At 37.3% G+C, this 124,106-nt stretch overlaps 1 protein-coding gene across 11 annotated transcripts; it reads right to left on the reverse strand.

The window, feature by feature from the left end:
* Nucleotides 1–6,650: 6,650 nt before the first annotated feature.
* On the reverse strand, nt 6,651–100,259 carry Mia2 (MIA SH3 domain ER export factor 2). Of its 11 annotated transcripts, XM_074068089.1 has the most exons (30): nt 99,938–100,259; nt 97,946–98,079; nt 95,473–95,559; nt 90,617–91,613; nt 82,863–83,075; nt 82,664–82,764; nt 67,872–68,003; nt 65,852–65,873; nt 65,667–65,755; nt 56,742–56,813; nt 55,302–55,328; nt 54,669–54,779; nt 53,506–53,577; nt 52,818–52,922; nt 47,383–47,505; nt 45,121–45,241; nt 43,229–43,275; nt 42,280–42,370; nt 40,221–40,359; nt 35,667–35,768; nt 34,867–34,927; nt 34,329–34,364; nt 31,432–31,499; nt 29,761–29,843; nt 27,845–27,973; nt 23,534–23,692; nt 14,804–14,926; nt 9,394–9,452; nt 8,368–8,602; nt 6,651–7,257 (listed from the first exon to the last, which is right to left on the reverse strand). In XM_074068089.1, exons 1-30 carry the CDS (start codon nt 100,050–100,052, stop codon nt 7,094–7,096), a joined length of 4,017 nt encoding a protein of 1,338 aa, XP_073924190.1. In that variant the 5' UTR covers nt 100,053–100,259; the 3' UTR covers nt 6,651–7,093. The 11 variants fall into 11 exon arrangements, with proteins under 11 accessions (XP_073924190.1, XP_073924195.1, XP_073924191.1 ...); XM_074068094.1 differs by lacking the exon at nt 97,946–98,079; XM_074068090.1 differs by lacking the exon at nt 55,302–55,328.
* Nucleotides 100,260–124,106: the final 23,847 nt, after the last annotated feature.

Genomic DNA, 124,106 nt, shown 5'->3' on the forward strand with positions numbered 1-124,106 from the left:
TTTCCCCTGGCTGCACACCCATCTTTCACTGTAACCTCAGTTTTAGTAGGCACTGTCCTTCTGTAGACATAGAAGTCTATATGTCCATATGACAAAGTCACCAACAGTGGAACTGTCAGTACGATAGGAGAGCTATTCTGCCATGTCCTCTTGGGATGTACATTCTGTTTCAGCACTGTTTTAAATGCTGTGCAGGAGTCAGTACACCATTTACGCATTGAAACACCCCTCCTAAGGATGTATATACATCCACACCTCATCCACTGCACCAGTGCAGGCTTCATCAACTTTTGATATCCTTTTCTATTTCTGGTGCCAGAGATACTTCCCCAATCCATACTGTTAGATTTCTCAACTAAACCCTCAAATGATTTAAGCTCATACAAACTACAGGCACATTTAACAAATGACATTCAAAATAGAACAGAGTTTTTCCAAAAATACCAATTCAGATATAAATTTGTTATATAAGAGCCTTATATATGTATTCTAGTGGCCACAACACTCTGTTGACTCACATTAGGCTCCATTCACTTAAAACTCAAAGATCTTTGATGTAGGAATTACCATTTTAAATTAAAAATGAGAATATTGATCCTGAATCAGTTTCTTTAATTCACACAAAACTACATCAGTACTACTCTGCAAAAAAAAACCTTTTTTTGTTGTTGTTTATTCATATGTGCATACAATGTTTGGGCCATTTCTTCCCCTCCCCTCTCCACTACCCCTTCCTTCTCATCCCTTACCCCCTCGCTTCCAGGCAGAAACTGTTCTGTCCTTATCTCTAATTTTGTTGGAGAGAGAGTATAAACAATAATAAGAAAGACAAAGCATTTTTGCAGGTTGAGATAAGGATAGCTATAAAGGGAGATTACTAGCATTGCTTCCATGTACAAATGTATTACATTCTAAGTTAATTCTTCTCGAACTGACCTTTTCTCTAGTTCCTGATCCCCTTTTCCTATTGACCTCTGTCGCTTTAACGTTTCTGCATTAGTTCCTTTGCATGGAGGACATCACATACCATCATTTCTTTTGGGTTTCTTACCTATCCTCATACCTCCCGTGTGTGCTCTTGCCTTATCATGTGACCCAAGTCCAGTCACATTCCTGTATTTGCCCTAGATCTAAAGTCCACATATGAGGGAGAACATACAATTTTTGGTCTTCTGAGACTGGCTAATCTCGCTCAGAAAGATATTCTCCAGTTCCATCCATTTACTTGCGAATGATAAGATTTCACTCTTTTTCACGGCTGAGTAGAATTCCATTGTGTATAAATACAACATTTTCTTAATCCATTCGTCAGTAGTGGGGCATCTTGGCTGTTTCCATAACCTGGTTATTATGAATAGTGCTGCAATAAACGTGGGTGTGCAAATGCCTCTGGAGTAACCTGTGTCGCATTCCTTTGGGTATATCCCCAGGAGTGGGATTGCTAGATCATATGACAGATCTATGTTTAGATTTTTAAGAAGCCTCCAAATTTTTTTCCAGAGTGGTTGCACTAGTTTGCATTCTCACCAGCAGTATAAAAGGGTTCCTGTTTCCCCAAATCCTCACCACCACCTGTTGTTGGTGGTGTTTTTGATAATGGCTATTCTAACTGAAGTGAGGTGGAATCTTAGTGTGGTTTTAATTTGCATTTCCTTTATTGCTAGAGATGGTGAGCATTTTTTCATGTGTATTTTGGCCATTTGAATTTCTTCTTTTGATAAAGTTCTGTTTAGTTCACTTGCCCATTTATTGGTTCATTAATTTGGGGAGAATTTAGTTTTTTGAGTTCCCTATATATTCTGGTTATCAGTCCTTTGTCTGATGTATAGCTGGCAAATATTTTCTCCTACTCTGTGGGTGGGCTCTTCAATTTAGAGATCATTTCTTTTGTTGTGCAGAAGATTTTTAGTTTTATGAAGTCCAATTTGTCCATCCTTTCTCTTAGTTGCTGAGCTGCTGGGGTTCTATTGAGGAGGTCCTTCCCATACCTATTAGTTCCAAAGTGTTTCCTACTCTCTCCTGTACCAACTTTAGAGTTTGGGGTCTGATATTAAGGTCCTTGATCCATTTTGAGTTGATACTAGTACAGGGTGATAAACATGGATCTAGTTTCAGTTTTTTGCAGATGGCTAACCACTTTTCCCAAAAACATTAGTTGAAGAAGCTGTCTTTTCTCCATCGTATATTTTTAACTCAGCAAAACCTTTCAAACAAACACCTGGCTTTCTAGGAAAAAAAAGGATAAAATTATCTCTATGTATAATGGACTGTTGTTTCTGCCTGTGTAAGAAGGATCCAATAGAACCTTTTTACCTGTAGGAAATTTATTCCACATAATTCAGATGAGGACTGCCTGACAGACACAGAAGAGAGCTCCTGACTCCATGCCCTAGCTATGGGGCCTAGCCGTAGAACTTTAGCTGAAATTAAAAAAAAAAAAAAGAAAGAAAAGCTCTTTCTCATCTGAGATAATAAACACAAAAGACTATGTTTGGAAAGATAAGGTGCCTGAAGATGAAGCCAACAGAGAAAATCATAGCCAAGATACTAGAAGAGAAAGACTATGCTTTGGTGATATAATTTAAGCTACTTGATGTAACTGTGAAAATTCTTAGTTGTGCAAAGCAATAATATTCCGTTTACTTTTCTTAAACTGGGTTGAGTTGTATTTCTGACTTACAAGCAAGAAACCTAACACAATGTATAGTAAGTGTTTAACTTCTCTACATACAATGCTTTCAGAGCTCTTATATTCCACCAAAAACAAACAAACAAAAAAAACCTCAACTTTTAAATAGTGCTCCTATCAAATTCTGTGAAAATAGCTGCTACTTTGGAGAAAAAAAAAATGAGGTTTACTTTGCAAAGATGATAGATGACAGGGCTGGATGCTTTTCTAAATAGATTTATGGTGACCCTGAACCACTCCTGCAAATGCAGACAAAAATTACCAAATATGCCTACAAAGTAATTTTATAGCCTCTAACCCTGTCTATAAATCAGCTATTTAAAAAAGTGTGCTTTAAATCAACCTTGTTCCAAAGAATGTGATATACTCTGACCCATATTCTGGCCCCAGTTCTAGATATACTCCACAAAACTACACTTTTTTTTTTTTTAAGGACAGGAACAAAAATATTGCACTATCGTTAAAAAAATTCTTAAGAGTTCACCAAGAAGAGATTAGTCAACTAAACAAATTCACAAAATAGAAAACGATATAACCTTTAAAGTGAAGTGTATAAAAACTACATAACATAAAAATAATTTGTTAGATTAGTTTTAAGAGAAGACTATAAAAGCTGTGCACAGTGGCTCACACTGTTGCCTGGGAAGTAGAGATCAGGAAGGTTGCAGTCCAAGACCAGCAGAAAGTTAGCAAGACCTCATTCTCAACCAACAAGCCGGGCATGGTGGTATGCAACTGTCATCCAATAGGCAGAAGGATTGCAGTTCGAGAGCCACCCCGGGCAAAAATTCAAGACCCTATTGGAAAAATAACTAAAGCCCAAAAAAGGGGGGGGAGGGGTAGAAGGCATTGCGCAAATGATACAGCCAGCACCTGCCTAACAAGTATGAGGCATTAAGTTCAATCTCCAGCACCACAGGAAAGAAAGGAAGAGGAAGGAGGAGAGGGAGAGGGAAAGAGGAAGAAGAGAGGGGAAAGAGACAGAGAGAAAATAAAATTATGGATATACAAAGAAGACACTTGAAGGATAAAGGCTTGAAGGAAATAAAACATACACGCAAAGGTGATTTTGCATGGAAATGGTACTTTTAAGATGCTTTCTTCTGCTATCTTTAATTCAGTTTCTTTACTTGAAGGGCCATGCTATTGCTGTATTTAAAACCTTAAGATAAAGAACAGGGAACATTATCTACATAGAACCAGAACTATTCATTCCTATCAGTCCAAAGTAATTCAGTGTCTTGAACTTTGATGTATTCTCTTTAGCTATCACTTCAATTAGCCTATGTATAAGGAAAACAAAAACCTCTCACTATTTTAGAGTAGTATTGGTGAATGAGAGAAGAAAGAGTTAAGAAAAAAATTACTCATTTGATCTTGATGTTCAAGAACATTCTCTTCTGAATGACCCAGAAATTATGTCATTGGATTTCACAGAGAAGAAAATATAAGGAACAAATGATTTGGTATGACAGTGAATAAATACTCAAATTATTATGCAAATATTTAGATCAACTATGGGATAATTACTGAAAACATGTTTATATATATATATATAAAATAGCTATTAGCAAACTTGAATATATAAATATATAGTTGACAGAAAGCAGGATATTGACAAGGGTAGGGGAAGAAGCAAGGTGGAACAAAGGGAAAGAATGTTAACAGAGGGTTAAATGTACTAAAATTATAGAGCTAAGGGGCTGGTGGAGTGGTAAGAGTGCCTGCCTAGCAAGCAAGAGCTCTGAGTTCAAACCCAAGTACCACCATAAAAAAAAATTAACAAAGCTATCAATAGGAAACTTAAATTTGAGTAAATAGCAAAACCCTATTTTTCATCTCAAGGAATAAATTCACAATTGATAAATTTATTAAGGCAAGTTGATAAAACAAAAATTAGAGGTAGCAGCATATCTTCTAAAAAAAATCTAAGAACCAACTAGGGGAAAAGTTAAATTGTTTAAAAATGATTAGAGACTATCTAGTAAATATAGTAAATATAGCTGAGGAAAAAGAATTGTGAAAACATGTAGTTGACATGCTTCCATTTGGTTATATTATTTTAATAAATACATATTTCAAAGGTATTTTTACGATTCTAGAGGCCCGCAGTATTTTAAGCTACTTAGCCTATATCAAACCTTCCTGTCTTCTTCTGTGTGCTTGTCCCATACTCTCCTTGCCTCCTCTCTGATTTTTGCTTCCTGTTTGTTCCCACTCTCTATTGTTTGATTTGCCTTCTCTCTCATTCCCTTCTATCTTAAGCCATGACAGGTCTCCCCTATTGTAACATACACACACACACACACACACACACACACACACACACACACACACACACACAAGTCTTTATTTCCTCTGAAATCTGGCTTTTAAATACAATCTTAGTTCGTGTAGGCGCCTATTAAAAAATACTATAAATTGAGTAGTTTACAAACCACAGGAGTTTATTTCTCACAGTTGTGGAGCCTGAGAAGTCCAAGATCCATGACCCAACAGGCTTGGTTTATAGTGAGGACCAGCTCTAATTCACAGATGATACCTTCTTGCTGCATCTTCACGTGATAGATAGGGTCAACAAGCTCCCATGCCATATTTTATAAAGGCACAAATCTCACTCATGAGGGATCTAGTCTCATGACATAATCCTCCTCCTAAAACACCCTATCCCCTTAATTCCACCACCTTGAGAGTTAAGATTTCAACAGATGAATTTTGGAGAAACACAGACATTCAGAACATAGCATAAATCAGTGTAATGCCGTTTTCACAGTTCTCATTCCACTTGATTTTGTACCGAAGCATTTCATATGGAATCTTTCTTTTCAGTATTTTTCTTGGAGGTAGGAGTGGTAATGAAAGGAGAGTGGAAATACCTCCTAAGACTAGTGTGCCAAGTAACATCTAGGAAATGCTGGCATGATTTGTTCCAATCACAAATGCATCACTACTTTGTTCAAAAATAGTGAATCTTCAGCCAGGTGCTGATGGCATACACCTGTAATCCTAGCTATACTTGGGAGGCTGAAGTCAGGATTGTAGTTCAAAGCCACCCTTGTAAAAAATTCACAAGACCCCATCCCAACCAATAGCTGGACATAGTGTCATGCATCTGTCATTCACAGCTAAGGCAGGAGGCTGAGATCAGGAGGATGGCAGTTTCAGGCCAGACTGGGGAAAAAAATATGCAAGATCCCATCACAACAGAAGAAAAGCTGGGAATGGTGACATGTGCCTGTCATCCCAGTGACAATGGGAAACTTAAAATGAGAGGATCGTGGTCCAGGCTGGCCTGGGCAAAAGCAGGACCCTAACTCCAAATAACAAGTGCAAAAGGGGCTAAAGGTATGGTTCAAGCAGTAGAACACCTGCCTCAAAAGCCTGAAGCCCTGAGTTCAAACCCCAGTATCATTAAAAAAGAGAAAAAAACAGTATTTAATCTTCTATCCTTTGGCACTAAAGAAATAATCAAAGCTAACAACTAAAAACAATCAACTGGTTAACATAAGAATTGTGACATTTATTAGTTATGTTTCATTGTCTTTCCTTTCATAATCATATTAATGTACAAAACTAATAATGGAAAAACAAACCTGAAATACTCTAAAGATACTGAGTCCAAAGCTCAAAATGATGATATTACCTCAGTACAGTTATTCTGTAGTAAATCTCAATACTCCCCAGAGGAAACAGTGAATATCTTACAAATTAAGAGCAAAAATGAGAGAAATAAAACTGGGTAAGAAAAACCAGTGAAAGAACTAGTACTGTCAAAATTCTGAAATTCTCCATTAGACAATATCCTGGGTTTCTTTAAAAATATTATCATTTTTGACTTTTTAAAGTATATTTATTTGTTATTTTGAGTCATTCATGTCCATCTGTAACAAAGAGGCACAAATCAGAAAGGCCCATGAAAAGCTTTAGTATAGGAAAAGGAATTAATTTATGGAAGCCATACTTATGGGAAACTAGCTGGTTTTATTATTATCAATGCCAAACAAGACTTTAAAATCAATTAAAATTTATGTAATTAAGCATAAATTTACTTTCACATTTACCTACAACAATATTAAATACATTTCTTGGCATAAAGACATGGCCTTTGGAATTTAAAATGCTCCCAACTGCAAGAGTACACATATAAAACTCCCATTATTGTTTATGTAATAGTGGATTAGATAATCAAATTAAAATAGTTCTACTATCTAGAACAAAATAGAAATAATTTACTCATGAGATTCATATTTAAATCATTTTTATTTACAAAATACTATCCTGAGAATTATGATTCCATTAAGCTTCAATTTGAGCAAAAGTATCATCACTTAAGTAACAGCAGTTACTTAAACTGAAAATGAGAGATAACTCAAAATTACTTTTGCAGAATGCTCAAAAATATCATCAGACTTCTTGTGGTTCTGAAGGTTCAACAGCAGTTTCTTTTGAAGGAGGAATCAACCCTGAAGGGAACTCACTTCTACTTTCAGAGTGTAGGGGTGGGGGGAAGTATCCAGCTCTTGGGGGAGGATATTGAGGAACAGCAGTCGGTGAGTAGACTGTTCTCACTGTTCAAAGAGATTGATACAAGGTATTTTTTTAACTTTAAGAACCTGCACAATCCTACTAAGTCATTAGCTTCATAACTTACATTATAGCTTCATAACCAGAAATTATTTTATCTAATAAATTAATTTTTACATTAAAAAATATACTTTCTTTAATTACTCTAATGATTAATGAGAAGATCATTAATTTTGGACACAATTTTTATCTTAATCTTTCAAAGGGAAGAATTATTTCAAAATATTCAAAATTTACTTTAAAAAACTTTTTCAACGTAATATAATCTTCACCAGACTTAACACTCAGATTAGTGGCTTTTGACTGGATATTATACTAAGACATATCTACTTTTAGTATAAAACTGTCTCACACTTCCCCAAACAAAATTCATTTTAATTCACCTCAAACTTTAAAAATGGAGGAGAAATGAGGGAATAACTACATAAGACAACTAATAGGCTTTTGTTATTATTTGATGAACATATCTTTATCCTGCAGAAGCCTATTGTTCTAAATGGCAAAGTATAGTAATAAGAATAATTATTCCTTTTTTCTTATGATGCTCTGAAAGAATTTCAATAAATCCAACAAACAAATCAATAAGACCACATGGTAACTACATATGGAAGCTTTTTTAAATACTCTAGCCAGTAATTTTAATTCTAAAATATAAATTATAATCACTTTAACTAATTGTCACAAGTTTCTACCCAATGAGATGCAAATAATTTTAGTGTAACATAGAAAAGTCAATTGACTTTTTTTGAAGTTACAACTTCAAAAAGCCAATGATTTTCTACACTACTAAAATACAGAAATAATTCCACATTTTTTTTCAGATTAACCCCTTTTATTCTCTCCCTTACCATTTCCCTCCTACCCTGTTATTCAACAGCTTTCAGTATGTCTGTTACATCATCTGTCTGCACAGATGCAATGTGTGATTCCACACTGTAAAGATGAAGTCTCATGACAGTCTACTGATGCCTTCTCCTTTGGGAGAAGTAATGGTATACTCACAGAACATTAGAAAAACTGTTCTTCTACTATATTACATGAGTAGACAACAAAATTAGTATCTCAAACACATATTAAGTTAAAAAAAAGCCTACTTGGGAATGAAGGATGTGGTGGGCCAGGGAAATCCCTTGGCAGAAAATAATCTCGAGGGGCTCCATACATGCTTGCTAGAGGAGGTGGAGGAAAAGGAGGCCCCCTTCTTATAAAATGGCTCCTCGGATCCATGGGAAACAATGGGCCTCTGACAGGAGGAGGTGGTGGAGGAACGAAGCCAGAGCCAGCTGCTTCACTTTCAGCAGGGAGAGTAGAGTCAGGCACATTTGAATTCTGTAACAAATTCACATTGGCAATCACTAAAACAATAAAATTTATAACAGTTTTCCTGAAAATGTTAAGCTTACAAGAAAGCACATAGGCACCTATGAAGGAAACAGTCCATGACAAACTTAGAAAGCTACAGATAGTCAGTTTTCCACATTAACCTATCAGCTGGTTTTTGGCTACCATAAATATTCAACTTGATCCAACAGAGTAATATTCTGGCTGAAAATAAAACACAAATGTAGTTCAAGAGTATCAAAATGAAAAAATGCTTATGTTTACATTTTCAGTTATCAAAAACGATATTGTTAAGTACAGTAAACAAAAATATACTTTAAAACATTTAAATGTTGGATAAATAAAAATCCAAGAGGGAAAATCCAAAATCTCATTCAACTAGGAGGCCCTCCCCCCAGTATACAAACTATACTTTTTTTTTTTTTTTTTTAAATAGAAGCTGCCAGGCTTCTTCTGTTGTTGTTTGTTTGTTTGTTTGAGACAGGGTCTCCCTATGTAGCCTAGGCTAGCCTTGAAATTGCAATCCTTCTGCCTCAGCCTCCCAGGATCTAGAATTGTAGGCATGCACCACCATGCCTGGCTTGGAACTTTTACTTCATCAACGTAAGTTAGAATCCAGAAAAGAAACAGTTTTAATGCTAAGTAGGAAGTATATTTGTGAAAAGACAGAAGCAACTCTATACTACAAAGTAGATTATTAGCTATCATTTCTAGTCTAGTAAACCAAGAGATTACAAAGTTCCTGAATACATGGGTAAAAATCCACTATCCATACTTACACCAAGATCATCTCTGGTATCATTTCTACCGGATTCCATTTCTGAAGACACTGGACCATCTAGACATAAAAGTTAAACCATGAAAAATACATGAGTTATCATTTCATTCCTAGATTATTTCCAGATCAAAAATGACACTGGTATCTTCCCACTCCCCTTGTTGGCACAGAAACCAGCTTGATACCAGCATTCTATATTAGGACCACAAGAACAGCTTGAGTTCCCTGGAAATTGTGGCAAACTCAGAATTCTGCAGCAGAGTGTGACTGACTTCTCCAGCTGGTTCTTTACTGCTACCTCACTGCAGTAGCATTATAAGGGGACATCTGGGAGGTAACAGCCCTTTCCTTCTCTTTGCTCTCTTCCTTTCTTCCTCCTAGAGTAGCCACCTGAATTTAGGCCCTGTTTCCAAAAATATTTTCTTGGAAAATATTTCCAGGAAAGGCTTGGTCTCCATGAACATAAATTCAAAGTTTCCTCTGAGCATACCTACCTAGTCTCTCTTAGTTTCTCATTTAGTCACTTTTACTACACCTGTCCTTGGATATCACTTAGGTTTTTTGTCCTCTGACCTAACCCTCAGTTTCCTCTTTTCTTCCCCTAACGAACGTGAGTCCAAAGTCTACCACTACGGCCAGTCATCTCCCTACCCTATTGCTCATTATTCACTTGTGTTTCATACCAATTTAATTGTTATGATTAAGATTGATCCAGATCTCTGCTTCTACTATGCCTATATCTGAAACACTCAGCATTGCTAGGAACAAAAAAATACCACAGTCATGCAGACTAGCACCACTCCAGCATCACCACCATACTCCTGTCTGCACACCCTAGCCTTCTTTCTGTATCTTCAAACCAGCTTTCTCTTCAGCAGTTCCAAAACTCCATTCTCCTAGACCTACTGTGCCAGTCATTTACACACACCCTTAAATTTTTATGATCAAATATATCACAACAAAAGTCATATTCACATGACTTTTCACCCAAGTGCCACAGTCAGGAACCTAAGCATCCACCAAGGCTCCTTCTCCCTCACTTCTCACTTACCTTCAATCCTAAATCCTCAGATTCTTTTTGCAGTCATTTCGTATCAACCTATCCCCTCTGCTAAATCACCATCATCATTTAGATTCCTGTCATAGTCTCCTAAAAAGTTACCCTGCCTCCAATCTTCATTGTTCTAATTATTCTCTACAATGCAACCACAGAAATTTCTCTAAACTTCAGACATATCTTATTATATTATTGCTCTGCTTAAAATTTTATCATGTATTCCCATTATATCAGAATAAAGTCCAAACTTCTGAACAGGAATTGAAAAGCCTTGCAAAATCTATATAATACTTACCTCCGTTAGCTACATGTTTAAAGATTCCCTAAAGCACACTCCACCTTTAAGTCTTTAAAATTGATATTCTCTCATCCTAGCATACTTTGATCATCATTTTGATCCAGCTAATTCTTCCCTTAATTCTCAGTTAAATGCCACATCTTCCATGAAGTTTCCCTGATTATCTCACACTTGAAATACTGGCATCTTATCTAGGTTAGTGCCCCATATTCCTGTAACACTTTCTACTCATAAATCCTGTCTCTATCTAGTGTAAATGCCTATAGGCCTTTATTTTTTTAATTAGACCTCAAGGCATAACAAATGCTGAATTCCTATCTCTTGTTTACCACTGACATACAAGTACCATAATATCTGTCATAAAGTAAGCTTTCAATAGATACAGTTATATGCCACATTACGATGCTTTGGTCAATAATGGACCACACATATAACCATGGTTCCCTAAGATGGCACTGCTGTTATTTTAGCCATCTTCGTTTGGTAAGTACATTCTCTGATGTTTGCACAATAACGAGTCACAAAGCAACACATTTCTTGAAACACATTAAGCAACACATCATTAAGCATCACCAGTAAGCCATACATGACTATATTAAGTGCATCAATAGCTTGTTCCACTGTCCTCTCTTTCCAATAAGGTATAGTAATCAAAGCCATAACTCTGGCATCAGACAGATATGCACTCAAACCTTGCTTCTGATACTTCCTACCTTAGATCTTGAGAAATCTTTTTTTTTTTTTTAATGGTAATAGGGTTTGAACACAGGGCCTCACGCTTGCACTATTCCACTTGAACCATTCTGCCAGCCAGGAGTGTAGATTTGAGAGCCTGGCTGCCTGGATTCAAATCCCAGCTCAGGAACTGATTTTTTTTTTTGTAGTGCTGGTATTTGAACTCAGGGCCTTGCACTTGCTAGGCAGGTGCTCTACCACTTCAGCCATGCCTCCAACCCATAAAATGGGGATAACAAAATCATCTACTTTATGGGGTCATTGTTAAAATGAAATAAATACATTTTCATTCAATAAATGTTTGCAGAGCACTAGTGCTAGTGAATGTTTTAGCCATATCTCTCATCATTCTCCTTCAGGTACTGACATAAAAAAGACAAACTAACAAAGTACACATAAACTGACACATACATACAATATAGCATACACTGACAAGCTAATAATAATACATAGTATTTATGTAGGATTTTGCTATTTACAAAACACTTCCACACATATGAACTCATTAAACCCTGTAATAACCTTGTCAATTGATGAAAAACTAAATTTTACAGCTATTATTCATCAGTGGCTTGCGATGCCCCTTCTTTTTGTTTATGCTCAGTTAATTGTTTATGTTCCCTCAAAAGCAGTTCAAACACCACCTCCTTCATGGAGTTTTCTCTGATCCATCACCAAATGAGAAATCTCCACATCTCTAAACAAAGCATACTCTCTTATGGAACTCACCATTCTGACCAATATCAGATAAACATAAACATTTGTCTTTCACTGCTATCTAATTATTAGCCCCTTACTATAATTATATCCTGTACCATGACATACAGGGTACCTCTTAAACAGTAGGCACTTAAAATTTATTTGCTAAATTAAGCTGGGCTTAGTGGTGCATTCCTTGAGTGCCAGCTACTTGGGAAAATAAGGAAGGAGAAACACTTGAGCACTTCTGATTTGAGATCAGCCTGGGCAATAGGACAAGACTCAGTCTCAAAAAACAAAAGAAGAAGAAGAAAGATTTTAAGTTATACTTTGAATAAAAGCAGCAGAATCTGTGACACAACTGCATGAATATTCAAGAGGTTAGATCAAGCTTTGAAGTTCTGGGGAGAAATATCTGAATTATAGATATGGAAGTGATTAGTAGCATATATAATTAAAGCTGATGAGTGGACAAGATTTCTCAAGATGAAAACAGAGTAAGACCAAGGTTGGCACTCTGAAGATCCCATCATTTAAGGCTGGTCAGAAGTAGTAGACTCCACCAGAGAGACTGAGAAGTAGCCTGTAGACAGGAGGGCTAGAGAGAAAGAAGGGTCTTATCATGGAAATCAAAGGCTGAGAGCATTTCAAGAGGCAGCAACTGTGGAAATACATAGCTCCCCTTTGTCCATGAGGAACATGCCAGAGACCCTGGATAGTACTGAGCCCTATATATACTGTTTTTTCCTATAATGAACACAGGCCCTGTGTACTACTGCAGAGCTAGTAACTGAGATGGCCACGGATGGGCCAGTAGTGGATACTCTGGACCAAAGAATGACTCATGTTCCAGGCAGGACAAAGTAAAACCATATGAGATTTTATCATGCTACTCAAAAAAGTGCACAATCTAAAACTTAACGAATTTTTTCCCTGGAATTTTCCATTTAACACTTTCAGATATAGTTGACAGCAGGTAACTAAAACCATGGAAAGTGAAACCACAGATAATGAAGGAGCTATTACAATATAAAATGAAGACTGATAGTGTCTATTTTAATTCAGCTTGTAAAGCGATTCCCAGAAATTATTAGCTAAATTACATTCCACTAGGGAACAAATGAAAATATGTAAAAAAAATTAAATGGCACTAGCTTAGAAATGGGTATTTAATCATAGGTTTAATCATTCCATTAAATGTGAATTAGTGAAGGGGGGGCAATTTCAAAAGCCAAATAGTTAGAAAGAATTATCTTAAACATAACCAGATAACAGAAATCTAAACTGTAACTTTGCTTCTCTGCTTGCTAGTAAAAATATATTGATTTTCTAAATGAATAAACACTTCAACTGGATAATGCTCCCCAATATACACCCTTTCCTCCAGAAACTTATTACCAATAAATTTATTTTTAATTTTTTACTTGTTAAAAATTCCATTTTCCTAGCCAGATACAGGTAGCTCACGCCTGTAATCCTAACAACTCAGGAGGCACAGATCAAAAGAATCTCAGTTCAAAGCCAGGCCTGGGCAGATAGTTTGAGAAGCCCTATTTCAAAAATATCCAACAGAAAACTGGACTGCTGGCGTGGCTCAAGTGGTAGAGTGCCTGCCTAGCAAGTGTGAGACCCTGAGTTCAAGTTCTGCTATCGCTAAAGGAAAAAAAGTTCCATGTTTTCCTTTCACATTATGCACTTTTTTCTCCCCAGTGCTGGGGTCTGAACTCAGGGCCTACACCTTGAGCCACTCCACCAGACCTTTTTTGGAATGGGTTTTTTCGAGATAGGATCTTACAAATGATTTGCCCAAGCTGGCTTCAAACCATGATCCTCTGCTTCCTGAGTAACTAGGACTATAGGCGTGAGCCACTGGCACCCAGCTCATTATACACTTTTGATAACTATAGCAGATACATGTATTTCTCACTTCAGTGAGTGGCTGTGACATAGTTTAAATAAAAGAGACCTAATAAACAATAGATTGCTCAGTAAACGTTAGTCAAATATACAGGAAACTGATTAAACCATCAACAGAACATGCACCTAAATTATTTTTCTGGTAGACTTTCACATATTCATTCCCTTTTTTTCTGGTGAGATTACAGTCTGAACTCAGGGCTTCACACTTTCAAAGCAGGCACTTGCAAAGCATGCGTGAGCCACATCTCTAGTCCATTTTGCTCTCTCATTTTGAAGATGGGGGTCTCAAACTATTTGCCCAGGCTGACATTGAACCACAATCCTCCTTAATCTCATCCTCCCAAGTAGCTAGGACTATAGGCATAAGCCACTGACATCCAGTGGTACACATTTGCTTAATTTCCCTGCTTACTAAACAGGATATAAGTCAGTGGACTGGAAAACATTAAAAATTAGCCATGGAACAGAATGAAGTTTACCATGATAGGTAAATCCACAATAGCAGTACTCAAACCAACTGCCAACATGTGTTTAGATGTCATGTCTGTATACAGGGCAACGAGAAACATAAAACCAGGAAATAAATTTTGACCTTAAGAGCTACCAGAGATAGCAATAGCAATTATGTGAGTCTGTTACTAAGCTTCTGGTTCTTTAGTATGCCAGTTATTTAAACACATATACACACACGGCATTACTTACCCACTTTGTCCAAAGAAGGCATATTAAAGCTCTGAAGCTCTGCTGGTCCGGACAGTCTGCCAGAATTAGAATAAAATCTATCTTGCCTTTGGAGAGGAACAACTGGATCAGGATATGGCTGGCCTACAAAACAAGTTTTTAAAATATCTTCAGTAATGTAAACATAAATCTAGTTTACCTAAGTTTAATACACTGAACTTAGACACCTATCCTGCTTCCTAAAAATTCTGACCCTTACCATTAGTAGGCAATAGTGAGCAATTTTTTAAAAAATACTATAAGCATACTTTACTTTGGTATTTAAAAAACAAGTATAACTTGGTACTTTGGTTTTAAATGTTTTAATTACTGTGTATAGAAATGCCAGTAAAATCTGAGTATGAAATGTTTAAACAAGTTATCTTGTTAGAATGCATGGAAAGAAAAATATAGGTACTTAAATTCATTTAACTTTAATAACAGTAGATCAAAATAGATATACCAATGTATTTAAAAAAAAGACTTTAAGGAGATAGCTTACAAGGGGGAGGGAAATAGAAAATGTAAACAGCAAGAAATTTAGCAGAACATGTGACATATGTCATCAGAGCAGAGCAGAAAGAGTATATCATTCAGAAGTCATCACTGGTCAAATTTTCACTAACTTCAAAATTTTGGAGCCAGGCACCAGCAGCTCACAGCTTTAATCCTAGCTACTTAGGAGGCAGAGACCAGGAGGATAACACTTGGAAGCCAACCTGAGTAAATAGTTTCTGAGATTCTATCTTGAAAAAAACCAACAAAAAAAAAGGGCTGGCAGAGTGACTCATGTAGTAAGAGTGCCTGCCTGGCAAGCCTGAGGTCCTAATTTCAAACCCCAGTACCACCAAAAAATAAAAAATAAAAATAAAGGGGCAGAGCATCCATCCCAAACTGAAGGGAAAGAGCTAACTCAACAGATGGACAGAAGGCTTCACACTGCTGAGGTTAAGGACATCTGGACAGACACAAATTTGGACATAGACTGACCCAGGTGCATCTTCAGCCACCCAACTTGGTCCTAAGAGTCACTGAGGATGCAGAATGGTAATTCCTAATTCCTCAAGGAACTCGCCATTCTTAAAAAAATTATAGGTAGTCTACTCATTCTTGAGAGGTGACGGCAGACTTTGTTGGTTAGGTAAGCATATGTCCAATTCTAAAACTATGGAAGTCAAAGAGGGCAAATTGTGTGACTCTCTCTCCTAGCCAATTATAGATAAGAACAAAGAGCTCCAAATTGCCACTCATGGCTGTCACAGTCAGTGGGTTCATAATGCAAACTCCACATAAAAGTATTAGATATGTCATTCCTCTACACCTTACTCAGTCACAGGGGACTCAACCAAAACATCTCTCACACACCAAGTCAAGGAAAGCCTTAGCACCAACCATAGTGAGTGAAGAAAATTATATTTAATGAACTCCCCAGGGTCAGGACATGTGAATGAGGAAAAAAAGGTCCAGATATTCTTGAAGGCTCATTTCAAAATCTCAGCAAAGCGTTGTCTCGGTGGGTCAGAATAAGCCCCATAAAAGCCAAGGCTAACTTTTGAGACCAAAATTGTACTCTCCCTTTTACTTGAAACATGGGATTAATTAAATAGCAGAGTTGAGCAAGAAAATAAAATTGAGAAACCTGAAAACTTCTCAACACATTGTTTCTAAAATACATCCCTACATCATCAACAACCAAATAAACTTAAAAAAATTGTTAAATCTTACTGCTTTATAAATCATATGTCCATGTTGCTCTCCACTGGCAAAAGTAATCCATTCCTTAAATCCAAGGCCTATTATGTGCCAAGTACTAGCAATACAACAGTGTTCGTCTCAATATAGTCTGGGCCTTAGTACTCTAAATAGTTACAGAAATTAGTAATAATAATGTGACCAATGTCTTAATAAAGGGGGGATATAAATAAGCAGTGGCATATCTAATTCTAATCAGAAGACCAAAAATGGTACCAAAAAGAAAGTAAAAGGGCTGGGAACATTGCTCAAGTGGTACAGCGGCCTGCCTGGCAAGCATGAAGCCCTGAGTTCAAACCCCAGTACTGTCACCAAAAAAAAAAAAAAAAAAGAGGCAGTAAAACTTGCCCTAAAAACATGAAAAAATAAACATGGCTATTTTGGTCAAATTCCTGCACACATGAGAGGCATATGATAAATGAAAGACTGAAACACAGAAATAAGCTTTTTTTTTTTGCTTTCACATCTTTGTTTTCCAAGACTTTTATAACAGGTGGTTAAAAAGAAAGACTGGAAGAAGGAAAAGGATCAGAAAAAGCAATGAATGAGGAATGGGAGTGAATATGCAGGACATTCTGCAGCTTCATAAATGAAGAATTCTACTGGAGGAACAGCTATACTCACACACTTTGCTCATAGAATAATGGGGCAACATCTTAAAAATGAAAATACGATATGTCATCACATACCAATTCCACTTCCTGGACAAATATACAGAACAAATGTACAAAAGTGTCTGCATTAAAATAATAAACTATATGTGTGTATAAATACATTCACATATGTATAAACATGCAAAGAAGTCAAAAACATAATGCTGATAAGGCAAGTTGATAAAAAGGAATTTTTTTTTTCCTTTTTCTTTTATTATTCATATGTGCATACAAGGCTTGGTTCATTTCTCCCCCCTGCCCCCACCCCCTCCCTTACCACCCACTCCACCCCCTCCCGCTCCCCCCCTCAATACCCCGCAGAAACTATTTTGCCCTTATCTCTAATTTTGTTGTAGAGAGAGTATAAGCAATAATAGGAAGGAACAAGGGGTTTTGCTGGTTGAGATAAGGATAGCTATACAGGGCATTGACTCACATTGATTTCCTGTGCGTGGGTGTTACCTAAAAAGGAATTTTTTAAAATCATATACATGGCTGAAAGTTAAAGATACTAAATTCATGAGCAGTAGCTATTAGGAAAGGAAGGAAGACAATGTACCCAGGAAAGGAAAGGAAACAGACTTCAACTACTTTATTTCTTTTTTATGTTTTACATATTTATACTTTTTATGCTATTCACAATTTTAATGCTATTTCTTCTTATATATTACTTACGCATTTAAACATGAATACACACATTTGAACCAAATATTAATATGCAAATTTTCAGAAGTGAGAGGATTGTGCTATACAATCTCACTTTGTGACCTTCAGCAAGTTACCTGACCTCTCTGTACCTTTGTTTATTCATCTGTAAAGTGAGAGTAACACTCTTAGAGTGTTACAATGATAAATAAAGTGCATTTATCATAGTGTCTGGCAGAAAATAAGCACCCGAAAGTAAATGCAAGTTTACTGTTCTGATTGATGCTCAACAATGCCCTGTAATCACACTACACTACTCTGAGATTTGAGCTTCTCCATTCTCCAAATAGCTGTGGTATACTTTTTCACTCTAAGTCTCTGACAATCCTCCTTTTTCTTCCCCTCAGCTGATCTATGCATATCAAGAAAACTGAAGCAAAGGGACACCTCCACTTACCCTCCCCCAATCCTTACATTTGTACTCACTTGCTCTTTCTTCCTTCTTTTTACAATGGGTAAGTGACCCAACTCCTATTTAAGCTCTAATCACACTCTGGATACTACACTTTTTACTTACTATATCCTTTCTCATACATACATTAATTTCTTCTATTCTGAACTATTCCTATGAGTAAATAAACATGTTGTAATATTATCCATTTTAAACAACATAACACACTTCTCTTTCCATCCACATTCTTGCCTACATTCAAAGCAGAATTTTTCAAAAAGATGTCTACATTTATCCCCACATCCTAATCTCTCATCAACCTACTCTCTTCAGGAAGACTAGTAAGCAAAAATTAGCTTATATAAACCTCTTTATATAACTTATCAACAAAATATTAATCATTAGAATTCACAGAGGATCACCATACAAGAAGATATGAGTTGTTAGGACTGGGGATGTAATTCAGTAGAAGAGCACTTGCTTAGCATGCATAAGGCCCTGGGTTTGGTTCCCACACTACAAAAGAAGGAAAAGAGGAAGAGGAAGGAGGGAGGACAGGGAGAGGAAAAGCAGAATTGTAGACTTAAGAGTAGTAGCCTAAAAATTTGTGAAAAAATTTAAAGTAAATATTACCCTGTGAGAGAAATAAAAGAGCAAGTGAAGACTTTAGAAAACCTTATTAAGTTTTATGTAGGCTCCAAAATCTCATGAAGGAGATCAAAAGGAGACTAACTTAAGACAAACTTTGATTCCACCAAATGAAAGAAAGTTCACAACGCAAAAGATCAATTGTCTGCATAAATGCCTACAAATCAGAGCCAGTAAAATCTATGTCTGTGATTCCAAAGCGATGTGATGATCTGCTAGCATGCTTTTTTGTCAAAATAAACATTAATACTATTCTCATCAATCCAGGCCGCATATATCTCTTATTTGTTTAGCTCTTCAAGAAGAGAAAGACTTGACACCAGTGGCTCATGACTATAATCCTACCTACTTGGGAGGATGGTGTTTCAAGGCCAGCCTGGGCAAATAGTTCCCAAGACCACATCTCCAAAATAACCAGAAAAAATGAACTGGAGGTATGGCTCAAGCAGCAGAGCATATGTTTTGCAAGTGCAAAGCCCTGAGTTCAAACCCCAGTTCCAACAAAGAGAGACAAAGAAAATATTATTCAGAAATAAAAAAAGAACAAAATTATGTTGTTTGCAGGTAAATGGATGAAACTGGAGATCATCATGCTAAGTGAAATAAGCCAAGTTCAGAAAGACAAAGGTCAGGTTTTCTCTCATATGTGGCAAACAAAAAAGATAAACATATACAGCCAACATTTACTCCAGGTAGATTTCTGATCTAATATGAAAAGTGTAACTATTTACTATGTAACATGGGATATTACCTCCATGTCCTAAAAGGACATTACTGTACCTTACTGAAGGGTAGCTTGAATAAGAAAACTATAAAATAAATAACTACTAAGTTGAACTATATTAAAACCAACATCCTATTCATCAAAAAAAAAAAACCCTAGGAAAGTAAAAAGGGAAATGAGGACCTGTCTAAGATATTCATTATGTATATACACCATGAATGAAAAGAGCTCATTTCCAGAAAATATATAAACTACAATTTCCAGAAAAATAAAATCTGAAATGTCAAACGTGCAAATTTGAAAACCGACATGCAACTCAAAAAGAAGTATGACAGGGCCTGGGGTGCAGCTCAGTGGTAGAGTACTTGCCTAGCACATGTAAGGCCCTTGGTTCAATACACAACATGGGTTTTAAAAAAAAAGAAAGAAAAGTATACAACCATAGAGAAAAATCAAATGGCCAACAAACTTATGAAAGAAGAACACAATCTACCAGTAATCAGAAAGCCAGCTGCGGTGGCTCACACCTTTGTAATTCCAGCTACTCAGAAAGCTGTATTCAAAAGGATTATGGAACAGGCCAGCCCCAAACAGAATGATGAGACCCTATCAGAAAAATCACTAAAGCATAAAAGATCTAGGGGCATGGCTCAAGTGGTAGAGCACCTGCCTAGCAAGTGCGAGGCTCTGAGTTCAAATGCCAGTAGTGCAAAAAAATAAAAATAAAAAAAGAAAAGAAAGTAATAGTCAGGGAAGTACAAATTCAAATCATAATGGTATTACTACACACTGACCAGACTGGCTAAAATTAAAAAGCCACTGTTGGTGGGAGTATAAAGTGATACCAGCCTATAGGAATATTGCTCTGTATAATGTCTTAACACATAACCAACAAGCATATCCTATGACTCAGCAAGTCTTACCCAAGACATAATTCAAATGCATGCATGTACCAAAACATACACACAACAATGTTTTGTTCATAATAAATCTTAACCTGTCCATCAAATATAAATAAATTGGTATATATTAACACAGGAAGTATGATACACCAAGGAAAATAAATTATAGGTACATGCAACACAGATGAATCTCCAAATGACAATTTCAAATCAAGAAAGTCAGACACAAAGGACCATATACTATGCAATTCCACTGAACTGATACATTTAAAAATAGTCCAGACCTATTTATAGTGTGATAAATGAAAATAAAGTTTGCCTTTGGGTAGGTTAACTGATAAGAGATGGCTTTCAGAAGACTAGTAATACATTATTTTTCCAGTTGGGTGTTAGTTACAAAAATATGTTCATGTAATAATTTGTTGAAGTATATTTGTGCATTTTTCTGCATGTATGTTAAGTTTTCCAATAAATTTTTTTTCTGTAAGGCATGATGGCATACCCCAATCCCAAAACTTAGGAAGCTGAGGCAGGCAGGAGGATCACAAGTTCAAGGCTAGCCTGGGCTACATAGCAAGACCCTGTCTTAAAAGAGCAAAAACGATGGGGGCATGGCTGAAGTAGTAGAGAGCCTGCCAAGCAAATGTAAGGCCCTGAGTTCAAACTCCAGTATTGCTCAAAAGAAAAAAAAAAAAAAAACACCACGGGCAGGTGGAGCACTTACCTAGCATAAACAAAGTCCTTGGGTCAATCCCTACCACTACCCCAAAAAAAATTCAAATAGAATATTATTTTATTAACAAGTTGAAAAGATATCTCTTTATTAATCCTATCTCATGATGGAAAACAATATATGACAAAGAATTAAAGTTTTCTTTAAAAGTCTTTATACACACATAACACAAGTTTTCTTTCTAAAGCTGTTCTGTTCAACTCAGTAGCCACTATTTGTCACATGTGGCTTTTTAAATTTTATCTTAATTAAAATCAAAATTTATAAGTAAAGCACAGTGGCACATGTCTATAATCCCATCACTCAGGACACTGAGGCAGGATTCCAGGTTCAAGGCTGGCCTGTATCACATAGCAAGACCCTGTCTCTAAATAAATAAATAAATAAATAAAACAGAAAGGAAAATTAGGGCTCCAGTGGTAGAACACTAAATTCAAACACTATGGCCAAAAAACAAAAAAATTAAAATTCTGTTTGTCAGATTTCATTAACGACATTTAAATTGTTCAGTAGACACAAGAGCTTAGTGGCTATGACACTGGACAGTGCAGATATAGAACCTCACATCAATGCACAAAGTTCTATGAGATGGAGCTGAAACAGAAAAAGATCTATTTCAGTAATAATATGCATTTCATTATATTCTCTCATCATTCTATTAAATCACACTTCATTTTTCACAAACCTGTTTTCTTTTCTGAGTACCTTTGCATAAACTTTTCAGAGGAACTTTTATACAGATCCTGAAACTATACTAAAAACACAGAGTTAATATTTTAAACCCTTCTGTTTGGGAAAGCTACCAACCCAGTGTATCTTTCCATCTAAATCTATGGCAACAATTTTCAAACTGTACATCACAACTAGAGCTGTAATTAGAAGTATTCATCTGTAAGATACTATCATTGCCTACTTAACAAATGGTGGTATCTCAATTTCATTTTAAAATCAAAAATGAGTAAATTCAAAGTTTTTATGAAAATTACTCTTTCTGAAGTTAACCCTTGCAGAGAAAGTATATAAGCGATTTAAACTACTTTAAGCAATAATATTTTCATTCTAAATATGAAAACACCTTTGTGCTTTTTCTCATGGGGTGAAGTACTAGTCATACTGTTCATTTTTTGTTACAATTTAGTATTTACAAAGAATTTATGATGGACTGGTTATTTCTCGACATTTTTCTACTGATGTTTTAATTGATGACTATGTGATATGGGACTATTATCAATTTATTTATTATTTATCAAGAACATTTCCCTGCTAAAATTATAAATAAAATTTCTAAATTAAATTTACAAGACAAAAATAAACTGAAAACTAATCTGAGTGCTTCTTATGTAGGTACTCAAAATTGTGAAAAAAAAATTAAATTATATGCGCAAAAACATTTGTACTTTCCTGCAAGTTTATTTTATCCAATAAGGGTTTTTAAATCTTTTGATTTTAAAATAATCTATTAAAGATTAATAGAAAGTGCAAAAATAGTACAAGAGGTCCTGTATACACTTTACACAGCTTCCTCCAACATCCCTTCCTAAGTTCAGTGTAATATGATCACGAGGAAACTGACCTTGGCACATGCATGTGTATAGTTCTGTGCCATCTTATCACTTGTTGGTATGTGTGATCATTTGAGTTACAGAGTTATCTGTCTACATGTATGTGTATATCTACTAATGTGTTTATCATCTACATGGTACTGGCTGAAAAAAGATGATTACAAAATAGAGTGAATTATATATTAATTACACAGAAGTGACCAAAGAATTTTAACAACTATGTTTCTGAATGTACATCTTTTAAAAATTCCTAAAAGATATATAACTAAATTCTGGGAAGGACATACTAGGATGATAGATATGGGAATTTTTCAATTTTTCACTTTCCTAATTATACATCTCTTGTGCAGCAGTGGTGGTATAGTGGTGAGCATAGCTGCCTTCCTAATTATACATCTCTACATTCCTAGTAAGTATGTATTACTTTTTATAAGCAACAAAAATAAATTCTACTTTTGAGAAAGCTTTCTGTAATGTGAAAAATTATCTACTACTATTCTATTTGAAAATCTATTGCTTTCTAAAATGTTATCATGCTTTTTCTTAAACAAAGAACACACATACTCCTCTTTCCTTCCATTCCCATATGTTCTGCATGCTGCTGCCTTCCAAATACAAACAAACACTACTGTTTTGACATACCTGATGGAGGGAACATCATCCTGCGGTCCTGTTCCCAAGTTGGTGACAGGGACCCAGTGTCAGAAGGTTCTCTGTGAACATCAGTTAACTTCTCGTTGCTTGAATCTCCTCTTTCATTACTAATGTGGTGGTCCAGAGGATTCTCTGGGCCTCTTGAGCCTAATTAAGGAAAGAAAAAATACAAATCTATTTTTATCTTTGAAAGTGTTACAAAAGACTTATCAAATAAAATGATACTCTTTAAAAAGTGAATACAGCTCTAACAAAATTTCCCTAACACAAATTAGACCACAATTTTATCCCACCAAAGCCTCTCCAGAACAAGTGAAAAATTTTTTGCCATGTACTTAAATAAATACTTGCCTATAAAATTCTTTTTTAAGTATTAAACATGATGATGGTGACATCACCACTTTACACTTAGAATCATAATACTAAGTCTGAAAAACAAGGGCATAGAAAGTATATTACAAAGTAAAGATCTCCATATTAGATGTAATAAGCTGATTGCAATATGAGGTTTCTGTTGCTGAAACTAACTGTCAATAGTCAAAATAAGCATGATTCTTCTCAGTAATCTTAGGGGCTATCTACCTATTTCAGTAATTTTGCTACTACTCAAAGTGGTTGTTAAGGCAACGTTTTTGGAAATGTGTTATACAGATTAACTTAAGAAGCACACCAAAAATTGTAACTCACTGTTATAACGTAACCCTCTACTTCTGCCCAAAAATGATTTTAATCAACCTGATTAAAAACTTTAAGAGTTGGTGGCATAGCTCGAGCAGTTAAGAGTACCTGCCTAGGGCGGAGCACTGGTGGCTCACATCTATAATTTTAGCTACTCAGGAAGCAGAGATCAGGAGGATAGTGCTTCGAAGCCAGCCTAGGCAAATAGTTCCAGAGACCCTATCTCAAAAAAAAAAACATCACAAAAAAGGGCTGATAGAGTAGTTTAAAGTTTAGGCCCTGAGTTCAAACCCCAGTACTGCCAAGACAATAAATAGTCTACAAAACCTTTTTGCCCATCAGAATAAATTTGGCTCTAACTGGCTTTTTAAAGTAACTTATAAATATCAAATTCACATTCAAAAAGAGAACTCACAACCTCTAAAGGCAAGTCTAAAACAAATTTCAAAAATAAATGCAACACTTTAAGAGACTGCCACTCTTAGAAACACTCTAAGAAGTCTGGCATGCTGACAGTTACAAAGGGTGAAATCATTTTAAAGTTCCCTTCTTATTATCAAAAAAAGAGTACCTTAATTAAAATTCTACACTCAATTAAAATGGAAAAGGCAAATATAAAAAATTTTAAGCATTCAATAAAAAATATTAATAGCTTATGTATCTGTCACTGAGGGGGTAATTATGTATCTAATTGCCCTAATAAGATAATTGTACTTATATATAGTAAATATGTATTTAACATATATTCAAATATATGTTATATACTTAATAAGGTAAATGTTTAAATTATAGCTAAAATATCATAGTTATAAAATAATAACTATAATATATATTATATTTTTTTGTATGACAATATATAAAATATATTTTCCAAAAAATAAAAATCTTATTTTTATTTTTTTTTTATATTTTGCTTGCTAGGCAGGTCAAATACCATTTGTCCTTATGGATATATATTCTATTATAGTACCCAAATTTTTCCTTCTAGTTTATTCATTAGAAGAAGGCTAGAAAAGCAATAAATAATCAAGAGTGTTCACCTAGCATGAAGCCCAGAGCTTTAAAAGATACATTCAAACACTTTGTCCTGACTGCTAACTACCAAGAGGATCACAGCTACAGACCAGGTGACTACCAAGTAAAAATGACAAACCTGAAAATATTAAACGTTAAAGTTTTCATTAAGACAAAAAGTTACACACAATTTACTCTAAAAAGAAAGTGTTTTCCTTTACCTTCTCTTACTCAAACATATTACCTCATCCAAACATTCAAATTTAAAAAGATAATAAAAGGAAGGAAAACTCTTCATGCTTTTTTAGTGGGGGTCACAGAAACTGTCAATCCAACTTTTAAGACTTACTGATAACTTACCAAGAACTTCTGTAGCTTTTGAAACAAATAATAAAACACCCTTACAAATAATTTAAATACATTATAAGCATCTTGAAAGCAATTAAATAGGAAAGGAATTTAAACAGGAAAAGAGAAATGAGAGGTAATTTTTAGTTTTATTTCAGATATTCATTTGACTACATGCAATCCTTGACTTAGGTAGTTCAACTTCTAGTAATTCACATCTGTAGTTTAGCCAATTATATCCTATCTGTAGTTGTAGGGCTTTGTTTTTCAGACTGTTAACTGCTACCCATTTGTGGTGTATGAAATTAACTTAGTCTTAATGAGCATTCCTTTTTAATAAAATGGGATAAAACTAAATAGAAAATTACAGAAATCATCAAAACTGTAAAGGTAAGTACTATTTCATGTAACTGGTTTCAATTCTGTTTATGTCAGAGTGTAATATAACATGATATAAGATATATTTCTTACTGTAAGTCAAAGAGAAAAAAGAGGGAAGGGAAATAACTTACAGCACTAAGCCATAAGCTTACAGCAGACATGTGAATTTCAAAATCAGTCCCTGTCCTGGAGTGCTCAACACAAAGCTTCCCCAGGCTCCAGGTCCACAGCATACTTTCCTTAGGAGCTTCCAGTTCTGGACCAACAGAAGCAAAAGCTCTCTCTGAGGTGAACCTCAACTGTGGGCCCAATATACAGGGGACTAGGAGGGTGGGAAGAACTGCCCACTTGAAGCAAACTGAAGACAAAGAGGCTATAAATAGGAAATCGGCAAAGGGAGTATCTCACAACCACGAAGTAAGAAAATGATTTTCTCATATTCTCTGAATGCAACTCCAAAGGAGGAGTTCCAAAAATGTTGAGAATAAAAGCAGGTTTAATAGGGAAGTAAACAGACTCCCTGAGAGACTACTGGGATAGAAACATCGATGTGAACGCATGCATGAACAAGACTCATTTGGGTTACCTTGGTGTGTTTACACAGTCTTACCATTTTATGTTCCTATCTTATATTCCATCTGTGAAAATCACTGATAAAATGGGTGGGGAAGAATGCCATCAGGTCTCATAAAACACTAACTTGGGAATGAAAACCTAAGACTTCTGATTTTGGAATACATAGGGCTCTGTATTTTCGACTTTAGCCACAAATCAAGGGAAAACTTTGAAGCAACTTGACAAAGTGAAGAAACTTAACACCATGGGTGACAATGGTAAGGTAAATGCAGGACGACAGTGACACTTGGACTTGAGGTAACTATAGAAACTCTCAAAAAACAGGTTAAGGGAGGTAGAGACAAAGCACACAATCCTGGGGAGGCCTCTCAAAGTACGGACAAATGATTTAAGTCTACTTGAAAGTTCCCATTTAAACTCTGCCTAAGGACTAGTAGAGAGGCTGAAGCAGTACAGCACCTGCCTAACAAGCATCAGGTCCTGAGTTTAAGCCCTAGTACCACTGAAAACAAATAAAAAAGAATACTTCTGAATGCCTTCACTCTTAAAAAAAAAAAAAAAAAGAGGGGAACTCTTTCACTTTCTGATTTTCTGCAATAAAAAAGTAATGGTAATAAAGTAAAAAGAGATTTTTAAAATTCTACATTGTAATCACGTTTCATCAAAATACAATTTTGTGGTCTGGAGATGTAGCTCAAGTGGCAAATAGCTTGCCTGGCATGCTCAAAGGTCCCGGATTCAATCCCAACAGAAGAAAAAAAAAAAGTGCTAGGTTATACTGTTAGAATCTTTGCATGCTTTAAAACTTTTTACATTAGGAAGTATAATACATAACTTTGAAGAAGTCAAACATATAGCTTAAAAATATGCATCAAGTGCTTGATTAAAATGTAATCTAGTATGGGATCCATATCTTTTTTTGGAAATGCTTGGGACCAAAAGTGACTCAGATTTTGGATTTTGGAATATTTGCAGAGCATCCCAAACCCAAAAAAATGCAAAATCTGAAATGGTCAAAAACCCAAACTTTATGAGCACCATTCCCCCAAGATCTTGGATTTCAGAGCAACTGAGATTTCAGATTTTCAGAGTTTGGATGCTCCACCTATATTATATTGTTTCTAAGAGAAAAATGTATTAAAATTACATTTTTAGAGATTCTTTCCTGAAAATAAATAAATAGCCTCAATAAGTGCAAGGAATGCCTGTATTTTCCAAATGTTTATCTTACAAATCACTTTAAAGATAAAAATACAAAGGAAGGAAGAAACCTAGAGTAATAAAAATGTTTAAACAATATACCTCTTCCTCCTCCCCCTGGAAGCAAAGGTGAGAGTCTGAGTGGACCCTCCAACAAAGTTGGAGGAGAGAGAAAAGCTCTCGTTTCAGACGAAGGTCGACCAAATGGTGAGGGACCATATGGGGAATGCTCTGGAATAATTAAAACAGCACATTTAAATTCATAGCTTCACTTATCTACTATACAGTTAGAATCCCATTTCAACAATTACCATCAGGTCATCCTGTTGCCAGCTTAAGTTGAATCCACATCCTGATGACTAACCATACCTTTGGTTGTGCTAATATGAGATTAAAATAAATACGGAGTCTAGGGTTTCTAAAGTTTTTCTACCAAACAGACATTTAGTCAATACACTTAAATAACCAGAAAGCTTAAACACAGGACAGTGGTGATACTTTGGAGTTATAGGATTGAAGGGGCATGAAGTTTGTCTTTTTTTTCAATTTTGTTTTTAATGGCAGTATGCTTCCAGGTATCTCAGCTGGTAAGGGCTGCAACACGGAAGTGGTCTGTTTAAATCTGGGCCAGAGCCGGATGCCAGTGGCTCACACCTGTAATCTTAGCTACTCAGGAGGCAGAGATCAGGAGGATCAAGGTTCAAAGCCAGACCAGGCAAACAGTTCATTGAGATGCTATCTTGAAAAAATCCATCACAAGAAAAGGAGCTGGTAGAGTGGCTCAAGGTGTAGGCCCTGAATTCAAACACCAGTACTATAAAATTAAATAAATAATAAAAAATAAGTATGGACCAGAGAGCTTGCGTTTGGGTCTAAAGTTTTTGAGTAAAACTCAAATTCTAAAAAGTAAAAAACAAAACAAAAAAATGCATAAAATACTCTGAAGCATAGACATTAGTTCTCAATCCTTACCAGTAAAAAATCATTTACATATAGCTAATGCGTCAAATAAATCACTTTCTCTAAATTCCATATAACCAAAAGACACATAACAAACTTAACCAAACTTTGCTTATGCTTCCAAAGGTCAAAAGTCAACAACAAAATACAAGCTTAACACCAAAATAATACTTTTTAAACATGATAAATCTTGTAAAGTATAGCTGTGATAATATTCAAATCAGTTATGACAAAAGATCAAAGCATTATTTATCTTCCTGGAGACTTCTGCATGGGGCCTTCTGTACAGTCTCCTCCATTCCAAACTGTGTTACTAATTGGAACTCATAATAATCTTAATAGACTAATTTTAATTAGTTGACTCTCGCAAGTGAGTTTTATAATTTTCCAAGGGATATTAAAGTTATAGTCTACCTAGAGAGATTTACCTTCAGTATTACTGGAGCTTAATTCCAATTCAACCAAAATTATTTTGAAAACTTTAAAAACTCTGGAGTAGTCTGAGATCATGAAAAATGCTAACTCTATAATAAATGAACTTATTAAACACATTTTACAAAGAACTGGTCCCCCTTGGGGAAATTATAGCAATCAAGACCCAGATTACTAAATTTTCCCCACCTTTTAAGTTTATAACTTTAAATAATTAAAAAAACTATTTTAATTTTATTTTATAATTTAAGCAAATTTCAAACTACAGTTAATATGTAAATAGTCACAATGCCATTTCACTTAAATACCTTCTCATCATTCCCCCAAAATAGTTAATGACCACCTTCCTAAAGTGCTAAATACAGCTTTTGAAGGAACTCACAATACTAAACATACATTAATTTACAAAATCCCACTTAAAAAGGGAGATACTGGTAATTGTCACTATCGCTAGGAAAACAAAACCCAGAAGCTTGGGAGATGGTGAGTGAGCTTAGAATAAAATAATGACTTCTAAACCTAAAATATTTATATAAATAATAGTGTTAATTTACACTGGTACAAACTGTATTTTCTGTATATGTAATTTATATGTATGTAACATTTATTTTAAATAAAAACACTACCTCTGCCAAATGCTGTATTTGGAACATCAAGTGCGTAAGGATCTTTTTCTAAAAGTTCAAATTTAAACTCTGTTTCGGTTAATCTGCAAAAAAGAAAAGAAAAGCTAAGTCACTCAACCAAGAAAAGCACCCACGTTCAATATCTGCATAAGAGAAACAGATCTAAAATTATTCTGATGGAAATGAAACACATAGAGACGCAAGGGGCAAGAGTCCTGGATGCAAAGAGCCTGGCTGTTCCAGGCTCCTTGTGCTGCCTATCACAAAGAAGAGCCAAGGCCAGCATCCCCATCAGTCCTGAGTTTCAAAGCAGAGGGGAGAGGGGAGGTATGTATTGAGGGACAGGAAGAGGTAGTAGTTTTGCCATATCACCAGGAGTTCTGTGGACATCTCTCTCCCTTCCCACCCTGCTGATGAGAACACACACATGGTAGGGGCTGTCTAGCCAAATGAGTGGAACTCTGGGACTCCCTCCTGCTCAGGAACACACAGGACCCCTTCCCTCTATTTCTTAAAAAAAAAAATAAATAAATAAAATAAAATTATTCTGATGAAAACACCTCCTATATTTCCCACTACTTATTTAGAGGTAACCAGTTTTTCATGTTGATTTTTGGGATTGGTTTTTTTTTGTTCTTCAAAACTAGCTACAATGAGTACTGTATCACAGAATCCAAATTTTTGAAGTGGAAAAGCCCTCCAATGTCAACTAATTCAAGTCTATCATTTTACAACTAAGGAAACTGAGGTGGGATTTGTTCTAAAAGAAATGGCGGGATTGAAGCACAGCCATTTCTGGCTCTTGGATATGTATGCTTCCCACTGTACTGTGACCCATCTGATTCTAATCCTAGCATACAACTAGCAATCCCATTAACATCCTACGAACTCATTCTTAAACTTTTTATCTTCAAAATATGACATTTTAAAGGCATTTAATTTCTAGTTCTTGACTATCAGACCTGAAATAAAACAGTCATCTGATTTTAATTTCTGCAAGTAAAAAACTGGCAAGAAGACTAAAACTAGTATTCGATAATGTTAATAGTATAATCTGGCAAGAGACTATTACGTTCCCAGAAGTCTGTTATAGTCCTCATAGAAAAGCATTTACTCTCTCTTTTATTCTACACTTTCTCTCTTTTGTTATTTTACAACAATTCCACCTAATACAACAAAACGAAGGGATAAGAGAGATAATAACATTTATTCTATCTACTTAGCCATAAAGAAATGCTGATACTCTGAGCATCACTATGTCAGAGAGATTCATCTTTTCTCTTTCTTTTCCTTTTTTACATCCTGTCACGTACACTGGTTTAAAAAAAATTTTTTTAAGGTACTGGAGTTTGAACTCAGGGCCTCACACTCTTGCTAGGCAGGTGCTCTACCACTTGAGCCATTCTGCCAGCCCCCCAATTTTTTTTAAGATACACTTTTACAGAAGAATATGTTAATAGTTTCCTTCAAGTGCCACTTCAGTGATCTTTCTAAGTCAAATATTTTAAACAGAAAATCATAACAATAAACTAGTCACAGCCAGTGAAACTACAATATTTCACGATATACTGAGCTCTCTATAGATTTTCTTATTTATCCTTATAAAATATTACCTAATTAATATAAATAACAAAGTAATAACTAATGTTAAGTTCTCACTTCGACACTTACTTTTGTCTGTGGTAAGCATTTTCTTTCCTTAAATCAGTGAGGGTTCTTTCAGCAGTACGAGCTGCCAACTTAAAGAAAATACATTTTTAAAATATGCTCATAAACTTAAAATGAAAGAGCAGTGTAAATATCACAATGAAGGCATATAAATATCACAGTCATTTAAGTCTACATCCATGTCAGTAAACTTGATTTAAAACAGTTCAAAATCTATGGAATTACTCAAAAAGGGAATGAGTTCCATGTAAGTGGGAGGCATGAGCCTGGGCTGGGATTAACACAAATGTTACTACCAAGGTGGGTCACAGACTAGCATTATCTCACACTGGGATAACACTTTGAGAGCTGTGTGAGAGTACACAAGCTACAGCCATGGCAACAGAGACTCCCAGTCACTGTGCATGGCAGCACTGGCTACAAAAAGGTCTGGACTAACGCCATTATCACATTGAGAAACTATAAAGGTCTACTGACACAGCTTCGCAGCATGCCAGTATGGTTCTTTTTTTAAATGGTTAAAATAGTCAATGTGTACTGCACATCTGTTAAGTACAGAGTAAAGTACAGATGTCATCCCTCTATGTCATTTACCTTTGTTTAACTGGGAGGAGGAGGAAGGTTTGCAATACTGGTGGGGGGACAGTTTAAACTCAGAGCCTTGCATTTATTAGGCAAACACTCTACACTTGAGCCATGGCTCCAGCCTTTTTTTTTTTTTTTTTCTCTTTAGTTATCTTTTGAATAAGGTCTTATGTTTTTTGCCAAGGGCCAGCCTCACACCACAATCTTCCCACCTATGCCTGCCATACAGCTGAGATTACAGGCACATACCACCATGACCAGCTTATTTGCTAAAATGCACTAGCTTTTTGCCCAGGCTTGAACAAACTGTGATTCTTCCAATTATGATTTGTTTAATGAGACAGGGTCTCACTATAAAACCCAGAATGGTCTTGAACTTGTGACCCTTCTGCCTTTGCCTGGAGTGATGGGATTACAAGTGTGTATTACTATGCCTGGTTTATTTTTTGATACTCTTTTTTGATTTTTTTTAAAGTCTCAAAGTGTGTGTGTGTGGGTGTGTGTGTGTGTGTGTGTGTATGAAGCAAAGTTTATGCTTATTTTTGTTGTTGTTGAGAAGGTCTTGCTTTCCTGAACGCGCCCGATCTCGTCTGATCTCGGAAGCTAAGCAGGGTCGGGCCTGGTTAGTACTTGGATGGGAGAAGGTCTTGCTTTGTAGCTGAGGCTGGCCTTGACTCATGATCCTTCTGCCTTAGCCACTCAAGTTCTGGGATTACAGGTGTGTGCCTGCCATGCCTGGTTTATACTTACAATAAATACCAAAAACATACAATGCTAACAAAAAGTTGCTGGCAAAAGATGGGCTTATACAATATACCACCTGCTTCCCAGTGGTTCTGTGGGCTCTAGAGATTGGATGCAGCAGTGTGAGACATTACACTGACCAACTAATGCAATCCGCTAAATTTACCAAACAAAGGCAGACAAAGCTTAAACAAAGGTTAATTTAGCCTATAGTCATAACCCTTTCCAGGTAAAAGGAACTCTACCACAAAATTTACTTTCACTTAAAATTGTGAACTATGCATTAAAATTTAGTTTAACTGGCCAACAAGTAAATTATGCAAACATTCACTGAAAGCATGGCTTAAATAGACTTAGAATGCACTATCAAAAAAGATGCTATAGGGCTGGTGAAGTGGCTCAAGTGGTAAAAGTGCCTGCCTAGCAAACATGAGGCCCTGAGTTCAAACCCCAGTGATGCAAAAAAAAAAAAAAAAAGATGCTATATGTAAATATTTTTCCAATACATAATCACATTATCAATTTTGAACTAACAAAAAAGAATGTTACAATACCAATTTTATTTTGTAAAGTATAACAATTCATTTAACTGTTAATGATGAAGAATCTTCTAAGTGTTTTCAATACAGTATAACACTGTAACTCAAGTTTAAGATACAAAAACTAAGCTATCAACATAAAAGACATACTACAAAAATATGTATAAAATGAGTTGATGATAAATGATTACAGACATTTGAAAAACTCATAATGAATGACTAGGTTAAAAAAAATTCAGTTTACTGACCACACTGAACTCTAAAACACTATATTCAAATATCATATACTTCTAATATACAAAGCACTCTAATAGGTGCAGGTATTAAAGGAAAAGAAACAGTCCTGCCTTAGAGTTTAACTCTTGTGGTAAGAACAAAGACCACAGGAATATACAAGAGTTGGGCTTAATGGAGCACACCTGTAATCCCTCAGGAGACTGAGGGGAGGATGGAGAATTTGAAACCAACCTGAGCTACACAGTGAGATTCTGTCTCAAAAAATAAAAACAAAGAACATAATGGTTGCCACATGACACACAAAAACAAAGTACTACATTAGTTCAAAGGAAAAAATGATTTAAAAAAAGGATTGAAAAGGATGAAGCACAGAAATGCTAAATGGAGAAAGTAACTGAAACTACAGTCATGAAGGTAAAAAAAAAAAAAAACTCATGTTCATCAGATAAAAAAGGTTTTCACAAAGTATGGAGCATTCACAGAAAAATGTCTAAGGTACATTAAATGAAGAAACCAAGTTATAAACAGTAGGATACAAAAGGATTCCTCTCGACATGTGTATGCACTTTTATGTCTAAATACATCCCAAAAGTACAGATAAATCAAAGAGATATTGATGCTTACTTTTTAGTATCTCCCTACATGATCTGAATTTTTAACTTAATTTTACCACTGGCAAAATTAATAGAAAGTGATTTCTTAAATGCTATCTCTATTTTCACCTAATTTAAATGACCAGTGTACCTTCTGCTTAAGGGAATTTGAGAAAAGAGCCTTAAGAAAATTTAAACTTACCCAATTATCATGTGCTTTTTTCTCATGGGAAATGATCTGAAAAAGAAAGTAAGTTAAAAACTAACAATATTTTTCTTAAGTAAAAACCACTGATATCTATCACTAAAAGCGAGTGTACAAACCATACACTCACAATACCCCAAGCATCTGTGAAGAGTCAGTAAGCAACATTTTTAAACCAAATTTTCACTCTATCATACTTTTAAAACAAAAATTTAATGTAAAAAAAATAAAAAATTTTGCTAGTAAATTGCTATGTAATAATCTACCACAAGAGTTTTCAAATAAGAGATAACTAGCCTGACTGGTTATGAGAATCCCAATGCAGACATGTTTATTTATGTGATGTAATCCCTAGTCCCAAAAAGCAGGTTTTAAATAAGATTTTTTTTAATCTCACAATCTTTGGCTCCCTAGAAATGTTCCACAGCAACATTAAACATCACAAGAGAGGTATACAACTGCTCGAACAGTTATACTTCTATATCAATTCAGACAATTCAAAATTGTTTTAAATTACACACAGACACACACATACCTGCCCTTGGTAAGACTGAATGGTTCTCTCCAGTTCTTCTTCAAGATCTTTAGCTCGCTTTCTATATGGAACAAATTATTATTGTAGTATGGTATTAATATGTAAAAGGAAATGATAGCATACAAATACTCTCTACTAAAAATTTTTTTAATAAATTCACTTTAAAAGTTAATACCATGTAGGGAGTTCTATTTCATGTATAATTCCTTCTTTTGGATTAAAAGTAAGTTTATTCTTCCTAAGGTAAAATGAGGATTCCCAGTATTCAGGGTACTGTTTTATCTTCCTTTTTTTTTTTTTAATTCAGATTTTCTATTATTTCCTTGGATCCAGTGATGAATGAACCAAAAACTAGACCTATAATCTTACAAACACTTATTCAGAATGCTAATTGTGGCTCACTTTTCTTTTGTAGCACACTTATTGAATTCATTAACATTTGAACCAAAAGGGAAAGATTTTGAAATTAATGTCTATTCATACATTTCTTGATACTAACATAAAACAGGATTGTCTATATTCAACAGAGAGATATAAAAATGACACATCCTAAAAACACTTCCTCTCTTTTTTGTTGGTACAGTGCTGGGGAAGGAACCCTGGGCCTTGCACACACTGGTAGGACTCTACCTGCAACCCCAGCCCTCCTTTGTATGTTTTCTGTATAATGAAGAACTGCAGCAATCTGAATGAAAAGTAATGAAATAATAATTTACTTTTGACTGCTTTACTATTGTTGTCTAATATTGAGTTTTTAGATAACCTCCCCCCCCAAAAAAAAAACAACCAGTATTTAATACCTATATGTCTTCAGCTCCTCAGCTGCACAGTTGATTTTTTCATCTGTTTTGGAAAGTTTCTCCTCTTTATCAAGCCGGTAATTTTCCTCTACTGTTAGTTTCCTTAAAACAGAAAGTGTTTTATATCTTTTAATACATGGAACATGTATGTGCCTTGTATGCACATATGAATAATAAAATTTAAAAAAATACATGGAACATATATAAGCAATCACAGCTTTTTAACTGTACCAAAACTGGTGCTCCCCATAAAATAACTACAAACATCACATGCAAGAAAGATAAAAAGCACCTGTGTAAATATTCCTGGTGTAGAATTTAATATTATAAATTCATGTTCAATTCAATATTACTACTATAATAATATCAAGGGTTTTCTATATTGATTTATCATAAAGATAAGATTACAGAAGGTAAATATTAATAAAAACTATCATGACTATATTTATTAAGCTTTCCTGTGCATTACATTTGTGAGACAAGAAGTCACTGATAATAAACTGTTTCAACAATTTTTAAATTGGTGGTTGAAAGTAAGTTATTAGGCTTTCATGCCTTATAATTACAATAGAATAAACTCAAAACACATAATATTCGTGCAGTACTAGTCCTACTTACTACTACTAGTTCTTTTTTTTCTTTTTAGTGGTACTGGGGCTTGAACTCAGAGGCCTGCATTTTACCCTTGACAGCCACATTTCCAACCCTCTTAGTTCTTTTCATAACAAGTAACTTACTGAGCCATTAGTGTGTGACAAAAACTGCCCTAAGGCTTTTACATGTGTTATTTAATTACCACAATGGCTCTACAAGAAGGGTACTGTTATTATTCCTATTTTACAAAAATGAAAATGAAGCAGAGAGAAACTAAATACAATCATACGTTGCTTAACAACAGGGATGGGTCCTGAGAAATGAATCACTAGGCAAATGAATCACTGTCATTATGAGAACATCACAGGGTGATGGCTACAGTATCACTAGATGACATAATCTTGAGACCATTATATTGTGTGGTCCACAGTTGACAACATGTTATTATGTGGCACATGCTATAACTGGACCAAAGCATAGGACTCACAAGTTTTGACTCTTATACTCTATACCCATGTTGTTTTACTTGGTATTGTTAATAATAAAAGTCTCTCAAGAAATATTTATTGACCACCACAGGAAAACATGCATAGAGTCCTAAATGGATGTCTCCTCTCCTCAATGACCTTTGGGGAGGAACATTACAAACTACTAAAGAAATACTGCAGAGCAAAACTAAAAACAATTTTTTAAGACAGGATCTCACTATGTAGCTCAGGCTGGTCTCAAACTCTCAATCCTCTTGCCTCTGCCTCCCAAGTGTGTCACTATGGTTTAAGTATTTTATATTCTACACACTTCATATTGATAGCTTAGAAAGAATTCCCCTAGGTCAATCTTTACATAAGTATTATAAAAAAAAAACAACACATCTCCTTAAGAAAGTCATAAAAGTGTAATAGGCATAGGTAAGAAAGAGAAGTGTTTTTAAACACTGTGTGAAATAAAAGATTTTTGAGATTCCTGTTGAGAGGTAAGGTCTGTGTGCCTCCTCCCCTTTGAGTGGGCCTATTAGAAATAGAAATTACCCTGTGAAATGAAACCCAATAATAGGCCTTTACTTCATACACCCTTTACTTCACACATTCAGAGCAACACACTGAACTCTTAGGTTTTACCATTTCACTTCTCTCCAATAGTAAGCTTGAAAAAGTACTATCAATGTAATATATCAATTGTGAAAAATATCAAGCCAACCTGTAGAAGACTGAACCTACATTATACCACATGCAGGCAAGATTTAAACCTAACATTCTTCTGGTTCTATCAGCTCTCTATACTTTAGTCTAAAGAACAACCACTGGTATAATTCTCTGAATCTGAGTAGTGAACAGTTTAAGAATAGAACATATAACCTTTTGGGGATGCCAAACATTTCAAACAAATGAATTAATTTACAATGTGAAAGCACAGCCTGGTAGAATACTATTTACTTTCTCATTCTAGCCTTGAAAATTGATAATAAAACAATTTTTCTTTGAAATTTTAAACATCCTCATTAAAAGTCCATAATCAACTTCAATATTTTTTGTTCCAAACATACACTCAGAAGTAATTTTTCCCTCAAATAATTCCTTTTATGTCCAAAATCTATTTCTATAATCCTTCATTCTAACCTAAAAAGAATCAATGGCTTCTTTCTAGGGTTACTGACTAAAACCCAAAGGTTACACTATTACTTCTCTATTTAGTCAAGCTTATTTCTCTTTCAAAGTCTGAGCAGTTCCAAATGGCCCAAGGTCCATGATGAACGGCAAGTTTTCAATACTGAATTTGATCCAAAGTATGAGTGAGGTATAGCAGTTGTCAGTGAATGCGTCTACCCAACCACCCAACATCCTTATCTCAACAGAACATTGATGTTCTTTACCAGTTTTCAAGTAGAGTAGACCTTGTTATCTGTACTAGTTATGACCTATAAAACCACCACAAATCCTAAATTAGCAAATACTGGATCATTATTCCCAAGGGTAATAGGCTGGGGATCCTGTTAGCCTCTGATCTAAACGCTTCTTAATCACTCAATACACAACTTTGTTTCAGGTGTGTTTCTAGATGAAGACACCTTATTTAACATATGCTGTTGATGCACTGACACTGAACTTAAAACCAACATCATAAGCCATGCTTAACCAAAGTTTCTCTGACACGTATATTCTCCATATACTCAGAAAACACTAGACAGCATGTCAGCACCATGCTTGGGGACCACTTTAAACAGTGAAATTACCAACAAAAGGCATAAAAAGGTGAACGATAAGGCACTAAATAGCTGTGAAAAGGACACCTGTTTACAGAATGAGAACTGAAATAAGATGATAGAGTACTGCCTTGTTCAACCTCACCTGGGAAGGCTCACATTGGGCAACTTAAAGTTTTCATAGTTCCAAGAATCTCTATGAATGCCCAAGAACTTACTCTGGGGTTACAAAAAATTTGATTAAGTGAGCACACCTACACATACAGAATCTTCGAAGAATGAGGATTGAAAAAATGACTTTCATTAAGCTCCTAAACGGGAATAAAAATCTATTACATGTTAATGTCCTTTACGATAAAAAATAATGCTATAAATATATTTGAAAATCTACAGTCTCCAGACAGATATCTCAAAGGTCTTCCGTGTATCAATACACTTAGGTAGCAGCTTATATAAGCACACATGCACTCCAATATATAAATGCACTAAACGTGTTTACTCATATAGTCAAAAAATATTTATTGAACACCTACTATTATTTGCCTCACATAGGCACTGGGAGTATATACAAGAAAATAAAGAAGTTCTCTCCCTGCACCCCCCCCCCCCCAAAAAGAAAGAAATTCTCTCATGGTTTAAATTTAACACGGGAAATATTTTTTTTTTAAATCAATTCTCAGAGGATGATAAGGGCTATAAAGAAAAGTAAAGCAAGATAGAGGGGACAGAGTGGCAGGTATTATTTTAGTTAGGATAGCATTCTTCAGCATTTGAACCTAGACCCAAATGAAATGAAGGACTGGGTTCTGCAAATATGCAGGGGGACCACCATTCCAGGTAAAAGGAACAAGTACAAAAGGCCTTAAGATACAGATGTGCTTGACACATTAAAAATCTGTAGAGGGTAGTAAGGGAAAATTAAAATAATCAAGCTAAAATTAAAGAGGTAGCCATGGGTCAGAGGCTGTAAACTCTTTTAGGCCAAGATAAAAGCTTCAGATTAAATTTTGAGTGTGATACAAAGGTCTTAGGGGTTCCAAGCAGAAAAGGGATAATACACACGATTTATGTTTTAAGAATCATCCTTATTTTAGAGAAAACACAGGGCAGGAGGTTAAGGGTAGAAAGAGGAAGACTACTCACAAGGCTACTGTAATGAACCAGGTACTGGGCAATAATGGCTTGGACCACACTAGTAGTATTGGACAGCGGTAAAAAGTGCTCAGATTCAAACTGAGGAAAACGGATGAGATCTGATGATAGACCGAATATGGGATGTAAAAAAGAGAAGATACAGGATGGCTTGAGCAGCTACCCTAGGCAACGACACTGCCATTAACTGAGCCAAGGAACACTTGTGCAGGAACAACCCATGTACGGGAAATGAACGGGCAGGTCACTTGAAAATAATCACTCAGATTTCCTGATCCAGCCTGCCAATATTAGCAAGTTCAACGAGAATCTGCTGACTAGTCACTAGAAGTAAAAGATGATTTTGTGAGTTAGCTTCTAACATCATTTACATTTGTTTCCTTGAAGAAAAGTGTTTCAGGATGAAATAATTCTCCTGAAAATGAACTGATAAAACATAATCCAATCATAAGCTAAGAATGAGTAAGAATCACAAATGCTGAATATGTAACATATAATTTTATTTTTTTTAAAATACTTTTTGCTTAGCCTCCATTCTGGATGTAAAATATAGTTTTAAAGCTATGTTACTTGCCATCCAATGGAGTTATGAAAACAATTTTTCTTACCTGTGGAGTTTCATTTCATTTTCTTGATATAGTTCAGTCATTACTTTAAGTTTCTGGTGAAGCTTTTGATTCTCACTTTCTAACTCTGCATTTTCTGACTGCAGAGAAGCTTGTTTAGTCTGGAGAGCTTTAATATGCTCTAAAGAAATTTTTGAAAAGCCATAATTAAAGGAGTAAATATTCTGAGTTGTATATTAGCATTTCAGTAAGATAAAAATTACTAAAAATAATAACAAGCTAAACTTTCTGCAACAACTTTTCTGCAACAAAATCTGTAAGGAATTTTGTCTACCCAAATGCTTTTTAGTAGTTTAACTGAGGAACTATCTCTATTGTTTTAACTTTTTATTATACTATTTATAGGATTCCTAAAATCTTCAATTTTCTAAGGGAGCTAAAAGCCCTGAAGTTCTCAAGAAGACTGCAAAAATGGAGTTTTAAAGGAAGATATTACAGTTCAACACTCCTTACTTCCAAATGATGAATAATGCTATAAATAGATCAATTATAAATTTATTTTTATCACTCATTGTAAAAAGAAAGATTTAGAAGAATAGTACAAGCAGATATGCATTCTCCAATATTAGACTATGAAAAAATAAAGATTTGCCAAGAAATTCTATGAAAAGATGGGGTAACAGGTGAGCAAATTCCTTGATAGAATGACATTTTCTATTCAAATTTAGAAATATATCAATATATATTAAAATGCAGCTTCTTTGAGAGCAGAGTTCATACCCATTTCTTCTGTGACTCACCCATGGCATTTAGTACTATATAGGATTACATATAGTAAGATCTTTTAAAAGTTAGAATTATGTCTTTTCAAAGTCTAGTAATAACCCTCATACCACAATCATGTAAGCAGAACACTGACAAATTAGTAACCTCCATATCCAATGGTTTAAAAGTGTTTTTTACTATAAATAGCTATATATAACTGCAAAAAAAATCACATATAAAAATGAAAATGAACAAGTCTAAATAATAATGAATTCTTTTCTGTGTCTGTAGGCTCTATCATTATGCTGTCTTTCCATTTTTTTATTAGTCTATTATTAGTTGTAAGGGGGGATTCATTGTGACATTTACATGTGCATACAATATATTTTAATTAGGTTCACCCCTCATTCTTCCTCATCTCCCCTCTCCCTCCTTCTTAGAACAATTTCAATAGGTTTCACTGTTCTACAAGTACATGGATCATATAAACCCTCCCTTAACCTCTCTGTTTACCCTCCCTCCTACCACTGGTACCCACCCCTGGACAGGATCTGTTTTACCTTCCTATCCTTCAACAAAATTATGAATTTTTTTTATGACCAGTGCACCAATTGTTTTCCAAACCTCATTTCTCTTCTTGTAGTTACATATAAATTGTTTTCTGATATAAACATATGAATCTTATTTACAAAATGTCTATACCAACTTCAAAAAATCCCAAACACAATAGAAAGAATTTATTTATTTTTTCAAGATACAAACACTATCAATAAAAATACAGAAATGATTTCAATGAAAAGAAAAACTTTATTTCTACAGGTCTAATATCACTCCTATGTGTTCTATTAACAATGTATATTTACATATAAAAGAAGCAAAATATACTGCAACTAATACCACTACTGAAGATCAATTTTGCAATTAACAAAAAATTTTAATACAGTTTCAACTGGCTAGATATTTTTTAACATCTAAAACTATACCAAGGAGCTAGCAGAGTGGCTCAAGTGGTAGAGCACCTGCCCAGCAAGCGTGAGGCCCTGAATTCAAGCCCTACCGCTGCCAAAAATATTTTAAAAGTAAAGCCATACCAAACATATAACACTGTAATTCATGATTTTACATGTTTTCACAATTATTTCATTATTTTAATTTCCCATAAATATAAAAGAAACTGAGATGGCTTTACCAGTAAGAGCAACGAAACTCAGGACTCATTTTTCAAAAATAGCCAGTAAAAGCAAAAGTAGGGGAAAAAAAAAGCAATGAAACTAAATATTCTCAAAAGTGATCTAGTAAGTTCTTTTTCTAAAAGATTTATTTAGAAAAACCTTACCTGTAAGGTCTTCCTTTGTTTTATCTACTTCAGATAATTGAGTATAAATTTGGTTTCTTTCTTCTTCTAAGGCTTCCAAAGAAGCATTTAACTTTAAAGAATGGAAATATAAAAAAAGCAATAATCAGTTATATAAAGGAAAAGACAAACACACACGTGCTTGCACACACACACACAACCCTACCTCGATACATCCCCCAACTGTTCTGAATCTATGATGAAATCATCAACTAGAGTGTAGAAACCACAAATGCAGTTTCCAAGTCGAAAGCCAGAAGACCCATCACAGTTAAGAACAGGAATAAAGTCCCTGCTGTTTCCATTCTATCTACATTTCATTCAACACAAGCAGCCTTTCAAATTTCATTTCCAAGACTTTACATGGATCAGCAAAGAACAGGATACCCCTACTCATGTGGAACAAAGAGGAATAAACCAGGAGAAAATAAAGCTAGTATTTGCTTCTCAAATATGGTATGAAGCTGTAGGAATAAGAAAATATTAAGACCAGGGCTGGTGAAGTGGCTTAAATTGTAGAACAGCTGCCTAGCAAACATGAAGCCCTGAGTTTAAACTGCAAAAAAAAAGAAAAAAAAAAAAAATACTAAGACCAGAAGAAAAAGAATGTACCAAGGGGAAGCATAAAATATACTGAACATTTTAAGTACATTCCTTTATCTGAAGAAATGAGTGCAGAATTTGAAATTTTTTATTTTAATAAATTCTAAATAATTATGTGAATTTCTAAAGTTAATATAAAAGGTGAAAAACGATGCAGAAAATTCTGATCACTTCTTAAATATACTTATATGGGAACAATAAAATGGACTTTTAAAATAGTTTCTAAGGCACATATGAACAATAAAATAAAAAAAAAAGGGAAAAAAATAATAGTTTCTAAGGACAAGCTCTATCTCTTCCTCCATATTCTTTATGTAATAATGCAGACCTTAGCAGCATAAATCAGTTTCTTCAGAGCTCCTTTTGGCTGATCATCTGTAATGAACAATAAAAGCATAATTATTTGGGAAAACAGTACAATACTAAAACAGACATCCAAATGATTGTAGCCTTATAATGTCTCTTGCTGCAATAAAGAATTTAGTATAAGACAGATTGGCCTTGGACCTATTCCCAGGAAGCTAAACAACAGAAGTGCTGAAAGTATGATATTTTAAAAGATTCTTCAACATTAACTACAAGAATAGTTATAACAAGGATCAAGCATTCACCTAAAAACAGACCACAATCTTAACTATTCTTGTATTCTTACAGCATCCAATACACAAGTGGAATTGTAACTGAAACATTAAACAAATATGAATTCTCTCTAGTAGAAAAAATTATTGCTTACATGATGAAGTACAAGTGAAAAAATACAACTGCAACTGTAAACAGTCTCCTCTTGTCTGTGGTTGCACTTTCTGTGATTTCTAGTTATATAAGTAGTCAGAAAATATTAAGTGGGGGAGAGGGGAGGTGCCCCAAACAATGTATACACATGAGTAAATGTAAAAACAATAAAAAAAAACATTAACTGGGAGTCTTTGCTCCTATTTCCTACATGGGGAACATGAAATGCTTCTCTCTTTCTCTTCTCCCCCCTGTTCTTCCCTTAATAAATTTTACTGTTACTTTTACTAAAAAAAAGAAAATATTAAGTGGAAAATTCCATAAACAACTCATAAGTTTTAAATCACTAGCCATTCTGAGTAGCATGATAAAAACTCATGCTGTCCTGCTCCTTTCTGCTGACACAAGTATTATCCCTGTGTCCAGTTGTATATGTCACGTAGTAGCCATCTCAGTTATCACATTACCTGCTTCAGCATCGCAAGCAAAAGAAGCCACATTCCTATAACTTTTATTACAGTATATTGTGATAAGTATGCTATTTTATTGTTGTTCTGAGTCTCTTATTGTGCCTGATTTATAAATTAAACTTTATCATAAGTATATAGGTACAGGAAAAAAATGCAGTATAGATAAGAGTTCATTTCTATTCTAAGTGCAGCTTCAGGATCCACTGTGGAGCTTGGGAACTGTGCTCTGTGGATAAGGGACAACTCCTGTATATGTTTACTTGGGGAATGCAATTTTCTTCCAACACATTAATACTATGAAAGAATTTCTTTAAAAAAATCAAGCCTTTTCCTCCTTAATAAATGTATTGTTTATATAGTGGGTCAGGGAAGACAGAAAAGAGAGCACTTTAAAGATAAATTATAGGAAACTAGGTGAAGGGTACATGGGACCTCTCTACACTATTATTAATGTGTATTTTTTCCAAAATAAAAAGGGTTTCTTTTTAACAAGTCAAAGGAACTGGTTTGAGAACACAACTGAGTGGCTACAGTAAACCTAAACTTTGCTAACTCCAGACACAATTGTTACAGCAATAGCAGTAACAATTGAGATGGCCAAGAGTAAATCAGCTGATTAGAGCAAAAGGTGTATCATGAATTACTGATCTATGTAACACCTGTTTTTGAAACCAGTCACCCATTCATATGAGTAACTTACAACAGAGGGAAAAGCAGACATTAAAATGAGTATGATGTGATTTTGAAAATTGTTGTATTGAAGATATGTATAATACATAAAGAAAACGAGGACAAGGAGGCCATAAGTCTGTCTAAAGAGGTGTATGTTTACTGAAAAGGCAGTATTAGCCAAAGCTAAACTATCTGGGATGGTCAGAGAAGGACAGAGTGTTTCAGACAGATGGACAGAATATGCCAAGTACAAGCGTACAAAGAACATGGTGCACATGGGGAACAAAAAAGAAATAGAATAGCTAGTCACCATTTTAGCAAAAGAGGATGAGTCATGACTTAATACCTAAGTGAGCACCATTTTCTGCTTCACTCTTCATTTCCAAATCCAAGTTACCATCATCTGTCATGTCTTCTCCAAGCACGGCAGCCCAATCTTTCATCTTTAGCAATTGTTCAGTCAGAGACTTGACAGTTAGCAAAGGGGAGAAACAAAGACAAAGGTAATGCTGTATGCTAATGATTTTACAATTTAGGAATGTACAATAGTAGTCTAAAAGTCAATCCACATGAGTAATAGCATATGAGCTCTTCTTTTCCACCTCTTATTAAGATATGTAAATAGTCATTGAAACTGTAACAGTTACTGACAAACCCTTCAAGATAAAAACCAAAACCAGTTATTCCTAAATACAACTTATGACAATGGCCTACTCTTGATAAATACATGACAAGTAGTAAAATATTTTCTTATATGACATTTCTCACATGCCACAAATAAAAGTGGCCATTAACATGGGAGTAATTTTTGTCTGATATCAAATCTGCAAGCAGACATATGATGTAGGAAAACAGATCATAAATTTTTACTTAACTTACTCAAATAAACTAGCTGAGAAGTTCAATTGAGATAAAGAATAAGACACTATAAAAAGAATTTAAATGAGAATATTAGAAGTTTTCTAAAAGTACTTCCTTAGTTTTCTTGAGTAAAGAAAAATATTCTAGTGCTAGAGTTGTGACTCAAGTGGTAGAGATCCAGCCTAGCAATTGTGAGGCTCTAGTTTCAAACTAGTACTGCCAAAAGAAAAAAGTGTATACACACACACACACACATATGAAAGATTTCCTAGCAATATAGATAGTGACTGTCAATAACACTTGACATCTAAAACTCTACCCTGCTCTACAGTTTTCACCCTTCAATCTCTTCCTTACTTTGGGGCTCCAAAAACAAATAACAAGATCTATAGCTTTGAGCAGTCTTGGGGCTTACAGCTCATTATTGTTCTGTTTCGAAGAATTCCAAGCTCTTTAAGTAGAGTAAATTTAGGGGAGGGGAATGTACAGTCATCCCCTGGTATCCACAGGGGATTATCTCCAGAACCCCTCCCACCACCACTGCAAAATTCATGGATGCTGAAGTCCCTTATAAAAAATGGTATAGTTTTTGCATAAAACCCACATGCATCCCCCATATATTTTAAATCATCTCTAGATTATTTATAATATCTAATGTACATGCTCTGTAAATAGCTGTTATACTGTATTGTTTAGGGAACAATGACAAGGAAAGAAGTCTACACATGTGCAGTGTGGATGCAGTTTTGTTTTTTTGTAATGTTGTCTGGCTGGTTAAATCCACAAAGGCAGAACCTATAGATACAGAGGTCAACTGTATGACAAATTATGAATAACACTATAAAAGTTAGAATATTGAGAGCATGCTTAATAGCAATATAGCCAGCATAAATGTAAAGCTTTTAATATGACAACATACATTTTACTGAGATTACAGAATGTCACACTTGAGTACCTATAGTTGAAAAGCATGAGATTTAAAAGAATATGCAGAAAAGGGGGTTGAGGTAGGGAGGAAATGGAGAAGGAAAATCTCAACCCAGCAATATCAGCTATTTTATTTCTATAATTAGAGCCAAGTTGCACTAAAGTTTATTTTTTAAAAAGTCTTCCATCTTGGTCCGGTGTGGTGGCTCATGCCTGTAATCCCAACTACTCAGGAGGCAGAAATCAAGAAGATAGTGGTGCAATGCCAGTCCAGGCAAAAAGTTAGCCAGACTCCATCTCAACAAATAAACTGGGTATGGTAGTTCAGCCTGTGGTCCCAGGTATGTGGGATTAGAAGGATTTTTCCCCAGGCAAAAATTTGAGACCCTACCTGAAAAATAACTAAAGCAAAAAAGGACTGGCAGTGTGGCTCAAAGGGAGAGTGCTGGCATAGCAAGTACAAGACCCTGAGGTCAAACTCCAATACCACGGAAAAAAAAAAAGTCTTCATTGCTGTGAAAGTATATGACATCCCCAAATCAAGATACTGAAATACTCAGTCAATACATATAACCTTAACTATCTACCCAATTTCTCAAGAAGAGGTAAAAAAAAAAAAAAATCACTATTTTTTTCTTTCTTTATTAAATACCTAGGCTAAAGTACCAAAGAGACCAAAAAAAAAAAAATGACACACATTGATCCATATGCTACAAATCTATAAATCTTCAAGAACAATTTGAAAACCTGGCCAAATATACAATAAAAATAAAAGCTTGTGAAAAGAAAAGTTTTTCAATTTCACAGAAGAGCCACTTACCTTGATATGATTCTCTTTATCATTTAGAACTTGTTCTGCATGCATTTTGGAATCTTCGAGTATCATTTTCTGTTTATTAAGTTCACTCACTTTTTCTTTCCATACTTCAGTTTCTTGTAAGAGCTAAAATGGAAACAATAACAGAGAAATGCAGCTCATCACTCTTAGGTGTACATGCACTTATTAACGTGCTTGGATGTGTCACTGTGAGATATCATGAAGGCAGTGCTCCTACTTAAAAAAGAAAAGCAGACATGGCTCAAATTTTCAAAGAACTTACAAATAGGAGTAGTGTAAAATAACAGACACTTAAACATTCATCGATTGATTTACAAAATAAATTTATATCAAATACAAGATTTTCTGACACAGATTTATCTATTAGATTTGGTCATTTCTTACCATCCTTGTATCCCATATAACATGCCATATCTTACTTGCATTAAAATTTAGAGTTTTCCCTTGTTCCTTCCTATTATTACTTATACTCTCTCTATAACAAAATTAGAAATAAGGGCAAAACAGTTTCTGCTGGGTATTGGGGGGGGAGAGGGAGGGGGCGGAGTGGGTGGTAAGGGAGGGGGTGGGGGCAGGGGGGAGAAATGAACCAAGCCTTGTATGCACATATGAATAATAAAAGAAAAATGAAAAAAAAAATTTAGAGTTTTAAATCACTGTAATTTTGTACTGAAGGTAATTAACCTTTAAGAATACCATTGATTTAGGACAAATCTAATTCTGCATAAACAATATTCTACTACCTATAATACTTTAAAAGGAAGGGGATTTCCCTTTAAAAGGAAGTTATCATTACAAAAGATTTTTTTTTCATTTTTCTTTTATTATTCATATGTGCATACAAGGCTTGGTTCATTTCTCCCCCCTGCCCCCACCCCCTCCCTTACCACCCACTCCACCCCCACATTACAAAAGATTAAATCAAAATTTAAAATAACTAGAAAGAAAATATTCTTGTAACACATAGCAAGAGTTAACCTTAGCATGCAAAGGGTTCTTAGAAACCAATAAGAAAAAAAAGTGATTTGAGCAGACAATTCATAAAAGAAACAGCCCAAATATATGAAAGAAAAGTCTGAATTTATTTGATGTCTTTAAAACTCTATTTTATCAAGCCTGGTGCCGGTGGCTCACACTTATAATCCTAGCTACTTGGGAGGGTGAGATTGTGGGGACTGTGGCTCAAAGCTAACCCAGGCAAAAAGTTTGCAAGAGACCAACTCAACCAACAGCTGGGGAGGGGGGGTTGCCATCCCATGCTACATAGGAGGCTAAGATCAAGAGGATCTCGATTCTAGGTCAACACGGAGAAAAAAGTTTACGAGAACCCATCTCAATGGAAACAACCTGGTATATGGAGAGCACCTGTCATCTAAGCTACAGCAGAAAGCCTAAAATAGGAGGGAGGCTCATGGTTCAAGGCCAGCCTGGGCAAAAAGTGAGACCCTATCTCAAAAATAGCAGAGCAAAACAGGGCCAGAGGCATGACTCAAGCATAAGAGTAACTGCCTAGGAAGTGCAAAACCCTGAGTTCAAACATCAATACCACAAAAAATAACACACCAATGCCACAAAAAGCTATAAAAAATAACAACAATAACAAAAAATAACCAGAGGAAAAAGGGCTGGAGATATGATCCAAGCAATAGAGCTCCTGCCTAGAAACTGTGAAGTCCTGAGTTCAAACCTCAGTACCATCAAAAATCAAAACACTATTAAACAGAAATCAATGAATTTCTCTGCAGAATTATAGCTTCCTAGCATATTTCCTATCATACACATATGACAGAATCAGATGAGGTTGACAAGTAAAAACAAATTTGATTTGTTGGTCAGCTGGACTGTAATGTTTCACTAAAGAGACTGAGTACAGAGCACAAAGTCTTAAAAGGTTAGAGAAGTGAATTAGAAAGAAATACAGGACTATAAACACAGAATAGTCTGTGTTAAAAAACTTTGGTGATTAAAAGGGAGTTGGATGGCAGCAGCTATAAGGAATAAGAGAAATTGCTTCAAAACAGAAAAGGCCACTTATGATTCGTGTGGCAAATTTAACACAGGATTTACCACCACTTTCTTCTGAAATCTGCTAAGATAACAAAATAGACCTTTTTAAAAGGCATTATTTTTTTTTTCATTTTTCTTTTATTATTCATATGTGCATACAAGGCTTGGTTCATTTCTCCCCCCTGCCCCCGCCCCCTCCCTTACCACCCACTCCGCCCTAAAAGGCATTATTTTGTACAATTAATTTTAGAAAGGTACAAACGACCAAAAGAAAAAATAGGAGATGAGTCAAAAAGTAGCTGTACAAGTAGAAAGTGGAAAGAGACTAGACAGACAGACCAGATTTTGGCCCTAGCCAAAATCTAAAGTCAGAAGATAGGAAAGACCAAAAAGCAAATGGGTTTGCTATAACCCAAGAAGGCATGATTGAAGACATTAGTACCAGGAGGATGGAGGAAATAAAGGCTAAAAGTCTGTACAAAAGGCAGTTAGGACGCCTCCAGTGCTCTTCTAGTAGATACATATTCAAACATTTTTTTTCTTTCTCTTTCTCTCATCAATCTCTACCTCTTTTACACACACATGCACACACACTGTAAAATCAGAGTTATTCTTTGGAAATATGGAACCTGAGACTCTGGGACATTTGGCCCAGGTAAAAATGAGAGTAACATATTAAAAATATGAATTCTTAAGTGGGAGATGACTTAGTATAGAGTGAGATACCAGCACTCCTCACCTCACTGAGCTACAAGACTACTGACAAACAGGTTAACACCTCCCAAATGGGAACTAAAAAGGACTTGTTCCTATGGAAACAGTTTTCAGGTACCAACAACTAGGGATACTATAATTAAAAACACCATAGCCAGATTACCCTATAGAAAAGCCCGTGACTGACACACAAGGAACTTCACTGGCTTTGGACAGCTTCACAATTAAATGAGCATACAACCATGCATCACCAAATACCTAAAAAGAGAACCGTTTAGGTAAGACATAGGCCAAAATGGAAAATGAAAGTACTCAAAGGAAATTTGGCAACATAGGGAACTGAAAAACACTTCAAAAAAACTTTCAATATCAAAAAGCAAGACAAAACACTGTATCCATGAAAGACAAAACACTGTATCCATGAAAGAAACAAACAAACAAAAAGGCATAATCAAACCAAAAAAGTAACAGGGAAAAAGTAAAAGCTTCATACAGATTTAAAACAGAAGCCATTTTCAACAGGTTCTGCCTGGAAGCGAGGGGAGGTGGGAGGGAGAGGGAGGGGACAGGGAGCAGGGGGGAGAAATGGCCCAAACAATGTATGCACATGTGAATAAATGAATAAAAAATTAAAAAACAAATAAATAAAAAATAAAACAGGAGGCATTTTCAAATAATTATTGAATAAATTATCCCAAAAACTGCAAGAAATAATTACAGCAAATTTCCCAGAACTGAAGAGGAGTTTCTAGACTGTTTCAAACACAGTGTCTGAAAAAAGACACCAAGACACATCATCATGTAATTTCAGAGAAATGAAAACAATGAAAAGCATTAAAGCTTCCAAAGAAGAAAAGAGCAGATAACAAAAAAAGTTCCATAATCTGTACAGCATTTGACTTCTCAAAAGCAGTAATAGAAAGAATATGGAACAATAATGTTAATTTTGGGGGGGTTGGGGGTACTGGGGTTTGAACTCAGGTACTTCACCTTGAGCCACTCCACCAGCCCTTTTTTGGTGATGGGCTTTTTTGAGATAGGGTCTCCCAAACTATTTGTCCGGGTTGGCTTCTAAGTGCGGTCCTCCTGACGTCTGCCTCCTGAATAGCCAGGATTGCAGGCGTGAGCCACCAGCATCCAGCTATTGTCAAAACTTTATGGAAAAAAAATTGCAACACAAATAGTATTTAACAAAAATACCAATAAAACAAGACATTTTCAGGCATGCAAGTTCTAAAAAAAATTACCTCCTGTACCTCTTTCTCAGAAAGCTAATAAAAAGAATTCACTGTACTTTAGACTTCATACCAGTGCTGACTCAAACAATGCAAAAGTGGGAGGCAGTATCCAAGATTAACAATTTCGCAACTTCTGTACATCTGAGAAAGCATATCTTATCTTTGCAAGCATATTTTTATGAGGATTGTGGGTAGGCCTATCCTAACAATTGTTTTCTGTATCTTAAAAAAAGTATTCTCCACATTTAAATGTTTTACATTAGAGAATTCTTTAATGCACACTTGTCAAATATATATATGTACATACCAATGTTACCTTTTTTCTTTAGATGTAAGCACATGCTTAGGTACTTACATAAACTGTTACTTTTTTTATTATATAATAATACCTTTTTGTTTGTTTATGTGCTTTAAATATATTCTTTCCTTAAACTCAAAAAAAAAAAAAAAAAAAAAGAATTCACCATAAAACAGGCACTGGTGGCTCATACCTCTAATTGTAGCTACTTCGAAGGCTGAGATTAGGAGGATCACAGTTTGAGGCCAGCTCAAGCAAACAGTTCATGAGAACCCAGTTCCAAACTCCCAAAGCAAAATGGACTGGAACCAATAGAGCTTCTGCTTTGAAAGTACAAATCCCTGAATTCAAACTCCAGCACCACCAAAAAAAAAAAAAAAAAAATCACCACAAAAGCAGAAGTCTTAGATACAAGAAACAGAAGATCCGGCACAGAAAAGACAAGAGGATTCTTCAGGAGGAGATGGAGGTAAAGTCTCAGAACAACAGAAGCCTATGATAAATTCATATTAGACCAAGAGTAGTGAAGCTCCCAAGAAAACTGGTTCAAGAAAAAAAAATGAAGTTAATAGATTAACTAAAGTATATGAAAGCATGAATAAGACATTTACATCTTTAGAAGAGAGTATACAGATGAATTACAGATAGATATTACAGGAAACAAAACAATTATTAACCATAAGAAAAGAAAATGTTGGCTAAGAGACTGTATAATCCGGTATATCATGTGGTTTAAATAGAATATTTAGAGAACTATAATAATGTGAAAGAAGCTAAACCCTTTACTTGGCCTGCCAAGTGAGAAGATAAAACTCCTTCTTTCTTTAGGTCCCAAATTGGTAACTTCAATAACCCTCTTTGGTATCCCTGCACATCTTCTTCAGTCTGGTTTTGAGAAGTTGGTACTAAAAGCTATTTGCTGTGATTACAAAAATCTTGAATGCCCTGGCTTTCTTCATTCCTGGGAAAAGAAGGTCCAGAAGTACGCACTTTTATAATCCTATACAAATGAAACACCTAAGAATGCACGAGACATTGTCCTGCTCGTGTGCTCTCTACGAAAAACCTACTCATGACATGACTCCATACATGGTTCGTGAACTTGCCCAGAAGAGTTATACTTTATGTTCACAAGGCGAGGAGTCCTACAGAGTACAAACCTTTTTCTGGCTCTCCTGAAGCTGGGAATTTTCATTCACAGTATCTTTTATTGCTATTGTAAGTCGTTCTTCATTGATTTGAAATATCCTCAAGGTTGTTTTAGCCTAAGTAAAACAAAAAAAAAATTGCATTTATACAATTAATTTAACATAACTCTACACAGTTAACATCTCTACACATTCTCCCTAGAACAATGAATTTAAGCAAATGCAAAATCATGCCAATATTAATAGCAAAGGCAAAATGGTATAGTAAAAAAAAAGACCGATAGAGATTCAGAGTCTAACCTCTTTTATATCCTATGCAGCAAATTTTGTTAACTACTTATTCTGTGTCTCCCCTTTAAACTTCATGAGGGGTTTTTTGTCTCAGTGTTAAGTGACACACTTTCAATAGTATTCAGTGTATAGCAATAGCTTAATAAATACTTATTCAGGCTGGAAGCTTGTCTCAAGCAAGAGAATACCTGTCTCACAAGCTTGAAGCCCTGAGTTCAAACTCCAGTACTGCTAAAAAATAATACTTATTTAGTGAAAAATAAACTTTTCTGAAGTGCCTCAAGTAAAAAATACACATCTAAGATCCCCTTTATCTCAAATCCTAATACAGTACTTTATTCCTTCATAATAAAAATAAAGTTTCAATAATTTTCAAAAGCGACAGACCTATTAGACTAATTCAACTTACTTCAGCTACTTGTGATTTGAGAGATTCTGATTTATCTTCTAGGGACTGTATCCTTTTTAAAATATCTTCCATCTGGAAAAACATCAGTCAATAAATTAAGTATTTACCAAACTCTTTCAGTTTCTAAGACATCATATATATTATGTATATTATTTACCTAACACTTTGTTTCGTAAGTGAAGGTGCAAATGAAGGAGCCTTCTCAGTTTATTTACCACATGCTAAAAAGGATTTTATATGAAAGTTAAACAGCAACAGTACCTCATCTCAACTTTGATATTTCATAGCACTTAAACAGGCTCAAGATAAGTAGACCAACATCACATCTTACTAAAAAGATTTCACACACATCAAGATTTTCCTTAAGCCAAATTTTAAAACAGAAAGACAAAGTTGTAGCCAGGCACAGTGGTTCAAGCCACTAATCCTAGCTAGAATCCTAGTGGAAATCAGGAGAATCACATTTTGAGGCCAGCCCAGTTGAAAAGTCCAAAAGACCCCATCTCAACCAATGTGTGGTGTGGCTTGTCATACCAGCTTGTCATACCAGGGAAGCACATATAAGAGGACTGAGATCCAGGCAGGCCTGGGCATAATGCAAAACCCTATCTCAAAAATAACCAAAATAAAAAAGGCTAGAGGTGTGTCTCAAGTGGTAGAGCACCTGCATAGGAAGTGCAACGCTGAGTTCAACCCTCAGCTACTAAAAAAAGGAAAGGCAAAAGTATGGTGGTCTTAACATTTTTTAAGTTGAAAAAACTCACTATGTATGTGATTATTCAATTTAAATAATTAATATGAGCTCCACAGCATATATGAAAATTTTCTGTAAGAATATGCAAGAAACTTATGGTAACATGTAGGAAGTAAAAAGTGGATCTGGAAAATTTTGCTCTCTGCAGCCTTCTGTAGTCTTTGCATTACTTTTCCTTATAGTGCATTTCAATTTTTTGTTTTGTTTTCTAATTTCTTGGTATTTTGAGACTGGGCCTTGCTATGTAGTCCAGGCTGCCCTGGAACTCAAGATTTTCCTGACTCTATAGTGCTAGAATTACAGCATACACCACTACACCTGGCTTGCCTGTAATATTTTAATCTATGTCACATTAGTTTTTAAAATTTAATAACTTTTTTTATGTGCTCCTCAAATACAAAGACCTTACCAATTCATCTTGTTCAGAATGTTTAGATTTTTCTTCTTCTAGTTGTTCTTCTAGAAAGAGTATTTCATCTTCAAGTTTAGATTTTGTCCTATCCAGTTCTTCACAGTTTGCCTAAAACAAAAAGCCAACTTTAACATGACAGAAATGGGAATTTTTGGTTATAGTAAATCAGGTGAGTATAATCAAACATATGTTTGTATAGCCTATAAACAGTTTCTATATTTGCTCATTTCTATAATATTAAAATAACAGCAATTCGATTAGTGGTCAGCAAATTTTTTCTATAGAGTCAGAGGGCAAATATTTCAGGCTTGTAGGCCACAGAGTCTCTGTCATGAATATTCAACTAGATCACTGTAATGAGAAACAAAGATAATCCCTAAATGAATTAATATTGTATCTCAATAAAAATTTATTTATAAAAACAGGTCATAAATCACTAAGCAGTTTGTGCTTTCTAAAGCATGTTAAAACACATGCTAAGGAAAAAATGAGAAATCAATCAAATTTAATGTAAAAAAACATAGTAAGATTAAAAAAAACACACAACACAATTACTTCACAGTAATATTCCTCACTGAATGATTAGTTATTAGATTATTCCAATTGGGTTTTAAGTACTATAAAGCATACCTCCAATACTTGTGATCCTTCATCAAACTTGTTTTAAAAAAGTAACAAACCAAAAGACATTACAGTAATTAAAAAACTTGTTTATATATATTTCCCCAAATTTGACTACATTATTATAGGAATTCTCTAACTTGAATCAAAATTACTTTATTGGCTTGATTTTTATCTATAGATTCAACCATCAAACTTTCCAAAGACTGTATTATAGTTTGTATTCAGTTATGATTACTATTTTTTAAAAATAGCTTAAGAAATTACTAAACTTATAGAATATTTTCCAAAATGTCCTATTCAGCTAAAAAACTAATTTCACTGTTAGCTTATACAAATTCATTGTCTTGACAATAAATTAGAATATCTACTTTATCCACAGTACCATCAGGCTGAGTAAAGGTCTTTACTACCTTAGGCGCTGATCTTCTGTTAACATGCCAAATGCCTTTCTAAAATTTTTTTACTTATCAAATTGATAAAGTACTCCTGGGAAAGAACTTATAACAGAGGTTCAACAGATAAAATATGACAATTTCAACAAGCCTTGAGCATATTAATAGGTAACAACCAGAGAAAGAAAACATTAAGAAATTTATTTTATGTGGAATCTAATTTATAACTTCCTTTGGACTCCACAAGGACATTCTGAGTCATCAGACTTTCTGATGATTACAGACATCAATCATAGAGAACTGCCAAGCTGGACTGAACACATACAAAGGTACAAGGTACAAGGTACTGTTTCCTACTTTAACATTAGTGGAAGCAGGCTTGCTCTCCTGTCCAATTACTGTGCTTTTTATAATTAGTGGAATCAGACCTAGCTCAGAAAATCAGACAGCATACATCTCTTCCAAACTTCTCATTCAGTGACATCATGTTGATAGCTTAAAACTGGCCATGGTAGAGTATTTATTTCACAAAACTTCACAAATGGTTTTTAGAGCAGCGGTAAACATTTGCTAGCATGCCACTACTTATAATGCAAACCTCTGGCCTAACTCTTGTTAGCTCCTACCATCCTGGGGAAGAAGAAAAGGTACATACTACCACAACTTACATAATTTATTCTTTCCAATTATTCCCAAATTTCTGAAAATGAGTTCTATTTCTCTTTTCTGAAGCAAATTGTATCAAAAAAAAAGATCAGTCACCCTAATGTATTTCTTAAGAATGAAGAATGAAGAACTTGTTTCTATGCAGCTCTGGATTCCAGTGAATAGATTATGCCCCACTCAAAACACGTTAAGAGCGCAATTTTTTTAAATATTTATGCTATGTACTAATGTTTCCTCTAACTTTTTTCTTTTAGTTTTAACATCCAGGGATGCGCTTTCACATTTCGTTGAAAGAGTTAGTTTTAAGAAGATATATTATTTTTAAATTTTATATTGATTTAGTAAGACTCTTTTCCCTAGCTTTTTAAATTATACCATTTTTTTTTACCTCCAAACTTTGTGCTTCTGCTGACTCCTTCTCAAAGCTGGTATCCTTTAAAGATGACTCTAAGCCTTCATACTGAAACAAGGCAACACATAAGTAAAAGCTACAAATTTTATCCCCAATTTTATCTACACAGGTACCTAAGAAGCAGGCAGAAGCTATCTGCACATTCGCTAAATTGACTTAGATTTGCTTAGCTTTAATTTCTTCAGATCTAACCACTGTAACAAGCAAAGCCAGGGAAGCTAATATATCACAATCCACTAGCTTGAGGAACAGATGGCAGAACTTCACCCTATGACTAGAAAAGCTGTCCAAAGTCTGCTTCTCAGAGAGCACAGGACTTTAACTCATATAAGCACTCTTTAATTTATAAAGACATGAAAATTCTATGGCAAGGTTGTACTAAAAATTATCCCAAGATTTACTCAAAAATGTATTTTTCATATAAGTTGTCTATTAACCCCTATGAAGTAAACTTCTTTAAACTTATTTAATAAAGTGAAATTTATAGTAACTGGCCATCAAAAATTTTCACTTGTAATTGGTATCATATGACAAATAAAGCAAGCAGGGAAAACAAAGTCTTTAAAAGACAGAGAGAAACCCTCAACAAATGAAAAATAAGGACAGTAAGTGTACAACGCTGTAAGACTGGCAAAACACATTTACTATTAAAACAGGGAGAACTTATGAAAGAGGAACTCCCCAGAAAGGCAAGTCTAGCATTGGACATCACTCAGTGGGAAACTAAGCAAAGGTTTCAGAAGGATCAGAAGCTCAGAAGCAGCTGCTGCAGGAGGTGAGCCATGGGGCTCAGGCTGTAAGACAGGACCCCGTGCTTGGCTGAACAATAACTCTCCAATGGTGTCCATTCCTACTCCTCCACTTCCAGGTACAAGTAACTTAAGCATCTTGAGGGGAGGAGAGTAACTAGGATTATTCTGATGGGCCGAATATAATTCTAAGAAGCCTTATAAAAGGGAGGCAGTGGACTAAGGGCATATGTACAGAGGTCACTGTAGAGCATGTGCTTACCATGCACAAGGCCCTGGGTTCAATCCCCAGAACGAAAAAAAAAAATTAAAAAGGCAAGAAGACCAAAATGAGGAGAGAAGGTGATATGAGAAAAAAGGCAGCAGAGACCAGGGCCAAAAAAAAAGGAAGACACAAGCCTCCAGAACCTGAAAAGGCTGAGCAGCTATTTCTCTCCTGCAGCCTGCAGCAAACACACTCAATGATACCTTAATTTCTACCTACAACACTGGCTTTGGACTTCTGACCTACAGAATTCTAAGACAATAAACTTGTGGTAACTTGTTAAAATAGCAATAGGAAACTAATACCAAGCAAAATTAACTTACAAGAGTCTAAACTAGAACCAGACTTTTGAACTCTTTTGAACAGACATGTAACTTCCAAACATCTTAAAATCTGTTATTAAAGCAATCTGAACCAACAAAGAAAAACCCAACACCAGATGACTTCATGGCCAAATTCAACAAAACTTTCTGAAAAGAATTAAGGCAAATATTTCTTAAACACTTTTGAAAAACATATCTAGAAAAAATATTTCCTAACATATTTTATAGACCTTGATACCTAAACAAGACAAGGACTCACAAGAAAAAGAAAACTGAAGCTGGGCATGGTGGTACATGCCTATAATCCCAGCTGCACAGCAGCCAGAAATAGAAGGATGGAGAATTCAAGGCCAGCCCAGGCAAAGTTAAGAAGACCCCTATCTCGAAGGGGAGGGGAGGAGAAGGGAAGGGGAAAGGAAAGGGAGAAACAGAAAGGGGCTGGGGAATAGCTCAAGTGGCAGAACACTTGCCTAGCATGCACAAGGCCTTGGGTTCAATACCTAGTACTATGAAAAAAAAAAAGAAAGAAAACTACAGAAAATGTGGTATCTATACACAATGGAATTTTATGCAGCCATGAAGAAGAATGAAATGTTATCATTCACTGGTAAATGGATGGAATTGGAGAACATCATTCTGAGTGAGGTTAGCCTGGCCCAAAAGACCAAAAATCGTATGTTCTCCCTCATATGTGGACATTAGATCAAGGGCAAACACAACAATGGGATTGGACTTTGATCACATGATAAAAGCGGGAGCACACAAGGGAGGTATGAGGATAGGTAGACACCTAAAAAACTAGATAGTATTTTTCGCCCTCAACGCAGAGAAACTAAAGCAGATACTTTAAAGCAACTGAGGCCAATAGGAGAAGGGACCAGGAACTAGAGAAAAGGTTAGATCAAGAAGAATTAACCTAGAAGGTAACACACATGCACAGGAAATTAATGTGAGTCAACTCCCTGTATAGTTATCCTTATCTCAACTAGCAACAACCCTTGTTCCTTCCTATTATTGCTTATACTCTCTCTTCAACAAAATTAGAAATAAGGGCAAAATAGTTCCTGCTGGGTATCGAGGGGGTGGAGGTGGGGGGGAGGGGTAAGGGAGGAGGTGGGGGGAGGTGGGGGGAGGTGGGAGAAATGACCCAAACATTGTATGCACATATGAGTAATAAATAATTAATTAATTAATTAAAAAAAAAAAGAAGGATCACAGTCCAAGGGCAATCCTTGGCAAATGTACCTACCATACCCTATTCAAAAACAACTCTAGGAAACAAGAAAAAAAAAAGAAAAAGAATAAGAAGCGGTGGGAGGAGGGTCTTAATTTCAGTTATTGAAATGGTGTGGCTCAAGTAATGGGGGCATGGCCCAAGTGGTAGAATACCTGCCCAGCAAGTACAAGGACCTGGGTTCATACTCCACTGCCCAAAAAAAAAACCCTTAAAAACAATTAAAAATGATTCTGCAATCCTGTTAATCCCTCTTCTGGGTATATACTCAAAAGAAAATGAAATTACCACCCACAGCACTATTCACAATAGCCAACATGAAGAAACAGTCTAGGAGTCTGTCAATGGACAAATAAATAAACTGTGGTGTATAAATTCAGTACAATATTATTCAGTCTTTTAAAAGGAGGTGATTTTGCCATTGTTATGGTATGGATTGATCTGGAGGATATTATACTACGTAAAGTAAGCAAGAAACAGAAAGAAAACTATTGTATCATCCCACTTTATATGGACTCCTTAAAAAAAAAGTATAGGCTAGGGGTGTGGCTCAAGGGGTAAAGCACCTGCCTACCAAGCACTGAGGCTGAGTTCAAACCCCAGTACTGCCAAAAAAAAAAAGTATAATATATACAGACTAAAACAGTGTTCCTATCAGGGTCAAGGTAGGAGAGATGAAATGGGGAGATGTATATGAAAGGATACAAAGTAGCAATGTGTACAATGAACAACTTAAAGATGTAATGTTCAACATCAGGACTACACTTAGTATTCTATATTTAGAATTTCTACTTAGTGGGTATACAAGTACTCTTATCCCAGGCAAAAATGGTTAACTGTGAAATGAAGGCTATGTTAATTTGCTTCACTATAGGAATCATTATTAATCTACATATATGTGTGTGTGTGAGTGTGCATCTTATAACAATGTTATACATCTTAAATATGCACAAAAAACTTAATTATAACATCATATTGCATATCTTAAATACACAATAGTTTATTTTTAAGCCAAAATTTTAAAAAGCAGCCTGAGATTTCCAATGTCCCTAGTCTAGAAGAAACAGAAAATCCTCACTGGAGAGCATCACCCACAACTTCAGAAATATTTCTGCAAGGGTAAAGTGCAGCTCAGTGGTAGAATACTTGCCTGGCACACAAAACACCCTAAGCTAAATCCCCAGATGGAAAAAGGAAACAGAAAAAATTATCTCTACAAATTTTTATTATACTATCACTGACCATTAACATAAAATAAACTGGCATTCAAGACGACAAGACACCTAGCTACTCAGGAGGCAGAGATCAGGAGGACTGCAGTTTGAAGTCAGCCTATATGAACAATTCGTAAAAACCCACCTCAAAAAAACAAAAAAGGGCTGGTGGAGTGGCTCAAGGTGTAGACCCTGAGTTCAAACTCCAGTGCCACCAATAAATAAATAAATAAATAAATAACCAAAGCAACAGAATACAATAATGGATATTACAGATAATGGAGTTCTTCATCAGTCATTGAGCTTAAATTAAGAAAGCTTAATATATAAAAGGAGCTAAAAGAAAAAAAGTGTTGGACCAGAGAAAAAGAACTAAGAAACAGCCACAAAGAAACTTCAGCAATGAAAAAGAAACAGTGACTGAAAGTAAGATCCCAAAGGGTGGTTTAAAAGATAAGACAAAAATGAAAACAACTAGTAAAACAGCCTAAAAGAAAATATCCAGACTGAAGTATGAGCAAACAAAAAGATGGAAAATTCAGATATCATAAGAAGAAATATCTGAAATATAATGAACACTTAAATATGTATATGTAGAATATAGAAAGAAAAGGCAAAAACAGTATTCCAAAAGGTGGTGATCAAGTGTTCCAAACTAATACAATATTATTAAGCCACAGATACTAGAAGGATTAGGAGCCCCAAGAAGGGTAAATAGAAGAAACCTCACCTACACAAATCATAGTAACCCAGCTAAAAACAAAAGGCAAAGAGAAAAATGTGAAAGTCATCAAAAAGTTTCTTATAAAGTTAACCTATACCTAATCTAATCACCTACCACTTCCAATACCAGGTATTTGCTGAAGCAAAATGAAAACATATGCCTACAAAAAGTCAAGTTCTGGAAGAATGTTCACAGTAGTTTGATTCATGATAGCCTAGATCCAGAAACAATTATACTGAGAAATAAACTGACAAGCAAAGTGTGCATTGCTACAACATAAATTTACTTAGCAGGGAAAAAAATACAAACATGTGCAATAGCTCTTACAAAGACATGCTAATTGAGGCTGGGTGCTGTACTTTGTGCTATAATCTCAACTATTCAAAAGGATTATAGTTCAAGGCTGGTCTGGGCATAAAGCAAGGCCCTATCCAAAAACTAACGAAAGCAAAAAAGGGAGGGGGTCATGGCTCAAGTGACAGAGCATATGCCTATCGAGCACAGGCTCTGAGTTCAAATCTTGGTGTGGCAAATTAAAAAATAAAATGCTAACTGAACATCCAGATACAAAATAGCATCATTTTATTTATGTGAATTACTCTATGAAATGGTACCAGGATAATTCCATGGGGAAAGAATGGTCTTTTTAACAAGTGGTACTAAGACAACTGGACATCTACATGCAGAAGAACAAAGTAGGACTTCTACTTCACACCATATGTAAAACTCCATTCAAAATAAACCAAACACTTAAACAGAAGAGTTAAACCCATAAAATTTCTAAAAGAAAACAGAGGTGTCAATCTTTGTCACTCTGAATTAAGCAAAAGCACAAAAAAAGGAAAAGAAGCGAGCCACCATCAAAATTTAAAACTTGTATGCTTCAAACAGTGCCATTATGAAAGCAAGGAGGCAACTCACAGAATGAGAGAGCATTTGTTAGTCACATATCTGATTGTAATTAAAACTCAATAATGAAAAGACAACCTGTGGGTGAATCCCTGCAATTTCCCACACTCAAGGAGACTAAGGTCAGAGAATCGAGAATTCAAGGCCAGCCTGGACCACATAGTGAGACACTTTCTCATAAATAAGTAAATAAGAGACTGAGGATGTAGCTCAGTGGAAGACTGGTTGACTACTATGTGCAAACAAAAAAATGGGTTTGATCCCCAGCACTGAAAAAAAAAAGAAATCAACAACAAAACTAAATGAATACATAAAAATTTAAGGCCATGCATTGTGGCTCATGCCTATAATCCCAGCCATTCAGGAGGCAGATATTTGGAGAATCTCAGTTTCAGGCCAGCCCAGGCAAAAAGTTAGTGAGGCACAATCTCAACAAATAAGCCAGGCATGGTGACGCATTCCTGCAATCCCAGGTACAGGAGAGGCATAGGAAGGAGGATTGTAGTTCAAGGTCAGTCTGAGTCAAAAATGAAAGACCTTTTCTGAAAAATAACTAAAGCAAAAAACTGGCAGAGCACCCTCCTAGCAAGCTGAAGTCCTAAATTCAAATCCTACCAAGGTAAATAATAATTTAAAAATAGGCAAAGGAATTGAATAGATTTTTCTTCAGAGAAGATGCACAAATGGCCAGTAAGCACATGAAAAGACGCTCAGCATCACTCACCATCAGGAAGATGCAAACCAAAGCACAGTAAGACGCTACTTAAGCCCCAGGAGGAGTCTGATCAAAAAGGCACACGGTAATACATGATGCAGAGCAACAGGAATCTCAGATGGCAGGGAGGGAAAATGTGCAGCCAGTGTGGAAAAGTTGACCATTCTTCAAAAAGATAGCTCCGATGCAGCTGCTCACAGGCACACATACATCCACCCCAAAAGTGGACAGTGGAAGTAAGCCAAATGTCCATCAATGGGCAAATGGTATGAAAACTGTAGTATGAAATATTATTTGAAATCAATTAATCCGATAAATCTATCAGATGGATAAAACATTTCTTTTGGGTAGATACCTAGGAGAGGGATTGCTGTATCTGTGTTTAACATCATGTTATAAGAAAAGAGCCAATCACGAAGAACCACATTACATGATCCATTCATGTGAAATGTCCAGACAGAGCAAATCTGTAGAAATGGAAAGCACATATAAGTTATCTACGGCTGTGGAGTGGGAGAGATTAGGTGAAGGATGATAGTGAAGAGGTCTAGATTTCTTTTTGTGTGGCAATAAAAACGTTTCAAAGTTGACTGCCACTCACACAATAGTGAATAGACAAAAAGTCATTCATTTACACAAATGGAGGGGAGGGCAGAGTCTCACTATGCAGCTCAAGGTAGCCTTGAACTTGCAATCCTCCTGAGTGCTAGAATCATAGGTCACCACCATGCCCAGCTTATTTACACATCTGAAATGGGAGACTGTATGATATATAATTACACCCCAAAAGAGCTGTCAAAAAATATGTGTATATATGTAAAAATATTCACAAACACACACACATACCCTGTGAAAAAATCTAATACAATATATGCAAGCATGTAACACAACAATGTAAAAAACAACAATGAGAAAAATTTAAAAAGACATAAATAGGAGAATGTGCCATAGTGCAAGATTAAGAACTGAACATTATAAAAATGCCAATTCTCAAGCCGGGCAGGGTGGCACATGCCTGTAATCCCAGCAGTTGGGAGGCTAAGGCAGGAGGCTACTAAGTGCATGGATAGACATTTGTGCAGAGAAACAGGAAGGCCCTGGTACAAATGCTGGAGGGTGGGATCTTTGAGGGCCTATGTGAACCACAGGAAGCTAAAAGTACATGTGTTGTTGGGAGAAACATTCTCTGTTGGCAACAAAGAACAATAAAGTCATAAGAGAAAGAATAGGGGTTAGTTTGGAGCTATCATATGTAAATTAATTAAATACTAATAGACATTAATAATATATTAATAAAACAACAAAAAAGACCAAAAGAATGGAAAATATTAGGGAAACAAACATTTATTTTAGTTGTATGACTTAATATGACATTACAGAACACTAGACAATATGAAGAAAACGGTCTTTTCAATAAATGACATCAGTTAACTCCATATCCATGTGAAAAAAAAATCCTGGCCAGGCACCAGTGCCTCACGCCTGTAATCCCAGCTACTCAGGAGGCAGAGATTAGGAGGATCACAGTTTGAAGCCAGCCCAGGCAAAAAAGGGCTGGCCAAGTGGCTCAAGCAGAAAGAGTAAAAGCCTAGTAAGCATGAGGACCTGAATTCAATTTCCGATGCCACCAAAAAAAAAAAAAAAAAACAGTAATTGAGTTAAAATGTGGCTATTACAGTAGCCTTAATCCAGTATGTATGATATCATAAGAAGAGAAAATTTGAACACACAGACAAACATCAGAAATGTACATGTGCAGAGAAAAGACGACACAGAAAGGTGGCCATCTATAAGCCAAGAAGAGAGGTCACAAAAGAAACCAAATCTACCAACACCTTCAACTTGGACTTCCTGTCTCCAGAACTCTGAAAAAATAATATTCTGTTGTTTAAGCCACCCAGTCTGTGGTATTTTGTCATGGAAGCCTAGCAAGTTAATACAAAGACTAAATTTAAAAAATAATAAAATTTCCAAAGACAACATAGAGGGTAACTTTACGCCCTTGGGTAGCAAAAATTTTCTTTCAGCAGAAAACGAAAAGCACTCACCATAAAGAAATGATTAAGCCTGGTACAGTGGTACATGTTTAGTTTAGTTTGAGGCCAGCCTGAGCCTCAAACTAAAAACAGAAAAAAGGGCTGGGGATGTAGCTCAGTGGTAGGACACTTGCCTAGCATGTGGAAAGCCCTGGCTTTGATCCCTGGTGCAGGGGAAAAGACTATATTAAAATTCAGAACTTCTGCTGTCTGAGTCACTATTTGAAATAAAGAAGGAACACAGTGGAAGAAGATATTTGCAATATATCTGACAAAGAACTTGTATGTAAGATATAGAAAAACTCCTATATAGTAAAGAAAAAAGGATACCTGCACGTTTAAAAAAATATATCAAAATGGCCAATAAACACGTAAAAAAGGTGCTCAACATCCTCAGTCAGGGAAAGACAAACTGACACCACAATGAAATTTGTTCAAGGTGAGTTGTGGACATTTGTGGAATTACCACAATGAAATCTACCATATTATTAATGCATGATAATTCAAAAGAAAAATTTAGAAACAAAAAAGAAAGCACCATGAGAAACCAAACATCATACACCTACTACATGGCTGAAATTTGGAAGATTGGTTAAGCACTGCAGCGAGGAGAATCCAAACTCATGTCCTGCACAGTGTAAATGACCTTACTAACGTCACAAACAGAAGTAGCTCATAGAGAAATGCAAAGTTCCCTGACCAATGAGAATACTGTGTTCAAAAATCTCTTACCTCTTTTTGGACAACTCTAAGTTTTTCAAGTAGTCTACATTTTTCTTCAATTAGTTCAGAAAGCTCTAAGGCAAGCTTTTTTTCTCTTCCTTTAAAAGAAAAGTCAATATTATCATGAATAAATTACTTCTTATGTTTTCAAATTATATATAATAATGACATCTAAAATAGAAAAAACAGCTTACCCACATAAAGCCGGCTTCTAACCTAAAACAAATTTTAACAAAAAATTACATTAAACAAATATGCATTCATATAAAACTTATTTAACTTCTATTCCCAACTTTAATAGGTTTCTGACACCTTACTAGTAGTGAATGAGTTAGCTAAAAGTGTTCTATTTTAACGAGAAAAATACTACATACTACAACCTCCCAATTAAAGATTTATATTGTGCATTATTATATTAAAGGCTCTAGAGTAACTTCACTGTAAAGACGCCTGTTTAATCTCATTTAACCCATGGTTCTCCAAACACATTTGGCCCTAAAGCAAAACTATTTTAAGAAGCTACCAATTGGGCTAGAGGAGTGGCTCAAGTGGTAGAGCACCTGCCTAGCAAGCACAAAACCCTGAGTTCAAACCCCAGTACTGCCAAAAAAAAAAAAAAAATTAAAAATAAAAATGGTTATAAAAAAAAAAAAAAAGAAGCTACCAATTATCATGCCCCGTAATGCTACAGCATGAGAAATGTTATGTGGACTATAGATCTGAACGGACTCTAAAAAACCATAAACCAAAACTTTTTCTTTTTTTTTTTTTTTTAACCTTTTTCTTCTTTAAGCTTTCTCTCTCAATGAAATGAATAAATTCACTTACAAGAGGATCAGTCTTAAAAGCTGAGGTCACATAAAGTGGTAGAAAAGACAAAAGAGGACTTAAGTTACCACAGACTGTGTATAGAGATAAAATTAAAAGAGAAAATTCAAAAGACAAGGTAAGTGGGTGCACTTGGACACTGGGAAACTGAAATCATCAGACTGAGGAACTCTTGTCTCAAAAAGTTAACAAAAACCATTTAAAAATTAAAAAATAAAAGTGAAGAAGATCCACATGCTCTATATAATATAGTATTCTCACTCCTACGTAAATTCCCAAGAGAAACTATTACAAATAAATGACAGGAACATATGTTAAAAATACACAGAGCAACACTGTTTGCCACAGAAAAAGCCTGAAAACAATTCAAATATGCAAGCCCATAAAATGTCCAGATAAACTTACACTTATACTGTAATATTCTAGGGTAGTCAAATGGAAAAACTGGACTGGCAGATTGGCTTAAGTAGTAGAGCGCCTGCCTAGCAAATGTGAAGTCCAGAGTTCAAACCCCAGTATTACCAAAATAAATAAATATATAAATAAGGAAAAACTTGTAGCCTCATTCAAACATGTTAATGAATCTTAACAGCAAAGCATGGAGTGAAAAATACACACACACACACACACACACACACATACATACACACAAACAGATGCATGGCCTCATACCAAGTAAATTTATATACTAAACTTTTTGTTTTAAACAAAGCACCAAATGATGCATCTCTGGGCATTCTATAAGGCTCAATAATGACCTCAGATGGGTCCATTACAATAGAGCTGAAGAGTGTAGCAACACAATCTTCTTTCACATCTTCAATCACAAGTGATGGAAAACTAGGTTTGGATGCTGCTGAGATCTCATTTTTTCTCTTTTTATACTAAACTTTTGAAGGACATAACCCTCCCAAAAAAAAAATTTTTTAAGGCATGGTAATAACCAATACAGGATCCAGAATGGGGTTACCTCCAGCACAGGGAGGTAGGGGAACGAAATGATGGAACAACACCTAAATGTGACAGCAATGTTTTTGATTCCAAGTTGGGTGACAGAGTGACAGATGTTTAGTATATTGCTAAAAACAAACAGACTGGAAAAGGAAAAAGATAATGAAGTCAGAAAAGGAAAAGAAGAAATAAAGGGAGGGCTTTAGTATTTGTGTCGAATACTAAAAATACTTCTACAAAGAAGTTCTTTAAAATTTTTACACAGAAAAATTTCCCTGAATCCACATTCAGTTTCTAGTAACCACACATTAGCATAAGTAACCCACAAAACTATAAACTAACTTGTTTCCTTAAAATAACAAATGTGTTTCTCATATTACTTGTTCAGTCTAGAGATAAAATGAACATTCTCTTTAGTAAATGTTGGTTACTTACCGACCGAACAGTTCTCCACAAGAATAAGAAAAAAGCAAAAAATCCAACGATCGCTCCACCTGTGACCAGTTCCCATGGAAAACCATCAGGGGTGGGACCTGATCTCATGTCTTCAGGCAGTGCTTCCACAACCTTCAAGAAAAAGGAAATTGAGCTCATAAACATACATTTTCAATTACAAATATAGGCCCAAAGCTATGTGGGGATATTCTTTTTTCTTTTTTTCAGCACTGGGTGTGAGCTCTGGATTTTTTTTTTTTTTTTTTTTTTTTTTTACTTTTTTTTTCTTTTATTATTCACATGTGCATACAAGGTTTGGGTCATTTCTCCCCCCTGCCCCCATCCCCTCCCTTACCACCCACTCCACCCCCTCCCTCTCCCCCCACCCTTTCAATACCCAGCAGAAACTATTTTGCCCTTATTTCTAATTTTGTTGTAGGGAGAGTATAAGCAATAATAGGAAGGTTTTTGCTGGTTGAGATAAGGCTAGCTATACAGGGCATTGACTCACATTGATTTCCTGTGCGTGGGTGTTACCTTCTAGGTTAATTCTTTTTGATCTAACCTTTTCTCTAGTTCCTGGTCCCCTTTTCCTATTGGCCTCAGTTGCTTTTAAGGTATCTGGTAAGCTCAGGATTTCATGCTTGCTAGGCAGGCACTCTTACCAATTGAGCCACTCCACCAGCCCTGTGGTGAATATTGTTTTTGAAAAATGGTCTACCAAAGTAACACCAAACAGAAGGTATCAGAGGATATTTTCCCAACAACTTATAACTACTACCATTAAGTGATGAAAAGCAGCAGGATGTGAAATGCCATGGTTTTCAAACTGAAGTTCTACAGAGATGCTTAAGAGCTTTCAAGAATAAGAAAACAAAAGGAAAAAGTTGAGTAGCCTGGGTTCCACTTGCTCTTTCCCTGAATTTCACCAGTTTAGGTTTTATCTGTATATTATATGAGGTCAACATAAGATTTCCCTACTGGGGAAAAACATGAACCTGCAGTTTAAAAAATAAAAAAAGTTTGAAAACAACTGACAGAGCTTTGGGTTTAGAATCTCAATCCTTCATCCTGTCTCTGTGGCTTCCGCCTCCTATTTATAAGGAAAATGGTCCTGTTTGAAGGCCCCCACTCAGGTGCTCAGTAAAAGGTAGCTATTTCTACTATTTCTCCCTAAAGCCCACAATCTTGTAATCATGGCCATTCTACATTGTGGCTCTCCCTGGCAGGTCTTCAGCACAACAGCTTAAGGCTTCTTACAGTTGCTTCTACATTTCACCATTTCCTGGGTCAGATCATTGTTCCTTGCTACCAGATCCCAAATACTATTTAATCAAAAATGAAAGACAAAGGTGGGAGGTAAGAAAAATATCCTTTTAAGAACAACCTGAAGTATGATCAGGTTTGATTCTTTCCAGGCTTTAACCCAAAATCTCTGCTGCAGTCTTCCCCCATTTAGCCCTGTCTGCCTAAACAAAACACCCTTTAATAGTTACTCTCCTGTCCAAAAAAAAAAAATCAGCGGTACTGGAGTTTGAATTCAGGGCTTCATGCTACTGCTTCAGCCACATATCCAACCCTTTTTGTGGTGGTTATTTTGGAGACAGGGTCTAACTTTTTGCCCAGACCAGCCTGGACCAAGATTCTCCTACTTTATGCTTCCTGTCATCACTGGGATGTCAGGTGCACACCACCACAGCCAGCTTTTTTCCATTGAGATGGGGTCTCATCAGATGATTAAATATTAATGTCAGCATCCTTGAACAGATGCAAATGAGCAGTGTTTGACTACTTAGTGCTGCTGTCTGAAATGATGCTGTGTTTTGATTGTGGTCTAAAGCTTTGAAGTGCTGCTTAGCATCCTTCTGTGGAGTTCTTGCTATTCAAACAGGACAGATTTGGTAAAGTCCTAGTTAGGTTGAGTCTTGCTTGCCTTCATTTGGTCATCTTTGTATGACTCCAGTGGTTGGGGGGTTGGGGTTACCCTCTCTCCCCTCGCTTTTTTTTTTTTTTAAACGGTTTTTTATAGAAGGTAACACCCACGCACAGGAAATCAATGTGAGTCAATGCCCTGTATAGCTATCCTTATCTCAACCAGCAAAAACCCTTGTTCCTTCCTATTATTGCTTATACTCTCTCTACAACAAAATTAGAAATAAGGGCAAAATAGTTTCTGCTGGGTATTGAGAGGGGGGAGAGGGAGGGGGCAGAGTGGGTGGTAAGGGAGGGGGTGGGGGCAGGGGGGAGAAATGAACCAAGCCTTGTATGCACATATGAATAATAAAAGAAAAATTAAAAAAAAATAAAATAAAGAAATAAAAAAAACAAACAAAAAAATAAATAAACGGTTTTTTAGCTGATGTTCATTGAGAGTACTTAGAACTGCCACCAATGAAAGGAAATACTGTCTAAGAAAGTGCATTTCTTTAAAGAGCTGTGTCATACCATCCTTTGGGCCCTCTGCTGGAAAAGTAGAATCAAGTCTCAAATAATGCCTTTTTAATTGTATCCTCTAGTATTATAGATGTAGGACAGTACTGTATCATACCTCTGTGAATGTAAAGTATCTTGCACCTGCTTTATGATACGTAGTAGTGACTGTGCTTTATCAGAGCTGTTTTTAATGATGTTACTCTACAATGTTTTCTTTCTAAATGATGATTGAGAAGCTAATAAAAAAAATGGTGCCAGGTACCACAACAGTAACAGAAAATTGCTGTTTTCTGGGGTTTTGTTTTTTTTACTTTTTCACTTTTTTTGTTGTTGTTTTGTTTTGGTTTGGTTTTTTTGTTGTTTTAATGGAGTGTGCTAGATGTCTCTATAATTTTGTTCAGATGACTGCAGAACCTGGAAAAGCTGTTGCTGCTATTGATGCATAACATACTGCTATTATTGGTCTTTTTATATAAATATAAATATATATATATATATATATATATATACACACATATATATATAATTTGAATTTTTGGAAACTTTAGCTGTGCTGTCAATTTTGGAAGAAAGTATCCCGGTTTACTGTGTTGAGTTGGCATTGTACAGAAATTAATAGCCATATTGGTCTAGAAACGTTAAACTTAATTTTTTTTTCCATTTGTACAGGGGTAACGCACTGTATTAAATATGTAAGGTCTTATTTACATGGGTTTGATTACAGAAACTAATAAAGTATTCTCTAAATAAAAAAAAAGAGATGGGGTCTCATGAACTTTTTGCCTGAACTTTTGCCTGGGCTGGCCTCAAACCAAGATCCTCTCAATCTCAGCCTCCCAAGTAGCTAGGATTACAAGTGTGAACCAAAAATAACCAACTCAAAATCTTTTTTTTTTTAACTCTAATCTTTATATATTCTTCTTCCAACTTGTTATTTACAGTTCATTAATCTGTATCAAAAATAAACACAATTACACTTCTTAAAAAATATTCCTTAGGGGAGGTGGGGTGGTATCAAACATGTAATTATCTTTAGCATGCTTAGTACTGGCAATTCTTACATTCAATAGCATTTTATCAGCACTTTTACTCTAAAGATGCTAAATTCTAGGTTAAATCTATGAACTGGTTGGATCTGACAGACTTTGAGAAAGCTGAGTTTTAAAGAATTCATCTCAACCCATTGCTCTGGTCTTAATTATTCGGAATTCTCATAAGGGTTTTTTCATACCAAAAATTTAACTACCATATAACATCCTCTATCACAAAAGTATAAAAGGAATAACCAAAAAAATCAACAAAAATAATGCAATATAGAATTACATGTCATCTGGTGAACTGGTTCCAAATCTTAAGTATGAAAGCTAACCCTCCATGAATAACCCTCCATAAAACATGACAGTGATTAACCACAGAATACAAACTCTATCCCATTTCCAAAACATAAGTGTTAAAGGAGTTCAAGACCAAGTGTCTTTTTTTTTTTTTTTTTTTTTTTGCAGTGCTGGGGCTTCTTGAACTCAAGACCTACACCATGACCCACTCCACCAGCCCTTTTTTATGAAGGGGGTTTCTCAAGATGGGATCTCCAGAACTATTTGCCTGGGGGTGGCTTTGAAACTTGATCCTCCTGATCTCTGCCTCCTGAGTAGCTAGGATCACAGGCATGAGCCACTGATACCAAGCTATTATTATTATTTTTAGCAGTACTGGGGTTGGAACTCTGGATCTTGGCTTGCTAGGCAGGTGCTCTACCACTTGAGTCATACCCCCAGCCCAATTCATTCTTTTTTAAAAGACAACTATAAGGCTGGACATATGGCTCAAGCTGCAAAGTGCCTGTCTAGCAAGTGCAAAGCCCTGAGTTCAAACTCCAAGTACAATGTCTGAGTTCAAATCCCAGTAGTACCAAGGGGAAAGAAAAAGACATGTTGCATTCAAACCCATAATGCAAAAAAAAAAAAAAAAAAGTTTTTGTCTTAAAAAAAAAAAAGCCTCAACTCAATAGCCCAACAAAGAAAAACTAAAATAAACCCAAAGCAAGCAGAAGGAAAGAAATAATACGAGAGCAGAAATTTTAAAAAAAACAGACAATAGAAAAACAATACAGTAGAGATCCTGCCTAGCAAACATGAAGCCTTGAGTTCAAACCCCAGTACCACCCCCCAAAAAAAGAGGAGCCTACCCTGCAAGCACTAGGCCATGAGTTTAAATTCCAGTACAGAAAAAAAAAAAATCAATGAAATACTTGCAAACTGAATTCAACCACACATTAAAAAGATCATACACTCATGATCAAGTTGGTTTCATTCCAAGGATGCAAGGACAATACAATATTCACAAATCAATAACCATTAACAGAGCACATAAACAGAATCAAGAACAAAAATCCATGATCATCTAAATAGATGCAGAAAAACCCTTTAACAAAATTCAATATCCATTCATGATTTAAAAAAAAAAAGCCTTGAAGAAACTAGGAACAGAAGAAAGACACCTCAACCTAATAAAGGCAGCATACAATAAACCTATAGCTAACATTGGGAGAAAACTGAAACCATTTCCCACTAAAATCAGGCATGAGACAAGGATGTCCACTCTCTCAACTCTTATTCAATATAGTACTTGAATTCTTAGCCACAGCAATAAGACAAGAGAAAGAAATAAAAGTGATACAGATTGTCAACTTATCCCTATTTGCAGATGATGTGATTCTACACTTAAAAAGACTCTAAGGAATGTAACAGACACAAAATCAACATACAGCCAGGCACCAGTGGCTCACGCCTATAATCCTAGCTACTCAGGGAGCAGAGATCAGGAGATCTCAGTTCAAAGCCAGCCCAGGTAAATAGTTCGAGAGACCCTATCTTGAAAAAATCCATCACAAAAATAGGGTTGGTGGAATGGCTCAAGGTAGAGGTCCTGAGTTCAAACCCCAGTACTGAAAGAAAAAAAAAAAATCAACATATGAAACTCAGTAGTTTTTCTATAACCAATAATGAACACACTAAGGAAGAAATTAAGAAAAAAAATCCCATTCATAATCGCCTCAAAAAAAATTAAATATGTAGGAATAAACCCAACAAAGAATGTGAGGTGGGTGCCAGTGGCTCACACCTGTAATCATAGCTACTTAGGAGGCAAAGATCAGAAGAATCAGGGTTTGAAGCCAGCCTGGGCAAATAGTTCATGAGACCCTATCTCGAAAAAACCCTTCCCAGTACCACCAAAAAAGAAGGTAAATTATACTACAGAGCCATAGTAACAAAAACAGCATGGTACTGGCCCAAAAACAAGACATGTAGGTCAATGGGATAGAGCAGAAGATACAAAAATAAGCCCACACAACTACATCCATCTGATTTTCAACAAAGGCATCAAAAACCTACATTCAAGAAAAGACAGGCTCTTCAATGAATGATGTTGGGAAAACTGGATATCCACATGTAGAAATTGAAATTAAACCCATCTCACCCTGTACAAAAATTATTTCAAAATAGATCAAAGACCTTAGTGTAAGACCTGAAACACTGAAACTATTAGAGGAAAACACCTGAAGACAGTGCATAGGCAAATATTTTCTCAGCAGGGTTCAATTGCCCAGGAAACAGGAGCAACAATTAACAGATGGGACTGTATCAAATTAAAAGACTTCTGCACAGCACAGAAAACAATTACCAGAATCAAGGAACAGCCTACAGAATGAGAGAAAATCCTTGCCAGCTACTCATCAGATGAAGGATTAATATCAAGAATATATAAACAACTCCAAAAATTAAACACCAAAAGAACAATCCAATTAATAAATGGGCAAATGACCAATAAATACATGAAGAAATACGTTCAACATCCTTAGCCATTGAAGAAATGCAAATCAAACTACACTGAGACTCCATTTCACCCCAGTAAGAATGGCTAGCATCAAGAAAGCAAACAAATCTTGGAAAGGATGGGGGGAACCCTTATACACTGTTGGTGAGAATGAAAATTAGTGAAGCCACTATGGAAATCACTATGGAAGTTCCTCAAAAAACAAAAAGTACAATTACCATGTGATCCTGCTATACAACTCCTGGGCATATATCCTAAGGAATGTAAGTTAGTGAACAAAATAAAACATTCCTGCTTTATAGCAGCATTGTTTACAATGCTCAAACTATGGAATCAGTCTACGTGTCCATCAACTGATGAATGCGCAAAGAAAAATGTGGTACAAATACACAATGGAGCTTTATTCAGCTATAAAATAAGAATGAAATTATGTTGTTGCAGGAAAATGGATGAAACTGAAAATCATCATGTCAAGTGAAATAAAGTAGCCAATAGTATAAACAACCCAAATACCCATTAATTATGACATAAAAGTAGCATATTCACACAGTAGACTATTTTTCAGTCATAAAAAGGAACAAAACACTGTTAACATGCTAAAATATGTTAAAAGCATGCTAAGTGAAAGAAACCACACAACAAAAGGCCACCTACTGTTGGACTACATTCATATGAAATGTCCAGGATAAATATCCATAGAGACAGAAGGCAGATCAGTGCTTCTCAAGAGAAGGGAGACTAACAGGTACAGGAACTGCTAATAGGAACAGGGCTTCTTTGTAGAGTGTGATGAAAATATTCTGGAACTGTGATAGTTGTACAACATTGTAAATATATGAAAAACCAGTGAATTGAACACTACATAGAACAGTGAATTTATGCTGTGTAAATATATCTCAGTAAAAATAATTTTTAAACTAAAAGAGAAAAGATCAGAGCAATGTCGTACCATCCTAGCACCCTTACTATCTAACATAGTAATAGTGGCATTTAGCAAAAAACAAAAAAATCACTTAGGTGAAGACATTGTTCATTGGACAAGAGAAAATTTTACAAAATCTGACAGCCTCTTTCTATATCTCTCTCCACAGGCAGGCTTACAAAAAACAAGTATTGATTACTGTTGTTTTTAGTGGAGGGAGATGTGCACAATGTGAAATCATCTCTCATCCACAATATGCTTCTCTACTATAAGCCCCATCCCAGTGAATGCCTGAATTGCCAAAGTCAGAAACCTGAAGTCATTCTACATTCTTTCTGTCTTCACATCTAATCGATGAAGTCATACACATTTTTTTTTTTTTATGTTTGGGTCATTTCTCCCCCCTTCCCCCTGAGTCATACCCATTTTAGTACTTAGCTCCTAAACATTTTCCCATTCTGAGGAAACTTCTCTATTCCTATACTCTGTCATTTCTCTCTTGCCTGATTTTGTTTCCTTGATATCTAGCCTACATACTTCTATCAAGAAGATCTAACTACACCAAAAGTGTAACCATTGAAAAGCCTTCAACAGCTCTTCTGCACGCTACAGAAGCACTTGGAACCTCCTTGTCTCCAGTAAACATCATTGCACATCATGCCCTAAGCCCATCTTATATTCAAAAGTAGAAAAGCTCCTAGCTCTTGCTCTTTCATCCCTCCACTAAAGTTATTTGCTCAGCCTTGAAAGACTTTCCTAACCATTCAAGAAAATGTAATTTCCTAGCTCAGCCAGGTGCTTGCTGGTGGCTCATGCCAATAATCCTAGCTACTTGGAAGGCTGAAATCAAGAGTATTAGGGTATAAAAAAAAAAGAGAATATTAGGGTTAAGGCCAGCCTGGGCATTTTAGTTAGAGACTCAATCCCGAAAATAACCAGAGAAAAATGGACTAGAGCTGTGGTTCCAGAGATAAAGCACCTGCTTTGTAAGTGTGAAGCCCTGAGTTCAAACCCACACACACACACACACACACAAAAACTAATCTCTCCCACCGCTCACTTGTGTATATATGCGACAATAAACTTCTTCAGACTTTTTGTCTTCTCCCCCTTTAACAGACAGCTTGATACTAATAACTTAAACTATATTTTAGTTTATTTAGACTCTCCACAGAACTATCCCTTTGATTCGTATGTGTGAATACACTAGATATACTATGGTTGAATGAACAAATAGAGAGCAACAGTAGTTTTTAACTCACATTCAAAAAGATAAAAGTGCCTCCATAAATGGTCTTTATAAAAATAAAAATGTAATGCAGCTTTTAAGAATACGGCAATAGGAATGCCCCAAACATGTCAACAAAAACACAAAACACAGTGAAAAATCTCTGCAACCTCATTATGAAATAAATTGTGAACACTGGGAACTCACTAGCTCTAGACTTTACATGCATATGACCTTTTATACAAACAGAAGCTAGGAACAATGTCAGTTACGGCACATCATATCACAGGGGCATTCTTTATGAAAAGAAAATGCGGAACTAGAACCGCCGCTCCCGCCCAAGCTTGGGTGTCCTTTCAAGACAAGAAGTTTCATCTCTAAATGTAAAACTCATTTCAGAGGACTGGTCCTCAAGTTTCTCCCAGTCGAAGGAACCACGTGTCACTGAGCTCGGCTCAAAATGAATAACAAACCGGAAAGGTAATTCATTTGGGTGGCGGGGACACATCTACCGCTCTGCAGAGCCCGCGGAGCCATGTTCCGCTCCTGGTGTCCGGGTTCCTCTCACCACCGGAACCCGTTCGCACCGCCTCGGGCGCAGGCCGGAGCCGGCACAGGTGAGGACTGGCTCGGACCCTGGGCCACGTCTTCGGTTCGCGCAGCACTCACCCTGCGCAGCCCTGCCAGGACCAGCTCCAAGGACCGCGGAGGAGCAGCCTCGGGCCCCTCCATGGCGCCAAGGCAGCCTGGACTTGCCACGGTGGCCACGGCCTGGCCGGGCCACCACAGTCGACACACAGCCCTCAGCTTTCGGTCCGGAACCCAAACACTCACCCGTCGACCGGAGCAGACCACTGCGACGCCGGCCGTGGGGGGGGAGCCGGGAGACGCGGACGCCAACCGAGCTCAGGTGCTCACGCCGCACACCCGGGGAGCCTCGACCCCTTTGTTAGCCTTATACATCCCGGGACAGCCTAGGTCCGAACCTGCCCCCCACGAGCCTACGACGTGCCCTCTCCGCGCCACTCCCCCCTCGGTTTGGTTTGGGCCAGGCCGCCGGGAGGAGGCGGGCGGCGCCGGGCCACGGTAAACTTCCCCTCCTCCTCTGCGCGAGACTGGTAGACGTGTCCGGCTTGTTCGCTCTTAAAGGGGCCGGCTCCCTCACAGGCCTTTGAAGTCTAGTTGCTGAGGCTGGCTGGAGAAAGGGACTCGGCCTCAGGCGCTGCGCTGTGCCGCCGGCCGCCCGACCCCAAAGACCGGGACCCCGGCCCTGGGTGGCCCCGTTGGCGTTGGGCTGCTCCTAAAGGCCTGTTGCGGTGCGCGCTCCCTCCCGGCCCATCCTCCAGCCTCTCGGCACCACTCGTTCCCCCCCAAACCCTCTGCCCGGCCCTGGCCGCCGTACCCCGGGATACCCCGCGGGCCCCGCCGAAGCGGCCGCCCCATCCCCGTCGGGAACGAACGGCCTACGGGGCGAGGGCACCCAGCCAGCCGCTTCGGACTTTGGACTTAGCCACCGCAGCTCCGGGTCGGTGGTTAACCTTTTCTGCCCTGCTCTGCGGGGACCGGGCCAGGCCGCTCACCTTAGATACCTGGGCACCTGCCTTAAACCCCATTAGCTCCTAGCGCCCAGCGCCTGGTGCCTCCCTCTTGCGAGAGCGCCAAAAGTAGCGGCTTGCCCTCTAGATTTAGGACCCTATTAATAGGGCTGTTGCATAAAGTACGGTGAGGGACGAATCGAGGTGGCCTAAGGTATAGGTAACCCGTCTCTTACCTGCATAAACTGTTTCCTAACTCGAGTTTGCACTGAAGCAACTCGAAAAGGAGCAAGAACTTCTTTCTGAGAACTTCATCTGGTTCCCTAATGTAGGCTAATGTAGCAACTCTTAGGCCATTTTTTAAAAAAAATCCAAAAACGCTCAAGATTACAGCAAGTGACTTTCAGGACCAAAACGCGGCCTAGTTTTTCAGAACTCGAGTCACTCTTCTTTGCCACATCAGCCTAAGGACTTTCAGGAACTGCTAGTTATCAGAGCAGAAGTTTCTTAACAATTCGTCCTTTTAAAGGTATTGCGCAACATCCATACATGTTGAGCAGTGGGTCCGAAATGAGATTATGTGAATTCTAAAGTCGCAACAGTGGCATAATCAGAATTTTATCTTTGGAATTTCGAAGACCGCACTATTATTACTCGATAAAAATTCTAAAATGAGTCGGAGTGTCTTCAGGGGACTCAAGAATCACATTCAACTTTTAGGATGTGCTTTTTTTAAAAAATGTCCTTTTGCCCTCCCTGTGTTAGTCTGTGCTCTTTCCAATTTTTAATCATTACCACTTAAAATTATTCCAAATAGTAAAAACAGATTAAGGATGAAAGAATACATGAAATTAAAAAAAGAGAAGAAAAGACTAAGATGTCCCATAGCAAAAGGACAGTAAAGCTTAACAAACTCAGTACAAAATTCCAAGGAATCGCTGTATGCTTAATAGTCATATATAAACACTTACTTCTTCCTCCAGATCTTTCAATTCCATTTCTCAGAAAATTCATGTTAAAATATCCTAGCATGTAAGAAAAGTTCTAGGTACCTCATACCTTGAGAGAGATTTCAGATCTAATACCTTGGCACTCCTATCTCTATACTGCCTGTGATCCTGTTGTGACACTTGTGTGACATAGGGGTGCTACAGGTGGAGTTGTGACTATCAACCCATAATCCAATTTCATGGACCTCAAACCTCATTAACTACAGACACACACACATATGCCTGTGTATATGTTTTCTGGATTATCCTACACATCACTACCCTCTTAAAATATACCATTGGAAAGAAAAATCATAAATTTGACAACTAACTAAACACTAAATTGAATGTTTTCTTCTATAATCTATTCATATACAGTGTAGTTTCTGCCATGTAAAAGATACATGGTATCTTTGAATTGTTCTCCATAAAGCAGACATGGGGTTTTACTGTCACTTACAGGACCTGCTTTAAAGGAAATGGAAAACAAGTGGTATTAGTATTCGTAACAGCTACTAGAAAACATCCAAACATTGAAAACATGCTAACAGTAAACTTTGTTCACAACCTGGAAACAGAAATTATTGAACCACATTGTCATTCTTTGTATTAGTGACATAAGAGTTCTCAGAATATATTGAATCAGAAGCTACCTGTTGAACAAGAGCTGGGTAACCTTCGTTGCTTATTCCACTTATAAATAAAGCATTCTAAGTAGAAGTATATAAATGTTAGAACTCAAAGATGTGTCTCAAATATAAAATAAAGTAGACAAAGAGTACTGTCGACTGCTATTACTTGAATGATACAAAGAAATTTGTGTTCTGGGCAAAATTTGCCTGAAATTACCAGTAAGTTGAAATAATTGCCTGAAACATTTAGGCAAGAAGAAAAGAAAGCCTTTTCACTTAAATTTAACTGGAAAAATTGCACAAGTTTTCTGCTTGCTGCAACTATTCAAATCTATATTATCAGTGCTTAATAGATATGCTCAGATTATTAGAATTATAGACCTGTTAAGAACTCTTCAGAACATTTAATCCAAGGGTTATGGATCTGAAGCCCCATAAAGGCCAAGCAGTTGAAATAACCGCTGTAAAGCACATGTCTACGTAAGCTTTGAACTTCTTGCCATACAAGAATGGAAGACTTTCAGTGTACCCTTACCCAGCACAACAACAAAAAAATCTAATAGTTTTTCAAGAGAACCCAGGAATCCAGATTTTAAAATGAACTCACCTTTTAAATATTGACAACTAATTCACAACTGTCTTAAACAATGTTACAAGGGTATTTTCACCAACAACCTGTGATCTAGTCTCAGCTTCTGACCTAAAGTTTTAATACCAAAATGCCCTTCCCAAAAAATAAGTGACTTCCCAAGATCACAGATAATTAGCGTAAGTTTAAATTCAATATTTCCATGTCTAAAGAATTTTAAGCAAAAATGGTCCAAATAAAATGTGTGTGATTATATTTACTAAGTCCACAACAGTATGTATACTTAGAATAGACTTTATTAAATAAGCACTTAATTTAGACCCAAATGTCACTATTTTTTCAACTCCTTAACTGCACTGGTGTAATTTGTGGTGGAGGCATTAAAGAGATGGGGAATATGTCAACGGGACACACCAGTAAGTAGAATTTATTCCACGGGGAGTTGAAACTTTTATTATGACTGTTTTTACAATTATCATTATTACTAGCTTTTCTTTTCTCCTAACCTGGAGCAGATTTCTGAGTAACATTTTTAATCATCTTCAAGACCAAATCATACAGAGCAAATTCATGATTTCACTGAACTTGTTAATCATATTATACCCAGTCTCTAGAAACTAGCAAAGAAGTTGAGAAGAGGCCTCTGAAAGCAAAATAATGTACACTATGAAGTCCAGTCTACACACAGATTCATCACAATTAGCAGCACCACCATCTACCTGGTCTTCCTTGCTAAAAACCTGGTAACAATTTCCCTTACTTCCCCTTAATTCCCTTTGCTATATTCAATCAGTCGTTAAACCAAATGAACTCTTAACTGTTTAAAAAAAAAAAAAAAGTCCACTGTAATGCTAGCTACTTGAGAGGCTGAGACTGGGAAGATTGCAGTTTGAGGCCAGCCCAGGAAAAAAGTAAGACCCTATCTCAACAAACAGTCCAGAGGTAGTGGTCATGTCTGTAATCCCAGCTTTGCAGAGGCATAGGTAGGAGGATTGCAGTCCAAGCCTAGCCCAGGAAATAGCACCAGTCCCCATCTGAAAAATAACTAAAGCTTAGGTTGTGGCCCACCCTAGCAAGCTGGAAGCCCTGTAGGAGAAAAAAAAAAAAAGTCCTTCCAATCATTTTAATAACCACTATCAGATTTTAGATAAAGGGTTTTAAAGTGTGGCTAGTGCCGCAAATACAACTCAGAATGTTTTATCTGACCCACATGGTTGTTTTTAATCTGAATATTTGCTAGCATTAAAAATTGAGATAGAACTAGGTGCCTGTGGCTCACACCTATAATCCTAGCTATTCAGAGACAGAGATCAGGAGGACTGGGTTTCAAAGGCAGCCCCAGGCAAATAGTTTCTGAGACCCTATCTCTAAAATACCCAACATAAAACAGCTGGCATGGTGGCTCAAGTGGTGGAGCATCTACTTAGCAAGTGTGAGGCCCTGAGTTCAAACCACTGTACCACCAAAAAAAGGAAGACACGAGTTAAAAGTAAAAATTAGCCAGGAGCTAGTGGCTCATGCCTGTAATCCTACCTACTCAAGAGCCAGAGATCAGAAGGATCTCAGTTCAAAGCCAACCCCAGACAAATAGTTCATGAGGCTTTAATCTCCAGAAAATAAATAAATAAATAAGGAGGCTGGTGGAGTGGATCAAGTGGTAAGAGCACCTGCCTAACAAGTATGAAGCCTTGAGTTCAAACACCAGTGTTACCAAAAAAAAAAAAAAAAAAGCACTTCCCAAATGACTTTTGTGGCTACAGTATATAGAGTTTGTAAAAGGCCTCCTGTGTGCCAAGTACTACAGCTGGGTTATTTTGCAGTAGTGCCTCTCACTTGACAATAAGATTTATAATAATTGAGAAAGTGAACAGAATTTAGAACTTTAGTTACAGCTTGGTTAAATTTTAAGCTCTTAGTTACTTTTGTACTGTCACTTTACACCATTTTGAAATTATAGCTCTTATTTGAATACTAATTATTTGCTTGAGAGTTTTTAATTCATATTATCTGAGGTAACTTGTTCAGTGTAATTTTCCCTAATTTGAAAAAAAGAAAAATATATTCTTCAAGATCAACAAAGCTTAAGGAAAGGTTTTTTAAAATTCTTGGGAGGTGTGGCTCAAGAGGTAGTGCACCTGCCTAGGAAGTACAAAGGTCCTGGACCCTGAGTTCAAACCCCAGTATCTTCAAATAAATAAATATTCCTTAACATCTGCATAACAAAACCTTTATGTAAAAGAGAAGTCTTAGCTGTGTGCCAGTGGCTCACATCTGTAATCCTAGCTACTTAGGAGGCAGAGATCAGAAGGATCAAGGTTCAAAGCCAGTCCAGGCAAAGAGTTCGTGAGACCATATCTCGAAAAATCCCTTTACAAAAAATGGCTGGTGGAGTGGCTGAAGGTATAGACCCTGAGTTCAAACCCCAATACTGCAAAAAAAAAAAAAAAGTCTCACATGTAAGATTTGATAAAAAGAAACATTATATAAAGCTTACATAGGGAAAAGTCACTCCAACATATTTTGAAGTCACTCCTACATTTAATAAAATGATTGCAAAAAAATTTAAAAGGTTTGCAAAAAAATAAGACAACCAATACAATCTCAATTAAAAAAATTAAAGGCCAACTTACCCTTTCCATAAGAATTAGAATTGGTGAAAATGCAGAATTCATGACATCATAAACATCAAGTTGAAACAAGTATTTCAGAATCCAAAACTCTGTAGCATCTTCTGTTGGTTTATAAATAAGTTTGTTAATACTTGATATAAAACGTCTGAATCCAATTTCCTTGTTACTTAGTGAACTAGAGAACTAACCCATTCCTTACCTTTCTGAAGAATGTCATTTTCAGAAAGCAAAGAGCCGTCCATTGCAACCATCTGGCTGTTCAACAGAATATTTCCCTCAGAGCTGTCTGCTTCCACCTGCGCAGACCCTTCAGAGTCTACTGATGTTGATTTTTCATTACTTTTAGAAGGTGAGGTTTTCTGATATATTTCTTCATGAATTCTCATAGATAACTCTGTTTCAGAGACCATATCTGCAAATAAACAAAACATGTCTCTTTTAAACCACTTGCCCTGTTGCAGGCTTCCCTCTTAGGCTGTAAGAGGTCATTCTGAACCTCCATGGTCCTTGTGACATTTCATTTGAGAAAGAATGCACTAAATCATAAGTTGTAGCCTGCCTTAGTACCTATCACTGAGGTGGCTTAAATAATAGAAATTTAGTCTTTTAGAGGTCTGGAGGTCAAAGATCCTAAAACCAAGATACCTGCATGACTGCATCTTTCTGGAGGGAAAATTCATTTCTACCTTCTAGAAGACTCTATGGCACCATCCTCCAATTTCAAACCCAGCAGTATAGCATCGTCTAATCTGTTTCTTATTCTGACCTGCTTTATTCTTACAAGGAAACATGATTGTACTGGGACCACAAAGATAATCTTTCCACCTAGAGGCGTGGCTGAAGTGTGAAGCAAGTGCTAAGGCCTTGAGTTCAACCCCCCCTCAAATTCTGTCCCCCAAAAGGAGAACCTCTCCTCAGGCTCCTTAAGCACTTCTGCAAAGTCTTTTTTGCCATGTTAAGCAACGTGTTCACAGAGTCTGTAGGTTAGGTCACAGGCACCTTTGAGGAGCCTTTATTTAACCTGCCACATACCATTTCCTTTATTCCTAACCAAGAAAGACTTGCAAAAACTGTATACAATTCTACTCTATATATATCTCACCCTTTTGTCCTAAAAACTATGTTTTTTAAAAGTCTAACCACAGCCTGATGGTGCATACTGTAATGACAAAACTCATGAGGCAGCGGCAGGAGGATTTCAAGTTCAAGGCCAGCACGGACTATGTAGCAAGACCCCATCTCAAAAACAACAAACAAACAAAAACTAACATAACTGCTAACAACTCTGTTGTACTAGGTAAGCTTATGACTGAGAATAAGATAATAAATAGATCCATTAAGATTGCATTTCTTTTAGACACATTTATTATCCAAAAAGGCAAGCAGCATTGAAAAAATACATTCTCTATCTTATAAGAAAATCAATGAAGTAGATTTTTCTTACTTTATCTGTTGGAGAACCAGGGACTCAGAATGACCAAAATTATTTATAGTATCTATAGGCCACTTGATATAGATAATTAATTTTATGTAATAAATAGCAAAGATAGTTGCACAAAGAAAGGCAATACTAAGCCAAGCACTGGTGGCTCACAGCTATAATCCTAGAGTTTAAACCTCAGATCTACTCACTGTATCATGAATATCTGTTAATATGCAGTATTAAATATAAAAGCCATTATCACTTAAACCTTCTCCAAAGGTTTAAAACCACCCCACTGCTAAAGAAATCTTATTAGCCAGGTGCCATGGTTCATGTCTAGTTACTTGGGAGGAAGAGATCAGGAGGATTACAGTTTGAGGGCAGCCCAAGCAAATAATTTGTGAGACCCTTTCTCAAAACTACCAAACACAAAAAAGGGCTGGTGGAGTGGCTCAAGTGGTAGAGTGCCTGCCTAGCAAGCATGAGGCCTTAAGTTCAAACCCCAGTACCACAAAAAAGAAAAAAAAATCTTATTAGCCATTTGCTCGAGAAGGTGCTCATACCCTTAGGATATTTGAAACAATTTTGAAAATAATAAGGTGCCAATCAAATGTCACAATTTGTACTTTTTCTGTTCTGTTGAAGAGTGACTAATTTCAAATTCCAACCTTGATTTCCCCCTTCGTCCTGTGTCCATTCTACTTTATTACTATATACCATATCATACTATATCATTGAAGGGGTATTTAAAAAGAAACTGAAGCAATAGAAGCTTTTAAACTCCTATAATCAAATCCATTCTTTGTATCAAGTGAAAATTTTGGAGGAAAATATGATTTAGAGAAATTCTTATTACCATTTTTAGGATGTCTTACATTTTAGAGTACATTATGTTAATTACTATTATTAGAGTATATTGTATAAAACAAATATAGAAAGCAAGTCCAAAATATATTCTTGATGCCATTATTTAAGATATTTTTAGGAATTAATCAATTTATTTTAGAAATTACCATGTAAAGGGCTAGAGGTATGGCTCAAACAGTGGAATATCTGCCTAACAAGCGCAAAGCCCTGAGCTCAAGCCCCAGTACCACCAAAAACAAAACAAAACAAAGAAACTCAGTATCCTCCTGCCTCATCTTCCCTGAATACAGATGTGAACCTCCAGGCCAATGCCCTTGGACTGAGGTGTGGCTCAAGTGCTAGAGTACTTGTCCAGAAAGCATGAACCTCTGAGTTCAATCCGCTGTACTGCAGGGAAAAAGAAAAAGATTAAAATAGTGACGTCTTACAAATTTGTGCAGGGAAAATACTGATATTACAAACAAGGTAAGCTGGGGTGAGACTCAAATGGTAGAGTCTTCAAATAACAAGCACAAGGCCCTGAGCTTAAACATCAGTACCACCAAAAAAAAAAAAAAAAACCAAATTAAATAAGTAATATGAAAAAAACCCACTACAAAATACTCTCACCCAACTGTTAATGGAATGCATTCCACCATGAGTATATAAATACATAGGCTTCTTTTCTCTTTCAGACCCTGTGTGGCATAAGGCAGTGTTGAGAAATCAAGTAAAATCAATACTAAATTGTATTTTGAATCACTTTTATGTTATGAGTGTGTGTGGAAAAGGTAAAACTTCACATTAAGATTGATTTCTCCTTTGGTGACTTCATAAAGTTCACATATTGCATCAATAAAAAACTCGAGAAATTACAAACTTATCATTGCTTTTTTATAGAAGTCAGGTAAATCTACTCTATTAGATAAAAACCATGTTGCCCAACTGATAAAATGCTTATTATTTTATGGAAAAATGTAAGTTTTCTTTTTCATTTTAATGACACAATGCTGATATAGGTTTAAATAAGATGTTTCTGATTTTTCTGCTTTTTATGCTACCAATGAAATCTTTAAGTTGAACCACAATGTACATGAACTTAATTTACAATGAAAATATGTATGTACATTTCTTGAAAACCTTCATTTTAAAAGGATTATCCTTCCCACAAAATAAATTTTAACATTTTCCATTTGAAACATACAGGTTAAAAATTATCACAGGTGTGATAAATTTAAGCCAGGTGTGATGCTGTACATGCACAATCCCATCACGGGAGAGGCCGAAGCAGGAGGAGGTCAAGTTTGAGGCCAGCCTGGGCTTAGAAAAAAAAAATGTTATGTTTGTAGTATATAGTCATGTAATTATATCCATGTCAGGTCACAACAGCCATCAATTTATTTCAAGAAAACTAATTCAGTTTTCAAACATAGTTTAAACAGATCACTTGATTCAATTGACTAATCAAACAGGATGCTTTTTTCCTTGCAGGGATTGAACTTACAGCAAGCGTTCCACCACTTGTGCCACAACCCCAGTTCTTAAGCAAGATTTAAAAAAAAAAAAGTTGTAATTAGCCCTATGCTGAAGTCCAGTGTTCAAGAGAACTGTAGGGTCTAGTTCTCAGTGACTTTTTCAGAGAAGAATTGAAAGGAACCAGTGTAGTCCTGAAAAGAAATGTCATGTCCTAAGAGACTACTCTATGAGTTAGTCATTCTTAACAGAGCATGTGGAAGCTGTCACTTACTTAGCATTGTTTAAAAGACAAAAGTCCCAGGTGAAAAACACATGTCAGTAATTTAATAATATCACCTGTGATTATTGATAGTAAACAACAACAACAAAAACAAAACAGCAATCACATCAAGAGTCTGTTGTTTTTGTTTTATGTGGTGCTAGAGATTGAACTCAGGGCTTTTTGTTTGCTTGAGATGGGGGGGGCGGTCTTACTATGTTGCCCAGACTGGTCTTGAACTCCTAGACTTCAGGGATCCTCCTGCCTAAGCCTCCACAGTGCTGGGACTACATCATGTACCACCACCACACTCCACTTGTCAGGAGCCTGACTACATTGAGACTGTTGGAGATATGAAAATCAAACAGTGGTCTATGACAATGTTTAATGACGTTGGGGGAAAGGGTATATTCAATAATTGTGTTCAAATGCACATGTGGTTATATTGACTTTTTTCAAAGTACTGTTTTAACTGCATTTGAAATTAATACATATTAATAAAAATGTATATTCCATATACATATAGCATTTTCATATTTAATTATTCTAGAGTATTATGTTCACATGAATGAAACCTCAATTTTAAGATACATATTAGTGATAGACATGCATTTTTTATAATTATTAATAGAATTGTCAGAATAATTTTTGATATTTATACTTTGCAAACTTATTTAAATAAGCTCAGTTGGAGATCCATGTATATCATCCTATACCAATATTAACTCAAAATGGATCAAGGATCTTAATATCAGACCACAAACTCTAAAGTTGATACAGGAAAGGGTAGGAAATACTCTGGAATTAGTAGGTATAGGTAAGAACTTTCTCAACGGAACCCCAGCAGCACAGCAACTAAGAGATAGCATAGATAAATGGGACTTCATAAAACTAAAAAGCTTCTGTTCATCAAAAGAAATGGTCTCTAAACTGAAGAGAACACCCACAGAGTGGGAGAAAATATTTGTGAGCTACACATCAAACAAACGACTGATAACCAGAATATATAGGGAACTTAAAAAACTAAATTCTCCCAAAACTAATGAACCAATAAAGAAATGGGAAAGTGAACTAAACAGAACTTTCTCAAAAGAAGAAATTCAAATGGCCAAAAAAAATGCTCACCATCTCTAGCAATAAAGGAAATGCAAATTAAAACCACACTAAGATTCCACCTCACCCCTGATAGAATAGCCATCATTAGCAACACCACCAACAACAGGTGTTGGCGAGGATATGGGGGAAAAAGGAACCCTCTTACACAGTTGGTGGGAATGTAAACTAGTACAACCATTCTGGAAAAAAATTTGGAGGCTACTTAAAAAGCTAAACATTGATCTACCATTTGATCCAGCAATACCACTCTTGGGGATATACCCAAAAGAATGTGACACAGGTTACTCCAGAGGCATCTGCACACCCATGTTTATTGCAGCACTATTCACAATTGCCAAGTTATGGAAACAGCCAAGATGCCCCACTACTGACAAATGGATCAAGAAAATGTGATATCTATACACAATGGAATTTTATGCAGCCATGAAGAAGAACGAAATGTTATCATTTGCTGGTAAATGGATGGAATTGGAGAACATCATCCTGAGTGAGGTTAGCCTGGCCCAAAAGACCAAAAATCATATGTTCTCCCTCATATGCGGACATTAGCTCAAGGGCAAACACAACAAGGGGACAGGACTTTGATCACATGATAAAAGCGGAAGCACACAAGGGAGGTGTGAGGATAGCTAAGACACCCAAAAATTAGCTAGCACTTGTTGCCCTCATTGCAGAGAAACTAAAGCAGATGCCTTAAAAGCAACTGAGGCCAAAAGGAGAAGGGGACCAGGAACTAGAGAAAAGGTTAGATCAAAAAGAATTAACCTAGAAGTTAACACACACGCACAGGAAATTAATGTGAGTCTGTATAGCTATCCTTATCTCAACTAGCAAAAACCCTTGTTCCTTCCTATTATTGCTTATACTCTCTCTTCAACAAAATTAGAGATGAGGGCAAAATAGTTTCTGCTGGGTATTGAGGTGGTAGGGGGGAGAGGGAGGGGGTGGAGTGGGTGGTAAAGGAGGGGGTGGGGGCAGGGGGGAGAAATGACCCAAGCATTGTATGCACATATGAATAATAAAAAATAAATAAATAAATAAGCTCAGAATTTAAAAAGTTGAAAACTTTTTATCTTAGTTTTGCTTGAAAGTCTTTATTACCTTGTACACTTAAAGAAAATCATTGTTATCATAGCTGGGAAAAAAACAAAACAAAGCATAAATGCAGAACTAAGATTTAAAAATTGAGAAGCCAAGTGGTGACAGATGTCTGGAGTCCCAGCACTTGGGAACTGAGTAAGGAGGATTACAAATTTGAGGGCAACACAATGAGACCCTGTCTCTCTCTTTCTCTCTCTCTCTCTCTCTCTCTCTCTCTCTCTCTCTCTCTCTCACTGTCACATACACACACACACATACACACGAATATTTTGAATTATTAGAGTTTCCTTTAGCCTAGATTTCTAAGAAAACTATTCAAATACAGTGGTATTGGAAAAATCTAAAAACTGAGTATAAAGGAGTAAAAATGCTTATCTACAAGAATGGAAAATCAATAGACATTGTCTAAAATGTCTATTTAGATTAATCAAGACAGAATAAGCCGGCACTGCTGGCTCACACCTGTAATCCTAACTACTTGGGAGGTTGAGATTGAGAGGCCAGCATGAGCAAATAATTCTAAAGACTTCATCTTCAAAATAACCAGAGCAAAATGCACTGGAGGTGTGGCTCAAATGGTAGAGCATCTGCTTTGTAAGCATGAAGCCCTGAGTTCAAAGCCAAGTCTCACCAAAAAAAAACTTTTGTAAAAAAAAAAAAATCAAATGTTTAAATTTATTTAAATATAATACATTGTTAACAATTAAAAGTTATTGTAAAATTCCTTAAGATCTTACAGTATGAGTGAACCTCCAATCATTCTTTTTCCTTGGGATTTTATTTTATAATATTACAATTTAAGTTCCAGAGTAAACTGAAATGGGTTTGTTGATTGTTGATTATTGAATATTTTGAAAAAACGTGGATTTCTGAACTTTTTCATCTGATTTGTACTTACAAAAATAAATTATGGCTGGGTGCTGGTGGCTCACACCTGTAATCATAGCTATTAGGGAGGCAGAGATCAGGAAGATCACAATTCCAGGCCAACCCAGGCAAAAAAAAGTAAGACCTTACCTCAAAATATATACCCAACACACACAATAAAAGGGCTGGCTGAGTGGCGAAGTGGTAAAGTGCCTGCCTAATAAGCAGGAAGCCTTAAGTTCAAACCCCAGTACTACCGAAAATAAATAAGTTATGTCAGCTGGGTACAATTCCTCACACATATAATCCCAGCTACTCGGTGGTGGAGATGGGAGGATTAAAGTCAAAGACCAGACTGGGCCAAAGGTTACTGAAGTCCCATCCCAGCCAAAGGTGCACGCCTGTCATTCCAGATACAGGTAGCACAACTGGAGGACCAAGGTCAGACCCTATCTCAAAAACAGCCAAAGCAAAAGAGGCTGGTGGTGAGGCTCTAGTGGCAGAGCGTCTGCTGAGCAAGTGTGAGGCCCTGAGTACAAACCCAAGTACTGCCAAAAATAATTTTAAAAATAAATTATGTCAACAAGTAGATTAAGTTATAAATCTCTTCATACCAGCCTGACTGGCTATATCTGCTTTTCAATATCCTAACATCTTTCACATAATCTGTGGGATAATTTTCAACTGAATATTCTTCTGTTTCATCATTTTCAAGCATATTATTATCTAGTATCTGCTTGGGAAATAATGATTGTTTCCTTTGGAATGTTCTGGAAGCTCCAAGGATTATCAAAATTGTGTAAGATTTTTTCAAAGATAGTATGGTATCAGAATCATCTATTTTCTCTTAAGACTCTTCACTTACCTGTTTGATCTTCTGTTTCCATAATTTTCATCATTTTTATTTCTTGTTCTTTGTCAGGGTCAAATTCACTTGCTGGAGAATGTTCATGTTTATCTACCCCACCATCTTCTTTGTTTTTTTTGTCATCTGATGCAATTTTATCTTCATTGGCATATGTAAAACCTAGCATACCAAAACCAAAATCAAACCAACTTGGCTTGAGAATTGAGCTATCATTAATGATTATGTCTTCTTTTTCTGTTAAGATTTCTGTATGTGGAACTGTTGCTTCTTCGTCAGATAATATGGCACTGGGAACATCTTGTAGTGGTTGATGGCTTTCTTTGGACAATAACTCAAGTCCTGTATCCTCCTCTCCAAAACCTAAGTAACTTGTAAATCCACCATCAAACCAACCAGTGGCTTGAGATTTAAGAATATGATTTGACTCCAATGCTAATTCAGACTGTTTCTCTGACCCCAAGTCAAATTCTGGTGACTCTGAACCAAATTCAGATTCAGATTCTTGCCTATGCTCTGTTTGGGGCTCACCATTATTTAATTCTGGTAGATCATTCTCATCTTCCACTGCTGTTGTTCTGCTTTGAAATGAGCTTCCTTGTTCAATAGCTGATTCAAAAGCCTCTTCAGTTTGTTCCTTCCCCAGTCCAAACCATCCTTGTACTTCAGACATAGTTAAGGATGTCAAGACATGATCCCCTTCTGGAACATGATTCTGTTCCATACCTCCAGCTTTTACTTCTTCCCAGTCCTTTGACTCACTGGCACTTCTGGTATCTTCAGGAGCCTCTGATGCCGAAAACTGGTCTTCAAACAAAGTACTTTCAGACGTTGCATAAAGTTCAGATTCTATCTGGAAATCACTTTCATATATACTATATTTTTGGTCTTCATCTTCTTCAAATGGATATAAATTTTCACCATTATCAGTGCTGAACTTGCTATCCTCACTTCCAAACATGTAGCTTTCACCAAGAAGACAAAGAAAGTCAGATTCCTAAAAATAAAAAAAAATAAGGTTATCATAAACGAAGTAACCCTCCTTGTTTCACCTTGAGCCATTTAGAATGGATGACTGTGAATTTCTCCAAATCACATAAATCACACAAATCTCAACCACAGAGCAAAAACTAAAATCAGATATCCTAGTCTAAAACACATCCATCGAAACTGATATTTAGGGGTTAATGGTATAAACCTAAACAAAAATCCATTTTTATTATGAGAAGCAGAGAGAATCAAGGCTTTGAGCATTCTGTGAATAAAGTAATGTAATGGCATACATACCCACAAAATCTTTCACCTCCTGAGAGCATACTTTCTGGACATATGCTATCTGTGTAGTAATTTGAAGGAAGGTGTTACAGTTTGAATGTGTACCCAAAAAACATGTATCAGAAACTTGATCCCAATGGTTGATCCCCTCTTGATCTCCAGTGTTAGGAGATGTGACCTAATGAGAAGTGATTAGGCCATGAGATCAGAGTGAATGCATTAATCCTGTTATGGTGGGAGTGGGTTTATTATCCCAGGAGTGCCTTATCAGTGCATGGACCCAACTCCCTCTTGCTCTCTCTTGCCCTCTGTCATGCTTTCACAGTCCACCATGGAATATTCAGCAAGAAAAACATTATCAGATGCTGGTACCTTGAGATTGGGCTTTCTAGCCTTTAGAACAGTGAGAAATAAACTTCTTTTCTCTTAAAGTTGCATCTCTGTTATATGGTATTCTTTTAGCAGCATAAAACAGACTAAGACAGAGGGCAATTTCACTGCTATGGTCACAGCTCAAATAGACCAGAGATGTTAAAGCATAAAAGCCTGAATAAATTTACATTAACTGAGTCTTTACTCTCATTTCCTGCATGAGGAGCAGGAAATGTTTCTCCCTCTCCCCCATTTTTCCTCACCTTTATCCTTTTATACTAAATTCTTTTCTTTACCTTTACTATTGTTTTACTATTAAAAAAGTTGCACCAAAATTTTTAGACTTCCTTTATTCATCTATTACATATATCTAGTGGGAGTTGGGGATCTATTTGTTCATCTCACTGTGCTACAAACTCACAAAGAAAAAATTAAGAAGCCATTTTTTAGAAATCTGAAACTTAGAAATAGTGATATGTGCTTCTCATTGGATATTGCTACTATGAACTGAGAATAAAGTTCAGATTTTTGAAAAACAAACTTCAGAATTACAAGTTTATAATATATTTTTGACACTAGGAACAGACATTGGAGGAGCAGGCAGAAGAGCTCAAGCAGTAGAACACCTGCCTAGCAAGTATAAGGCCCTGAGTCAAATCCCAGTACCATTAAAAAAAAAAAAAGAAAGAACAGACAAGGAAGCTGGAGGCTGGTGGCTCATGCCTGTAATCCTAGCTACTTGGGAGGCTGAAATTGGGAGGATCATGGTTCGAGGCCAGCCTGAACAAATACCATAAGAGATCCCATCTCCAAAATAACAAGAGCAAAATGAACTGGAAATGTGGCTCAAGCAGTAGTGTGCCTGCTTTGCAAACAAGAAGCACTAAGTCCAAACCCCAATTCCACCAAAAAAAAAGAAAAAGAAAGAAATAGAATGACCAGGAAAGGACTCTCTGAGGCACTGTTTTCTTTTTGCAGTACTGGGGTTTGAACTCAGGGCCTAACCCTTGAGCTACTCCACCAGTCCTTTTTTGCGATGGGTTTTTGGAGATAGGATCTTGTGGAGCTATTTGCCCACTGGCTTTGAACGTCGATCCTCCTGATCTCTGCCTCCTTAGTAACTAGGATTACAGGCGTGAGCCACCAGCATCTGGCTGTTTTCTTTTTTTAATTTGCTGTCTCCTTTTTTTTTTTTTGTGGTACTGGAGTTTGAACTCAGGGCCTCACACTTGCTAGGCAGGTACTCTAGCACTTAAGCCACTCCACCAGCCCATTAATTTGCTATATCAACATACTTTTTACCTGCATCTGCATGGAGGAATAATTGGCATACAAAACTGCACAACATAATTACCGTGTCTAACTTGGTGGGTTTGGACAAATATACACTGGTGTCACACCATTACCACAGTCTACATAAATAAACACGTCTGTTATCCCAAAAGTTTCCTGGAAGGCACTAATGTTTAAGCTGTGGCCTAAAGAATGAGAAGGACCTAGTCAAGCCAGGAGTGGTGCACTGTAGTGATACCTATGATCCCAGCATTTGAGAGGTTGTGGTAGGAGGATGGTGAGTTTGAGGTTAGTCTGGCCTATATAGCATGACCCTGTCTCAAATTAAAAAAAAAAAAAGAGAGAGAGAGAAAGACCGAAAGAGGAGAAGGAGGAAGGATTAGTTACATGAAGAACTCAGAGAAAGTATTCTAACCAGAAGAAAAAGCCTATTTGGGTACCTGAGTTGAGAAAGGGCTTGGCATATTCTAAGAACAACCCAAAGGCCAATTTGTCCAGAATCATGGTGAGTGAGAGGACAGTGGCACAAGAAAGGAGCAGGGCAGATAGGTAAGGGCCTGTGGGGCCAGGGCAAGGATTCCGGGCACAATACTGGATCCAGTGAAAAGCCATGAAAGAGATTTAGCACAGCAACAACATGACCTGCTTTTTTGGTTTTTCTACAAAATCCATTGCTGTTCAGAGACCAGTTTGAAGGCTACTGTAATATTCCAATCAGGAGATTATAGTGTTTTAAAGAAGTGCTACAGTAAGAGTGAAAATACAGAGAAGCCAACACAGGACAGGTACTCTATGGAGACAGAACTGACAGGACCTATACTCATACAGGAAATGGACAGTTAATCCCATTGTTTGTGTTGGGAAAAAGCCAGACAATACCTTGCTTAACTAAGCAGCCTTACTTCACACTAAACTTTTTGCAATTAATTAGCTTCACCTGGAATCTGAATTAAATTGGCTAAAAGTTCATATATTAAAAAGTCACTATCTGATTCCCTTATCAAATTCAACATTATTAAGCTCATTAAAAACTCCAAAAGTTCAAGAGGCTCTACAAATATGAGACCTATGGAGTATGGTGGGAAATAAACTTTGGTCCTTATAAGACAATACTGATTATATTAACACTAAGTGCCATTCTACATATTTTCAAATACTCAGTCCTCAATAAATTTGAAGTAGCACTATGTTATATTCATCACTCTCATTTTACATAAGACAAAACTGAGGCACACAGTGCCACGTTGTAAATGGTTGAGTCAGGTTTTTTTGCAGTACTGAAATTTTAACTCAGGGCTTTGCACTTGCTAGGCAAGTACTCTACCTCTTGTGCTATACCCCCAGCCCCTTTTTGCTTTACTTGTTTTTTGAATAGGGTTTTATGCTTTTGCCCAGGCCAGCCAAGAACAGTGTCCTTCTACCTCTGTCTCCAGTGGAGCTGAGTTCACATACGTGAACACCACCATGCCTGGTTTATTTGTGGGCCTCACACTTGCTAGGTAGGCACTCTACCACTTGAGCCACTCAGACAATCCTTGGTTTATTTGTTGAAATGAGGTCTCAAACGTTTTTGCCTGGACTGGAACCTCAATTCTTCTCATCTTTGCCTTCTAAGTAGCCAGAATTATAGGTGTAAGTCACCACACCCAGCTGTGTTAGGCTTTAAACACAGTCTTTCTCTAGAATACATACTTTTACCACTATACTTTATTGTCTTTATGTTGAGTGTTCAGAAAAGCAAAACCTTTAACTGTCATCAATTTTTTCTTATCTAATTTTATCACAGAAACTATTCCAAGAGTAAAGTTCTCAGACCCAACTGTTTTCCACTATAAAATGCACACTCACACCAAGGAAAACTGTTTTAGCTAAGAAATATCCAGTTTCAATTAATAGCTGAAAATGAATTTACTCACTTTAGTTGACATTTCAATTTCTTCAGATATGAACACCTCTTCGGTCTGGACTGCATCTCTGGGAAAAAATCCAAAGTCCTTTCCTTTCTAACAAAATGAAGAACAAAGATTATTAAGAAAGAGTGATCAAAGCAATATTAACTATTGAGCCTAATTTTGCCTATGACCTTGGCTTTCATCTATGTCAAATCACAAAACATTAACTGGCTATCAGTTGCCATCTAAAAGAGAGTGAGGGCTGGTGGAGTAGCTCAAGAAGTAAGAGTGCCTGCCTAGTAAGCGTGAGGTCCTGAGTTCAAACCACAGTGCTGACAGGAAAAAAAAAAAAACATATTTTAAGTCGGGCACCAAAGGCTCATACCTGTAATCCTAGCTACTCAGGAGGCAAAGATCAGGAGGACCAGGGTTCAAAGGCAGCCCCAGTCAAAGAGTTCAGGAGAACCTACCTTGAAAATAACCAACACAAAAAAGGGCTGGCAGAATGACTTAAGTGGTAGAACACCTGCCTAGTTAGCACAAAAAAAGAGTTCAGCACAAGCTGCACAAAAAAAGAGTTCAAGCACAAAAAAAAGAGAGTGAAACTATATTATTCTTCAAAAGAACAGCATTAACATTAATTTAAGGACACAGCATTAATTTAAGGACACAATGAATCAAACTATGAAATGCCACCATTTTGAACTTCAGAATGAAAGCCATCCTGTATACTCTCCCGCTTCCTCTCTTCTTCATCTCCCACTCTTCCCCTCTCCCTCTCTCTCTCTGTCTTTTTTTTAGTGACCTTCTTTGCCCAGGTGGACTGCAGACTTACACCAATAGACCCAGGATATCAAAAAACAAGGAATGGCAGCAATAGCCAAGATAGCACTCTGACACACTGAGGTAAGAGATTTAAATTCTAAAGAGCCACAGATGGATTCATCAAGAGAATAAAGGTTCACAAGTCCTTTAGAGAAATTTGGTTCTATTCAACTTTTCTGGGCCTAATGTGGTAACAGAAGTTCTATTAATCCAGTTCAAGTATGTGCAGGATGGTCCCAAGAGAGAAGGCTTCACACAATCATTCTCCTCCTTTCTTATTCCTATTAAAGTTTAAAGAACAACAACAAAAACCATTTTTTTAGAGGGGCTCAAATGGTAGAGCGCCTGCCTATCAAGTGTGAGGCCCTGAGTTCAAACCCCAGTACCACCAAAAAAACAACAAAATGAAAGAACATACTTCTTTTGGTCCACTACATTACACCTTGAATGTGGGTCTTCCTGCTTTCCAGTTGTTACAATGATTTGGAAATTACCAGGCTTTGGGTCCTTAACTAGTTATGTGCATGGCCTCCCACAAACTGAGAGTACCTGAAACTTCACCCTGGCTCCACACATTAAACACTGTTTTTTATATAGAACTATTGTTTTCTCTCTTAGTGAAAAAGAAACAATGCTTTCTTTGCTTCTTATGACACCTGCTATATCATTTTTCTTACACCTGCATTGGATTCCTCCAATGCCTTCAAAGCATAGACAGGCATTTTGAAGTTATCCTAAGCAGTAAAGAATGTTGCAAGCTTCAGACAAGTAAACAATTCTGGCCAGTAACGGTCAAAAGTTCAGTGACTCAGCTCCTGATGTGAAAAACAGGATTTCAGATAGAATCTGCTCCTTGGCAAACAATGACTGCTGGGACTACAGAAGGGAGAAATCTGACACATACACAATGTGCAAATGATGTGTGTATCTGCTTGGTCATGCTTGTTCTGTTTGCTCCTTTTGGGAGTAAAATCACTTATCATAGCATGTTGTTATCCTAAAGTATAAAGAAATAATCAAAGAGATAAACTTTTTCCAACTAAAAATATTAATCATAATTTTCCTGTGCTGAATATTCAGAGACGATTCAGGCTTTTAGAATTTCAGGGTACTAAGACTTTGGACCAGATAAAAGGGTCTTCCAGTTGTTATTTTGTTTTCCATGAAAATGTCACTTATACACTCACTTCCATAGGCTACCAGCCTTTCTAGCAATCTCTTCAGTAACAACTCAGGCCTTTATTTGTTCAGAAAAACATATCTTTTAATCTGATTAATCAAAACTTTCTAGTCTCTCTCAAACTTGACCATTGACACAAGAGACAACTGGGGTTGCCCAGCCATTCCATACATCAGCACCCTTAAAGTCTCTCAAAATAAACATGAAATCTAAGTTTAAAAACTATGCATACTATGTAAAAAAAAAAATAATTTCAAGGCATTTCCCTTAGCCCTTCACGTCAATCAGACTGTCTTCTCAAAAACCTCTTCTATAGAAATTTTGGAACCATCACTGAACATGATGATGTTTTGTTTGCTTAAATGATATAAGATTTTTTAATGTTTATATAGTACTTTAAAATTCTTAAGAGTTCCTTTAAAGATGAAAGTAGGTATCCTTGTGCAAGTTAGTCATTTATTCTGCATTCAGTTCTTCAGACTGGATACTCACACTTCCTGCCCACAGATCTTCTCTCTCGCCTGCAAGTTTGACATAAACAGCTATCTCTTCTCCCTCAGTGAAGTTCAGGAATCGGCAGTCAGGTCCCATGTGATCTCTCACAGCTAAGGCTCTGCTGAGTAAAGCTATGCAAGCATGCAAAGAAGATGTTATTGATCTTCCTCTCATCTTGTTTTTATGTATTTATTTGGTTGCTTGTTTAGACCAGGTCTTGTTATGTAGCCCAGTCTGGCCTCAAACTAGACATACTCCTGCCTCAATATCGAAAGCACAGGATTAAAGGCATCTCCCACCACACCCAGCTCTTCTTCCATTTGCCCTCCTTCAATCCTATGTGTTTTGAAATACCAATGTCTTGATATCACTTGTGTTTTCAAAACCTACACAAACTTCTCACTGCCCACAGAATCAAGTCCAGGGTTTCTGTTCGGTATTTAAAGATGTTCATAACCTAGTCTCCCTTCCTTATTTAAAGGTACCTCCTCCTACTCAGGGTTATAATCAAGCTTGTAAATCTATTGTCCCTGAAACATGTCACTATCATTCTTCAGTCTGCAGGAAAAGAAAAGATCATTAATTTTCTTCCTAATACCTATTATATTTTTAGGCATTATGTTAAACACATTTCATATTTTCATTTTATTAAATACTCAAAACAGATCTATAAGGTAAACTCATCTCAGTTTAATGAACGAGCCTTTAGCTAAGGCTTAGAGAGTTGGTCACACAGCTCTGGTGGAGCCAAATTCGTACTGAGTTTTTTTGGTTTTTGGGGTTTTTTTCACTGCAATGTCACCTCCTTATTCTAAACTTCTACTTCTGCTCTTTCCCAGCCTGGAAACCCTTCTTGCTTAACTCATATCCTGCTTCCTCTCCAAGGCATCCCTAATCACTCCAACCTACTCTGATTGTTCCTTCTCTGAACTCTATGCTCTAGCATCCATCCTATGTCATATCACTATGTACTCTTTCATACCGAATGAATGAATAAATATTACTGGAGGGCAAGAAACTTATACTTAACTTTATTCATTTTGAATGCATGGCATCCACCCCCAACTTATAATAGGCCCTCAGTAAGAGTGAATGCATCATAACCGCAAAGTAAAATACATACCATATAACTATTACAATAATACTAATGTGTAAAATTTTTAAATTTTTTCATTAAGTCATGCAATTAGAGTTAAATAACATTACAAATTACTATAAGTTTGAATGTTCTCTTTTTGTGTTCTGTCAGACCCAAAGAATACTAAAATGTGGTTATAATGTAAAGAGGGAAAGAAGGATTTTTACTATAAAGTACTACCTAGTAAACTTCTCTGCATATTGAATTATATACACAAAGGTTTAAGTGTTTGAACATAAAATATTGCTTATAAATTATTTATGTTTATATTAATCATATATTAATCATATTTTGCATTTTTAATTTGTATGTTACAAAGTTAGAAATGATTCCCATACTGGAAAGATGAAACTTTTTTATACCAACTTTAATATATGCAGATGCAAGTATTTTATACAATAATTCTAATACCAAAAAGTTAAGGTTTTTGGTTTTTTGGGGTTTTTTTTTGCAGTACTGGGGCTTCAACTCAGGGCCTTCACCTTGAGCTGCTCCACCAGCCCTATTTTTGTGAAAGGTTTTTCAAGAAAGGGTCTCGAGGGACTATTTGCTCCAGCTGGCTTCGAACCACAATCCTCATGATCTCTGCCTCCTGAGTAGCTAGGATTACAGGTATGAGCCACCAGTGCTGGCAAAAGTTAAGTTCTACACATTAAAATGGAGATTCATTTCTCTTCATGGTAAATCAGGTTTAATATTCAAAGGCATAGCCGAGTGCTGGTAGTTCACACTTGTAATCCTAAACTCTGAAATCACATAACATTTTATTGCAGACGTGATAAAAATTAACATTATTATCATTATTAAAAGAAAAAATTAACATTATTAAGAGAAGAAGAAAGCAAACTTACTTTCACATTCCAAGTCACCACACTTTTTAAGATGTGCCAGCAGTTTTGTACCCTCCAGACACTTTGCCAGAGAAAAAGCCAAAAGAAGGACTCTGTGAACACTAATCTCCGCCATGCTAAAGCAAGCAGCCAGGAAACCCAAAGGGTTAGGTTGTAGACATGTCAGCCAAAACAGAGTTACTCTCTTCACTAAATACCGGAGAAAAAGCCCTACTTTTTTTTCTTTAATCCCTTGATAACTACATTTTTCTATTGGTGTGTAGATAGACTTAACTTGAGGAACAAACGCTCTCTGTTCTCAGTCTGCAGTGTCAGATGTCCAGATAATACATAAGGGTTTAATAATTAACAGGGATTTTTTTAGTTGGACTAATGTCTTATAATGGTGGCCCATGTGAAACTGACTCACTTAAAGGTACCTTGTGTTGGACAGGACAATTCTTAAGCAGGCCTCTACAAAAAGGTAGTTAATCTCTGTTACAGTCTACATGTCAATCAGTCAACAAGTACAAACCAAGTATTTGCTACACACAAATTCCAACTTCGGCAGAGAAAGTATATAGCTGTATATAAAACAGTGATGATTTATGATAAAAGAATGGTTTTAAAATATAAAAATTATCTGGAAAACCAACCCATTTAAATATTTTTAAAACTCTTAGCTGAGGATGTAGCTCCATGGTAAAGACTTGCCTAGCATGTGCAAGGCCTTGGGTTCAATGCCTAGCAGCAAAATGAAACAAAAAACCTCTTCAATGTCAGTATGAAGTTAATGATAGCTAAAACCTAGTAACTACTTACTATGCTCCACTTATTGTCTTCAGTACTTATCTATGATCTGATTTAACCCTCATACAAACTCTCTGAGGCAGGTAACATCACCACCATATCTGCATATGAGGAAACTGAGGCACACAGAGACAGTCTCAGTCACTGTGTCATGTGGTGAGTGGAGAAGCAATTTAGGCACTGTGATACGACATAGTCATAACCACTATATTTTACAACCAAGGATTGAGTCATCTGCAGTAAAAAAGACATCTACTCAGTTTGTAACAACACTATTCCAGAAAAAGCAAGTAGAGTTTAATAATAAGTAGTATTATTCCCGTAAGTGCAGAATGAGAGACAGAGATGTCCGAAAAAACGCTCCCGCGTTTGTGGTAGCATAAAGTGTGATCTCAGGTGGTATTCTTCTTTGTAAGTTTTCCATATTTTATGGCTTTCTTTTTGTAATCACTGAGCATATATAATCTTAAAATAACAATAAACCTATCAAAATCAAGTTGTTTGAATTTTGCTGTCAGTTTAAAAGGATCAAAGTCCTATATTGGGAATTTTTGGATAAGACACTAGATCTATAGGTTCTCAGGTCAGAACACCACACTGGTATGAACAGACACCACACTCCCCTCTAGTGCCTGACACAAGTAAGACAAATGTCAGGCACCCAAGCAAACTAAAGTGAGGGACCTTTGCTTTCAAAGCCCTAAAAAAAGGAAATACATTTGCTTGCTGCTTTCTTGGTTTTTCAAAACCAATGATCAGTAGGAAGTCTGCAGTCTCGAAGATAAGGTTTTTATGTCCTCTGAAAGAATCTGATAGAGCATTCATTGGAGGGTCAACTGGTTTGCAGCAGAGCACACTGTAGTTGTATATACAACACACACACACACACACAACAGTATAGGTTAGTTTCTTAAATACCTTCACAAATCTATAAGGCTACGTTGCGGAAGTCATTTAAATAAGGATCGACTTTTCAGCTTCAGGATTTGGCACAGGGGTACTTGCATAATTTATACTACCAAAGCCTAAATTAAGTCAAAAACATTTTAAGTATCCTTTCTTTGGTATACAATATTAAAGATGTTATTGCTAAATTCAAAACTAATTAATCACATTCCAATTAAGAGGAACAAGAGCCCAGCAAACTTTAATTAGTCTATTTATTGTCCTAAAGCAAATTTGAGTAGAAAAAACCATCTTGTTAACAATACCAGCCTGGAGAGATTTGCTCCCACACTCTTGCTACTTAAATGCACTTAGAAGACCTTACTTTGTGCTCAGATCACTATTTAAAGATAATTTAACAAGACATCTGAAAATGTGGTAGAACAGTATTTGTCATTTCTAACAGAGTCAGGTAAAGAGATGGCAATAGGAAGAAGACAAGAGCATTTAGTTTAAGAAACCAAAGAATGTTTTTTTACTATAAATAAGAGTCACGTTAATTTAGTCAGATATTACCTAATTGCTGATGCATTTTGCAAATGAAATATATCAATATTCAAAAATAAAGCTAACACCAAGAAAGGAGTCATGGTAGCACAACTTGGCCAAGAACATGACTGGAAGGCCTGTAGCATTCCGTGCAAACCAAACCTACAGCATAAAGTTTAAAAGTGAATCATCAGCCAGGTACAGTGGCTCACGCCTACAATCCTAGCTACTCAGAAGAGGCAGAGATTAGGAGGATTGGGGTTCAAAGCCAGACTGGGCAAATAGTTCAAGAGACCCTATCTCAAAAACACCCATCACAGAAAAGGGCTGGTGGAGTGGCTCAAGGTGTAGGCCCCGAATTCAATCCCCAGTACAACAACAACAAAAAAAAAAGTGAATATAATCAAAGCCACACATAGAATCTTTTTTCTTTCACACATAGAATCTTAGAGATGAAATCACAGAGCCTATGTGACATAATTATGAGAGCTTTCCTACACTGCTTAGTGATGTTATTTTTTATCCTTTAAATTACTATCTTCTTGGGCTGGGGATGTAGCTCAGTGGTAGAGTGCTTGCCTACTCTGGGCAAGGCAAATGCAAACAAAGTGAAAAAAAAACAATAAATTACTATCTTCTCTCTTAGGAGCTCAGATATCCTGAAGTGAAGTTTAATTGGGAGGTACTTTGGGTTAGTGGAACTAACGAAACTAGTATGATTTTAGGGGAGAGCAGAGCCTTTGGAAACAGGTCCCATGGTGGACAGGTGTTCAGTAAGAGATGAGGCCCAGTTCAGACTGAGATTCAAGCTGGTGGAAGACACGGCAATGACCCCTACATCACCACTTCCAGGTTGGATTTTCTGCCTGTCTGCAGTGAGTATGGTCAGTGGACTACCTCTAGCTGGTAGCAGATCAAGGTCTTGACTTTCTCTTTTACCCAATCCTGGCTCTCTGCTCCTTCTTTTTGTGGATATTAATACCTTGAACTCCAAACTCCATCTCAGCATCTGCTTCTAGAACACCCAACATCAGAAACTGTGGTCCACAGGCACCAAGAGAGGACTCATAAGAATGTGCACATTTTGGGCCATCATTTGTGCTAATCACTCCATAACTTTTCTTATGTTTGCTGTTTTGTTTTTGCTGTAGGCCACATTGTACTTCTACCCACTTTTTCACATTCTGTCTATTTCAATCAGAGCTCTACCAGGAAACAGATGGACATTCCATTATGATACACCTTGATGACTGAGAATTTAATGGAGACTATTTACAAAGGTGTAGGTAGGATTATAGAAAAACAACAGGATATAACAGGAGAGGGTGGCCCAATAGAACTTAAAGCCTTCAGTAGAGGAATGCAGTCAAGAAAATTTCACTCTGCTCTTGCTTTCTTTTTTACGGTACTGGGGTTTGAACTCAGAGTCTACACCTTGAGCCACTCCACCAGCCCTTTTTAGTGTTGGGTGTTTTTGAAATAGGGTCTCACAAACTGTTTGCTTTGGCTGGCTTAGAACCATGATCCTTCTGATCTCTTCCTTCTAAGTAGCTAGAATTATAGGCGTGAGTCACCAGCACCTGTCTGCTCTTCCTTTCTGATCTTTAGATGGTACCTCCCATTGACCAAACCCAGTCACATGCCAGCAAATAAGGGAACCTTATGAAATAGTCCTAAATGTCTGTTTTGGGGACATAGATCAGAGTGGCAAAGAGTACAGTAGATTAGAAGGAACTAAAAGAAAATACCTCATATATTGTCATTATTCCTTTACTATGTGCTTTAGAAATAATAGCATGCAACATTTTTTACATCCAAAATGATATGTATGTGATATTTGCTGATGAGGGTACTGAACTGATTATTCTCATCAAGAGGTAAGAAAGGGCCAGGTATCCTATATTGAAAAAACCCATCACAAAAAGGTCTGGTAGAGTGGTTCAAGTTGTAGGCTCTGAGTTCAAACCCCAGTACCACAAAAAAAAAAAAAAAAAAAGGTCGGAAAGAGAGCTGGAGGTGTGGCTCAAGTGGTAGAGTACCTACCCAGCAAGTATGAGACACTGAGTTCAAACCCCAGTATATCCCCCTTAAAAAAAGAGGTAAGAAATAATATTAATGTTTTTGAACACCAACTTTGAACCAGTGTGCTTACTATCTCTCAGTGAAACCCCACATTCCAGAATAGGGCATGTTGAATGCTTGCAATGTGTCAGTTACTCTTCTAGGGACTGGAGATACAGGAGTGAACAGGACAAAGTTTTCTCATGGACCTTGCATGCTAGTGAAGGCAGACAGACAAGAACAGACAAACAAGTGAACAAGAATACTTCAGGTAATGATAAGTTATTATAGAGAAAATGTCTACTTGCATCAGGTTATCAGGGAAGGCATCGCTGAGGAGTGACATTTGGCTTAAGATGGAGAGTGGGGAGGCAGAATATTCTGTACAGAGAGAAGACTTAATAAGAAAGAGGTCAGTCTCCATTGTCTGAAGCTTCATTACCATGATTTAAAGAAAACATTAAGCATGCAAATACATTCCAGTATGTAAGAAACAAGACCTTAAGGGGAAAACTAACTTGGCATGCACAGCTGGTCTTGTCTGTCTGTGGTTCTGCACCTATGGGTTCAAGTGACCACGAATCAAAAATATTAGGGAAAAAATTGATGTACTGAATGAACATGTACACTTTTTTCCTTGCCATTATATTCTAAACAACGCAACATTACAAGTATTTACATAGCATTTACATTGTATTTGATACTAACAATTAACTTTGACATGATTTAAAGTACACTGGAGGATATGTGTAGATACATGCAAATATTACACCTCTTCATATAAGGGATTTCTATATAAAAATATATCTTGTGGAAATCCTGGAACCAATCCCCCACAGATACCAAGGGATGATTGTATATTCAAGAAATAGGAAGGCAGATGGAGAGTGATAGGGAAGAAAGGAGACACAGACAGGAGTCCAATTGTGCAGTGACATTTGGCTGTGGAAGTGTAGAGTCTGAGTTTTACTCTAAGCACGGTAGGGAGCCATATGAAATTTTAAGGAAGAGATCGATAGGATTTGTATTTTTATCATATAACTTCACTTTTTTTTTTGCTTTTCTGACTCCTACTTATTCTTTGGGATGCAGGTTAAATCAGTTAATAAATATTATCACTGAATACTTTGTGTTGAATGAGTGAAAGAATGCAAGGATGAATGAGTAAGCAGATTTCTTTTCAAAAGTAAGTCATGCTTCATGACTAAATGAAATCCTATATTCAGCTGTCTACCCCAATTGCTCTATCTCATTTCAAAAAGAAATTCAAGTAATCCTTTTCTTATTTCTTTTATTTTTATTAATGTATACTAATTGTACAAAGTAAGGGGTTTTGTTATGACATTTTCATATATACATATAATGTATTTTGACCATATTCACTCCTCAAGCAATCTTTGTGTGTGTGTGTGTGTGTGTGTGTGTGTGTGTTTGTTTGTAAGGATTGGACTCAGAGCCTTGTGCTTGCTAAGCAAGGTGTCTAACACTTGAGCCATGCCCCCAGTCCAAAGTAATTTTTTTTCTTGGTGGTACTGGGATTTGAACTAAGGGCCTACACTTTGAGCCACTCCACTAGCCCCTTTTTGTAATGGGTTTTTCAAGATAAGGTCTCATGTACTATTTGCCCAGGCTGGCTTCGAACAGTGATCCTCCTGATCTCTGCCACCTGAGTAGCTAGGATTACAGGTGTCAGCTACTGATGCCCGGCCATAGTAATCTTTTTTGACTAAATGTCTTTTTTCCGCAAAAAAAAAAAATGTGGACAAAGACTGGGAATGTGACCTAGTGATGCTTGCCTAGCATTCGTGAAACCCTGGATTCCATCCCCAGCACTGCAAACAAACAAGCAAAAAAGTACAAAAAAATTAGATCCAGCTTTTCCCATATTTATCTTGTTGTTGGATTGATGTCACCACCAGCAGCAGAAGTCTAAATATCCAGAAAGCAAAGGTGTGAAAAGCCCTCAGATTCCCAAATGCTGCTAACAGTTTGCTCTATGTGAGGAGTTTAATGAGTATTTCTACTATTACTCTTACACCACCTTCTCCAGAGCCCTGCTTCATCTCCTGCTGCCATCCTTTCCTCCCAACACAGCTTCTTTCGCATCCATGTCCCTGGCTTCTTTACGAAAAAATTAAAATAATCAGTAGCTTAATGTGTATGCCTCTCCCAAATAATCACCTTGTTTGTTTGTCTGCTTTGTTTTTGAGCAGGGTTTTGCTATCTAGCTCAGGCTGGCCTCAAACTTGAGATCCTCCTTCCTCCCCCTTCCAGGGGCTGGGATTATAGGCATATGCAAACACACTTGGCCCAAATAATTACATTTTAAAGAGTTCTTTGAACAAAATTTTTGCATGGAAATTAATAGATGTATTCTTTACAACTATTACTTTTTTCCTTTTTTTAAGCCTAAAACAATTATTATTTTTAGCCCAATTCTTTCAAAGATGTATAAAATTACATACCTGGATATGATACTATTATTTTTCTTCTTCTAGATTTCTATGGGACAGAAAAATAAACTACCTCCTCTCTGTTAACAAACTCATGCTAGGTCTTGGCAAACTACTTAGCCTCTTGGAGTCTTAAGGTTCTCGTCCATAGAATAAGAAATTTGATCTAACCATAGGACAAGAGATTAAGACTAATGACTTCCTCAAGTCCTTCAGGTTCACACATTCTATGAGTCTCTGAAATTTCAGACTCTGTAATAAGGACATATTAGTGGACCTAGTAAAAATTTTATGAATGAGATGACACTTGATTTCCAAAACTTGATTATTACAGATTAAAAAATAAAGGCCAGGGATGTGGCTCAGTGATGAGATGCCTAACTAGCACGTCCAAGGTCCTGGGTTTGATCTTCACCATTGGAAAGAAAGGAAGGAAGGAAGGAGACAGAGGGAAAGAGAACGAGAAAGGAAGGGAGGAAGGAAGGAGAGAGAGAAAGAAAGTGAGGGGGAGGGAGGGAGGAAGAAAAGAAAGAAAGAGAGAGAGAGGGCAGGTGGGATGAAGGCAGGCTATGGATGCATCATAATGTGTTAGATTTAAGAAGGTTGGAATTTTAAAATACCACTAAATAGTAACATACAATAAAATATGCATTCATTCTCATACTTAAATAATTTGGGTGCCTACAGTACACCATACATTGCACTCAGTCACTCAGTTATGGAACACATGGGGACAAAGCAGACATAGCCCTTATCCCCATGGAGTTTATATACATATACATATATATATATATATATATATATATATATATATATATATATATATAGATAGATATAGATATAAAGAAACCCAGGGGAAAGATCTGAAGGCAAGCTCCCTCCCCCAGCTGGGCCCCAGCTTCACAGATGTGTTAGTGTGTATGCTGTAGCCTTGTGCTAGTGTGATATGTTGTAACCTTGTGCTAGTATGATATGTTGTAACCTCCTAACAAGAGGCTAACTGCCACGTCTACTTTTGTCCTTCCTGCTTGCTTGTCTCCTCATTCTGAGGCATAAAAACCCTGCAGCCCTGAGCTGTGGGGCCGGTGCCGTTTTTGGAGAGATCCAGTGTGCTGGTCCACTAGCGTAATAAACCTTCCTTTCCTCCAACCACCTGGATTTGAGTTTTGCTCTTGCTTGTATGACACTCTTCCTGCAACATTTTTGGAGGGCCCAGCGAGATCAGACTGCCAAGCCCTGTTGGGTAAGGGGTCCCCTCTCCCTGGCTCTGCAGCCTGTGGGGATCCTTGGAACCGGGAAGTGCCCACCTGAGATGGGATTCCTGGGTCTCCTTCCAGACTACTAAAGGAGGCTACAGAGCCACAGATCAGGCCCTTGGACTATTGGAGTGAAAGTGAGATCCGTGCCAGACATCTGGACCAGGTAGGAAGCCCTGGGGTAGTCAGTATAAGGAGCCGGCACGGACTGATCCTCTACAGGGGAGCAGCTGCACCCTGAAGAGTATCCAGGGTGATGCATCCCCTTCCTCTGTGACTGATATGATTCCGGTCAACTGGGACTAGAGCAGGCCAGGATTTTAGGGGAAAATAAATAGGAACTGATTGTTTTAAACTCTGAGTGAATGGTGTGTGAGTGAGCGGCTTGACTCATTTACGTTTCAAGCTTGAATTTGTGGCTCCATGGCTGGGCTACAGCGTCTGAGTGGGCTCAATCTGCAACTTCACAGTGATTGGTATACAGTCTATGGTGGGATTTGACTAGTGTCTAATCGTATATCACCCTGTTGGGCTGAACCCACTATGGCCAAGCCACACCCGACCCCATTGCCTGAGGTTTCGGCCAGATGAGCACCTGTGTGGCCTCTCACTGTGAGGCACCTCCTTCCCTTTGTCCGTCCTGTGACACTGATGATCACCAGGCATGTATCAAATGGGTTCTTCTGGGTCAAAGCGCCTGATGGTGCTCCAGACCATGCTTGCTAACTTTAGGGACAGCTTCTTGGGTGACTGTGGAGTCTGGATGAAGCTGGCAAAGCTCTGAACCTTTTGTGAAGTAGAATGGCCCACTTACAATGTAGGATGGCTCACAGGGGGCACACTGGGCCTAGCTACTATCACCCGTGTGAGAGACATAGTCGTTGGGGATCCAAGTCATCCAGACCAGTTTCCTTACATTGACTCCTGGTACATCCTGGCCACCCACCCACCTGACTGGTTATGTTTTCATGCACCCCGGAGACACACAGCCATTCTGGTTAACAGAAAATAAGGAAAAGAAATTTCAGGTCTACAACCCTTCAGAACCTGAGCTGCCAGACCCGCCACCATGTGTTCTTCTGGTGCGCCTCACCGCCCTGGTCTCCCCAAGACCTGAGTCCAACTCAGAGGACCCTATTGGAAAGGACAGGCATTGGAGCCAAACCCCGGCCCATGTCACCCAATGGCTCCCTCGTTTTACTCCCTTTTGCCTTCTATGGCCCCAGAGAAGGATACGAGCCATTGGGGAAGGTTGCTGAACTCTGGGAGGCTAACAAGCAAGGAGACAGGAACCCCGGCTGTGGTGCTATGCCCCCTGTGCCAGACTCCAGGACCACCATTACCCCAGTCAGATGGGTCATACACAACCAGACCCATGCAGTACGTGTACCAGCCCTTCACTACCACCAACCTCCTGAACTGGTGGCAGCACACCCCAGCATACTCAGAAAAATCACAGGCTGTAATAGAGCTCTTGACCAACATCATGCACAACCACCAACCCAACTGGGATAATTGCCATCAGCTCATGTCTACTTCTTCACTTCTCATGAGCATTGGCGAGTATACCAAGCAGCCAGAGCATAGCTAGTTACCCAAGCTACACTGCAGACTGCAAATCCAGAGCAATGGGCAGATGAGAGGATCCCAAACACCAGACTGGACTGGGGGATCCAAACACTCCCGCCGGGCTCCAATCCATCCAGCATATGAAACAAGCCATCCTGGAAGGAGCCCACTAGGGGGCATGAAGAGCAACCAATCTTGCCAGGGTCAGTGAAGTCACACCGAGCTTGATGAGATGTCTAGCCAACTCTATGACCGGTTATGTGATGCTTATCATCGGTGTACTCCATTTGACCCTGAAGCCCCTGAAAACTGGTCTATGATCAACACCACCTTTGTCCAACAGTCTGCCTCTGATGTTCACCAAAAGCTACAAAAGATGGATGGCTTCATGGGTGCCAATATTGACCAACTCATTAGTATAGTGGCCAGGGTAGTAGCAAATGGAGAGGAGATGGCCAAAAGAGAGAAAGAAAAATATCTGGAAAAAAAGGCAAAGATCCTGGCTATAGCTTTCAAGGAGGGAGACAGGAGAACCAGAGGCTGTAAAGGAGGCCCCAACAGGAGAGAACAGAGAAACCATCTGGGAAAAAACCAGTGTGCCTACTGTAAGGAGAAGGGAATTGGAAAAATTAGTGCCCTATCAAGAAAAAAAAGGAAAAAGAAAGAGTGACAATGGCTGCTGCCAAATCCAAGGAAGCCTGCAACCTAGAGACAAACACAGCCTCGGGAGATGAGTCTGACTAAGGGCAAATATAAGAAAATAGAAATTATACTGTGCATACTATCTGATCACAATACAGTAAAAGTAGAACTCAACAACAAAAGTAAAGACAAAAAACATGCAAACAGCTGGAAACTAAATAACTCATTACTTAATGAAGAATGGATCATCGATGCAATAAAAGAGGAAATTAAAAAGTTCCTGGAAGTCAATGAAAATGAAACACAACCTACCGGAACCTATGGGACACAGCTAAGGCAGTCTTGAGAGGAAAGTTTATAGCCATGAGTGCATATATTAAAAAGATTGAAAGATCCCAAATCAATGACCTAATGATACATCTCAAACTCCTAGAAAAACAAGAACAAGCAAATCCCAAAACAAATAGAAGGAGAGAAATAATAAAAATAAGAGCTGAAATCAACGAAATAGAAACCAAAAAAACCATACAAAGAATTAATGAAACAAAAAGTTGGTTCTTTGAAAAAATAAACAAGATCGATAGACCCCTGGCAAACCTGACTAAAATGAGGAGAGAAAAAAACCCAAATTAGTAGAATTAGGAATGCAAATGGGCTCCCTTTTGATCGGCACTCAGGAGCCCATGGTCAAGATTTACATTGAGGGCTGTCAAATAGACTCATTCTGGACACTAGGGCAGCCATTTCTACCGTGACCACACCAACGGTTGGCTCACCAAGGCTTCAATCACCATTATAGGGGCCACCAGAAACACCAAGAAGTACTGGTTCTGTGAACCCCGAAAATGTAAGGCCAGTGGACACTGGGTCAGGCACTGGTTTCTGTATGTGCCAGAAGCTCCAGGCCCCCTTCTGGGAAGAGACTTACTTTCTAAATTAGGCACCACAGTATCTATGGATCTGGGACCGCCTGACATTGTTGGGGTCCGAGAATCCTATTCCTTTGAGAGACAGAGAGTCACGTGTGAATGCAATCAACAAAGCAGAGTTTATTGGGCTGGCAAGCCAGGGTCAAGCTCCCACACAGACACACAGATCTGATTGGGCAGACAAGACCCCGAGCCTCTTTAGGGAAGATCTTATATAGGCCCCTACCGGCCGTTACAGCAAAAGCCCACGCAGTACATAGCCAATGAGTTTGTAACACCACATACATTTCCAGCCTATCCATTTAAGAGTACATTACTTTTTAGCCTATAGATTCAAAGGTCAGTATTTGCACGCACGGTTACATTTAGCAAGCAGGCAGGGCACATCTTGCATGTACATCTGGTCGTCTTTCTCAATCCGCTCACATTCCTCACATTCCATATGCCCCCATTCTGTTTATCTTATCCTGCACAGGGCATCCTGTACTGGCTTTACTGGTTTCTGCTATGGGGATCTGCTGGGGCAAAGGGCACATCCTTTCAACATAAGCACCTTGCAGGTGCTAACCTTGGAGGTCAGTCCTGTAGAAAAGTGGTGCATACATACCTCCAAAGACAATAAACCATTCATAGATCACCTCATGAAGCGGTTCCCAGGCGTTTGGGATTGGTCACCATCAAACCAGGAGCCAACCCCGTGCATCAAAGACAATATCCAATACCTCTAGAGACTCAGAAGGGAATTGCACCACACATTCAATGCCTATGGGACCAGGGTATCCTGAGGGAAGTACAATCAGCTTGGAACACCCTTTTAATCCTGTCAAAAAGCCAGGATCCAATGATTATCGACCATTTCAAGACCTGCGCTGGGTGAACAAGGCAACAGAGCCTATTCATCCTGTCATCTCCAACCCATACACCCTGCTGAGTTTGATTCCTCCCACTGCTAGGGCGTTCACATGTCTGCCTTTGACTGGTGGAAACTAGCCAGCCCCTGTTTGCATTCAAATGGGAGGACCCTGACACTGGAACAAAAGGACAATTAGCCTGGGCTAGGCTTCAACAGGGCTTCAAAAATTCTCCCACTATCTTTGGGGAGGCCTTAGCTGGAGACCTTGAAAACTGCCAACCAAAAGACTGCACATACATACATACATTCATACATACACACACATACATACATACATCCAGTATGTAGATGACATACTCTTAGCGGCCCCCATCCTGGAGGCCTGCAAAAATGGAACAGAGAACTACTCCAATTCCTACAGGAAGCAGGATACAAAGTCTCACAAAAGAAAGCACAGATCTGTCTAGAGGAGGTCATATACTTAGGATATCACCTGAGCCAAGGGAAAAGAAAGCTGGGAACTGGGAGAAAAGAGTGATCCTCTGGTATCCGCGCCCAGAGTCCTGGAGACAGCTCAGAGAGTTTCTGGGCACTGCAGGCTTCTGCCAGCTATGGATCCCTGGATTCTTGGTCACTGCTGAGCCACTCTATGTGGCACTATAGAGGAACCCTATAGGACCATTGCACTGGGGCCCTGACCAAGAGGACACATTCCAAAAACTTAACAGCTGGGTGAAGCACCGGCCCTGGCTCTCCTGGACATCACTCACCCTTTCCACCTCTACATCCATGAGAAGGGAGGTGTAGGATTAGGTGTCCTGACCCAGCCACTGGGGCCATGGAACCAGCCAGTAGCCTACCTGTCCAAGAAGTTAGACCCTGTGGCCTCAGGTTAGCCCCCATGCCTACAGGCATTGGCAGTGGTGGTCCTCTTAATACAAGAAGCAGATAAACTGACTCTGGGACAACACATCACCCTCCAGGTCCCCTACCAAGTGACTTCTCTGCTCAACGGCACTGTCAGTCAGTGGATATCACTGACCACGTATCAGGCTTTATTGGGCGAGAACCCCTGGGTGCGAGTCAAAGCAGTGAGGATTCTCAGTCCCGCCATGTATTTGCCAGAAGAGGAGGGAGAACCTCTCCACTCCTGCAAGGAGATTCTAGATGAAGTCTTTTCTTCCTGGCCCAACCTCACAGACACCGCCATTCCCAATGCCGACCTGGAGCTTTTCACTGATGGAAGCCAAAGCCTACAAGAGGGAGGTTACTGGACCAGGTATGCAGTGACTACTGTCACACAAGTAGTGGAACGTGGACGGCTACTAGACCATTGGTCAGCCCAACGGACAGAGTTATACAACCTCACCAGGGCCCTCACCATAAGAGATGGAAAGACAGCCAACATTTACACTGACTGGTGTTATGCCTTTGCAACCTTGCATATCCATGGGGCCATTTACAAAGAAAGAGGCTTATTGACGTCCGGAGGTAAAGAGATCAAAAACAGTCAACATATCTTACAATTGTTAGAGGCAGTCTGGAAGCCGCGAGCCATTGTTGTCATTGTTTGCCTCTCTGGGGGCTTGGAAAGGAGCCCCCTCCAGTATTCAGAGGCTGTCTTTAAACCTCTTCAACATGAATGAGTGGTCTAAGGCACGGGAGCAGGAAAGGGAGACCTCTTCCAATTAACAATAGATCCACAACAACAGGGAACTAGGGTCTTCAGGCTAGGAGGATTCCTTGGGAGACCCTGCAGTCTTAAAGATCCTTAGGCTTGAGATTAAAGCAGCAAACGTCTCTCTTCCAGTTAGTAAAGTTAACTCCCTGGATGCCTGGGCACAGGGCAAGTCCTCCCCCTCTCCTAGGATGGGAATGATCAGCCCCGTTACGCTCCAACACCCCTTTCATTAAAATGAGAGCTTTGGCAAACAGCAGCCACCAGCTAGTACAACGAGCAGACCCTGAACTAGGCAGAAACTGTTGGATTTGCCTGAGGGCCAGCCAAGTGTCATATGCCAGGGTGGCCTGACTAAATATCTGAGATACATGAGCGGGGCCTGGACAACTCAACCCAAAACAATACCTGTCTCACAGGTCCAGCTATCCAAATAACTGGAGAAACTAAATGCTTTGGTAACAAAAAGAATTGTACCAATCAGGTAAAAGGAGCCAAAGCACCTAATGGGACTTACTTTGCCTGTCAGGGCCAGGGCGGGGCGGGGGGCGGCGGCGGGGGGGGGGGGGGGGTGCGGTGGTGGATGTGCCCTGCTTTTCTTAGTCCTGAACCTGGACATACTTCTTGGGACTGAAGTTGCTCAATTCCTAAACCAACAAGCTGACGGCCAGATCCGTTTCCGACAGGACCCCATCCTCCTTCCGGTACTTCTGGGAGTCACCTTGGCAGGAGCAACAGTCATGGAAGCTACTGCTATTGGCCTCCAACAAGTCTAGCACAGCCAGCTGTCTGAACAAATCCGTGAGGATTTAGGATTAATACAACAGAGCATTGTCACCCTACAGAATCAGTTGGACTCACAGCTGGCTATAGTCTTACAGAATCACAGAGGCTTAGACTTCATTACTGTGAAAAAAGGAGGAATTTGCGTGTTTTTAGAGGAAGAATGTTGCTTCTATGCAAACCAGTCAGGGATAGTGAGAGAAAATGCACACCAGTTACTAGAGAGGATCAAGGCAAGGGAAAGAAACAAGGAAACATTTTGGAATACAGGATGGAATTGCTAGGCCCCAAGGGTAGCCCCCCTGGTGGGGCCACTTACTGTGTTCCTTATGTGATGACTCTTAGGTCCTTGTGTAATAAACCTCCTCACCAGGTTCATTCGCAACCGGAAGAAAGCCGTTAGATTGCAATTAGTGAGGCAATATCAAAGACTGCCCCTAGATGACTCCCCCAAAATGGTCATAAGGGATTATGAAGAGTAAGAGGAGGGAATGATAAAGAAACCCAGGGGAAAGATCTGGAGGCAAGCTCCCTCCCCCAACTGGCCCCCAGTTTCACAGATGTATTAGTGTGGTAAGCTGTAACCTTGTGCTAGTGTGATATGTTGTAACCTCCCAGTGAGAGGCTAACCGCCACGTCTGCCTTTGCCTTCCTGCTTGCTTGCTTCCACATTCTGAGGCATAAAAACCCCCTCAGCCCTGAGCTGTGGGGCCAGTGCCATTTTTGGAGAGATCCAGTGTACTGGTCCACTAGAGTAATAAATCTTCCTTTCTTCCAACCACCTGGATTTGAGTCTTGTTCTTGCTGGCCCGACATTCTTTCCCAAAACATTTTATATATATATAAATATACATATGTATGTATACGTATTACTAAAGTTTGAACTCAGGGCCTCACACTTGTTAAGCAGGAGCTCTATCACTTGAGCCACTTCACCAGTCCTGTCCCCCCCATGGAGCTTATAATGAATGTGTAAGGAAAAACAAACATAAAAACTAAATTTGGCTGGAGGCATGGCTCAAGGGGTAAAGCATCTGCCTAGCAAGCTCTAGGGCCTGAGTTCAAACCTCAGTATCATCACAAAAAAAAAAAAAAAAAGAGGAGAAAGAAAACAAAACTAAATTCAAGAACGTTAAGGTGATATTCAGGATTCAAGGATTTGTGATTAACTGGCCATGAAGAAAGGGAGAGGAAAAAGTCCAGGATGACCCTCAATTTCCTAACTGGACTCTTAAGAGCATGGTTGTGTATTTACTGAGACAAGGATATAATAGATGGTAGATTTGGAAGACAGGCAGAGAGAGATTGTGAGTTTGCTTTAGAAAATACTTAGTGATTGAAAGAAAAGCAAATTTTTTGCCAGAAAAAAAAAAAAACCCTAAATTTAATGATTTGGGGAAAGAGCCTATAAGCCTTTTTAAGGCTTTTTTTTTTTCTTTTAATTGGACTTGAACTCAGGGCTTCATGCTTGCAAAGCAGGGACTGTACTGTTTGAGCCACACCTCCAGTTCATTTTTCTCTAGCTATTTTGAAGATACGGTCTCTTGATCTATTTGCCCAGGCTGGCCTCAAAGTAGCATCCTCCAGATCTCATCCTCCCAAGTAGCTAGGATTATAGGAGTGAGCACCAGTGCCCAGCAAGAGGTATTTTTAAACTTTCATTTTTAAAGAATTTTAGATGGCCAAAAAAGTTGCAAATATTCATCTAGCTTCTAATGGTAACATCTTCTATAATCATAATTATCCAAAAATAAGAAGTTAACATTCATTACAATTTATTAACTAAACTACAGACTATGATTTCCTTAGTTTTCCAAATAAAGTCCTTTTTCTGTTCAAGAATCTAATTTAGAATACCACATTGTATTAGTTGCCACGTGTTGTCAATTTTCTTTCCTGACCTTGACACTTTTGAATGTCCCTCATATAGGTTTGTTTGATGCTTTTTCATCATTTGACTGAGGTTGTACATCTGGGGAAAGAATGCCATAGAGTGGTATGCCTTTCTCATCATAGCGTCTCAATGGGTCACATGATGCAAATATGTCAAATCACTGGAGTGTCTGCCAGGTATCTGCAAAGCAAAGCAACTATTTTTCCTTCCCATGCTATTTATTTGGCGTTAATAAGTGTAACCCTCTTTCAAGAAGGGGATTTAGCTCTATGTCCCAGAGAACCCTCAAAGGCTTATCAGAAGGTCTCCAACAGTAAGAAACCTAGCTCAGCAGCTACAAACTTATTTATTTGTTCTCCCCAGTCACATGCAGTTTCAGAATTGATAACCCACATCCTGTGTTAAATGAGTTTACCAGAGTTGGATGTTTGCATGCAGTTCTTTTTGTCTTTAGCCTTACAGTTTCTAATCAAAACATTTTTTTCAAATTATCTCAACTTTTTAAAAAGAGATTTATGTACCTATGTGAAAATTCTTTTATTTATTTGTTTATTTTTTTGTGGCAGCACTAGGGCCTCTGGCTTGCTAGGCAGGTCCTCTTACTGCTTGAGCCACTTCACCAGCCCTCAACTTTTTTTTTTAAGGTGGCACTGGGAGAGGGTGGAACTCAGGGCCTTGTGCTCAACCACTTAAGCCACACCCCAGCCACTCTAAGCAAAACATTTTTACAAGTTACTTAGGTCAATTTCTTCCCCATCCTTTCAGTGTGGTTATGTCATATGTTGTAATACATTTGCATTTCCTTGTCATAGTTTACATTCCATCTTGGGTTACTCTGCTGTCCTAGTTGACTTTTTACATTTGTACACAGTAAAAATAGCTCTTTGTGGCATAAGTATACAGTTCTATGAGTTTTGACAAATGTATAGTCATGTATCCACTACCACTATACCACATAGAACAGTTCCAAGTCATTTTAAATTTAACTTTTAAGCCAACGTTTTCTTTTGTCTGCATTACATGGAGAATTCTTCACTTTGCCCATTTTCTTCACGAGGCTTATTAATCCTTTACCAGAATATAAAGAGACTTAAGATCATTGAAAGCAAAATGAATGTATCTTTGTCTTTTCTAATCTTTGCAAGATAAAACTCCAATAAATGTTACCTTTGAGCCTTTCCACCAGTTCAAAGTTGATAATGCTTCAACAGATAAATGTATCTTTTGAGGCTTTTTGTCATTAGTCAGGAATCAAGTCAGTCACAGAGCATACAAAAAAAATCAAAACACAATCACTTATAAGACTCATAATACTTAGTTAAAATACATTTGGAAACACAATAAATGCTTTAAGAATGTTATTTTTCAGAAAATAATTTCCATAAACCATTCTGATCCCAAAACACTGCCAGGCAACTTTGTTGGCTTGTACATAACAGTCCTTCAACTAGGGTTGGCTCTTATGGAAGTGGCCGCAGAAAGTGTCTATGGGGAGAGAAGAAAGGCACAGCAGGAGTGGGCACAGATGAGTGCCATGCCACAAACCCACACCCCTAATTCTAGCTACTCCAGATACTGATGCAGGAGTGAAACACAACGAGACTCCCATCTCCAAAATTAGAGAGGAACAACAGAAGCCTCATTAGCTTCAGTGAGGTCTGAAGGAGGTAGCATAGTGCAGCTAGGCTCTGGGCTATGAGTACTGGCCTCCCTGGTGGCCTTCTAGAGCAAGGGATGAGAGATGGAGCGGATCCACCAGGTGGTGCCCTTACTCAAACACATATAATTATTATTCTCCTAAGCCAACATATGCAGGATAAGTCAATGACCCACCACACACATGCTTACTACTTACTTTAAAAAAACAACAACAAAATGGAATGGTGGCACATCCCAGCTACTCAGAAGGTTGAGGCAAGAGGATTTCAAGTTTAAGGCTAGCCTGGACAACTTTGTGAAGCCCTGTCTCAAAAATAAAATAAAAAGGTCTAGGAATGTAGTTCAGGGGTAAAGTGTTTACCTAGCATGCCTGAGGCCCTAGATTCAATCACCAGTACTGCAGACAACAATAAAATGTACAGTCTGACTAACCTCAACAATAAGCATTTTAATTTATCAAAGTCTTATTGACAATATGTTACTGATGATGAAAATAAGTCACTCGAGAAGCTGCTTTCCAAGGCTTTGGCCACGGACAAGAATTACTCTGCCAAATCTACTGTAATTTATCCATCTTTTTAGCCTCAGCAGTAATGGTGGTCTGAAGTCACAACATGACAAGTACCTCAAATATTTTTATTACTGTCACCTTAAGAATTTATCTTAGTGGCTGGGGGTGTGGCTCAGTGGTAAAAGCATGCTCCAGGCCCTGGGTCTCATCCCCAGAGCAGTTAAAAAAACAAAAAGAAAGAAAGAAAAAGTAAAGAATGTATTTTACATTTCCTCAAAACTTTAAATATCTTCAAACATTGTTTACCTTTTATGATGCATATGAGTCTCCTTTTTCCATTACAAAATTTTGCTGAACAACCTTCCTAAACATACATTTCATCTGGTAAGTAATAGTTTACTTTATATTAAATCATCAGGATCTAGGGCAAGTTTTGCTGGTTTATAAAACTTCCGTGGGCTTATACTCTCTCTACAACAAAATTAGAAATAAGGGCAAAATAGTTTCTGCTGGGTATTGAGGGGTGGGGAGAGGGAGGGGGCGGAGTGGGTGGTAAGGGAGGGGGTGGGGGCAGGGGGGAGAAATGAACCAAGCCTTGTATGCACATATGAATAATAAAAGAAAAATGAAAAAAAATTTTAAAAAATAAAAAAATAAAACTTCCGTGGGGTAAGATTGAGAGCCAACAACATGAGGCATCATAGCAGCCTGGCCAATCAGGTAAGCAGCTGACTGTATGTCACAATTTGTGATTTCTTCCTATGGTTTTGTATGTTTCTTTGTTTCCTATGATGTGATGAAAATGATAATTGGTATTCAACCTTATAAGCCCCACTACCTAAATGTTATGATTATGGTGGTTGGTTTAGGAATGATAAACTTCTTTCCTACTTTTAAATTATAAAAGCCTATTATGTCCTTGTTCACTTAAACATTAATACTCACGTCGATATCTCTGAAGGATGTATTAAAGGGTCACCACCATTATATCAGTTTTTGTTATTATATTCTACATGAGTTTTCCTCCAACGGGAGGAAGATCTAATATTATCTCTCAGTTCACCTCATTAACGGGGGAATAACTGAGCAATTGATAATGGATTTGGAATATATAATGCAATTCTGAGAAATAGTGGTCATGACTCTTCTAGTAACATTTTTTGTAAACTTACATTAAAATTCTTATTTCTCTGCTCATGTGAACTGATGGCAAGAAAAACTAGCTTGGCTGGATGGGGTGGCTATATCCCAGCTACTTGGGAGGAGGAGATCAGGAGGAGCACAGTTTGAGGCCAGCCCAGGCAAAAAGTGAGTAAAACCACATCTCAACAAATAAGCTGAGTACTTGGCTCACATCTGTAATCCCAGCAATAAGGAAGCTAGGTAAGGAGATCAGACTGGTGCTGGGCCTGGGCGAACACACAAGACCCTTATCTGAAAAATAACTAAAGTAAAAGAGGGCTTGGGGCCATGGCTCAACTGGGAGAGCACCTGCCTAGCAAGTGCAAGACCCTGAGTTTCAGCCCAGTATCACCAAGAGAAAAAAAAGAAAAAGTTTAAAGGTATTCTTAGGAGCAGGGAAAATTTATATTTTTCTGTAAATAGACAAAGAAGTCAAAATTCATATTGTAACCATTAGGTACTTTGCCTAAGTTTGACTCTCTTATAACTTCTAATATCTTTCTAAGTTCCCAGACCTATGCCATCTCAAAATCTCATTCCCAGAAGCCAGGAACTGGGGCTCATGTCTGTAATCCTTACTACTTGGGAAGCAGCGATCAGGAGGATTGAGGTTCGAAGCCAGCCCCAGCAAATAGTTTTCGTGCATGATCCTATCTCAGAAATAACCAATACAGCCAGGCGCCGGTGGCCCATACGTGTAATCCTAGCTACTCAGGAAGCAGAGATCAGGAGGATAGTGGTTCAAAGCCAGCCCAGGCAAATAGTTCATGAGACCTTATCTCAAAAAATCCTTCACAAAAATAGAGCTGGTAGAGTGGCTCAAGGTGAAGGCCCTGAGTTCAAGGCCCAGTACCACAAAAAAAAAAAAAAAAGCAGTGGCAGAGCACCTGCCTAGCAAGCATTAGGCTCTGAGTTCAAAACCCCAGTACTCTCAAAAAAAAAAAAAAAACCCTCATTCCCAGAGGTCACTACATAACTCAAATCCCTGGTGATTTGTCTTCCTACACTTTATTTCAACTGTGTGCGTTATTGGAAACAGCACAACTGAAGGTCAGGCAGTCAGGCATTGCCTCTGTACATGGCAATGAGGTGTATGCTGTGACTTAGCTCAGCAACACAAAGTGCAGGAATATGTGCTCCTCTGACACCTTGGAAGAAGAATGGGTTACTCTTCAGATGTCTTCTTCATACTTCATGACCTTTATTCCTCCTCCAACCTCCTCCCTACCTCCCTTGCCAGAAAACTGGGACATTGGCTTTGTGAAGTGCTGGTGACCTCGACATGAATCTAGGATCTGGACCAAATGCTGTTTCTGACTATGGTTGGGTGATAATACAGAAATGGGTGTTATTCATGTGTTTATAAAAGAATTTTTAGAGAATATTCATCAACTTGTACAAATACTACATAGACTTTAAATCTTCAAGAACAGAGTTTGCTTTGATCTATAATGAAAATTCCTTAATTCTGTAATAAATATGTGAAACAATGAAAAAAGACAGAGGAGCTTGACCTTTGTCCTTCAAACTTCCCATTATCCCCAAATTTTTGGATTTAACAATGTAACTATCTGGCAGAACCTGGAAATTTAGCTTAAGATAATCAAAATTGCCATGTGCCAGTGGCTCAGGCCTATAATCCTAGCTGAGAGCAGGAGGATAGTTGTTCAAGGCCAACCTCGGGAAATAGTTTTTGGTAGCCCATCCCCAAAATAACCAGGGCAAAATGGACTGGAGGAGTGACTCAAGTGGTAAGGCGCCTGCTTTGCAAGCATGAAGTCCTCAACCCCAGTTCCACCAAAAACATAAAGGTAATTAAAATTTGGTTGAATGTAGCACTTGCCTAGTATTCATAAGGCCCTGAGTGTGATCCCCAGCAATTGCAAAATTTAAAAAAAAATTGAAGAAGCAACTCTATTTGAGAAGTTACTAAGATCTTGAAATTATAAATAGAAACAAAAGAAGGGCCACCTATTCTGTTTGTTCAGTGTTTGTAAGTATCCATTCAGTAGATCACTAAACTACAGCTTCACACAGTGATAGCAAGATTAACTATTTCCCTGATATGAATTTATGAATCCTCACATCGGTTCCCAAGGGTACATAGGTGATTTTCATATTTTTACATTGACTATTTCATGAAATATTTATCTGATAGATGATATTTGCAAATTATAACAATTATAGGGAATTGGAGATAAACTTATCCATGTGGCTTCCAGAGTTAATTGACTTCTAAAAAGCCTTTTTTTGGGCAGTACTGGGGTTTGAACTCAGGGCCTCATGCTTGCTAGACACATTTAAAGAGCACTACATTAGTTAGTGTGAGCTAAGATATGGTATGATAATAAACAGACCACAAAACCTCTGTGACTGAAAACAATATTGGCTTCTCCCTCATAGTTGGTTGTGCAACTCTCCTTGGTGACTTTCTTCCAGGTGGTGACTCAGAGATCCAGAATTCTTCCATTTTGTGACTTTGCCATCTTCAACATGTATCTTCTGAGGTCATCTCAAAAGCAAAGGAGATCATGCAGACAACCATGCATGGACTTTTATGGTCAGACAGGAAGCACATCCCCTTTGCCCACTCCCACTGGCAGAACCCAGTCACATGGCTACAACCTAACTGCAGGGATAGACTGAGGAATGTGCGTCCAGAAGAGGAGATACTTGGTGCTGACCTAGCTAGCTTCTACCACAAAAGCTCTGTAGTGTAGTGTGGTTTTATAGAAATATGTATGGCTAATTCTTAACTAGCCCTAATGAAAACCATGTAGCATGGTTTACATCTGAATTTCAGCAATAAACACGACTTCTTTAAAATGAACATTAAAATCTGATTTTGTTCAAATTGGTAAGTACTAAACGACTGTGAGTCAGAGGTCATATTCCTAGGCAGTATGTAGAATGCACTGTCTATATTGCCTGCTAAGGCCTGAGTCATATGCTTTGACTCAGCAGAGTGGAGGTAAGACTGTTAAGAAACTTAAGGAGTTCAAAAGGTCAAATGACTAAAGAGAAAGTCGCCTTCCAGATCCACCCTGAGGTGGACTGAGGACAGACAGCCAGATTGCCTTCTAAAAAAGTACTTTTTAGCTGGGTGCTGGTGGCTCACACCTGTAACCCTAGCTACTCAGGACGCAGAGATCAGGAGGATTGTAGTTTGAAACCAGCCTGGGCAAATAGTTTACAAGACCCTATCTTGGAAAAAAAAAAAATCACACAAAAAAGGTGTTGGAGGAGTGGCTCAAGATGTAGGTCCTGAGTTCAAATCCCAGTAATGCAAAAAAAAAAAAGTACTTTTGTACTTTTGTGGCTGTGGGTGTGGCTCAAGTGGTAGCAAGGCCAACCCCAATACCACCAAAAAAAAAAAAAAAAAGATAATTTTGTATTTGCTCCAAAATGTAGAATGATAAAAGCCATAAGTTCTAAATTAGCATTGTCCAATAGAAATAGTGAGCCACATATGTAATTTTCTAGAAGCCACCACTTAAAAAGTAAAAGAGGGGCTGAGGGTATATCCCAAAGGTAGATCACTTGCCTAACATGTGCCAGGCCCTGGGTTCAACCCCCTAGAACCAAACAAATAAACGAGGAAACAGAAACAAGTGAAACCAACTTCAGTAGTGTATTTTATTTAAGTCAATATACACAAAATATTATTAAATTATATAAACATACTTATTTCCTATGTACTGCTATAACTATTATCACTAAGAGTGACTTAACAAACTCATGTGTTCATTCCTTTTTATATAGGCCACGAGCCCATCAGAGGTCTCACTGTGATAAAAAACAAGGTGTCAGAGGCTGGTGGAGTGGTTCAAGTGGTAGAGCACCTGCCTTGCAAGCATGGGGCCCCGAGTTCAAACCCCAGGACCACCCAAAAAAAAAATTAATTAAAAACAAGGTGTCAGCAGGGCAGCACTCTGTTCTGTGATTATATTGGTTCTACCCAGATAACCCAGGGTATTCTCCCTGTCTTGATTATGCAATCTTATGTTTCCTTTGCCATATAACATATATAATATATTCACAAGTTTTCAGGATTGGGGCAGATAAAATAATCTGGATTGCCTACATTTTCTCAAGGAAGACAAATAGGAAACAGTATGAGGAAATGCAAATATTCACAAGCAGGGATATATTTTGCCCATTTCTGGGGTGACTGCTCATGCTGAGGTTGCCCCAAACAAGGACAGCCATTCAAAGACAGCCAACACTAAAACATGCCACATTCTTTCATATTTCAATTACCACGGAATCTTTGTGTGTGTGTGTGATACTGAGGTTTGAACTCAGGGCCTACACCTTGAGCCACTCCACCAGCCCTTTTTGTGAAGGATTTTTTTCGAGATATGGTCTCACAAACTATTTGCCTGGGGCTGGCTTTGAACCTCGATCCTCCTGATTTCTGACTCCTGAGTAGCTAGCATTATAGGCATGAGCCACCAGCTCCTGATGCCAGAGAAT

The sequence above is a fragment of the Castor canadensis genome, chromosome 3 (assembly GCF_047511655.1).
Source record: "Castor canadensis chromosome 3, mCasCan1.hap1v2, whole genome shotgun sequence".
Taxonomy (NCBI): Eukaryota; Metazoa; Chordata; class Mammalia; order Rodentia; family Castoridae; genus Castor; species Castor canadensis.

What these genes read in the sequence shown, in the direction of transcription:
- Mia2 (XM_074068089.1), bottom strand. Translation starts at nt 100,052, where the DNA reads ATGGCGGAGATTAGTGTTCACAGAGTCCTTCTTTTGGCTTTTTCTCTG. An exon ending in GGAAACAGAAGATCAAACAG is followed by an intron (nt 83,076 to 90,616) that starts GTAAGTGAAGAG and finishes GTTTATTTGCAG; the next exon opens with ATATGGTCTCTGAAACAGAG. An exon ending in AAATGACATTCTTCAGAAAG is followed by an intron (nt 82,765 to 82,862) that starts GTAAGGAATGGG and finishes ATAAACCAACAG; the next exon opens with AAGATGCTACAGAGTTTTGG.